A 144,179-nucleotide genomic window follows, 5' to 3' on the forward strand; every position below is an offset into this window, starting at 1 on the left:
TTCAATGACTATTTCTAGTTGGAAAAAGATAAAAACATAAAGTCTTTTTTATCTTATGAAATACTAAGTTATTTTATTAATATTAGTAATTGACCGTACTCACAAGTAATTTTAAGCTCTACATTTTTAAAAGTCTGTAAGTAGCTACTTCATTACTTCTTAATTCTTCTTAATTATTTTAAATGTAAAGATATTAAGAGTCATATCAAAAAAAAAAATAACGCGATGCATTTACTTTTTTTTGCAATGACGATGATTTTAATAAGTTTTAACTTTACGTGACGTTAAATCTAACCGATTAGTTGGTCCATCTACAATGGTTTATACCTATGCAAGCTATGGATGCATCGTTCACAAAGAGAGTTCAACGTAGAAAAATAATTATTATAATATAATAACGTTTACCATATTCTAGAAGGCTATTTCCAAAAGACGGTAATGACCTTGCTACACTTACGATACGTACGCAGGCTACATACAGCTTATATACTTTTTTTACGCTTATCAAGTTCCGCTCCGATAATATAAACCACCAACAAAATATTTTCAACTTTGTATTTGATAATACAGACCCGAGCCCCTCAAATGTTGAAATATGTTATTTGTCTGATAACAACAACATCAGAATGGAGGCAATATCGCACGCAGACATTAATTTTTCTGTACATTTTGAACATTTTAAATCGTATGTTGTGCTAAAAATGTTGAATTTAAACATAATGTGTACTAATGAAATAATAAACTATTGCGAATATGAGGTAATAACTTACATAACATCTAGATATTGTTTACTTGAACATTATACGTCCATAAATCCCCAAAAGTTAACATATATTTGCAATTTGTTTAATTCATTTAGTGAGGCAATGATAAATTAAACAAAGTTATATAAAAGTGATTATTGTATGTTTTGTATACATAACCTATAACCGCGACACCTCTGTAAACAATGCTCCACGCTGAAATTCTGTACATTTTTTTTCGGACGAAGCCGAGTAACAGCGGTGTGCTTTAAACATGGCCGGCGGCCGGCGCCGCGGCTCAGTGTACTCGCAACCGGTGACGGGGGCACGCGTCAACACGTTCGATAATAAATTGCAGACATCAATAAATAAAACAGAAAAAACAATAAATGTGCGAAACAAATACCATCCCAGTTTCAATACCTTGACGTGTTTTTCAAAAGTTAACTTAAAGCGCGGGAGTGAGTGCTTGGACGCGTTCGTGTGGATGTTAATTAGCCGGCGTTACGGAGCATTCCAAATTAATTCGAATTGGTCAAGGTCCGCAGAAGAGATTGACGTATTATTGGTGTGAAATTGTGCGCTTTCGTCTCCACAACTGATTCACGTGCTCCCTGGGTGAGTGACATCTCGTAAAGCTAGTCTAGTCACAGCTTTATTTTTACACTCGACGAGAAACGCTAGGATGCGCGGCCGCAACTATTTTTGGTTCACGAACCGTTCACACCTATATTCTAAACTGCATTCTCATGTTACAAAATTAGAAAGTCATAATCATTTTACACATACAATATCGCTTTTCTTTCATAATAAATTTTATTTGCATTTAAGCAAGAGGTTAAGACGAGTTCACACTGTCTAGTGAGCGAATAAATAAATAGGATCTTTGCCAAATAATCCAAAAAACCAAACATATCTACATACTCTGTGACTGATCCTAAAATACAATAAGGATAATTTACGCGGTACGAAACGCTCTCCCGCAGTACCCACAATGTGGTTAATTTGATACATAAATACATACTTAGGTAGATAAATTAATTTTCTTAATTATTAATGTATTATTTCTACAAACAAACATGTGATAACGGCCAAAATGTTAATATTTTATTTATTTTACAGATACGTATATTCGTATCGTCATTCTGTAAAAAATATTTTATAAAAGACGACGAGACCGTAATAAAAGTATTTACAATGTCATATCTTAATGTACCGTGTATCGACAAACGATTGTTTTGTACATAAAGTTAGTGTAATGGTTAAAGAGTTCATTCACTTCATAGAAGTCACGATTAACATGAACATCATGTTATCGCACAAGACAACTGCATAATAGTACTATGGCACATTATAATAATTATGGTTTTCTCTCAAAATTATTTAATAAAATATGTAAACTCCCATTTTCACACATAACAAGTTCGGTACTAAGTTGATAACAAGCCTGCTTATATGCTTATTCGAACAACGTTTAATGAATGCAAAATAAAAGATACGATTTTCCATTCGCACACGACTTCGAATTTAAACAAGATGCTTTTATAATTTAAATTATGTTCAGACGCAAGTACGTCGCACATAAATATCGTTGAATTTAACGTACTGAATATTTGGTTCACTAATTGATAATCTTTAATTCAGTATCAAGTTTGCTTGTGCAAACTTGGAGCGGGGACTGCACAATGCAATGTAGCTTGAAACTATCCCTACACGAGTTGAAAGATTAAAATAGATTTAAAACAAATGCTAGTCGACTAGTCCACACTCCACGAGTTGTTTTATCTTAATTTCTACAGTTAACTGTCGAACATCGCACGGAATCGTTAAAGATATATGAATATATATTTCAAGTTCAAACTCAAGTTAAAACAATTGTTTTATTAATTAGCTATTCGATATTCATTTTCAATTACATGCTGCGTTATAAAACAAGTCAATGAACTTTGGAAATTAAATACTTTGATATCAGTAAAAGTAAAACTCCATTGTTGATTTTACGAAACCAATTTAATTATTATTTTATATTTAACTTTATTAAAGGCATAAATATTGTAAGATATAGCGTAACGGCGAACCGAAACTTTGAGATCGCTTGTTTAAGATATGAAGCAAAAAAATATATAGAAACTAATATCCAAATAATACAAATTGTCACTGAAATTATTGTGAACATTTCATATTCTAATTCGCGATGGAATAGAATTGGCGAATCGCTAGAACATTAGCATGTGGGTGCTACAGATAAATAAAAAAATTGGAAGCTCGTTCGAGACCTTGAGTTAAAAAAAATAAACTAGTTTTTAGTGAATGTACTAAACGTGTGGTTTTAAGCTTGTGGGCGCGACCTGTCGCGACCTTTAGTAACGTCACATGTATTATCAATAGTATGTATATTGTTTAATAAAATGAGCACATGGCTTCAAATGTGAGTCACACGCAAGTTGCGGGTCACCGAAATCATTTCGTGATTTTGATCAACCTCTTTAAGTAACGTGTTCATGAAAATGAAATAATTATATGTAGAACATACTTTAATATAATGCTGAAGAAAATACTTATCAGCTGCAGACAGTTCACTAAATAATGAGTGTGTGAAGTCTGACAACTAGTACTAGGCCAGTAGGGTAGACAAAAATCTCCACTATTCTCAAATCCTTTCACTCTCAGAAGATCAGTTCCCAGCAATAAAACCACTAAAACAATCACATTCGACTCTACCACAGACTTCATTAAGTTTAATAAGAAATTATGAAGATATTATTATGAAAATTCAATGGACAATAGTGTAAGGTTTTTGAGATAAAATCTTGCAACTTATCATTTGTATATGATGCGCTTATATCTAACATTATTTTCGGCGCGGCACTTCATAATTTCTTGTAAACAGTTTTGATAATAACTGGCCTACTAAGATAAGGTGAATTTAAAACCTATGAGTGTTTATTTTAACTACTTTCTTTAATTCCTTGAATAATGACTATAAATAATATGATGACAATGTACATTGACATAATATTATTTGAACCGTGTTATATCGTGATCCTCATGGGCTGGGTAACTCAGATTGATGGATTTTTGTGAAGAGCGTTTTTTTTGCGAGGGGTATATTATGTAGATAGGTTTGCTGCCTAAAATTGACGCGCACATATTTTAGCTAACTACAGCCTAATCTATTAATAAGTATGCATACAATGTCTACTGTCTTTAACCTAATGCCTTATCTTAAACTTATAATTCTTGACCACACTGCGTGTATTTACATTGAGTTTAATGAATCATGGTGTTGGCGAAATGTTCGCCCGTAATCAACAAAGTATATGTGCCTAAACACATATATGTATACGCACATTTACGCACTTAATTTGAAATATAGAATAAGATAAATTTAACCCATTAATGTCCCACTGCTGGGCACGGGTCTCCTCCCGTAATGAGGGAGAGGTTAGGCCTTGAGTCCATATTAAGATAAGAATATGAATTTACTAATTAACTTTAAATAAAACAAAAAATGTGCGTTTAATCGCAACGGTAACTCAGTACACCAAATACTAAGTTTGGCATATCCCAATCAAAACAAAGCCGACTAGAACAATAATTATTATTAAATTAGCGTGTCTATTACTAGAATGCGATGAAGGCTGAACACTTAGTGCACCGACTATTGTAGATCCATTGTAGTGATTCTACTTACTCTCTTCAAGCATATTTTTTGTGTAATCGCTTCTCGGGAAAAGGTTTACTTTCGTGGCTTGTGGCATGCACACTTATTAAATAATGCAAATTAACTTTCATTTCTCATAAATGCGCATCTTTGATTTATCGTCACTGACATTGAAACAGAATAATTGACGAGATGTACGAATAAATGCGACGCGACGCGACGTCAAGCTTCAAATGTAATGATTAGATTTTAACAACCAGTTTGATGTGCGTATAATTTATAAATTGCAACGTGATTTGATGATTTTATGGCGATGAGCTATTAGAAAAAACGTCAATTTGTTAAAATAAGAAATACCCGACGGAAAAGCAATTTAAAACTAATGATCTTTTTTTCTAATAACTCGTGAAATTGATGGTTTCTAAGTACGTAATGTAACTACAAATACTATATACTGTCATAAGGTTAATAAATTGCATCAGTTTTACAAGGAAAAATTCTATCAGTGTTATCAGTAAAGTACTTCTGTGTGTACTATGCGATTAAAACCCGATATTCATGAGTTTGGCATAAATACTCATCGTTCAAAAATTTCCCACTCAAATTCCTACACTGAATAATATTATGAGTATTTCTTTATTATAAATATTTTGTTTGTAAACAAATACACGCAAGCAATACGAATAGAGCATTATATAATGTAATATGACAATAAACAAACATCAATTGTTTTCATTGAAACATCTAGAACAAGAGGTAATTTCTCCTAAAATACAGTCTGTATTATGCCACAGTATAAAATCACTTACAATCTCATTCGCCAATTGATTAAAATGTATGATAACTTTGACCGTGACATTAGCAATGTCTCGTCTCAGACCAATATAAACTTATTTACCGACAGTGTTGATCCAACGTTTATACAATTTTATAGCTCCTGCATTACGAAATAAAAGAACTATTTATTTTACGCTCGGCATCCGGGTGCCAAATTGTATACTTTCCTGACATTTATCACGGAAACATTCGGGAAATAAATTTCACAAACGAAAATAGATTTTATTTGAATCGAAAAAAGCTCGGTGCTGTGTCGTGAAGCGTGCCTCTACTAACAAAATAAATAAAGGCGCCGCCGACTCATTCATAACACAAGATAATAATGGTGAAAAAAACATCACCCCGATATGTATGGCGCTAGTTCTGGGAAGTGCCGACCCTAGCGTGGGACACTAGAAAAAAATAGAACCTTTAAGAAAACAATGTTTGGCGCCAAATTCTAAGGGGTGTAAAAGGCCCATTCATTATAAATTAGAGACCGCCAATGGTTGGGAAACAACAAAGTTATGAATTCACTGCAGTTACTTAAAGCGATTCATGGAATTCTTTAACGAGATAGATGGTTGCAAACATCTTAGTATTTTTTGTGAATATTTATAGCGTATATTGTACACGTGTTCTCTTGTACATTTAAAAACACGTGATGAATAATGTGTGAAAACCTCACATTAATCATAACCAACAATAATGATGATCAATTTGTGGTTCCAGTGTAATCATATTATCACTTTTATGCTTAAACAAATACTAAAAGATATACACGGATCTGTGAACTATTCGCAAGAGACACACACATAATATCGGACGTTAACTAATAAAACAAATAGTTAAAAGGCGAGAGATTGTCATAAATATGATTTATTAAGACGATAGTTAATACATATATAGTACCTACTTCATGTGTGTTTCATAAAAGTGTCTACGTAATCTTTTTTATTTCCTGCATCAGATAAATACTTCCGTAGTTTTGGCCTTAGGTTTATCAACGTAATAAAATGGATATGTTGCATTTATCTTCACATATACGATATTGCGCATAATTACATATTTATGAGCATAGAGAACTTAAACCTTTCGTATAACAAACTATAAGCAATACAAGTTTCGTCCGTCTTTTAAGGTATAAACTCCAGACAATCAGAACGATTTGCAACATACATATACGATCTTAATAGTTATGATAATTGATTTCCTCATACAAAGGGGATTATCCGCTAATCTGTAACTTGCGCAGCGTTTGGTTCAAAGATAAGAAAATAAGTATTTTCTTTATTCCCAACAAAGAATAAAGGCGCCTAAGAATAACATTATTTTATTAAATCACCGTTTATCTCTCAAAGAATATACATTGATAGTGCCAGGGTTATGATCCCATAACAAAGATAGCTTAAGAAATACGTAGAATACTTGTGATAAAACAATCTTTAACATAAACTGACATTGTATTAAAATAAATTAAAACAAATATTTATGAACGTTTAAAATAATTAAATCAAAATTTATAAATTTGTTTAAATTTATACCAGAGTAAAAGATTAAAAAAATAAAAGGTATCTATTTTTCTGTTTATTATACTTTTGTTAACATCGAGGTTTTCGTTTATTTTCATTGTTTCTGTGCACCAACTGACGTTCACATAATGGACTTAAATATATGTATGAGAACAAAAGGAGTAATGGAAAATACCCACAATATAGAACCAGACAGCATTTCACAATTGTTCAAATATTGTGTTTTCAGTGGCAGCGGTCGGGGACGTAATTGTTGGCTGTTAATTTTTATGATAGAGGTGTATAAAATATTCTTTATACAACTGACATACTTTTGGAATGCATTGTCTCTTTTTATCTTAAAGCAAACGAGGAGGACAACGTGATGTCAAGAATCCAGCATGTTAAATAAAATATGATAAGCCGAGATATCGTGGTGGAGCTTGTGGCGCTCCGCTCATGGAAAGTCGCTTCGACCACATTCCTCGCAAAACGATTTGATTTATTTTTAAATACATTACCGCTGTGTATTTTTCTAAACGTTTTGTGAGTGATAGTAAAAAGAAAATTAATTGTATCGATTTAATAAACTGCTCAGTATTCAGCGAAGTACTAGAAAAGTATTCACTATACAAAATATTAGACCATAGTGAACAGGAATTGTCTAAATATAAAAATATTGTCATAATGAAATCTGATAATTTAGAAAGAAAAAGATGAAAGCATATAATTATGCCTTGTGTATTTCAATATACCATTATTCCAGATTAAACCTCAATTCTAGAATAGCATTCAAACCAAGCTTCTATCGAATCATAAATTCTGATTCATCCAATTTAAGTTGATAGGATTCATAAAACAGGATTATTAAGTTTAAATGACTAAATTATTGAACATTGAAATCTCCTTCATAAGGATTAATAAATAAGAATTAAATGGACGTCCCTTGTCATCATAACACGTATTAAGTAAAGTCAAAATATCGGAGTCAATCTTCGAAAAAGATGTTATCGTTTTCGGTTTTTAAACTTATTTTTGATTGTTTCTATCTACGTCAAATGCAAAGCATTTGTAGAATATGCACGTACTCAACAAAACTTAGTACAATTGATTCCTTTTATATCGGCCTCTGTTCATACAAGATCACGACAAATATGGTCTAACCGTTTCCACGTCACTGTCGGCACCAATAACACTAATAATGTCTATTATCACTCTTTTGTTAGGATGCCATACTAACATAATTGATGGCTATTAACTAAATCAACGTAATTGAATGACAATTGAGTATTTAGGCATACGAGAGCATTTGTCTTGTTGGATGTGCGTCAAATTTGGAGAAACCGAGTCTATTGACTCTATTGAAATATGTCTGCACGCTTCCGTAAAAAATGGCCTGGTAATTAGTACGTTGCTTTAGATCAGACATGCTCAAAGTTTTTTTACTATTTAAATCATATATTTTTGTTACAAATAAAAACATCAAAGTACAGAACTTAGTTACTAGTCAGTACATTTGTATGCAACAAACTGCAGCATGGTATAGAATAAAATTATGTGACGAAAAGATGTATTTGTCAAGGTGTAATTTTCACTTCTAGTAGAATTCTTTTGCTATCGTTAATACGATGCAATCCCACAGTATGATAGATTTACACAGCAGTTACAAAAGCTTGGCATTCGCTCAGGTTTAGTATCGCTGTTCTAGGCGGAGGTCATGTGCGACAATGTGCGTGCGTACATGACCTCAGTCTAGAACAGCCATAAATAGTCTGTACACCAGACATAAATAGACTGCGACATTATTTTTTGAGTGACTAATGAACTCACGTTACTTATTTTTCATTTATAGTTTTATTTCACGGAAGTCTTGGGCGTGGCAATCAGTTTGACTAAAAAGTTAAGTCTTAGTTTTTTAAAGTATTTTAGTGTCTACCTCTATACGAAATAATTATATAGGTATTAGTCGATCACTATGTGGCTAATAACTGTACCTTTAATATCTTGCTGATAGTAAAAAAAGATAAACAAATTTTGTAAAAACAAACCAGTAATATCATTTAATTTATTCATAATGCAATTTAATAATAAAAACTTCTTGAATTTTCTGTTAAACTGATAATAATAGCATTACTGGGGCATAACAATAAACATTAACGACTACAGACAATGCTAATGTGGGGCATTATCAGGGCTTTTCAATTCATAAACCAGTCTACGTAATGTCCACAAGGATTCTTTACTTTACCATAGAAGGCTCTACGCAGTTTATAGAGGCGATGTGAAACCACGTCGTAATATTTATAGCCGACTCGCGATGATTTATGCTGTACCGGTCTCATTACTGGTTCGATACCATCTACACACACTCTTAGGACTAAAATAGACGCAGGAACGGATGAAGAAGGATGTCTTTTATGTACAAAGAATTTGAACTGGCAGATTTTCCATAGAGCTCAATTTTATAAAAAAAATATGCTCAATCTAGTCTAAACCAATCTAACGTTTCCCGGATTCAAAATTATAGCTCGATTCATCAACGAATACACTGTATTTTATAACTATCTTTATAAGTCTCCTTAACAAAGTCTCTGCATAATAATTATACATGTATGTATGATACGTAAAAGTAATACGTTTTCAGCACTTCATGAACCTTGAGCAACAGGTTTTCATCGAAGATCGTGAATGATCGTATATAAATGCGATAGAGGTGTGGCAGCCAAATTAAATAACAAACAAGTGTCTGTATTCACTATCAAGTTTTTCGTACGGCAAGTTTTTCGTCACTGCCGCGAAACGCCTCCCGCCTCGACGCCACGCCAGCCAGCTATATTATACTTTATAAAAAATATAAACTTGTTATTATATCCTCGATCACGTGGCAAATAATAACGTGTATTGTATAGTATTAATTTAATTTAGTATTGTAAGTTACCACAACATAGAGCACATTGTATTAAGAAAATAATAATAATCGTGGAAAATAGTTTAAAATTTCGTAACAAGCGCGTTTCGATAAATTGGCTAACGATCGCAATTAAACGCTGCAGCTAAGTGTATATCCGGATTATTTATAAGTGAATTATGAAATACTTACAACAAAATGTTCACAACATTGTAACAGTAATGGAAACTTATTTTATAGTCAAATCGTATTATGTGTCTTAAAACCAGTCTTTGTTAATGATCGAAGGTTCTACATATTTATTATTAACTATGTCATACTAGATCAAGAGCTAGTGAAAACACAATAATTTAAACGCGATTTATGATAAAAGTAAGTATTTTTATCCATCTTAATACTGTGATTTTTTGCCCTAATATAAAATAGTCCCTTTATAATGCTCAATTCTTATTGAATTTTTAATATGTTGGGTTCTTGAATAGACCAGTAGCGTGATTCTCTACAGTCGGTACTGTTGAGTATCGAAAGTTTGACATTTATAATTTACTGCTAAAATAGTTCCTCCGGCGCCTGTTAGTGGCGCTGATCAGATTTTCATACAAAATTTCTTGATAGCTCGCCGGTTGTTGCTGGTCGAAAGTGGTAGAGAATCGAGATACAGAGCAAATTGTTTTTATAAACTAAGTCAGTAATAGTATTTTACTAAGCCCCTAAATAATTGTATTAATTAAAAAGCAGACGTCGCGCGCATGTATTAATTCACTAATTACAAACATTTAAAAGTCTAATTCCAATTTTATCCTTCGTTCATTGCCAATGTCAACACATTGTAAGAATTAAAATTCAGTATAAATTTATGGATGTAGATATACAGACAGCAAATGCCCTGAGTCCAGAAAAACTTTCTGAAATATTATAGGACTTATTTTGGAAGATGCAACGAGATTCGAGAAACTTTTATCAAATATAGTTGAATTAGGAAATAATTCCTGAATAAAAAAAATAAAATCTGAAAAACTATTTCAGTAGATTCCTGATCTATAAACTTGTTTTGGTGTTGTAACGTATGTTACGAATGACGTAAAACTTGAAAATTTACATAGTAGGTATTATAAGACACAAGATATAAACATTATCTTCACTTACTTGTTCAACACAGTTACGTACTAACTTCCATACAAATAACAACTTGGAATATTGCGTGATCAATCTCCTTATCAAATAGCGAAAAAACTATATTCGCCCGTGTTCTCTTTTCGGGAACTTTATTTACATAAAGATTACATATTTATGAGTGTCTTCTCATAGTCCAAGTTCAAGTTCGTCGAGTGGGTATGTACCTAAATAACTATATACTGACCGGTTCTGTGAAAACAGTGTTCTTCAAATTAAATATTAATATTGAATTAGGCGATTGTTTGACCGACCGATGACGTAAGTATCATTAGGTATTCGCACTTGAATCTCGATTAGTGTTATTTGATTTTGTTTGGGTCAATATTTCATGAGCTAATATTTCACTTTTTTCGGTATAAGGGCTAAGTGATATTAAGTCATCGTAATGATTAGGTATACTGTAGCATTTATTATAACTTTGTTCAAGTTTCAAAGATTTTAATATTATCTCAATTAAAACGCGTGTCTATATTTATAACAGACATTTTTCTATTCTTAAATCTGCGTCAGAATTTTATAATTAATTAAAAATAATAACTATACCTAATTACTTACAATTTAAAAGCGTCAAATAAAAAAAGTCATTCATATTCTAGCAATTTATTGTCTAAATTACTCATAAGATATATCTTTTAGTAAATTTTCCACTATGACATTAAATATTCAACTTGAACAATAAATTATTGTTAAATGAGTATTAATCTTAATTTATGGACAGTTAAAGATACGTACGTCTTATTAAAAACTTATGCAACCAAATTACTAGTAGTAACTTTAGACTAAGATGTTATAATTAGCTTTATCTTAATTCAATTTTGCACACGGCAAGTCACGTGTAAGCTTACTGGCAAATATACATAGCAAGACATACATATATGACATTTTATCTATACATACATGTCATTTGAGTTAAACAAATATGCATACGATAAAAGCTTATACATATCTGAGGATATTACACAGTATTGTACGGATTTAAATAGGCTTCGTACAATTAATTTTCCATTCGTTATCAGTTCATTGACCGCTAACGGCAATGAAAAGGGCCCCACGCGAATATAAACAATAATTGTTTAACATTTCGTTACGTTTACAATAACATCGTAAAATTAAGTTGGCAACTGATATCTACAGAATATAACACTGGTTCGGTCGACTTAATGTCAAAACAGTAGAGGTCAAACTAAGTAGGTAATATAGGTAACATTCGCATAAGTGATTTCAATCGAGATTCGAGTGGCAGATCCAAACACCTAATTTCACAAATTATGAACTTAGTTATTTTATTACACAAATGTAGAATTGTAATTATTTATTCACATGAAGCTGTAATGTCTGGAACAGCGTTTGTATAACTCTTTTTCCTTTTGTATACACGCATCTGTGTTCACCTACATATGTATATTTTTATCTAAATAAGTACAGCGTATATAACATGAGAATCTCATTAAGTGTATTCGCTGCGTGAGAGTGATTACACCTGGCACATAACACTATCTGATAGCCACTTAATAGAAACATCAGCATAGCCTTCCTTCCAACTATGTTGGAGTCGGCGTAGGTACAGCCTCACCAGATGCAGCTGAATACCAGAATTTTGCATAGAGCAACTGCCTATCGGACCTCCATAACCCGGTTACTTGGGTTAATACCCTTTGGTACTGGAGGTCAGTCCTTCAAGCTTCTGACTGCTAGTACCGACTGGCCAAGATCTTAGAAACAAAAAACTAAAATATTCAGCCATTTTGTATCAAAAGCTTCAATCGTTTCAGACGGAAACAATAACCGTACATTGGTGAAACATTGTGTCTATTGCAATAGACATAATACACCGTTATGTCATTTTGTACATAGCCGGCTAGTTCTAGACAATGCTGATATTCACGTAGTCGTATCAACATCAACACTATTGTTAGTCTACAACGAAACGATGCAGTTGCATAACAAACATTACATTACGACAACAGATTTATTTAACTAGACTGTACCTAGACAAATTCCCTTTTACTACAATTCCAAACATATAGCTAACCATTAGTAATCTTTCGTAATTAAAAACGGGTAAATTGATACAAGATAGATAATTTGTACAAATATTATAATAGATTATATCGTATGACTTTGGTTGTATGCATATAGCAGTATAAAGTTTTCTTACTTAGTATATTATCCCCAAATCTTTATAAACTTATTTAATTATTTTACCTTCGCGCTATCACAGTATTTTTAATTTAACAAATTGATAAAACTCGTTATACCCGCGCAACGCTGTTCAGTATTGAATTCATACTAGCAATATTAGTCAAATTTCAAACTGCGTATATTAGTTTTCATATGTTAATATTACATATTGTACTCGAAGTTCATCGCGTGGGCGTGTACACTATAATACGACGTTATCAATACACTTTTATCTCTTTATCAATTTTTGCAAAGGTGAAAGCTTCATATAAACCATACGCAGCCAAATAATCAGTTTCAACCAGTTCATTTCGTGCGAATTTAAGTAATTAAGACAGTATTTTTTGTGCCTAAGCTCCGTCTCGTTAATTCGTAGAACTCTAATACAAAGTCAACAACACAAATAGCGCTTATAAATATTCCTAATTCCCATTTAGAGTCGAGTTAATATAACCAACTATTCTAATTAATGTCCAGACGTGGTCACTCGCTATAAAAGATTCATAAGTATTTGGAATAAGAGAAATACGTCCTTCGCAAAATTTTACTACTATCGGAATTTCAAATTCATCGAACCGACATTACAAGGAGCGTTGGTGTAGCAGAACGAGTTGCATTACAATATTAATTAAGTGCCTACATTCAAGCGTACTTAATCGTAGCTATAATTTATTAGAAAATTTAACGACTCATAAATAATATTCAGGTTCATAAATCATATTTCAATTTTTAAAAACACTATTTTAACATTCCAGTGTATTATTCGGTAGGCTCGTTTCCTCGATTCATCAATTTATTATTGAGTTATTATGATACAAAATATGCTACTATACAGCTAAACAATTGCTTCGGCTTAATAAATCATAAGGAGGTCTACTTTGAAGTAAACAAGTAACGTCAACAGTGAGGTCGCTACGTGCGGTATTATCAGTCGCTTATCAGTGGCCAGTGGTCGTGATTTACACTCTAGGAACGTTATGTCACCCGGGTCACACGGTCGACGCACCACGTATTGAACCATCCCACTGGGCTAATCAATTATTAAATAAAGTATATCTACTCACGTGTAATATTCCGTGTTTAATGACCCAATGATCAGGGCGTGTTGTTTCGATAACTCACGTATATCCACAAATTTTTCCCCTTAGACTTTAGAGTTAACGCGGACCAAAGTTTACATTTGATATTGTATTATGTAAATTTAATATTAGCGAACATTATTTATGTAAATCGAATTAAAAACCTATAGAGCGGTTAGAAGGTTTTTGCAGCAAATATTTTTTGTAAAAAGCTGTAGCAAAGTTGAAGGATATACTGGAAAAACGTGGATAGACTGTGATTTAGAGAATCCCTATTGATACAGTCATTAATAGTCTGAACACTTCTACAATAGTGGCGCCTCAGACAATGTCTCGGACCTTATTACATGCCGCGCGTGCGACCACCAACACGCGATGACTCGCAAGCAATCAGACATCAATTGACGTGGGAGCTTTCTGTGCGGTGAAATTTCATTCATTGATAAATAAGAATAGTCTGCAGCGGGTATATTTCTTTTATGTGCGGTCTCTGTGACTCGACGAACTGTAGGTGTAGGTCATTTTAAACATAAAACTTTTTTCATTTTGTACCAGTATTATCCAAAATTCTATAAGTTCTAAGATTAGCTCTACGAGATCAGGAATTATATAACTATCGTCATTGTTTTGACCAGGTTGTACTGATCGTGGTCTTAAGCTGATTGCAGGGCAGCATTAAATGAATCACTATGCAATCTCATAGTATATTCTAATAAGCCGTGATGAAGTACCTAATTATGAAGATTAATTAGATTTCCATCTTCTTATAATAAAATCCGCGTAATCTTTACTCACAAGAAGTTTATGATTCACATCCCAAATTGTGTATTGTTCGTCCACCACAACTAATGCCTTTAAAACTGTAATACTAATGAGCGTCCATTTATATTTTTATGCGTTAGGCGTATGTAGGTTCAAAGAACACATTTATAAAGCTTGATAATAGCTTAACAGAGTATGTATTCCGCCTGAATAATAAACTAGTTTTTGCTGTCAACAAGGTAAAGCAGGTGTTTTTCAGCTGCGTATGCTTACAAAGTTATTCAAATAATCGCTTCCACATGTCGTGTGCGGTTCTAAAATAGCAGAACTTTTCCTCAAGTGACTCTACATACAGCTTAAGTGTGTAAACACTCAGTGCACGTTCAGCGTTGTTACTTTGTTATTTTTAAGTACCCCTATTTTAAAATAGAGTAACTTTGTTACCATTGGCTTTTGGTACATTCACATGCTAAGTTTTATGATTGAGTAGCGATGTTAGTAAAACTCTTTTTTGTGACGTGATCATCGAATCGAGCGAATAATTAAGTGAATAATACCTTGAAATACGTTTTTGCTGTTGAACTAATGACAAACCAGTTTAATTGTCTTAACTTTGAAGATTTTACAAAAAAGGGGTACTAATTAACTATTGTTTAACAGAATCAGCTTCAGCTTAAAACTGGTTTTGTCTGGTTTTTCATTGAAATAATTCGATATCAGCTGCTCGCCGAGTACCTACCAAATGCTATTTCATTTTGTTAACGATGTTATTGTGAACTTGAACCATTGTTTGTACAACTGAATCTGAAAATAAAATGCACGTGTTTATTGAGAATTGCGATTAAACTAAACCAGTCTAAATACGAATTCTAAATTCTTCAAGGAAATAGAGCCACACCCATATTTCTCGAATAAACGAGTTTCAAATTTGTATAATCCTATAAGGCATTGATTAGACTGAGAGCACATTTAATTATATTAATATCACTATGATGGTATTACACTGTGTACCACGCATTCATCTAAGCGTTACATACAATTCCAATTTAAAAGATTCGGCGATATTCATACAAAAATTTAGCAATAGAAAAAAATAGCGAGCACGTGTTTTAGTGCGCAGACATAGCTTGGTCATGGCCATGATATAAGTGTTCGTTCAACGCGTAGACGGATCGAATACCGCGCAGTTTGTTCTGCTTCGTCACACATTGTTTTTGTAATCAGTCCCGAATTTAAATACCCGTAGAACCACTTTACTAACTGCCTCTACGTAAATAACTACGCAATCGCATACATTTCAAATGTTTGTTTGTGTTTACCATTAATGAATGCAGAAATACGCAGATATGAGTAATAAATGCAATTCTTGTATTTGCAACATGAATTCTTGAATAACAGATATAAATACTGCAAGAGTATTATTGACACCAGATAAAACGATATTTATCTTTGGATAAAATACTGTTTCTCAATTAAAGAGAGATTCAAATAAATAGCCTCTACGACATGCACTTTAACTTTTAATAGCAGCCACAAAGTTTACGTAGCTTTGACCGCGAAAAAAGATGTCATTGTTTTTCTAATCCGTTGACAAACATAAGCCTTTCTTTCGTCATAACCTCGTATAGACGAGTAGGAAACTAAGTACTTGTGAATGACGTAGAATCGGGGTCAGTAGAGACCATCGATTCCTGCAGGTACCAGTTTGCACTTGAACCGCGAGGTAAAATAATTTAATTAGATTATCTAATGCAATAACGCAAGCATACCCTTACTGGAAGTTAAGTCGGTCTCGACAGAAACTCACACAGTCGATTGTAAACAAACGGAGGTGCGTGTTTACAGTCAAAATGTATTAGTTTGAAGAAATAATTACCTGTACTTTTAAGATACGTACGAAACAGATTATCAGAGTCAGAGAGACTCTCGTACCTATGTTATGTCATCAACATTCTTCAAATTTCTAATAGATCTACAATGATATTTTGCTTTGCTAGTTGTATTGTTTACCTTATATTCATTGTTTTATTGTTACAGACATTGAATCACAATGGTGGTGAGGGTAGCGACAGATGAGCGTCCTTTCGAGACGCCGTCTTCGGACGAGAGCGGGCTCGGCAGGAGCGACTCCCCCAGTGAGGACACCGAACCAGAAGCCGCTTTAGTAAGTTTCTCTCTCTCAACTCAGTTACCACTACTTGTATATGGCACCGCAGCTACGCCTCAATACGACGGCAAATAAAATACTCATAGGGTGCATCAAAGTTATATGGAAAATTAATGCATCTACATATAATATGTGCCAATTTGAAATAACTAAACGTATCAACAAACCTCAAACTAAGGCAAATTCGTATAAATAAAGGAAAATTAAATGTCAAATAGTCAAATAGTGTGACATTTTTTTATCATGGCCTACAGATTTTGTTAGATTAGAAAGAAAACCGGAACAAATAGGACGACGCGAAATGTTCCCGAACTGCTCATCCGCTGGCTATGTCCCACGTAACTTACTTTAATGTAATCATAGCTTTCATTGTAGGCATACATATTTGCACCGTCCTATTTGGCTTCGAGTCGGTTCCGACTCCAAAACGGCCCCGTATATCTTCCAGTAATCAGACGAAGCGTCCCGACAGCATACAAACAATAAGAGAATGCGCGAGCACCTGCACTGGTAATGATGATTGCAAATAATTACTAAAAAGCAGAAAAAATAATGACATAAAACACGAAACAAAAATATAAACTTCGGCTCGGAATGTCGATATATTAAACCAAAATTTATAATGACTGCATTTGAAAAGAAACTACGGAGAAGGAGAATTTTTCGGAAGATCGCTGAACGAGTAATACAAGCGTGCGTTTTCGCCACCGTCTCATTAGCCTTTGTTGAAATTAGTGTGACGATACTTCTTATCCTCTTGTGAAATTATAACAACGAGATATTACCACAATGGCTTTTACTAGAGCTTGGCGGAGTAGGAAGCAGATTGCAGAGAGGGCCGTTGAAATAATACTAGACGCCTTAGCCTGGACGACGCTTATACTGGGAACTTACATACTTATATCACTTTAAACATTTTCAATGTGCCGAAGAAAAATAATTAAGGAAAATTACACAAGTGTTACATAATTTGCAATTACGTGTTAATATTTTGTAATGTTAAAAATTGTAACAAAGAAACATGTCTGCTGAAACTTAACATATTATGTCACTTACAGAAACTAAATGAACATTTCCTATATGTTAGAAAATAAATGCCTTTAAAAGAACATTGTGGTTCCCCTTTTCTAGAAATTTCTCTGATAGCTAATAAATTGCAATCAATTAGCTACATTAACGTGATTTAATAGATAACAGTCGTGTTATGAGTTCATCGTTCAAGTATAACTTCATATTATGTCGTGTATATCGAGGACGTGTCGTCACTTGCGAGGTCAAGGGAAGCTTCCAGTTATTGGGAATTACCTTAAAAAGAGTTTAATTATGGAAATTGGTAATAATGATATAATCATAACCCGATACTTTGGTACCTCCGTAATTGTAAGTTTATTGTAATAAGCTAACTGCTTGATGGAGTCCCTAACTAGTTTTATGATACGTCGAAGTTCACAAAGTCAAATTAGAAAAAAGTATAATATTACGATTTTGGCTTTATTTTAGTTGTAATTTTTTTTATTGAGACCTTAAATAAATTGATATGGATTCCTATCATTCTATTACCATTACGTATCTGCCGTAACGTTATAGGGTTTGGAAGCCTACCATAGAGGTTGTATCCGAAGACTATAAACTTAGAAGAAATAAACAATCGATCTCCATAGACGTTCCCCTCCTTCTTCCTCCTATGAAGTTAGCCGCCTGCCAAATTAATGTCAGGAAGTTTTTACAAAGTGTCGTAGGTAAAATACGTCGGCAATGAATAATAACTATGAAAATTTAATAAATTAATAAAGAAGATTGTAATATAATGTCGGACTTCATAATAGTAGCTGCTGAAAGTACCACGTGTAGTACAGGAGACGTTGAAACGAAGAAGTTAGAAGAAGACTGCGTGAAGTATCATTTCGTGCTCTTATGTAAACATTATTTGAATACGTTTGATGCAAGGTATTGCAATCAAGTTAACAGTTTCCAACTACTCAGCAGAGTGGAGCTTGAGAAGTGTAAAATACCTGACTTCGTAAATAGTGAACAATTTTCGTGATGCAGGACAAAACTGCTTTTAAATAGCAACTGCAGCACTGATTCCGTATATAAGTTTCCGTTGAAGAATGGCGAAAAATGAAACCCTAATAAAATCGTCACGTCTGTTTGTCTGATTCTCCGTCTGTGTGACACATCCACTTTTTTATCTTTACTTTTAATTTGCAGTACAACTTTCCAAACGTATCCTTAACAGAAGTGTATGTAACGTTACATAACAACAATGTTTGATTACAGGTGGTTCCTCCGGATGGCGGCTGGGGTTGGATGGTGGTTTTTGCTTCATTTATGTGCAACTTCATGGTTGATGGTATCATCATGACCTCTGGTGGACAACTTTTGACTCTCATCAAGGACGATTTCCAAGTAAGACAATTTATTTATTTCATATAGATATGGTCAATATCTCAGGAACTGGAAAATAAATTTACTATGTAGTGCGCACTCAAATCTATTTCCTAAACACGATATTACGTAACTTGATCATTATGCGGATAGCTTATACATTACGCAAATGTCATAAGCAAAAACAATTTTATAGACGCGAATCAGCTAATTTAGACGAACGTCTCGCGCGGTTCTATTTTCAGCATCAACCACACCCTCACATCAACATCACATAAGTTTGCGTCACTGCCGTGCCTCCGTCTTCTAAGTATGCGACCAGAATATAAAGATCCTTCACGTTTCTAAGTTTTAATACAACTTTGTACTCACCGCGGGGACCTTTTAATATGGTCACCGGTATTAACAGAAGTAGCGAAACAGATGTCTTGTATTCGATTCTGATCGTTATGTTCCGATCGTCATATCCTGTTTAATCTCCCACGCATTGTTGTTGCTGGATTGTTGCTTACTCTTGCATTCACTTATAACTAAATCGTATAAGAAAATTGTGTAAACCATGAAACACGGTCTACAGCTGTCGTACGGTGTGAAATTCTTTCTCTTTAAAAAATCTACACCACCTCTTATCATCTACTGCTTTATAAAATGCGATAAATCTTGCAAAATAATTATACTTACGCCTGTATAAAAAGTTTCATTTGTCGTGACAATTGTATGATCCAGACTGCGTAAAAATGTATCGATGAATGACAAAAAGTGACGTGCTCGCTGATCGTCAAGGTTGTCGTAAGTTGAAGTGGGTCGCCAAGAGAACGAATACTGATTAACGTGTGAGTGTTAAACGGAATAACATTTTGGCTATTGCACGCCGATGCGTGATGGGTCATCGTGCTACATTTAATTGTACCTATTTATACTTACGAAGTTAAACTAACGGTTCATTCATATTTGTAAGTATTTCGTGTAGTATCACGTGAACTCTTGGAGTATTTTATCACGTGACATATCCTGGCAATGATTTAAACCGACAGGAAACACGAATACAGTCATGATAAAATTGCATCGACCCAACGCGACAAGCAATTTGACTAGAGTTCAAGATTGTAGGTCAACATAAAATAAGTACATTGATGCTCTTATTTAACAAGAAACTATTGAATAAAATACATTAATGTTCCAATATAATTAAACGACATCAGGATATTTAAAACCAGAAGAATTTGGCAGTGGCGCCGCGTTGACGCGTTTAATAAGCGACAACTCGTGCAGAGGTGCCTATACATTTATTATTATCCTGCATTAAATAAGTCAATCTACTTTACACATCCTTAACTTCTTTTGGTTCAATAACACGTAAATGTGACTATCGTTTTTGGGTAATTACTTCTTATTGCCTAAAACTGGTTTTAACGGTAGCCAAATGGTATACTTATTTGGACACTAGATCTCTTCCATTTGCAATTTAGCCTTACATAGTATTCCGATGACTCAAATTTGATGCAGGAAACCAACGTTTCCTAGATAGTATGTCTTAGAAGTTCTTGTGTCTCGGTTATCTTTATCTAAGCTATGAGTAAGCAACTCACAGTACTAAAAATACATTGTCTTACTTATACGACATGTGTAGTTACTACATTTTCATGAATGCTATAACACTTATTTAAAAGCAATTAAAGGTTAGTTTCATAGCAATCGTAGACACACCATTTCAATGTTGTTTCAACAATAAAATTATCATAATGTTAAGGCCAAGGTTTCAATCACGGCGTTTACAAATCGTTCCATTCATTCGGTAGGTCAGTCATTCAATCATCATTGTACAAAGTTAACTGAGTGTATCTGAGTACTTGAGCGGTGCACGAGATAAATTTACTACGAGGATGTAATAAAGTCTATTCGTATTACAATTTTAACGATCGGTCTATTTTATAGGTCAACAAAGTTACATCAATTAAATCACTTTAACACAATTGACATCACAGAAGCCAGTCGCTCGATGTGGCGGCAATTAATTACACAATTTACACCACATCGATATCAAATCGATGCCAGTTAATGGAATTTGCCGGACAATTCCTGGGTAGGGTTACCCCTTGAAATGTCGAAGGATTTCTGCAACTGTTTATGTACCGGATTTCCGCATTTAGAGGAAGTGTCATATATTATTACTGTCGTGTTTAAAATGGTATATGACACTTGACAATTTACAATCCATACATTTTCTAAAATGTAACCTGGTAGCAGCTCAGTTCCAGATAAGAAATCAGAAGTAATTTGTAAAAATGTTGGAATTGCCTGTGCGTAAAAGCGACTGATTTACGGTAAAGCTTGATGAATATGAAGCACTGCGATCAAGTCGGCTAGGACAGCTTTATTAAAACTTTTCCACTACAGCAAGTGCAGTAACCCTTGCAACGCTGAAGTACATAAAGTTCCCACATAACAGTGCGGGGGCAACGAACGATCTCGGCCTCGAGACGCCATTTAAGCCGAACAGGTTACATTTTTAATGTATTTTGTTTTGAATCCAATCGACTGCATTGATTAGCGAATATTAGCTTGAACATTTTGTGTTGTTAAACTTTGTCAATTGTGATACAGATATCAACAGTTGTGTTTTCATCGTACTTTGTATATAAATAACTCTTCTCAAAAAAATATAAAATGGGACGCATTCTAGAACAATTTTATGTTTTTGTAATATATCGCATCAGACGTAAGATAACGTAACATCTATGAAAATAAATAGATGTGTCTACGGCAACACGCAATACTTGGTCTTCTGCCAATTTTTTTAACAAAACAAAACAGTTTTTAGCTGTATTTTGTAATCGTTGTATTTCACAATTTTACGTTTTCGTTTAACGTAACTTATTATTGTAAAGAAACCCTCTAAATTGTATAGAAATAAATATAGGAACAGAATTTTGAAAAAAATCAATCTGATATAAATTTCAATTACGCACTATCCGAGGAAGCGAATAATAAAAAACATTATGTTTTAAACATTGAGCTTTAAGCTCCGTTAATGCAATTGAATAATCATTTTATAATAATTTGCATCACTAACAGTGGGGTCAAGAATGCAAACTGGACAACGTCAACCGACTTACAGTTACAACAACAAAAACATTTGCGACTGTCAACAAATCGTTGTATCTTTTATCTCTATGAAGATAGAGTTCAAATTGTTAAATGATTTTATATTGCGTTGTACTATTATGTAAAGAATGTAAAACAGGAGTGCGTTCGCGCCACTTATTATAACAACATATTCAGTGCGTTAAGGACACTTGAACGCGTTCTCGCTTCAGCGCTGCCTACTTTTATATTATACATTCCCGATGATCTTTAATACTATCTGAATCGAGAAGATGTAAAGTTGGTTTACCTGTTTATCCCTGCGCAATTTTTCAGGAGACTTCTTGTGCCTCCTACTTTAGTAGAATTTCTCTATATAGATTGATTAGATAGATTCATATTCGTAGAAAGCATTATTATTGTTATTTTAAGCCTTAATAGTCTCACTGTTGGGCAAAGACCTCCCTCATAAAACCCAAAAACATTATTAACTAAACATTTTACTTTTTACATTATTTAGTACATAAAAGGTTAATGTTTGCCATAGCTAGGTGTAGCTACGTTTAAAATAGTTTAAATAGAACAAGTCTACAACACGCATTAAAGTTAAATACTCAAAGCTAGTTTCACGCGCATTTAAAGAAAATTGCAAGAGACACTTAACATTACGACTTTAGAACTAAGTTGCATCTAAAAGGAAAAGGAGAAATTAAAATGCTATGAGATCTACATAGCATTTTAATTTCTCCTTGTCAATGTAATTTAATGGTAGTAATAGGTAGAAACGTTATATTTTTACGGTGTCCTTTGGCGCTTCTTTCAGGGATATTACTTATAAGTAAAACATATAAAAATACCCAATTTTATTATATTGCCTTTCGGGCCTCTTCCCCTATGGGGGAGGAGATTAAGTCCACCAAGGAAGTCAAGCGGGGGTTGGTAATGCTTACAAAAAGAATTCTAAAGAAGAAAAGAATCAAAAATAAAAATATTCACGCTTATTTGAAATTTTAATAACTCACTTTCAAACTTATCGTGTTCTTTAATAAATATAAAAGTAATCCTTAAACGGGGCAGCCCTGAACTCGGCCAATTGTACAAGTAATAGAGTAACCCTGACAGTATCCGATGTTAGGCCATAAAAGTAGTCATCCGCCGCAACTAGTAGCAATTAAATTTTCCACCGTTATGTATATACTTAACTGAAATCGTGTGCATAATAATATCATTTTATTTAAAATATTTTAATATAGGTACTCTATCACTTGCTAACCCTTCCTTTCTCTCCTATTGTTATTTGCATAATTGTTATTCCTATTGTAATTTTAGGGCCTGACATACATAGCATATACTTACCTACTTTAACCATCTGAAGTATTTTTTTTTATAATTAGTATCTAATCATTGCTGTAGCACTCTTTTATGTTCTTTTGGATTAATCTTTATTTAGTGGAAATTTCGCAAGTACCAATTTCAAATATTTTTAATCAGTGTTTAGATTCATCATTTAGATCATTCTCCTTATAATTTGCACGAAGCACCGAAGCCGCTTGGTCATGATATCGTCCGTCCATCCTTATTTCGTTCAATTATGTAGCCACGTAACCTTGCAGATCGCTTTTCTATTAGCTACTGGTATTGAACGCGTCTACTCTCAATTTGATTCTATAATATTTATGAAAACAACATGTTTAGTCAAGTGAAAGATTTAATATATCCTAGATCGCAGAAGAGTGTGCCATCATGCAGAAAATCTAGGATTCTTGTACCTACATTCACGTACGAGCAATGCCCTGTGTGTTAAGGGCCTCATTTAAATTCAATACCTATTACATAAGTTGGCTAGTGCCGTTATGCTAACATGCAGCAGTGCACGCCTGAGAACACCGCCATGCATCATGCTTAAGTAAATAGGACCACACATAGACTCCAGGTACTAACAGAACGTGTCGAGACGCTGCAACTCGATTACGGTACTTATATGTCAGGCCAATGTGACGACTTACTAACTAGTTCTCTATTAGCTTACACACAGTTACGGTATATAAATAGTGCCATCTTCTGGCTCTTGTATCTCGCCATATAGGATGTTTTTTGTCAATTTTAATTATGATGTACTAAACATTTTATGAATAACTGATCAGACATAGTTTTGGGACAAGATCAACGTCCAGAAACATCATAGATTGTTTTAAATATGCTAGAGTAAATAGAACTAAAACCTACTTTTTATAGAAGTAGACTATAGTCATATTAGCTAACTAACTTGCATGGGTTTTTTTCCAAAAGTATCAGAATGTTATACGTCCGGAATTTGAATGCCTGCATAAAAGCTGCTTCGCGGTTTTTCCAATGCCAACGTCTCGAAACAGGTTTCCAATATGTGAAATGTACTTTTACTATTTTACGGTGGCATTTCTAACTCGTCAATTTAGCGACGACTAGGTGACGTCCGCTCTCTGAAGGCCCTACGTCATGTTGTAGGAGTAGGTAACTTTCCATTTAATGTCAATTTAATTAAAATTAAAAGTGCATTGAGCGTACGACGTCTGCCACTTATCTGTCACTGCGTACAACAAGGCCACTAGGCCATTCGACGAGAGCATCGACAACGGACACTTAATTTGGCTGAAGGAAGTCACCGATTTACTTCCACATTGCACTTGTATCTCAAGTTTGTTACGACCCGATACCAGTTCTAGTTTCACATTGTGAGTTACACGAATTCACATTGGACGTATGCCGATCGAATACCAAACCCGTAATATTTGTTTAGAATTAAGTAGTTTATAGAGAGTAGAGGCTAATTCCCCTAGTATTTAGCTCTAATTGTGATAATTAAACGAAATGAGATCAATGAGCGCGCAACATTTTCATTAAATTTTCTATGATTTAATCGAAACTGGACCGTATTGGGGATTGTTTTGAACTGCTTATTTAATTGCTACAACTAAACTTCGGTTATTAAACTTTGACATTGATAAGTCGATGTTTATACAAGACGGTTATTTCTCCTCTCCTTAAGCTATATCCGGGGAAAATCAATTGTTACGAGCCGGATCGTGAATCATTCTCCTGCATCAAATATCAAATGCATCTTCTAATTATAGTATTTCTTATACTTTTAACCACTAAGTTTTCCATCGTGCAAACTTTTTCTGTTGCTGTGTCAAGGACAGAATTCATTGTGAAATAAGATTTATTCTTTTCTCCTGGGAATATTTTTTACGTAGTGCCTTTGTTCACAGATCTCTGAAAGTCAAGTAACGCTGGTGAACTCACTGCTGGCAGGCTTCTACCTTTTGGCTGGTCCCTTCGTATCCGCTTTGGCTAATAAGTAAGATTTACATGAAAATATCTTAACATTTTTAAACGCGTTTTCCGGAAAATTTTTCTTCACAATGTAAAAAGACTTGCAAAAATGTTAATCTTTAATCAGCTGATTTTCTGATTTTTCCACTTCGAATGTCTATCCTTCAATTAAGTCGAATGTGTTAAAGAAATATTTATTGCTTCCAGGTACGGATTCCGAGTCGTGACCATCATCGGTAGCTTGATATCCAGTTCAGCATTCGCACTCTCTTATTTGGCTACTAGCGTCGAATACCTATACATGGTATATGGCGTTATAGGAGGTTAGTTAAACCTCTATCATTGCTAGTTTTATTTAGAAAATTGTGATATTTTCATATAAAAAAAAAATATTTTTTTGAAATATTTTGAATAGCAATAAAATCATAATATTAAATGTTTACAGGTATTGGTCTATGCATGATATACATGCCAGCTGTGTTGACTGTCGGTTTCTACTTTGAGAAATGGAGAGCTCTGGCCACAGGCCTGGCGTTGTGTGGATCTGGTGTGGGCATCTTCGCTATGGCTCCTATTACCAGCAAACTTATCCACGACTATCAATGGAGAATGACAATGCTTATCCAAGCAGGTATGTTAATAAACAGTTTTTCCTTTTTTACATTGACCGTACTAGGTAAAACAGTAAATGATTGATGACCACCAATAAAACAAAACTACACCTAAGTTTTTCTCTGTTTTAGGCATGTTGCTGACTTGCATAGTATTTGGGGCTATGTTCCGACCCATTAAACCTGTTAGAGTCACTTTAGCTGATCAACCAGAAGAAGAAGATACAGCGCGCCGTCATGAAGAAGCAGTTGAAAAATTAAATTCAATGCTTAAACTGCACAGCAAACTTGACTCTGGCATCTCCATGCCACCCGAATTAAGATTTACCAATAAAGTGAGCCCGCACACCTGGATGGGTGTCGCAAATAACACCCGCTATCCGACAGCCGAAGAAGTTTTTAGAGGAAGTAATTCTCACATCTCTAACTCTCACATTCGGCGTTCGTCTGCTAATGCAGGAGCAATCAAGAACACTCTCGGAAATAAACCAATGTTCATCGACGTCCCAGTCGCGGAAAAGGATGAACAGGAAGATTCCAACAGCAATATTGACAACACCGAGCCCTTAATTGGATCAGCGGTTAAGGTTCATATACCTTCTAAGACGCACCAGCATCATCATAACCAACGCCGCTCACACGCCGACCTTGTCGCCAGGCCCTTATATCGTGACGATATCTTCTTCGGAGCCAGCTTGACTAGACTACCACAATATACTTCACGAACATCTCTTGGCTATCACTTGGCAGTTACCCACGTCCCAACTAAAGAAGATGCCCAAGAAGAGACTTCTGGAAAGTGTCGTTTCTGCCCTGAAGCTGTGCGAAGGGCTTTGGCTACTATGTTAGATGTTAGCCTATTCAAATCTCCAACATTCGTAGTATTAGCTGTCAGTGGATTTTTCACGATGTTGGGATTCTTCGTCCCTTACATGTACGTCGCAAAACGAGCATCAGCGAATAATATGCCTGACAGCGCGACAGAATGGTTGGTGTCTACAATCGGTATTGCTAACATCGTCGGCCGTATCTTATGCGGTCTTGTATCATCGGTGCCGAAGGTGTCACCATTATGGCTGAACAATATTGCTCTAACGGCCGGTGGCATAGCATGCATGGTGAGCGGACTCTGCTTTTACAGCAGTTATCAATATGGGTTCTGCACGGTCTTCGGACTTGCTGTAGGTAAGTGTATCACATCATCACAACGAAGAAAAATTTTATTTTATCACTTTCCTTGTTAAATTGCAATAACACGTTCTATTTATTTCAGCTTGTTTCGCATCTCTCCGGTCTATCCTGGTGGTAGAGTATCTCGGTCTAGAGCAGCTTACCAACTGTTTCGGACTGTTCCTCCTCTTCCAAGGTCTCGGCGCTCTGCTGGGCGCGCCCATAGCTGGTGAGTTTAAACAAATAGACATTTTATTTGTAATTCTTCTATGATTTATAAAATAATTCGCCACATTTTAAAAGGGCAGTATAGGGCTATGCTATCTATACAAAAGTGGAGTGACTGACGAAATACGGGTTTAAAACAACGTCAATCGAGTGGGAGTTATTTATTAGACTCTAATGTATCGTAATTACTGCATTGTGTTGCATAATGCTTGGCGCCCGGCTATTTCTGTCCTTTGTGTCTAGCATAGAGGCGCAGTGCCAAATTCCTACCTTCATACGTGCCCGCATGGCAGTTGAACGGCGACCTAGGCTAATACTGTTTACCTAGAGATACAAATACTTTATCTTTAGGTAATAAACTTTTTACAGCAATTTTTCTGCTAAGTGTATGTGTTAGACTAATGGGTGGCAAGTGGGTCAATGTTATATTAAATGGATTTTTTTTTGTTTCATATGAGAGTTATATTTTTCTCAAGAACCTACCTCAGTTCAAAGAGAAATGAAAATAAGTACTATGTTCAAGGTGGCTTGCTGAACTTTACATTTAATTTGTTATCCGCTTTTTTTTCGGGGAAGTAAAGTTACTTTGTTAGATCTCCTCAAAAACATAAATATTGTGTATTGATGTTTTTGAGGAGATCTAACAATAATAACGTCGTTGTATTTTCTATCCCATTCTCATTTAAAAATGTTTGTTTCGCAGGTATGATATATGATAGCACGAAAAGCTACGACATTGCGTTCCAAGTGTCTGGTGTATTCCTGCTATTCTCGGCTCTAATGTGTTACCCGGTGGACAGGATCAGCAGGTGGGAGAAGTCTCGCAGCAAAATGAACACATCACCAAAAGTTTAACCGCTTCACTGAAATCTTAAGGACTTATTGTTGGAGGCAAGACGCTTGTGCCAAAAGAATTCTATTGAAAAAATAGTTTCTGCAGTTTTTAACTGCCGGATGAGTGCGTGAAACAAAACGTAGCCGGCATTCAAATGTTCCGTCTGCCGAAGGATGAGTGTGCTCTAACGCGTGTGATGAATCACTAATTGTATGCCTCCGCATAGTTTAAATACCAACCTTATTCCCGCATTCATGAATGACCCTACGCTAGTGCTTGCACTTATTGCTTCGTAAAGATTTCAACTTTACCTTAGCATATTTGTTCATGAATACGGTAATTATTTTTGTAAGACTTGCAATTTTTAGTATATACATTTATTTACAAAATGTACCTAGTGTTGTAATTTAGTTATGTAGATTTACTGTTTTGGAGAGATCAAGTTACATGTAATTTAATTTAATATTAAAATATATTTACAGTCCTTAACATGTACCTCGAATACGAAATTATAAATTAGAAACATTCCCAACAGTGTATCTTTGACAAAACTGCAAGGAATGTTGCTTTTGCAATTATTCGGTTAAGTCAGATAAATGCATTTAAAGTAGGTTTAGAGGATTTTAAAGTACAAAGACTCGAAATATAAAGATTAGTTTCGCAGTTTTGTCGAAGTAAGGACCCCATATGATGGAGATCTGAAGCCAAAATGTACTTTAATATAGTCTGTTAGAAATTGTGTGTGCCTAGTTTATACTTAAAGCGGTGCATAATATAAGACTACACTAGGGGTAATTTTACAAGATACTGCATATCAGTGTATGACATGAGTGATATAAAGTTAAACGAACAGTTTGAATTTAGTAATTGTGCCTTATTGTGTTTAATGATTCGTTGTGGGTATTGTGAAGATAAATGAATATTTTGTTAGACATGATTGTTAATTAATATTGCAGGTTTATGCAAAAGGGATTCGTTTTAACAAACAACCTTTAACACTTAATACGTAACGCGGATAGTAACTGAATTTATGTATTGTGTAAAAAATAATAACATATTAAGCTTATTTAATAAGAACTACAACTGTGGCTGTGGTCTTCTAGCGTGTCTACTATAAAATTTGTAAAATATAAGAAGTCATAGTCATATTTTATTGATGAATTATATAAATCCCTGGGTCCTTTAGATATATTACAAAGATTTGAATGTAAGTATTTCTATATCAACTTATATACCTTGTTAAGAATTACTGACCTATCCGATGCAACTCTTATCATAGCAAATTATTTTAAAAACTATGTTATCGATACATTACACCTTCATTTATTTAAACTAATAGTTATTTCGACCTCCTCAGTTGGATTGTTTAATACTGATGATATTTTCGGATCTTTGTTTGTATATCTATGAATTTAAATATTATTGGTAAATGCGTTGATATAGAATTATTAAGTTGCGCAATTTTGTATCGATTATACTAAGCATTTTATAAGTTTTTAAAATTGTTAGAATCTATACAATAAGTACAATATATGCTATATTGTTGCGTAAACGTGTTTTTCAGACATTTGGATTGTGGAAATAGATTTAATGGTGACTATGATTTTTTGTGTCGTTATATGTTTATTGATGCCACAGTGCCATATTGTGTAAAAATCAGACCACAAGCATCTGATAGTCTTGCCGTTTATCATGACAACGTACAAACTGCCGAGTGAAACGAGTCTAACAATCATATTTGTGAAATTGTGTATTTTATGTAACTAGTGTCTCTTGGTCTGAGCATACAGTTATGAGAACACAATATTTGCCGGGTAGTTGATGCTGACGATAAGGTTTCATATAGCCGATATATACCTACTTTTATTAAGTTATTTAGGAGTTATTTGTTAGTAATTTAGAGTGGCGGCGTTATTATAAGTAGCTGATATACGTAACAATCACATTATGTACTTAGACCATTGATACCGTCTCATTCACCTACTTGGTAACTAGTGTGTAGGTATGCAAGGTCTTGATGGTAATCCTCATGTAATATTCCTTATAGCAGCAATTGGAATTTAATAAACGTACTTTGTTGATAATTTTGGTTTTTTATTTATTATTTGAAAGGCAATCCACCTCGGTATTACCCTCGCGTCGGTGGGACTCTGCAATCAACCACGTACACAAAATCCAATCACACCATGAAGTAAGTAACAACTTAATATTATGGTGTATCGATGAAATACTTATTTGTTCCGTGTGTAAATCAAACCCAAAACCTCCTGACGCAGTGAAAGACGCGTGGCGACTTTCCAGACACAATATACCTACTAGTCTTTTGTACCGACTACTAAACTAGCACATCGGAGAACGTCAAATTATAGAGGTCGCTTGATTTAATATTAAAAATCCTGTCAAGAGTGTTAGGTTAGGTTAGGTCTCTCCACCTTGCTGTGGTGGGGGGGCTTAGTAGCCGCGAGCCTTGAGGTGATGGCGCACTTCGGCCGCGGTGAAGCGAAGAGAGACCCATTGGAGAGGCCGCTTCCCTGTCTGGGCGGTACCGCACTAACCCGGGGTACCAAAGCGGCCGGCCGGCTGGGCCGAGGCGACGTAGGTCCGGCCGGTTTTGGAGGGGCTAGTCGCGGAGGAAGAGGTGTTCTAGTGTGTCGTTGCTGGGCACCCTGTCCTCCGCGACTAGGCGGGGCCGCACCGCGTGATGCGGCAATGGTGGGGCTGCCGTGGGGAGTCGGGGGTCGGGCGGTCGGACCCGGGTCTTAACCCATGGCGGCTGGTGGTGGGACCGCAGGGCCTGGGAGTGGGCAGACTACCACTCTCGGGCTCGTTGGTCGGTGAGGAGGTGGCGGCGGCCTACACACCTTTCCGCCGCCGGCGGCCGGGACATGCTGCGCATCTGCGCGTGGCCTGTCCCGGCTTCCGAAGGCCCCCTGGCTGGCGAACTCGGGGGAGTTTTCCGGCCATTGCACGAGGGGGCACGTGGGGGGACGGCACTCGTGTGTTGGGGTGTCGTCCCACACTGTGGACGGGTCCACATTGTGGACGGCCGCGTCGGGGCCGCGGATGTGTGCCCAAAGGCGTTCCCGTGGCCTCGGCACTAAGCGGTGAGGAGGCAACACCTTGGTGGTTTAGTGGGTAGGCCTTGCTCTTCTGGTTCGGAGAGCCCCACATACCCCAGCGCTCCTCCGGGCGTTGGGGATGCAATTTCATGCATTAACCGAGTAAAAAAAAAAAAAAAAAAAAAAGGTACTCCTGGCTAAAGGCAACCGCATTAAGTTTTAACTAAGTGAAATCTCTCAGAACTTTTTAAGAAATTATATACATAGAAATAGTTTTTTGCCTCCCACAATCATTTAACACACTACACTGGTAGATGTCAGTTCCTCTATTCGCCGCTAGATGGATCTGTTTAAATTATTGGGCCCGACAGCAGCAAAATATTCTAACAATTTGTCTTACAAAATATTATCTTTATTATAAAAAATTATACGTTCCCATACGGTGTCCATAGACATCATATATTATAGAATCTTCGGTGTTTTAACCAAGAAGTAAGGGATGTATGGTATAGTCATTACAGCACTTACTGCTAGATACACAATCTCAATTCATTAATTGAGATTGTGTATCTGAATACTTATAGACAAATGATAAAGGATATTCTTATCTTTAATTGAATTAAGAATGGGTAAACTTTGTTTGTACAATAAACTAGTCTCACGTAGGTACATACCTAAGTCCCACGAGATCGTGTGCCTATCGCTGCTGTACTACAGTCAATTGACAACATTTCATTTTTTTAAGTAACATATTTTATCATTTTATTCTAAACTAGATGTGAAATAAAGGGACCCATATTTTGTATTTTTGTGATATTTAGTTATTTTCATTCATGATTTTCACTTTGAAAATTGTTTAATTCTAAACAGACGTAAGTGCCAAATGACGTCACATATACGGCGGAATGTCATTATGCCTTTGCCTCACAAGCAGGGTTGGATTTTGTACTATAATTATAGTATTTATACTATAATTTCGCCCTTTGTACTATATACTATCCACATCTAAGGATAGTACGGTAAAATACTATAATTTTAAATTAGTGAATTTTCCCGAATTTTAGTTTTATTTGATATAAATATTTCGATCGTGAGTGTATCCGACCGAATTCTGATCACAATTAGGTATAAAATTAAAGTAAAACAACATAATTAGACTAATATTCTTATAAAATAACCAATAATCATTGCGATAGCATTTACCGTTCATAAAAAAATTGCAACACTACTCATTCTCACAGTGAAATTAGTTTGTTTTACACATTTTTTGTATCGGATTTTAAAAAGGCTTGCTTTTGTGTTTAATGCTGAAACACAATTGTTGCTTTTAATGACTACATAATAAGGTAAATTCAAAATAATGAAAGTGTACTATAATTTTTTTGGAAATACTATCCTTTTCATTTTTCTGTACTATCTTTTTCAACGTACCTAAATCCAACCCTGCTCACAAGTCACATCATTTTGAAAACAAAAATTATAAATGTCAGTGTTTTGTCAACCTGGCGCGTCTATCGTATTATTGTTTGCTTACAAATACATTAATTGTTTTATAAGTTATTATTTTCCGTTCTTCGTTATTTATAAGTCATGAAGGTATCTGAAGGATTCCAAGTTGCTGATAGCGGGAACTTGCGCATAGTAAATAACTTAATGCTTTTGGAATATATGCACGAAAACATACTTACTTATGCATTACTTTGTACATATTTTCTGAAGAATGTGAGAAGCGTAAAAGAGACTCAGGACTAATCCTGAATTATTGTGGTAAACATCAGCCTACTTTAAATGACTACAGCATATTTAATTTAATGCTCCAGTATATACACCAGCAGCAAGACCATAGCTATAGGGATTTTAATCAGTTCTGTCAAGATGCTCACAGTGAAAAGGTGATTGACAGTGTGGCTGAAGCAACAAAAGATCAAGCAGATTCAAAGTTGTGGCATTCCATGTGTAAGGGAAGAGTTACTGTTCTAGGATCTATGAAGCAGTACATTGTCAAACAGAAAATGGTGTTTTGGTGCAAAGTATCTTAGGTGGCTATAAGGTGCCTGAATTTAAAGCCATAAGACGAAGTAAAACATTATAAAAACAATTAATTAAAACATTAGAAAATGATTTTGGAGTTATTCTAAGTTCAGGCCTAATTCTAATTTCCCCTGTTATTGGTGTTCCACCAGATGGGATTTCTGCGAAATTTGTTCTGGAGATAAAATGCCCAATAAGTGGAAAAACAATCAAGAATTATGTTATGTAATAATGGCAAACTCCAAGGATAATGTAAGGCCCAAATAATGGTTCAGATGCATGCTGAAAGATCTGTTTTGTATTGCTGATCCAACTTTTGAACAGACAAAATTAATACACAAATTGAGTATGATGCAAATTACACTACAAAGATTTTAGAAGACGCTGAACCATTCTGGAAGCAGTTTATTGTTAAGACTATTTTAGAAAGTGTTAAATAAAACAAATTGAAATTAGTTTACGTCTTTTTATTCATGTTTTATTATAGGACTATGGAGATTTATTGACCCACATGCTACTGTGACTTTTTCATCTGAATGTTGAATTAGTTTATCCTCTCAAGCGCCCGGCCACCGTGTCACGGTTGAATGTTCTACCCCCGTCAAGCGCCCCGCCACCGTGTCACGGCAAAACGATCTTGCATTTAAAAAACGTAAAAAAGAAATGCTAAAACTATGTTTATCCCTTTCAAACATATTTGACATTGAAGCTGATGAAACGAGACGACGATCTAATGCACACACTTGAATAAGTGGTTGATATAGGCCAGAGAGCACCTTCAACAACATCTGACCCAACGACATGTTCCTTTATCACCAATATTGTAAATCCTTTTTTTAACTAATTTTAAAGATTTGAGTATATTTTAAAGTTGGATTTTAATGTCATTATTCATTAACTACACGATAAGACCTTTCGTCATATTATTTTTTTTGCCTAAAAATATTTTTTAGACTTTCTTCAAACACATGCCTAAAGCACAAAATATTTAGATTAAACCGACTATTGTACTACCACTATCAAATATTATTTGTGGTTTATTTTTTTAATCTATAGCAAATTTAATGTAGATTTCAATTAAATAAGGTATGACTAGGGTGTTAGTATTAAAATATGACGGAATCGGCGCTTAAACGCCAACCGCCAATTCAATTTCGCGCGCCATTTTTGGCCCGGACGCTTAACGGTATATTTGAATTTTGACGTTGGGGCGCTCGAGAGGTTAATATATATAACAGTGTGGCTTGAGTATCTTAAACACGGACACACAACACCCACAGCATTACACTATTCTTGCTTGTTTGAGTTAGGCGTAGCAAATAATTGTTTTCGATCGTCTCCAGAACTGTTTTCGTAAGATGGCACAAAACAATATTTGAGATCCTTCATAACCCTATATTGTTAACTAGGACTCATTTCGAGAAATCTATAATGTTTAAAGTTCATAAATGATGCTAAATACTTCAGTAACCCATTTATTGTGGTATTTTCGTGTTTGTTTACTTTAAAACATTATTGACATTTCAAATGTCAATCTACATAATTTTTATTCAAATTGCAAAGGCAAAGGTAAGACGTTATTCTTCCGTATATGTGACGTCACAGCGTATTTTTTGGTTTTTATTTTATTGCTCCCGAAATATTGAGCCAAAAAATATAAAAAAATATGTTTTGTATTCAGGATGAGAAAATAAAGAAATGGTATTTTTATTTTGGGTACTTTAAAATTTTGAAATGTTGTCAATTTCACAAAGTAAAGGCCAAATGTCTTGATAACGACGACGTCGAAGAATGCAACGACGATTCGACGTTGCGTCCTCGTTTTACCCAAATACGGATTTAACTGGTAGATTCACTACAAATCACTACCCATATCCGTGATTCTAGCAAGGTAGTAGTTCTAGGTCTAAATATTGTAAAATATGGGCAATTAATGATGCAAATAGGTGATGTTACGTACAACTTGATGTTAACCATAAAACTGACACTTTTTTCTTCTATAATGTTACAACCAAAGTGCTCACTTGCTGCCCACATTCTTATTATCACATGCTAGTAGGTGCTCCCAACATACTGTATGATCAGAGACTAATAAATTAATAACCTAGCTATATTCATTTTCCTTAATAATTGACGTTTAGTCTATATCGCTGATTGTTGGCAGCTCCTCGCATGATCAATTATTGTATCAACCACATTGTAAAACTTTTAGCGATTGAAAAGAGTGGCCGTGAGTTTCTCGCTAGCTCTTCTCATAAGGCTCTACCCCCTTTCCGAGCTAGTGGTAGATTCGGTAATTGTAACGACTCTCATAAGTGTCAATATTTGACCTATATGAATAAATGATTTGATTTTGAAGTATAGTAGCTGATGATGCTTTTGTCTTTCCAACATTATTACTACGTAGAGCCCGTCTACTAGACGCGAGAATCTTAAAGTCAACAGGTATTGCATATAAGGAATTGATTGGGGAGCCAGGCACCAGCAAAACTCGTCATGTACTTGTTAGCGTACCTACAACTCGAGGTGCTCATAGCCAGCTGCGCTCACCGGTCGGTAAACGATCTGTGATTAAAGCAAACGTTGGCGCGGTCATTTCATAGATGGGTGACCGCATAGTGGTATTGGGGCTGGACTCTCACTAGATGCAGCTGAATACCTGTGTTTTACATGGAGCGACTGCTTATCTAACCTCCACAACACTGTTACCTGGGTTATAACACGATACCCTTCGGTAAGACAGGTTGTCAGACTTTTAAGCTTCCGACTGTTAACGACCGTCAAAGATCTTCGAAATTGACAGGCAAGACCCACAATTTAACGTGCCTTCAGAAACACGGAGGATCTCGATATGACGTATAGATAGTCACTCATCCACAGATCAACCTCGGCAAGCGTGATTTTACCTCGGAGAACGATCGGCTGTTGTTAGCTAAGCCACGAGCTCCTAGAATTAGTTAGCTAACTATCTAATACTAGCTTTTACCCGCGACTTCATCCGCCACCTGAATGAATTCCCCATGTCAATGCGTTCCAGGGGTAAAAATTCAAATTAAAAGCCTATGTCCATTCTCAGGTATCAAAATACCTATCTCCATACCAAATTACATGCAAATTGGTTCTGTGGTTGAGGCGTGATTGAGTAACAGACAGACATAGTTACTTTCGCATTTATAATATTAGTATGGATAATAAATACACTTCCAGAGCCATGTGTCGTAAGTCAGTGTGAAATAAAATACGAGTTTTCGCAAATCAGATGTTATATTTGCATTTTATTTACAAAACATAAACCTAAGAGTTGGAGTTGGGTCCACGTCTGCGGCCGAAGGTCTGGACAACGTTGACGAAACTGAAACGAAAACGAATATTTAGTAAATTTTTATGTAATTACAAATTTAAAACTGTTATAATATTAGGAAAAGTCTATGCAATGACTATTCACAATGTAGATAATACAAAATAGTAATGGTCAAAAATTATAGCGTCATAAGTATTGCAATTATTGAAATAGATTTGAAATTAATTACCGTCTGTTGTACTGGATCCTACGCTTGGCACGGCCAGTCTTCTTCTTCTTCTTTTGCTGTTTCTCTACTTTAGGGGTCTGGCCTTTGACCTTACCTGAAAAATTTATAATTCTTATGTTATGTACAAGCACTAGTGTATTAATTATATGATCAAGATTCAATATTATATGAATAGAATAATTTATTAATGTTAATTATCTCTAGTAGTCTAGTAGTCTCTAGTGTCACTCTTTAGGGTAACCTATTCATACACAATACACACATGTCTAATTTTACAACACAAATCAAGTGTTTCTGTAAAGTGGTTAGTAGTGTATCCAACTGCAAATGATAAGGTGTTTAATTAAATTCCCAGGTCAGACAATGTCAGACAGTCCTTTCCAATTAATATTAAAATAGTTATCAATAGCGGCCTGGAGTTTGATAAAGTGCTCAGTGTATAGTAAAAAGTATGTATTGAAAATACATTTGAAATATAGTATAGCACACTTCAATTTAAATTTTATTTAGCTGCTGGTTCACTGTGTGTTCAGGATACTGTATTTTAACCTATATCTTAAACTACTCCTTTATGCACACTAAAAGGATATTGTAAAACAAAATGACGTAAATAAGTCATTATGTCTAACTATCAACAATATATAAGCAACAATGTGCACTAATAAGACATCTGACTGTGGAATAATAACAACTGTGGTAGAATGAAAAAAACACAAACAATTTAGCCATGTACTTACCGGCACGAGCCAAGGAACCGTGCACTTTACCACCGAGCAGTGGCACTGTGAGGTCGAGCTCATTGGATGAGAGCTCAGACACCAGGGAGGCGTCTTCCAAGGGAGCACCGCATACTGAGAGGGTCAACTCTTCAGCTCCGACCTCGGCAAGGGCGCGGACGCGCTCCTGGAAGGTCACAAAATAAATTAACTGCGAAGTCCTGAATCGTCAAATTACTCAGAGATCATAACCTAACCTAAACATATTTGATCTTATGATAAACTTTCATGACCGCACATTGAGGGGTAGAAATATAGACTTGCTGCTCGTGATTAGTATAAAACACTTTTTATGATTAACACATCTGCAATAGTTTCATTTATAAATGATAATCTTAGAATCAATCAATATGTATAATGAGAACTTGTTGAAATTATGAAGCTTACCTTGATTTGACCGATGGTCTCCTGTCCATCTACGTCTAAGACGTGCGTCGATAATCCTCTGATGTGCAGCTGCATTTTGAGGCCTCTGAAATTGAAAACGCAATATTCAACGGCGTGGTTAGGCAGCACGATAACAACGTATGCGTGTTTTTTTCACAAGTACCACTTATATGACACGAATTTTAACTTTTCTGCGTATAATTAGATTTACTAGAACTTTGACGATGTAATTACCCGTAAAACCACTCCAAACTTAAATAAAATTATAAAATCGTGCGAAATACTAACCTTATCAGCCAAGTCTGACAAGCGAAAGAAACAAAAATGGTGGACGGAAAAGGAAACGAATTTACAATCGACTAAGTACCCGATACGTTTAGTAAGATAAAATGTATTACTGAGACAACACTAGCAAGTATTACCAAAGTCAAAATATTTTTATGAGCATCGCTTTTCGCTTTTTCACTAAATCGCTACCCATAAAAAGACCGATCTAAGCTGCATATAAAAATCTAAAATAATAATGAAAAGTTTGGTAAGAAAAATTTTATGACATTCATGTTTATTGTACAAAATTTCATCGGTGCTGGTACTGAAATATCACAATGGTCGTCACCATCACCATCACCATTACCCACTGTAACCAAGATAGGTATCTACGTCTTCCGTATACGTATATTTTTTGGCATTACCAATGTAGGTACGACATCTTAGGTACCAACTATATTTTATTAAATAGTAGGTAATAAAAATAATATGTGAATATTATTCTATTTGCACTTTAGTAACATTTCGCAACGCACAAATTAACGTGTCGATTTACATGAATAGTATATTGTTATACACATTATATTGGTATATTAAGTAAATAAAATATAAATACGCATGAATAACGCGTACCTACATGGTGATCTAAACTAAGCAGAGATAATAGGTAGGTACTATGGTAACCAGGTAACTAAAAATCACAAATTTCTTTGAGTTAAAAAATCATCATGTATTAAATCATGTACATATTGAAATCTTATGATTAAATTAAACGAATGCCTAGCTACATGTTTACTTAAATATGTATTAAATACGGATTTACATGACCATTTGTCTGCCGAAAAGTGAAAAGTTAAATCAACCTTGTTGTGGTGTTGCCAATGTTAATTAAGTTTAGTAGGGTGGGAAACCAAATAAAATGATTCAAAGATTCGTTTCTAAACGTTGGTAAGCAGTCTGTCCACCCAGAAGCTCGTGATTGGTTGACAGAAAAAAGCGGCTGACTGTGCCGTGTGATCTGTCTAATTTCGATGAGATTTCTTTTGCGGAAAAATGGTTAAATAAAATAGATAGTTACTACTTAGTTTTGACTCAGTATTGTTATCTCTTTACCATGCTTTCACAATTGCTACGTCAAGCTCTGTTTACATTAGTTCATTTGGTTGTTAGTATACTTGTTGCTGTTCGAAATGTTTATCACCGAATTTGTTACAAGAAGTGCATATTACCGGAGAATGAGGTGACAAAAAGTGATATTAAACTTATATTAGAACATGTGCCAAGAGTTACCAAGAAATTAAAACATTTGGTGGTCGTAACAGATACCAAACATCATACGTTTAGTGATTTGGCTCGCTTGGTTATATGGAGCCTTATATCCGGAATATCATACGTGAGCTTTTATGATATAACAGGTAATAAGTTGCACCAGCACGTCCAATATAAATCCTATCATAAAACTTGTTTTTTTTATGGATAATATGCAATACCCAATATTATTATGGTATTTCATTTACGTGCTTTAATTTGTAATATCCTAGACTCATTAAAGCAATTTAAGAGCAGAATTATGTTTATAATTAAGCTGTTGAGAATATATCATAATAATATGTCATCATTTACTTTGTATGGGTATGATAAAACACATTGAATTCTGGTGCAACATGACTCAAGTACCATACACAGTTTTACTGATAATAAATGTATGTGTTGAAATCAGATTATTGTTTCAGTTCTAAGCTAACATTTTATTGTTGGAATATTTTATTGTTATTGGTTTTTCACTCCTACAGCTCTGGACTGTTATTGAATTTTACTGAGATACATTATTTTGATAAAATGTACCTGTAACCTAAAACATTATTGTCCATTAATGTAATATCTATGTTCTAATACTTTTTTGTCTAATTATTTATAATTTTGCAGGAGACCTGAAGTATCATGAAGAACAGCTCTTTCATGAAGTTGAAAAAAAGAAAAGAGGAGTTCCTGGGTGTATAAAGTGGTTTAAGAAACCAGATTTGAATGGCTATACAAATGGTTTGCAGGCTCATACAATAGTCATTAATATATTTACACGGAAAGATGGTCACCAAACTATAGCACAATGTATACGCCAGATAGCAGAAGACAAAGTTATATGTAATAGAAAATCTATTGAATTTACAGCACAAGAGTTAGACAATACTCTTAAGCTGATGTATCCTTCCATTCCTGATCCAGACTTAGTATTGTATACTGGTCCAGTGTGCTGCACTCATGGTTTATTGCCATGGCAAATAAGACTTACTGAGTTCATACAAATGTCATTAGATCATAGTGTAAATGTTGATAACTTTGTAGGAGCTTTATATAAATACAATAAATGTGATCAAAGGTTTGGTAAGTGATATAGGAACTTGCCAAGAGGTAGGCCTAAGTGTAGGTATTTTGAATTAATTATTTGACACTAGTTCTGTTAGACATCAGGAGTATGTGTAAATAGGTGCTTTAATTTAAAAATATCCAAGTAAGTAAATAATTTAATATGTTAACACAATAGACACATTCAAAGTATCATTTTGTAGAAGGCCTATGGTGTAATTTATGTGAAAGTATATTTTGCCATTATTACTTACAAAAGTGAGGTTCAAAGTAAAATGTTATCTCGAAATATTTTATTTTTATTTGTACCTAGTTGTATCTCCATCACAATGAGCAATAATAGAAATCTGTGAATATATATTTATCTACCATTTTTATTTGACTTTTATTACTTTACAACTCACCAGTTTCATTAACATTTAACTGCTTATAGGCACACCAGTAGTGGATGCGACTAATGTGCAAGTTTTAGGGTTCAAATCCAGAATCAGGCCTTTTTCCCCAAGGTCTTCTTTTGTCAAGACATTCTATGTAATTGTCCAAAGGCACGAAATTGAGTTTGCAAACCTTTGTGTCTCTGAGAGCATGTTAAGTCGTCGATCATGCACCTGACCTAACATATGTATCATCATCATCATCATCATCTCAGCCGGGAATCGTCCACTGCTGGACAAAGGCAATAACAAATAACATATGTATATTATAATATAATTCAGGAATTTCTATGTAAGCAAGTTGCAGACTATTATTTAATTTAATAAAAATAGCTTTACAGCTATTAAGTGTGAAAATAATGTGTTTCCTGATGCATACACAATGATACAGGCTTGCCCTCTAAAGTTGTTAAAGATTATGATAATATATTATAATCATTATTTAGTTTGATGAACTTATTGATAGCTATCATTTCATCAGTACTTAATATAAATTATGTAACTAAACATTATTTAATTAATTTAGAACCAAGCATTCAAGCTCATAGTTATAAATACAATAGGCATTGAAAATTTCATCAACTTCTTGTCACCAAATATATATTAGAAAGTTTATAATTTTACTCAGGGTTTGGCTACCGTTTCATGAGTTTCTTTATTAGTGACCTTAGAACATACTTAACAGGTGCAACAATTACAGAAGTAATAGGTCGAGAATATTAAAAATACTCATATTCTTTGGGTTTTGGAAAACACAATAAGAAAAGCCATTTTTCAAGATAGGTGTTTATTAAAATACCGCGAATAGTAAGTGCACACTAAAATACTATACACAAATACTAATATTTACATCTGTTGCACGACGATTGACTGCTTCCATCTGCAAGAGAGAAAATAAAATAATAAATCACAGCCTTAAATTTTTCTTGATGTCAGAAACATTCACGTTATTGTTATTATTGTTAGTATTTTACTTTACTATTTAATAAAATACATCCTGTTCAAAAACATTCATGTTATCAAGTTGCATAATCTACTTATGAACACGTTTATCTATGACGCGGACGGAGTGATGAGTTATCTGTGACATGATGCTCATATGAGACTTGGAAGAAGTGACGAAACTGTAGTTAATTAGAAAAGAATGATAATGAAAAATCACACTATTAAGGGTAAATAAACCATCAATGACAATATGATGACTATTTCCATTCTTATATTACTTATTATTATGCTGGACTAACTTAAACAACATGGAATAATATATGTAATTAATTTAATGTTGTTGATGTTCTGATTATATTATAAATAATTGAACCTTTTTGAACAGAAATAGAATTGAAGGTAAAAGCGTATTATTATAACATTTCTGACACCATGAACTGTAATAAATATAGTGTTAGGAATATATATTACGGTTTTAGATAAAATTTTATTAATTTATAAAACGTACATAATATTATAATTATAGTATGTAACATATTTATTATTATTATATTAATTAAGTAAATTATATTGAAGTCATCAGAAGGATCACATCGTCAATAACATGGTTGCAGGGTAGGACACAAGTGACACAATGTTAGTGGGATACTTTGATAATGCAGAGCACACAATAATGCATATAAATAAAAGTACAACCTGTCGGAGCGATAACCTGATGTTCACCGTCGGTGCCGGGAGTGGCTGCCGCTGCGCGAGCGACGGCGGTCGTAGTCCCTAGAGCGCTCATACCTATCGTGTTTGTCGTACTTGTCGTGTTTGTCGTACTTGTCGTGCTTGTCGTACTTGTCGTGGCGCTCGTACTTGTCGTAGTCGCGCGGCGCGTCGCGGCGCTCCCGCTCGTCGCGGCGACGCCCGGAGCGCGACTCGTAGCTCAGCGAGCGGGAGCGCTTCGAGCGCTTCCTGGGACGTTCCTCCTCGGATTCGTCCCTGTATTTATCTCTGTGTCGGTCGTAGTCCCTACTCTTGGACGATTTATGCTTATCGTAGTAATCCTCTTTCCTTTTGGACCTAGATTTTTCGGATCTCTCGTAGTCGTCGTAGTATTTCGACTTGGAGTAGTTTTTATCGTCCGATTTGTGCGACTTATCCTTTTTGTGTTTCGCTTTTTTCGCCTTTTTGCGAGAATCGGTCGAGCTAGAATTTCTACGTTTTCGCTTTTTTGTTTTGTGTTCCGATTTGAGTTCCGGCTCGGTCTCCGTCGACCGCTCGCTAGAACTCGAGGAGGAATCGTCCTCGGAGTCCGTCGAAGACGACGAGCTTCCCTTATTGTTAACTTTAGTCGACTTCGAATGAGGACTCGGGGTACGATTCCTTTTGCTCGATTTCCTATTTTTTTCTTCCGGAATGGACTCTAGTTTTCTGACTCCGTCTATTTTATCGACCGATTTATAACTACTTCTTCTATCTTTGGAGATACGACGTTCCGGTATCTTAGACGGGGTTTCACTATCTACTGGTGGTGGGGTCGTCGAAGATCCTGTAATAAAATAAAATGTAGCTATAAAAATAGACGCAAGAAGCACGCAACCCTTTTTTAACGTGAAATTTATAGGTAATGATACTGACGCGAGTGTCGCGGTCTATCAGGTGTAGCGTGTGTGGGCGTAGCTGATTGTTCGTCGATCGCCTCCCGCGCTTCGGCGCGCCGCACTTCCGCCTCGATCTCCCGCGATGTGCGCTCGAAGTCCTGCCGCTTCCGCTTTATAATCTCCTGTTAATGTTATTATAATTAAGTTAACGTTTACATTCTTTATGTTAAAAAAAAATTGAGAGATTTCCGAAAACCAAGGCGCTGCATTACGTAACAGCAGTCGGAATTACTTAGTATTAAAATTCGAAAATACTCGTGATACGGTCGAGTGAAGGGTACCTTTATAAAAGACAAGGGTAATTAAGTCACCTCGTGACTGTTTTTGCTACAATTTAATTGTTTACATCCACTCAGTACAGCCAGACAAAAACGGTAGCTAATGAGTATTTTTTGATATTGTATTTAATGACTGTTGGAGACAGGAAGACAGAAAAAGGCGTATATTTCTACAGCATTTCTAAGTTTATCGTTTCTGTTAGCATGTGTCACCACACTTCTGGGTCAAGGCTATGACGTTTTTGCCTGAGTAGTGCTATTGCGATCGAATCGCTCCTAGCCCTATCAACAGTAATCCGCCATCGACGTCTACTGCAGTGCAATACGTAAGTTTTCAAAACAAATAAATGGACTAAGTTACTGCAACGGTGTGTGTTATGTACAAACCTGTAGCTGGTGATCAGACAGTTCATTTTGTTCGTCTTCATCGGCGCTATCGTCGCTGCTGCTCTCGTACGCCCCGAGTCCTGCACACACATCATGTTCACAATAATAACTCGGCCCAACAACAGAACACCTCTAATGACGTCATTTTAACACATTCGACCTACAAAACGCACCTCCCATTTAAAATAAAAAAGTAAAGTGCATTATGTTTTAAATACAAATGTGATTTTGTCTTAGTTTAATTTGTTTTCTGTGGGTCTATAATAATTTGTTACTATTATGTTTTGAAGTAGGTATGTTTGAGTATTTTATTGTCTGAATTAGTATTTATAATATGCATTCTCTTCCCGTCTCATATCAGTTCATGCCTACATCAATAAATTACATGTATATCATATAAGAACTAATCACCATAATGACCTTTATACCATTCGCACACACTTACACAGTTACTTAAAAACAAACTGTTTACAAATATAATAACATCTATAATAAATTCTGTACATTTCTTACCAATTATTCCACTAAACACAGTGTATTTAAGCACTGCTGATATTATTTGTATTGCCAATTAGGTCAATACTAAAATACTAATTATGATGCTGGGCTGCTGAAATGAGAAATGTGTATAACATACATGGCGGTTTAATACATTGTTTTTACCTCTGTGACAGTTTTTCTATTATATATCGAGAAAAACCACCATTTATGTTTTATTCGCAAATATCTGGCAGACTGTTGTCTCAGCTGATACAATAACACTTAATGTTAAATGACGTTTCTGCTCGAAACATATCGAAGCATGGACGCGGTAAGGGCAATTACTGTTAGAACAAACAGCGAACAGAAGGACCGAGCAGCGGGCCTGCAGCGAGTGTGCGAGATACTTGTGCGAGCGGAGCATTAGGAACGCAACTCACCGAGCCCACTGGCGATAGCGGCGAGTGCCTTCGACTTGCTCGCCTTCATAGCGTTGAGGCGCGACGCTTTTACCATATAAATAAAACCAATATTAATCACAACACCACATGTATTCAATTGTCAACAGGCAACATCTGAAATAAGACTTAATTAGCGATAAAATAATACACAGTTTGGCACATCACAGTTCTTCGAGTCCACATGAGGTGTCTCATTGCGAGACGGTTATCACAGTGCATACATATCACAGTTACAGTCAATACGCGACAGTTTCTCGAGGTACAAAGTTATGTCTTGACAGAGACCGATCCTTTTTGGTTAAGCTTAGATGAGTGGAAATACCTTGTAGCGCGGTATAACGTGCCAATTCTTCCTGGCTCACCGTATGAATCTCCTGGTCGGTCACCTCGAGAAGTATTTCTGTCAGTGATCGTCGAACTGCAAGCATCTGTTGACATCATATCACGTTAGGGTTGACTCTATTTGTAGTTTGCTCCATAACAGAAAAAATATAGTAGTACTTGATACACCAAAACACTCTCCTAGGCTAACTAGGTCGAAGTAAGATAGAAATAATTATAAAATAATGATAAAAACCTAATATTCAATTTACAGTTTTCGTACAAATATTTGTTGTGTTTTAGTTAATGTTAATCATTCGGCATTAATTACGCCGGTAAGTTTTATTAAGAAGTATTTATGGTTCTCAGGTAACATAATCACTAAGACCTAACCCAGAAATAATAAAAACTAAAAATCTACAAATTCCGGATCCGTTGATAATACTGACTACTTCTTGCATGATCTCCTCTTTACTCCTCTTGATGAGTTGTGTGAGGTCTGGCTTCTCCTCCTTCACATGCACGGGTTCCACGTCAGGCTCCTTCTTCACTGGACTCGACGACGGCGCATCTTCTTTCTCCTCTTCGTTCTGCTCGCCCTCCGAATCTGATTCCTGTAGCCCATACAAAATTATATTACCTTAGAATTCACATGTATGTTTGATTATAGTTCAACAACTCAGTAAAGAGCCGTGTACCTTGTAAAGTTTCGCAACTGACGGGAGTTAAAATATTCAGAATTTAGACCATCTGTGATTCACTGGCGTGTGTAGCTGACGGTAGCCAGTTTAATACAGCTATTATATTTTGGAAATACAAAAAATTATGAATTTTAATCTAAATAAACCATGTATGCTAAGGTTCTTTTTTAGGTTGTTCAGCTATGAGTTATATTGGCAAGTCTGTATCACTCAGTCGCATATCTAGGATGGTATCTATGTATGTAACATATTAATACTTGTAGTATGCATGCATGTTTTACATAAAACCTTAATATTTTTAATTTTTCGAACTCGATGAGGTAGTCACCAAAATCTTGCGATGAAATATCATTCTCTTGCTTCACATAAGTGGTGTAAATAATAGGTACTAACAAATTTGCTCTTAGGTGGAAGCACGGGTTGTCCGCCGGCTTCGGCCTTTATCCTCTCCAATTCTTCTTCTTCTAATCGCTTCTTTTCCTTCTCTGCTTCTTCTCGCGCCTTCTTCTCTTGTTCCCGTTCAATCGCTCTCTGCTTTTCACGCTCCATTTTCTCTAATCCTGAATGCAGAATATACTAATGTCAGTAAATGAATAATAAAAACAGTTCCGAAATTGTTAATTATGACTTTCAATAGTAAATAGTAAGAATGTATAGTTGGGCGACCCTTTTTCTCTATGGGTATAGGTTTAAATTAACAATTTCTGGGTCTGCAAGGTTTTTGCAGACCCAAATTTGAGAATTTCTCCAAGCAGTAGGTTAGGTTAGTACTTAAAATTATCAATAGTGGTCTATATAATTTCTTCATCTTTAAAGCGGATTCATGCTTTCGTATTTAAATCAAACAAAAGGCAGTAGTTGTACGAATTTGTATCCTTCATGTTTTAAAGTCATAAAAAGTGGTCGTAAAAAATAATCAGCAAGCTTTCGTGACGATGTATAATTTACTTCATAGTATGACAACTGGTTATATCAATAAAATATATAATGATGCTCATCATTATCTCTAAAGCCCTAACGAAAGTGAATCTGGGAGCATTATTATGTTACTTTACCCTCTCTAATCCAAGCCGGAAGCTGTCTTCTCTTAGCTGCATCAATGGTGGCACTGGGCATTGTGGACGGCATCACTATGGGCTCAATCACCGGAGGTATCACTGGGGCTTTTTCTCTGAAACATTTTGTAATAGGGACATATTAATAAATTTTGACTCTTCATTTACTGTTATTGCTTAAAAAGAACGTAAATCTTATATGCTGCTAACATTTTCACCTGAAGAGTTTTAATAAATTGCTAGCTTATCAGGTCTGGACTTCAATTCCTAAGATAATGAATTTATATGATAATTGCCAGGTTATGAGGTGACATTTCATGCTGAAGCATAACCGGATTTCTTTCATCTAAAATATTTGTGGTACAAAAGACAACCATAAATATTTAAATCATCATCATTGCACCATATTTTCACATCACTGCAGGTCATTTAAATTTTTATTAAACAGGAATCCAAAGGTTAATTTACCTTTGTCCTCTGGAACTCCTGGGAGGTTTGTGTTCTCTGTTTTTGCTCTTAGACCGGCGATCGCGGCTGGTACTGCTGCCACGGCTGTTGCTCTGCTCTGCTTGCGGCGCCGTCCAGTAGCCATGCTGGAATGTCGGCGCTGGAGCACCCGTGGTGTAGCTACCAAGGAAATAAAAGATAATACAGGCACAGAACGAAAGCATCAATGTCCAGATTTTAACTGGTTTCCATCTATACATATATTCTTTTCAACAATCACTTTTCATAATTATGAATGGTATCAATTCATAAATAAGCAGTATACAGCATTAATAAGTGCATATTGCATAAGGGAGTATAATAAATCAGTTGCCATCCTCAAACACTTTTCACAATCTTCATCTTTTATTATTGTCTTTATGAAAGTATGATAGTCTAGTGTAGTGCACAGGTATTCATAACATTTTCTGACCATCAAGAAATAACAAAAGAAACCTATCAGTTATAATGCTTCATTTATTGTGTGTATGTTTAGTCTACTAGTTCCTTTGTTTCTCTTTACCTTGAACTGACATAAATAAACAGGTGTACTTCAGAATGCAGATGTAGTGTGTGAAACAGTTTTAAAATGATTATGAAATTATATTTTTAGTTCAGATCATTATAAGTTATTCAATCTCAAAAATATTTACTAACCTTGACATTATAAAATTGCCTAGACACATACTGAATAGAACAAATAAACAGTAACTGAAATAACTATTATCTGATTTTTGTCATAAAACATCAGTCTCATTTAATTTTCATTTAGCATTTGGATCTCTAAAGAAAATTATAAACAGAGATTGAAAAGTATCAGGACAAAATAAATATAAAAAGTATGTAACTCAGTAACAAATAAAACCAACAGATTTTGCCTAATATGCAAAGCTGGGTACTAAAATTGATAACAAATTTAAAGTTATGGCTTAAAATAGCTTTAATTTTTTTAGAAATGAAAGTCAATTACGATGTGGATGAAGTTTATCAAATGTAATGGAGAATGCCATTTACATAAACAGAATGCTTTCTAAATTCCATTACCTTAATTAGAAAAAGAATTATTATTATATTTTGCTAAATACCTGATCAAATACTAATGAATTTACAGCAATCTGATTTTTCAATTTCATTGTACTGTATGTAAAGAGTCCATTGTTGTAGACTTATTAGGAGTGGTTCCAAATGCCTTTGTTATGACCGTGCTTTTAAAATAGGAGTGATTTTTCAAGGTTGTTAACTGTGAATATGTACATTTTCACCATTTCTGGACAAATATCAAGATACCTAAGTGATCAGATGGAATTTGACATCTTGTTCCATTCATCTGAATGATGATATGATGATTAAAATAATGATTCCATGAATATCAAAGGTATTTGTTTATGACCTATTCCAATTTTATTCTGACTTGGAGTAGGCAGAATTGGACACATGCCTTATATTCTTGTACTATAGTTCAACCAATCATTCATAATAGATAGAATTAAAAAAAAGAAACAAACAAAATTTCATTGATGACACTCATTCAAGAACTGACTGCCTCCGTGGCGCAGTGGTTTAGGTCGCCACGCCGATACCACTGCAACGGGAGGTCGTGGGTTCGATTCCCACACGGAGCAATTATTTGTGCGATCCACAAATAATTGCTTCGGGTCTGGTTGTGCTTTGTGTCCGTTGTTTGTATGTTTGTAAAAGTCCCCGCGACACAAGAGCAATTCTTAGTGCGGGAGTTGTCTTTTAAAAAAAAAAAAAAAAAAAAAAAAAAAAAAAAAAAAAAAAAATTTGTTATACTGGCCTTTAGTATATTTTCAGTATTTCTGAATAAACCTTTAAAAATGATTATATCTTACCCTGGCATGGGAGAAGCAGAATCAGGAGGTACGTAGCCATCCAGCATGGGAGACAGGCCCATGGCAGGGTCTGGTGCCATCTTGGGGTCGACAGGCCCTGAGCCCGACCATCCCCAACCTTGGAGAATTGAGTCTTTTAGTACCATAGCTTAGATTTAAATGACTAAGAGTAGTGTCTGTCATCTGTATGTTGTGGGATGAACTACTATAGCACTACCAGGAACATAATAATATGAAATAAACCGTAACTACTAGAATAGATTATCAGCTACTCCAGTTACTCAATATTGAGATATTTTTCAATGATCATGTTTTTTTATTATTTAGATAATAGCTCACACTTCTGGATTTAAGTACTTGATGCATTTATAATGAACATTTTAACAAATGTTTTCATGACTTACTAATTCTAAAATCATAACCAACATTAGAAGAAAAGTAGTAGGTAATACACATTGCCAAGTTCTGTAGACAGTGTAATAGCGACTTTTACTTATAATTAATTCTTTGTAAAAGAACTGTTTATTTTAAGTACTTTTAACTCGTATTCGGTAAAATAAACCACTTATCATTGGAGCCAGATGGTTCTTTTCATATTATCAACATACCCCATTGGTTATTCCACCCACCCCACGAATTTGTGGATGCGTTCCATTCAGCACCCGGAGGTATCGGTCCATCTGAGTTAGCATCTGGATTCTCAACTTCCATCGGTGCTTCGCCTTCTTCTTCGGGCTTGGCAGGTGGCCCGGGCGGCGCGGCCACGATGGCCGCAGCCTCCTTCATTGCGATCCATTGTTGGGCTAAAGCTGCCCAGTCTACTTGACTAGAATCAACGTTCTGATAAGCGGTGGGATTCAATGCCCACTGCGTGGGATACGCAGTATTTGCGGCATCCTTACCGGAGTACATGACGGTAAAATTTAATTACACAAAATTTACTAAGACCACTATACTTTTATAACACGTATGTAAAAACATCATACACAGTATTGTTATAATTGTTCATTATAGTATTTTTGCTAAATTCATCGGTAAAATTCATTTCACATTCATCGGTTTTCAGCACACTTAACCATAGACTAAAACTTTTTCTGAAATCCAAACTGTTGTCATAATAATTATAGCTTATGGTATTTATTCTACTGGCAATAAATTATACTGAAATCATTTATTAAAAAGAGCATGCCGTCCCATAATAAATTGATTGGCCATTAATCATAATAAATAATAGCAGTAAACTTTAAATTGAAAATATAAAACCTATTAATGGTGATATATCTTTAGTATTGACATCTAGTGTTGAATAGAAACACTACTACATTTATATAAACGACTAGATGGCGCTAAACGATAGTAGTTAATCTACTCTATACTAGAGGGCGCTAGCTTCTGAAAACTGAAATTGAGTATCTATCTGTCTTGGTAGGTATTTGAGACATGAATTCTTCTCATACGAGCGTGATAGTAAACTATAACTGGTGGGACCTAATCATTTATTTTCGTTTATTTCAGCTTACCGTGAAAAGAGACCTTTTAAAATAATTTTCTTTAATATTGTCTCTGTTAGGCAGTGTGGTTGAGTCAGTTGCGCCTCCCATGCAAGTGGTCGAGGGTTTGTACTCGAGGCATCATACCACTTGTTTCGACGGTAAAGGAAAACATCGAGATGCAGCCTTGCATGCCTGAGAGTTCTTTGAACAGTTCTTGATGGTAAGCTAAGTCCACGCACTAGCGTGGTGGACTCAAGACCTAACTGCTTCCCATTTCGGAAGGAGACTCTTGCCCAGCAGTGGGTCATTAATGAGTTAAATTTGTTTACTTATTTTTTCTCTTTGTTACTTAGGTACTTGAATTTCAATGTACCTACTTAATTTCACACAATTCGATGTAGGTATGTCTTATGGCTTGAAGATATGACAAAATTTCTTTTTAAGTCTTATTATTATAAGTTATGAACTTATGACGATTTTATGAGCGTTTACTTTTGAATTTTGATACAAGTAAAACCTATAGGATATTAATTTATGCAAAGTAAGTAATTTACGAGAAGTCATTTCAAATAGGTAAACTTCAAATGAATTAATATTATTAAATAGTAATTATTTTAAGTACAAACTGAAGTCACGTATAGAACGTATAACAAAATTGAGATCACTTTTGTAACTACAATTTAATTATTTGTGTGCAAGCAATATTTAATATTCAACATTCAGCGAGGGGTTCGTGGGGACTGTAAAGGTAATGAAATAAATATTTAGATGTAGGTATTTAATATTTAATTTAATCATCATTAATATTATACAATAACGAACATCCATCCATTCATCAAGTCACATGTGCACCTCTCGAACCACTTACACAATTTGTCCACAAACTTATCTACATAAAATTAAATTTAGACAACGAACTCCTGCCGGCACTGTCCGTGTGTGGCGTCACGTGTCACGTGTCACGGTGTCACACAACAGCTACTACTGGTTAACTCAATCACTTACATAACGCAAGTCTTTGTATTTCCACTAAATTTAACTTAACGCTAGTAGAGGTTCTTCAGGGTCATGTTTCGGGCTCACGAATTTTGAGTTGGTCTTCTTCCACTGTTCCTTTTTGTTTAACATTTTCTCTTTTGTGGCTTCCAGCTTGGCTTTGACCTTAGACAATTTGGGTGATCTTGTCGTCGTCGTTTTGTCGATACTCTCTAACGTCTCAATAATATTCTTAGGCTTTGATAACACCCTTCTTGATTCTTCGCTAATTTCGTCCATCGTCGAATTCTTGTTCGCGTACACTACGACGTAATGGGAATAGGCAGAGTTGGAAGGAGTGTTAATGTCAGCGAAATCTCTAAAGTTCGCGAACTGATCTTGGTTATAGTTCGGTCTTGGATTCGCTATGTAGCCAAGCTCGTAGGAGGGTCTGCCGTGGCCGTTGTTGTAGTAGGAGTTGAATCCGCCACCAAACTCATCCTCATCATCCTGTGCGAGGAACGTGCCGCCTCTGATGATTCCGAAGTTTCCTGAGCCGAGTAGACCCGGGCTCGCCTCCACGAGTGGTGCTGCAGTTGGCGTACTCTGTTTCGCGAAATTGTCCAAATTTCTGTAGCCTCCGAAGAGGGGATAGTTTAGTAGAGATCTATAAGAGTTTGGTCTTTGGCTGTAAGCTCCCTCTTGATTGTTAAAGCCAAGTCTGAAATTGTTTTGCTGCCGTGGCTCGAAGAGGTTTGCAAATGTGGGGAAGAACGTTTGTGATCCACCAACGAGTTCTATTGAGTGGTCAGTGTGGTCGTCCGTGGCGGCCGCGACCGGCTCCTGGTACTTCTGTGTGATACCAGGCGGCGGCGCCACCGCTTCTGATATGATTTCTGAAGATTCAGCTGTTAGATCCCTCATGTCATCTGAAACAAAGAAAAAAAAACCTTAATTGACTGATGGATACTTTGTTAACTTAAAGTTTTTGCGTTACATGTTACTTTTTTAAATTGTTTAGTTGTTTTCTTACATTCAATAATGTAAATCAAAAGTAGGTGTTGAAAGAATGTAATTGTGACGACCTACGGTTATGTATTCATAACAATAATATTTTGTAAGCGTTAAAAGTAAATTAGCATGTGACGTTTTAAAGTCTCTACCTGTCAATCACTAATATGTTTCCTGCTCGAATAAATTACGTTTAGAGGTATCATAAAAAAAAATTAAATACAAACTCAAGCCACTTTTTAGTTTTCATAGGTTTAAAAGACTATCGAAGACATTTCCGAGTACTAAGAAAATAATAGAATAAGCAATGTAGAAGGTGCTAGATCACGTTGAAGATCCTGAATGCGAAAGACTGATCAAGTAAAGAGGCTAGCAGACCGTGGACACATTCACGAGTGCACCAGAATTATTACAAGCAGGGGGAAATTTCGGGGTGTCGAACGGCGAGCTACACTAACTCCCAAAAATAAAGGATATGTTGACCACGACCACTCTGCCACGAGTGATACGAATAAGAAGAAGAAAATGTAACCCATTGCTATTTCAAATGCTATGTAGACAAAAGGGTTATAAATGCTGACAATGCCAACTGCATTAACTGTCATTGACTATGTATAAGAGAAATTGGCGGTTGCAACAACTGACACAATACAGTATGCAAGTAAAAGTGTTTATTGTTGCAACACATGCTTATAGTCATAGTATTGCATTAGTTTGACTATAAACTGCGACATAACAAAGTTATGTGCATTATGGTAATAGTAGTAATACTGATTTGGTGAAATAGGAAGAGAGTTCCAACTCCCTTTGTTCCTACAAAGGAGTCATACAGTAACGTGGCTAATATGGATTGAATGAGTATTGTCTTTTGAGCGAACTGCTTGCCAAGCGTAGAGCAATAAAGGAAGCTTTTAAGCTCTATGGTAGTGTATAGGACATTGTAAATATATTGTCTAAATTTGGCTAATACCTTGACTGGGGATACATAAATAATAATAAAATGTTCTGAGATTCAATACCGTGAATTATTTGTCAAACTGCCAATAGAATTATAAGCAGACGTGACCTAAGTGCCTACAAGTAAAGCTCGTTGTGATTTACTCTTTGTCGTGATGCAAATCCTGTCGATAATATAATGTGGACATTTTATAGATTATCTTGATAATATGCTAAATACTACTTAGTAGTAGTGATATATTTAACTTAAGCTTCTTGATATAATCTAATCTTGTTTGCGTGTGTGTTAGGCTTACTATACACATATTCGGTTCGGCATTATTCGGCCTAGCCAGGCGGTAAAACCGAATGTATGTAGATGAACCCAATCGGCACAAGCCGGGCAAGTGAGTCGAGTCGGGTTTGATGTTTGATAAATATTGCCGAATGCCAAACCGAATATGTGTGTACCGAGCCTTACGTCAACATGTTATGGATTTTTTTATCTGCTTTTGACTTCCCTTATGGTTTTTTCTGGCCATGCTAGTTTAAACTGATTAACTAGTTATTTAAGTTCCTTATAGTGTTCCTAATTGGGTTCGGTGGACTCATTTTGCATTGAGCTGTTCCGTGATGTTACGTGAAGACGCTTGATTAGCTTCTGATGTGATACTTTATCACCTAAAGAGCTATGCAGGAGTTTACTAAAATATGTTTACTAGTAAGTAAACCGCAGATATAAGAGAAATAAAGATAGAGTCAAAAAGATGGAGCACGAGAGACTTGCGTCCAGGACGACAAATATTGTCGTGCCTAAATTCAGCGACTGTGACTAAATATTTAGTCTTCTTGTAAAATACTCTAATTGTATAGTGTCCTGAATTAATCACCCTATTCAATTTTTACAAATAAGCCCAGCAATAGAGTTACGAGTAAAAAAAGCGAAGAATATTGGATATACAGTGACGGTACATAAAATATACGTATCATAAAGATTATAGTTAGATGCCGTGTAGAACAATATTACGTGTTAGATAATGTGAGACTTTTACTGCAATATTATGCATTTTCAGCGAAGAAAGTATTATGTCTTTATCTGATGTAAAGTGTTCATAATAATAAAGATCGCTTGCAGACATGACAGTGTACGAGACTTGAATGATGGCTTGATTATATACTGATATGCGGATATTAGCACAAATTGGTATGTGCTACACAAAGGTAATTTTTTTTTGCAATTATTCGGTCGGGGAAAGTCTTTTCGCATTATAGTATGTATAATCTTGTAATAAAATCTCTTTGGCTTCAAGAATCACAAATGAGTACACGGTTCATTAGGTTTCTTTCAGTGAGGTTGTGAGGTATCCAAATATCAAGCTTTTTTGTGTAGAGAAAAGATTTTATTACAAGTTCATACATACTATAATGCGAAAAGACTTTTCCCCGACCTAATATAACAAATTGTGAGATGTATTTTTGTTATATCGTTACACTAATATACTCTTGAAATGGTAGAAACTCCAACCTATTAGATTGGCCACATTCTGAGAGATGTGGACAAATGGAAACCATATTTTTTATGTCATGTGTCGCTCAGGAATAGGACTAACGCGACAAGAAGTCTATTGGAATAATGAAAATTATAATATAATTTTGTATTTCAATTAGTATTAGTAAAATCTTTATCTACTTTCTATGTACCATCTGTGTACCATCTGTGTACTGATTAGTAACGCAATGTGTATCGCAATAATCTTCCATTAGTATTCAGTTACGAGTGATTACGTGAATGCACTTGCAGTCTCGTTGATAATGTTGATACAGTGGCTCTCACAGATCAACCACATTAGCTCATACACTGAAGAGAGTGCAGTGTAAGATTTGAGGAAGATGTTGTTTCGAAATGTTAGTAAATATATATAATCCTTGCCTTTATAGAGTCGGATATTAACTATAGTAAACTATCCAGTCCGGCCTTTAGATATTGTACGAGTATTTGTATGTCTCTTGATATATTTTCATTTTAGAAGTAGTAGTAGTAGCTAGTCATTGCAGCTATTTTTCTAAACTAATCTGATATTAATCATAAGATAAGATAAGATAAGATAATATTTTATTTTGCAAATATGGGTACAGAATATGTTACAGGTGTTAGGTACTTAAATATTTAACATTGGTCAGCCATATTTAACCTAGAGGTATGCAAAAATTATACAAACATAAAACATTTACAGAAATCATGATACTGATATGTATTTGATTGTGTAACGATAAAAGAATAGTATTTATTTCACCGATTTACGAAGCACTAGTACTATAGTACTTATTATTCTGTGGCACTAGTTACAAATAATTATAAATTGCAATATGTTTTACATATTCGTTCCTGAACGTAAAAAAAACATTGCTCATAAATTACACGATGTTACAAATACATCATCTACGACGTGTTAATACTACCATTTTCAAAGATATCAGGTAAAGTATAACATATTATCTAATATGTTCAAATATATGGTTTTATTAACCTGCGGCGGTGCCGGTGTGGTCGATACTGAGTGAAAACGTTGCTCTTATGTCACATGCAAGTACTGGCTATGACCGTTTGTGGTTTGCGGTGTTCGCCTCATGTTTCCTACTAAAAAACTATTCCGACTTCAAATCAGAATATTAGAACGTATTGGTTACATTTAACAGTTGGATTACCTACTGTTTATACAAGTCTTCACGCGTTACACCTATTACTAGATTTTATAATGTAGTCGATTTACAGGTACATTAACATTTCGAATTGTTATGTTTTCTCGTCGCATTTTCGATGACGCTATCTTTCTTCACCAACATTTATTTAATATTGGTAGGTATATTAAGGTAACATATTGTCAAATTAAAAATTACTAATGTTAAAGTTTAAATAAACTTACTTTTACTTTGAGACACGAGATATACTTAAACAATTTTATTCCTCTTAATCTTTCATGGCATGTTTGAGTATGGGTAAGTATCTGCTAACAATATCTATTAACTGTTTCAATCATAAAAACAACGATTATTGTCGCAACGGAACTCAAAGTATGTACAAACAAGATATTCGTAAGCTATGTACTCAATTAATCGTTCAGCACAATTATTTTCTTAACTAAAAATCAATTTTCGTCATGGTTGCAGCATAAAATTTTACATATTACGTATTAACAATAATCAAGACGTATGCTAGTGACCCCTAACCTCCGGCCCACTAACATAGAGACGTTCCGAAAATATTGTTTTTTGAGGGAACATTGCTACAAAGATATTTTGTAATCGTGTCAAACGGTTCACGTCATAGAGGAGAAAGTTAGGGTTCAGAGATAAATCACGGGGGTGTTAGCAATACTTTAATAGGGATATGTAAATAATGGATAGTTGTTAAGAAATGTAGTTTTAATTGCCAACGATGTATTGTAAGAGAGATTATGTTGGACTCCGGTTTGCGTATTTTTTTTGTAATTGTCGTTGTTACTTGTAAGTTAATGTTGGAATATGTATAGAATTAATACCTCATGGTGTAACATTGTTAATTGATTGTCATTGAGTCATTACTACATGCGAGTTTTTCAATAAAAATATATTAATTGAAGTATTTTGCTATTATACTAAACTTACTTAACTTGAGTGTCAAATCGAGCTTTTGACACCAAGTGATAAATAAATAAATATCATTGGACAACTCACACACGGTCATATGATTCCAAACAAAGCAGAACTTGTACTATACTTGATACTAAGCGAATATCAATCATCAATCGTTCGTTCTATCAAAAACATCGAATCAACAAAATTTTAAAACTAGCTCGTTTCCTAGACCAGAACTATTATAAGAGAGAGTGGAAACTTGACCAAAAACAATGATTTTGACCGCATTACACAGTAACCTACGCGTGTAATAAGGATCTTGTTATCGTCATCTTTATTGCCGTATGACATAACTGGGTGGTTTTGGACTTGAAATAATATGTTTGTATGATGGACAGTGGATACGTAAGCAGTTCCGAAATGGTGATTATCTACATAATTAATAGTGTCTTATACGCATAAGTTTATTGGATGTATTGTGAAATGGAATTTGTTGACAATAAAATTTATTTAACCAAATTATTTATTGAATTATAATTGGTGTGTTTATATAGACATTATACTATTCTTTAAAGTACCTAAATTGTATTGGAAATTTCATATTTATGTTTCATTTGATACATTGAAGGAATGTTATCAAACGCATGCGTCAATTTAGGTCCGTTCAATTGATGACTACTGATCCTGAAACCCAGGGGCGTAGCTACCGCCGTATCTGCCGTATCAATTATACGGGGCCCCCGGGCCACTGGGGCCCCCAATAGTGTGTAAGGAAAAAGAAATAATAATAATTATTATATTTTTTATTATTATTTAATATAATTTTCTTTTGTGAAAAATCTTTACCCCCAAACAATATAAGGGCCCCCAAACATTTTTTTATACGGGGTCCCGTCAATGCACGCTACGCCACTGCTGAAACCCCTCCTTAAAAATACCCAATGGCCGTGCCGATTGATAGTACTTACTATTCCAATAATAATAAATAATATTAACCTTCGCATTCCATTTTAAACAATTGGACTGTCAATAAAATTGAGAGTGTAGATTTACAATAACAATTAACGTCATTGCAATAATAAATTAAAGTATTAGTTTAATTTAGATTGATAGCCTTTATTGAGCAATCGCTACTGTTATAACGACTTGTGTATTGTGCAAGTTATTTGAATATACATATTTAATTATGCGTAGCTACTCTCTACTAATGATCTTGTGTGCAGAATTATTTACACATAATATATTATAGGAGCAATCCTTGTCTTGTTCCTTTATTGCATTTGTAATTGTTTTTTTTTATTTGTTGCTCATGTATGGATATTAATACATGCATTCATTAAACCACGCCTATTTCCCATAGACGTATGCAGAAGTAAAACAGAGATCAAATATTGCTAAGATCCTATTCCAAATTACAGCTTTCTCAATGCAAATATGACTAATTCTAAGTTTTTCATTCCCAGTTTTCCATGCGAAGATGGTTTCAAAAACGTACTATTTGCTATTCGTATTCTACTAGAAGATTAATATTCATATATTCATGAATCGATGTAATCAAACATTGGGTACAGTGAACTATGGCCTGGTCAGTCGATAGCGGGTCATTCGGCTCATAACTTGACCTTACATGTCCAAATACTGACCGTGGATTAAGCAAATATACTATCTCGCACATCTTCATTAGCTAGTGATAACGGTGATTTTGTTTAAGAACTGTTGAAGAAGACTGGAGGTCATTCATCGCTAAAATAAATGAAGATCGAGATGCCCGACTTAGATTCGACAAACACATTGTTAAGATTAGTTTTACAGCTATTTTTTAATTATAGGTACTAAGACAGCTTTAATTTATGTGATTACTGTTACATTAAAACAGTTATCTGCTACGAAGTTAATTTATAGTGCTAATTTACTAGGTGGCGGCCGTGTTGTGGAATTGGCAAGTAAAAAGGAAAATTTTGTGAAGTTGATGATTCACTTTACCTGAAATCTTTGATCAATTTACTTACGTTTTCACTATTTTTGCTGACAGAATAACCTTAAAATTCACTAATAACAATCAGTACTGAGTTACTAATTGTGTAGTACAATATTCCGATTTGTGTATAACAAGAAATATAGAGTTGAAACGAAATGACTGTTTGCATTCCGAGTATCCGTCTTCATTTTATTTCAAATCAAAAAAGGATACAGGCGACTAGCGTAGCGAATTTAATCAACAACCCAAATTACCTTTGAGTGGTTTTGAGCAATATTTGAATCAAACGTACCATAAATCTGGGCACTATGGAGCAAACATATTTATTCAGGGCAAAATGATTAAATTGCTAACGTTTCGTGGTTTATGGATAAAAGAAGTGCGTAACAACACATTGCTTGCAACATTGCAGTTCTATAAACGCACATTGCCATAGAAGTACCTAATGTATTGGGAAACCGTGGTAATTAACAACATTTGCAATATTTTGCCGTTCTATCCGCATGTGTGTCTAGAAAAATGTAGGATATTAAGATAATTTTAGTAGATTCAGTTTGCGATTTTTATAATAATTAAGTAATAGATGCTATGACTTATACGGAGGATTAAAATTCAAGTTTCTGCTGGACATATTTCAGAAGATTAGAAGATACAATGTTGATAACACCCGTCATTATTACCTAAGTTGAAGCGAACATCGCGTCGTTCATTTCATTAAGCACTTACAGGAATGTATCATACGGGCGTACAAAATTATAGATAAGTAAATTAAGCGAAAGCGTTAAACATTATCGAGCAATAACCAAATGAATTACTGTAATTAGTACTAATTTCCATAACGTGCATTAGAAAACGAAAAGCAGATGGCCGTTGCATTATCGCGGTTTGATTAATCTAGTCAGCAAGTGTACGACCGCATGTAATACGATGAATTCGCAAGATAATAAGTAAAGGAATGAACGGTAATAAGGTAGTTTCATTAATCTGAAACTCCTCATCTTCACCATTATGCAAGAATCTGCGGCATGCAAATAACTATACTAGGTTTGTAATGTAACGAGAATGTCCTTACATTAATATATTTTTACATTTCCGCATTAGTGATTAACATAGCATTACAATAAATTGTATAATATGATCAGCGCATTCCCGTAATGTCGTCGTATTTCTGTAATTCTTGTAACGACTTCCCTTTGCAAATTAAATTACAATATCATATTTTCCTGACAGTGTCTGGTAAACAAATTACTCGTGCGTTGAAATTTCCGTCACCTCTAATGACTGACGGTGATGGATATGCAGTCGTTAACAATTAATCCAGTGATTTTATTCGATACATTTTAGAGCTGTAGCACGATTCTTTACCACTTGCGACAACCGGCTAGTTATCGAGAAAATTTCTAAGAAAATCGAATCAGCGCCTTTAGCGGGCGTCGTAGGAACTATTTTTGCCGAACATTCTAAATGTCAGACTCTAGGTTCTTGATAGTGCCGACTGTTGATAATCGTGCTACTGTGATAGAAAGATTATCCAGTAATTAAAAAACTTTCAGTCAAATCTATGACTGTCGAAGTTTTTGAATTATCTAAACTTGTCTAAACATACGAATAGACAGATGTTCCAAGCATCCACAGTCGGTTGCTACAAGTCACAGCTAAATTAAAATCACGGAAATGCAACTATACTGCCTCAATCAACCTATACAGCCTAATAAACTTTCCCTCGTTACGATCAGTTCCTTACAATTTTCCTAACAATTAACTGCTATGCAGTAAAGATTTACTTAAGTCGATATAATAAGGAGTTGACATGATAACAACTGTGTAAATGTCAATTAAAGAGCGCGAGGTAATCAGCCGTGTTTTGGTGAATGTTGACATTTAGAGCATGATTCACACATTGAGTTGCCAGGACGAAAGTTTTCTTCAGAGTATACACGTGTCTAAAGTTCTTGTGTAAGTCGCCTTGCTCAATACAAACTCATCTGTATCGGGTTTGCAGCAAACAAATGGAGCATGACATCGATCTCGTGTGCGCGTGCGCTTGTTATGTGACAAATAAGTATGTGTCTGTTAATGCGTGAAGTGCGTGTTTACGTAAACCGTGCATGATTGGGATCAAAATCAAGGTTTAAACGAACTTAAAATAAGAGTGTAAACATTTTTTTAAGATCTCATTATACATTTAACTTACTTGTCTCAGTATCTACTAACTTATATAATGATTTATGACTAAGGCTTGCTACACACATATTCGGTTGGGCATTAATCGGACTAGCCGGGCGGTATATGAGTAAATAAACCCGATCGGCATAAACCGAAAAAGTCCAGTCATTATTTAGAGTCCGTTTTGTTGTTCGTTTAATATTGCCGAACCGAACGTGCCAAACCGAATATGTGTGTAGCAAGTCTAAGTGTTCAAATAAGATGACTTGCTTAGTTACTTTGTTCGAATACATCTATTACTTAACAAATTTATTTAAGAAATATGTAGTGTAAAATCGATTTAGAGCGCGGACGTCTAAACAAATTTTCTACCTTACTAGGTGTCAACACGATTTATTCTGTTCCATAGAGGCTCGGAACATAATGACTTTATTTACGTAAACCGTAACTGAAGTGTTGAAATACTGCACTTTGTGGAGGCGTGAGATTTGGACGTGTTGTTACTTGTTCTGTCATGAACACGTGTGCTTTACGAGTTTAGTGTTAGTTTTGACAGATTTCAGAAGGTGTCAGGATCTCGGACTCGTTTTAAATGGGGTTGTGAGTAACTTGTCTTATGTAAGGACTTAAGAAGTTAACGAGTGAAGAAACATGTTGGCTGGTACACAGCATGTTTTGTTAAAAGCAAAAGGTGAAACTGAAGTGCTACCCTGCCCTCCTCGCACTCCTCCCAGGGCGCAGGTGTTTGTCTAATGCATAAGTCACGTAAATAAAATGGCTTGTAACTTCACTTGTGTAAACCTAAGTTACGTGCTATCAATGTTGGACGATAGGGAACAGTGGCTTAGCTGAACATTAGTAGAATTTGACCCTTAACGTAATATTATGAACTCTGAATTGCCTTTAATTTGAGGAGTACTCGATTGTCTAATAGGAAGGTTTTAGGGGTCAGCATTAACACGTTATCCTTCACGCATCTTTCTCACTAAGTTCCTTGCTATTCATATTTAAGTTCAAGTCTTCCTGACAGCTCTTTTGTGATTCACTACAACAAATACAAGTCATTCAGTGTGGGCTCAAAATCATCACGACAGTTCAATGTCGTATTGAAACATAAAGCAACGCGGAACATATATTTATGTACATACGCTGCAAGTTCATGACGCACTGTCTAACGTAACATGAAATAAAAAGCATATATGGAGCATTAATCATAGAACATTTTCCTGCTTTTAATTGTATGGTTTAATTTTGTCATATTATGACGTATTCGGCTTTAAGCTTGTAATAAGCGGGTACAGTCAAGGTAAAAATTGGTACTCGGAAGACAAAGTTGCGAGCATTAATTATGTTCTGTCAAAATGTGGTTCATAAAGTACTCTTTAGTCGGTGTAGCCCGTACAAGGAATGTTTAAAATGGGGAGCTTTGTTGGGTGTTATACGTTATGTTATGAAGATTTTGCTGATATATTAAAGAGGGAAAGCGAGCTGATTATAATGCTATACATGGATAAATAAATCATAAGTGTAATGACCTACCACAATCCGCCTGTTTATAAAACATTCCAGTTACGATAACATCACAACCGTGAAGGTCATACTTCCAAAACTAATTTCACAATTTATAAAGGCCGGTCCTTATCATATACACGATGCGACGGGATACATTCACAAATCAATAATTTTGCGAGATGTTATTCGAATGAAAATTTTAATGGAATGCTCGGTCCGTGTTCTTTTTATCGATTGGTTAAAAGAGAATTCATTTTATTGATGTATTATGTTTTACGACTTCGAGATTTGAGACTCGATAGACCTTTAGAATTGAATATTGTGCTGGATATTTGTACGATATTTATCGATTTTAATTAATTCTATATTTTTTAATTTAGATTTTGTATATATTAGGCAACATTATTTTGTTTAAATATAATTATTTTTAACTTGTAAATATTCTACAGTTAACATGATTAATTAGATCGATATCGCATCTTGAAATAGACAAGTTGTTTAATAAGTTTCGTCTATAAAATCAAATATATCTAAAGCTTTCTTTGACCAAATCTGCTTCCGTTTCTAGGTCATTTTATTTTGCGTTGATGAGTCAGTCATTCGGAGATGATTTGCCGCGTACAAATACAAAGTAAATTACATAACACGGTAACGTAAGCGTAACGTTCACGAGACTACTGTGTCATTACGTGAACTATCTCGAGAGCGTTTTGTGCGCGATTAGGGACGCGTACTCTTGCGTGTGCTAGCGGATATTATTGTTTAACGCATTTTTGAATATTATTATTCTATTTTTAGTCTGTTTTCGTAAACATCTGTTACACAAATAAATCTAAATATATATAACTCAAAGATGGCTGACTGACAGACACAGTGATCTATCAACGCACAGCAATTTCAGCTCATTGTGTCTAGTGTTTTTTTTTAAAGGATTTGATCAATCCTACCGCCAAGGGGATAGAATAGGGGTTGAAATTTGGTGTGAAAATTCTTTCCTAAGTCACAAACTACGCGGACAAAGTTGCAGGCAAAAGCTCGTATAACATAAGATTAATATTGTAACATCTCACAAAAGGTTTAACAAATACTGAGGAAATTATTATTTATTGGTCGGTATTCCAATAACTATTACATAAGTTGTTAAGTTTACAACAACATTATATTTCGTGGTATAACGATTACTTAACCGTGTGATAACTACTAAAGTCAAATATTTAAATTTTTGACAAGCGTATAATCGACTAATCATATCAGTATTCGATGCTCTCGATTTTAATTAATAGAGCTGTCACCGCGCCGTTTAACCTAGTTACATAACTCCTAACAACAAAGCTGAATAACAACGCAAAACCAACATCTTTATTATAATCTGTATCTTCAAAATTACATACAATTACTGTTTATGCATCAACCCACAGACAGAACGGTATACTATCTTAATAATTCGTGAACAGATTTCAAAGCATTTGAAATATAGGCTTTAATATAACAAGTCTAAGTCGGTGCTGATTTATCTGAGTGCAACAACAATGCGGCTAACGATGGTTAATATTGACGGCTGCTGTGTATATTATCCCATCAGTGGTATTAGAGAGGTTCACGCTCAAGGATGCGTGCTACAACTAAATTTATTGTGTCGCACCATTGAACGTGACTGTACCCACCTATTATGTATACGTCGGCACGTTTTATACGACTTCAACAGAAGTGTGAACAAATGGCTTTAATGGTGCTAAGAAAATGTGAATTTTCTTCTTTTGTATTTATTTTATTACCATAACTTAACGTTGTGTTTATTTGTTTGATAATTTAGGATGAGATAAAAAGCAGTTAATGTGGACCTTTGACCAGGACTGAAACATTTACGAGTCAAATGTAATGGAATTAAATTAATTGTGGTAATTAAGGCTGTTAATGGTTTTGCGACATCCTGCGGCTTACGACACCACAGGTCATGGGTATAATTGTCCTCTTTGGACTGAAGGCAACAAGTTCGATTCAGAATTACACTTTTCAATTATCTAAAACTTTTAATAAATTCATTTGCTTATCGCTTCAAACTTTTGAATTGGCGTGATAGTTCCGGTTGTCTATCGAAAATTGTTAAGAGTTTTAAATCTCTTTTGAATTTATTAAAAATAAATACTTATTGTTTAGAATCTTCTATTGAGATAGGAAGCTGAAAGTAGACCAGTCGCAATACCAAAAAGACAGAACAAAATCATCACAAGCGTTGCAATCACGACTCCTTTCGTTTCGTAAGCTTATGAAGATGATACAATGTCCCACTTAAGTACACAAAGCCTCTTCAAGGTAGAAAGTACTGTAAGCTTACTTCCCTATGATGTAATTACGAGTGTACGGGTATAAGTAATTGATCTCATTTGTCAAATCATTAAGTCGTGCGTTTCTAAACGTCGACTAATGAATTTTTGTGCAAGCGCATACGGCATGTGTGAAGACTATCATTGTACTGTTACGTTGATGTAAGACTTAGTAAGACCGATATGAAATGCCTGTTTGTCACTTGTTTGTTGAGAAAGAGTAAAAGAATTGGAACAAGTGCAGTGTCACAACTTTACATCTAGAATTACACTATCACAAACAACTAGCTTTGTTTCGGTATTAAATCGTTATATTTGATGGTATGTAGAAAACTAATGCACAATTTTGATCTGTTTAATGAATAATACCGTGGACATCTATCCAAATAGCAGCGTTCGGATTTATATTTATTGACTTTTGAATTTAATCTTTTCAAAAACTGAATCTACTTAGCATAGATTTACTTTTATATTTCCTGTGACTTTTTAAATTTTGCAATAGACGTCAGAATAAGTGCAATAACCTATCATGATTTAGTAACTTCCGATAAGCTCAGAGATTAATCTGATTTCTACGTTATAACTCGGTTTAGTTTTAAAAAAATACAGTCTCGAACTATTTATTTTTTAAAAAACAATTCTATAAATGCATTAAATCGATGAAGTTTTATGTTATTATACACTTAACTTTGCAGTTTATGTGTAATAAATACACGTATTTAATTTGCACAGAACTAATTATAAAATTACCTTTAGTTCCGTTTTTATATGAAATCCGGTTGCATGCATTATCTAGGTGATTATTTCTAGCCAACAGGTATTGTAAATGTTATAGTTGGTATTTAAATGTCAGTAGAAAGTTAGACCTGCTTTATCTGAGGCGTAAAATGTGTTTACTTTAAGCGTACATACACGGTTAAAAATCAGGGTGTTAGAGTAGATACGTTTTTGGTATTAATTCAAAGTATTTAAATGTCAATATTGATTTTATCAAATGTACAAGTCGAAGTGCCTAATACTACCAATAATATTTGATTTGCACCCCTTTCTCTAGTCCTACATCTACGGGAAAGCTATTTTAGAAGTCTCTTGTTATCATAAGTAAGTCATATAAAGAAGGAGGCACGAAAAAGTTCTCTTCGTATTTTCATTTAGCTTTAACGTCTTTCTACTTTTACGGAATTATTTACATAAGGTTTAATGTAAGTTACGATGCCTTTAAGGCAATCAACTTTGCCCCCTTGATAATAGTATGAGTTTCACACAGAGAACAATATTTATAAGGTAGGCGTGTCATAACAAAATGGATGTTTAATTGTTTTCTTACATAAACAATATATTGAGGATTCGATGTTTTTGTGTTGCAATATGCCGAGAAGTATGCGGATATTTGTGTATTAGAATATGTTATGTATTTGTTACAAAACTAAGCTGTCTACTCAATATTTTGGAGTACTTCAAGCATTTTATTTTTAATAATCGTGAAGAGTCATATTTGTTCTTTATATTTACATAATTTAGAACCAGTTGTAGCGTGTGAAAAATGCATAAAATTAATCTCAATGAGTAAATTTTATGCATATTAATGATGATACACTAATAAAGATCATTATCGTTAATGTGTGGACCTGTATTAATTAGCTGTCTAAATCAATGAATACAGATGTTCAGATTCTTTAAGCAGTAGCCGCGAGTACATTTTAATTCTATGTTATGTTTACGTACTAATTTATCTAATCCAAATATTTTCATTTTTCTATGACGATTGGTTCAGCTAATCCAATTAGCATTTAGGAGTTTTAAATTATTAGAATTTCATGAAGCATAATTCTAACATACATATGTATGCATGCGCGTTATTTCTAAGTAGCCTAAAACTTTATTAAATTGAATTTAAGACGACTTTAGATACCATAACAAACTTGATATGCGGAAATCTGACTCACTTAACGTATTTTTAACCGCGATTTATGCCAACGTTCAATATCATACCTAGGTCCTGTTCGTTACGAAAGTGAGGTCAGAATAAAAAATAGGACAGATCTTGACGTAATTAGAACAATATATCTGTTATGACAAGTGTCAATTTACAAGTCGTGATCAATAAAATGAAAGCGATATGTAATGACGTTTGTTAAGACAAAGACATATCTCTTATTTAGTCATTGTCATAATTAGATCAGTGTGTAATATGCATAATTTATTCTACGAGTTGTCGTAAATTAGATCACGTTTATGTCTAGTAAATGTTTTAGCAAATGCCTTTGTCTTTGTTTAGAAAAAGTTTCTAAAGATTTAATAATATTTTTTTAGGGTTCCCGTACTCAAATCGTAAAACAAAACCCTTTTACTAAGACTTCGTTGTCTGGCTGTTTGTTTGGCACCAGGCTAAAATGAACTGTAAACTTCACAGATGATATATTCCTGTACATCTAAATGTATGTACGGTACGTTATAGACGAATCAGTAGGCAGGCCATTGTATGTTGCGTAATTCAAACAATGTAAAGTCTATGTTCAATTTCAGATCAATACATTTCACAACACACATTGAACGTTTTAGTTCACTTGATTCGCAGCCAACTATTTTACCGCATTACATCCATACAATAGCAATCTGTTAGGTCATAAAGTCTTGGTAGTAAACAACGTCTACGTATAAACCGTAAGAAGCTTAGTACACAGACGCGTCAGTAATACGTAAATTTACGTAACAAGTACAAGTCTCGCTTGTCCTAGTGACGTGCCACATCGATTATGACATCGGTTTGGTGAGTTGATTGATCGATAACTTGAGGCCGGATGTCTAGTGTCACTACACAACTTAACTCAAGGCTTTTACTGTTTGTAAACATTCGAGTATTCGAGTTACAGTGAGTGTGAGTCGCGAAACGTCCGCGTGAAAAATGACATCATGACATCACTTGTTTCGCAAGCGTTGACCGCGATTTAGAAAGAGGATTTATTTTATTGGATTTAGCTAGACACTTTTAGAATAAGAAGTTCTAAGGTTGCCCACTATAAGTAAGATACATATAACTGCATGTGTTGCATAATTTCTAGGGTACCAAATGCAGCAACAGTCAAACAATATTAAAAAACATTTTATTTTTATCATGAACATGAAATCATGTTTCAGATTACTAGTTATGCAGTTTGAAACACATATAAATTTAATAGCCAAGTTTGAAATATATTAAGTTTAATTGCAATTATGTATGTAAAGCGTTATAATAAGCATGCAATGCGTGATAAGGTGCCAGTGTTCATGTTTAAGTAATTGCGTTTATTATGTTTAAATGAATTATTTCGTTAGAAATTAGCATTCGACCTTAGTGTCGAGTAATAAAGAACAGCCTTCGTTGATATAATCAAGTAATGAACATTTCTAAGTTGTTGTTGCTAAATAACTTTAAAAATAATACAAGGTACAGTTAGAAAACAAGTTAATTGTGCTTTGTCTAAAAAAGAGAAGCACATTTTTTTGAGAGATTTTTGTTTTTGTTGTGGCGACGAAAATATATGTATGTTGTTCAAAATATATTACAACTAACTAGCCCGGCGAACTTACCGCCTAATGATTGATTCCTTAGTGTAACAACTTTTTATGCATTTTTTTAAAATTATTCTCTCCATAAGAACCTTCCTTGTACTTGAGGAATATTATAAAAAAAGAGTTAATGAAATCAGTTCAACCGTTCTTGAGTTTAGCGCTTAGCAACATATTTGGGGTTTATTTTTATATATAAGAAGATGGGTCAGGTTATTTATGAAAGGGTTATTAAGTGACCTCTTGTGTTTCAATATACTTTACACAGATACAGTGCTCGTTGTGCAACAAAACTAATTTGCATAGATGTGCCTTTGTTGAGCTTTATTAAAGTTTAAGTCATATTCTGTTTAATATTAATTACGAATAATAATGGACATTTTAAAGGCTGTGTTTAGACATAACGTCGTGCTTCGTCTACCGCATAGACCACACAGAATGTTGGCTGAACATTGAACAAGGCATTATAAACTGCATTAATATCTTAGGTATTTCTGTGAGACGCGGCGCTTAGGCCAATACTCTGGATCTTCGTAATAACTGAAACTGAAAAATCATGCTACAATGATGTATAAGAAATAATAAAATCGTTGAATTTCCACGAGACATAATAAGCAATGTTCACTGTACACATTCTTGTGTTTTGCTTCAAATAAGTTCAGATATGCTCGAAAGGCCAAAACATTTGCTCCACAATCAGATGAAAATACACAAGTACATTAAGCTTGCATCTGTTTATTTACTATGTCGGCCATTAATTATATAACTCAGAATATCGGAATGTGCGTAATTGACAGTTGGGTCGAAGTTTCAACGACTTATAAGTTGTCATAATATTATGCTGTAATGACAGACGTATAGGTCTACCTTTCTATTAATACGATGAGGAACTTCGAATCACGGAAACATACAGGAAGTGAATACATCCCACGTTTTTCTATACATCAACGCTAGATACAATTGTATTGTGTGGGATTAGTTCATGATGTGTTGTTTTTGATACGGTTCGCAATGCTTGATAGCGCTAATCATGTAGGAAAGCGAAAGCATGCTCGTAATGCTTGAGGTCGTGTTACATGAGAAAGATTCAGTGATTAAGTCTAGGAAGTGGGCAACGTGTTAAACCTACATATTACCTACTTACTTCGAAGCGCCCATACCCAGCTGCGCTTACCATTCGTTAAATGACCCGTGTGTTAAACAACTCCTTGCGCGGTCATTCTATAGATAGGTGACCATATAGTCGTATGTAAGCCCGGCGTCTCCATGCTTCGGAGGATACGTAAAATGTCGGTCCCGTTTGGAGTCTACTAAGATAACAGTCGTTAACGCGTGCCAAAGGCCTTTCTGGCGGCTTGTACAACTTTGACACTAGGTTGACCACTAACCATGCGACAATATAAAAAAAATATGAAAATGATTAGCTTCAATGAAAACCAATATTCAATCCTAAGACAGAAATAGTCACAGAATGTATTCAAATAAATACTTTTCATAATGACAATCATTTAGGTAATTCACCTTAAACAAGAGATTTTGAAACATATTTGTTGCTGAAACATAGTTTAATTAGAACTGACGGGCATTAAATATTCCGATATACATAGATAGGTGTAACTAATAGCATAGTTACAGGCAATTTGCTGTATTAAAGACACGGCACGTTATGTCAAAGGTATTATAAAATTGTTAAGCAAAAACATACCACCAACAACGTTGTAATATTTGACGTCGTAAGGGCCATATTAAATACAAGAGGTCACAGACTATAAATATCGCATTATGTTCAAGTCGTGTTTGTGGGCGGTAGTGGGACAGTTAGTGAAATATTACAGGCTTGGTAGGCAATAGTTCAAAAATAGACCACATTCCTTTTCATAGGGTAAGGAATTTGTTAGTCATGAACTGATTCGATAACAAATCAAAATATAGTTCAATCGGTCGGTTTTACTGCCTAAATACCTTACGCAAATAAGCACGGAATTCTTCAAACATTTTTTAAACGGACAATTCTGAAGAAAGCTATTTTCTGAAATGATTGAAATGTTAAATAAAAAAAATTTGAAATGTATTGTATTCATATCTTTTAATTTTGGTATTACATCATTGTTTTTTAACGCCAAGTTCATTGCTCTATCCCTTTTAAAGCTTGTAAAAGCGTCAGTATGGCTGTAATTCTTATATTATAACAAATAGCCTCAACCAAATTATTTTTGAAGCAATAAAATGTTGTATCCGGTCACGTAATAGTGAATTTCGTGAAATTTCACAGTCTGGATATGAATCATAGCGAGAAACTTACACGGATTTGCTTTTATGAACGCTTTAAGTTTTAATATAATTTCAAATATTTTTTTGGATTTACCGCAACATGCACTTTCTAAATCTGATAACTGTGAGTTGAAAGAACAGTTTATGAAAATTCTGAACCGTATTTTATTGAGATATTCTTATAATAAAATTATAAGTAACTGTCATAGTATACCTACATTACTGAAATTCATAAACATCAATAGCTCAATTCTCTATTAGTATCGACTACCGACAACCGACCTGTCATCGACAAATTTTGTATGTAATTCTGATCAGCGTTTCTAAAGGGCGTCGTGAAACTTTTTAGGCAGTACATTCTAAATGTCAAAATGTCGATAGCTGGCCGGTTGTACGGACAACCGGCCAGCTATCAAGGGACCTCAATTCTTTACCACTATCGACTACCGAGTCGATAGTGGTAAAGAATTGAGGTGCAAATGTCAGTACCTGTATTCAACTCTAAACAGCCATTTTAGTCAATATACATTATACAGGCATTACGTTAGAATCTTTACGCCTTCTTAGAACTAAGTATATTACATTGTAGACTCTCTAAAGTATTGCGTGACTGGATTGTGCCCGTGGCATCGTAATTCTCTTAACATATACGCCACTGTAATAGTAATTGTGTGCTTAGAATAAATACATAAGTGAATTTGTACCTGTATAATGTAATACATCGAAAGTAAAACTATATTATTCAATAAAACATCGGTTGATTTTATATGCGTTTGAAAACGTCTATTGGCTAAGTACTTGTACGTATAATATCCAATAAATTAGATTAATGACTGCGTACACCGTTTCCGGCACGTAATAACTAGAAAATATCACGTCAAGTTTCTAAAATTAAGTACCTACTTATATAAATTACTCTAAATAGTAATATTAATAGGAATATTAGAAGTCTTGATGTACCTAAGGATTATTAGATCACTTCAGATACTAAAGTTTTATATATTATTTGCAAACAATTTCAAGAAGATTTAACCATAAACAAGATTCGGAAAGCTCGTAAACTAAAGAAGTTTACTGGATCAGTGGGTGAGAGAGCAGCGTCCGTTGACATTACGAAATATGGAAATTGATTCGATGATATAACAAACAATATATTGCTATGTAGGCCAATGAGGCGTTTGACTCCACTCGTAACCTCATGACCGTCATCTGCGTGAGGTCCAAAGAATTTTGTATTGGTTAATGTTGTGTGACGATCGCATTAATTACAATAAACTTTACGACTGATTGTTAATGAACCATTGAATAACTACTCAAAATAAACAAGTGTCCGTGTTATAAGATTTCTTTTTAATTAGCTGTATTCATTCTGTTACAGTTAATTAAGAAAAAAGAGGATTTTAGTATGAGTGTTACGTGTCGATGACAGATTTAAACGTCATTTAAAGGTCGCGTCTGTCAACTAAATATTAATGATTATTTCGTCCTCAGTTTATTAATTAAATATTTGATTCCGGAACTTAATATAAAAGAAAAGTTTAATGAAGAATATTATGGTTGAGATCATAAAACAGTTGATAAACATCAGCCAGTGCTTTCTGGTGTATTGTCATCGAATTCAACTCATAATGTAGATGAAACAATGCGATTACTTCAAAGTTATGGGGAATAAAGTTCATATAAAATGCAAGAATATGCTGTAGTTCCGGCGGTAAATATGTGCCGAGTACTTGAGTGTAATATAAAATTAATGTAGAAATGCAAGACAGAATTATGAGTCTTTTCACATTTCGTGACATAGAATCGAATTGTACTTCCTAATATTTTATGTTTTAATTCAGTAGAAACGAACTTTACTTATTTTGTTTTATTACTTTTAATTGAACTTTATTGTTTTGATCGGTATACGGCAATAGACTGCTCTATTACGTGAAAGAATCGGATTGTTCTTCCTAATATTTTAAGCTTAAATCTGGTAGAGACTAATTTTATTATTGATTTTTATTTTTCATATTGTACGTTTTATGTCTTTAATCGTTATAAGGTAGTAGACTGCCCTCAACTACGTGAATCAACGATTTTAATTCCGAATCAAGGGTCTGTTGCATTTACTGTTTGGTATAACTGGCATAATGTTATAATTATCTTTACGATTCTTGATGAAACTTATCGACGTTTGTGGTCGCAATATTTAGTCGATATGTCCTTTAAAGCGATACTCAATTACATTGCAATGTCCGTCGTTGGTACATTGTGTTGAATACATTATTCAGGACTGGATTATATCACTTGTTATACAATAAGGAGCTTTCTCCGTTGCATCTCCTTGTGTTATTGTACAAGTAACATCTGCTTATTGTGCTTGTTTACGTAGCCTGTTTGCTTTGTTGGTTATTATGTGTGGTAATTAGCTATTCGGTCTGCGGAACTCACAAAGTATAAACAAAAGGTTATTACACAATGAGATAAATAAAGGGACAAATAGAAATGAAAGTAAATAGGTATGACTGTTGTATTTTATGCAAGAAAGTTTCAAACTAGTTGGAGGAATATAATATACCTAATACGCACTTAGCCGGCTTGTTTAACCTCTATCTCGTCCCGTGAGAAGAATAGTAGATACCGAAGACCGTAATTCGTTGAACTAAACTTTACAAACTGTCTATGCATTAGATTAATAAATGTATGAGCAATATGAACGTTGTTCAGTAAAATACGGTATAGTTCCAGAACGGCGTACAAACAAAAAACTGAACTATCGCAAGAAAAACCCAAGCATAACGAAAGCTAAACACAATACCGTAAGTTCCGCAACATTATACAGCTACAATACGCATAAAAAGTTATAAATACGAACCATAATGCCTATATAACAGTAATAAACTTTTTATTAACCCTCTCTCAATAGCGCACTAATGAATAGGCCCGATGGTCAAATGTCAGGAGTTCACAACCTAAGGGCGTAAGGTCATCGCAATCGTTCAGCCAATGATCAGTTACTTCCGGTCAGAGGTCGTCAATTTAATGGCAAAGGCTTTCTATTGATGATCAGTGCTTAATGTGCCTACTCACGTTTATGCCATTGTAAAAATTGCCGTTTAATGCAAGCTTGGGTCGAACGATTTAACTTTTATGAATTAGATAATAATTGTTAGGTAAGATTCTGAAGCGTGTATGTTCTTCTTATTTGAAATGAAAATAATGCGAAATTTTAAGTGAAAATCGTTAAATATTTCGCAGTTTCATAAGTTAAATTGTAAGGACTGATTCCGTCTTGATGATGAAACGGTATACATAATGCTTGGTTTATATTTTAAAACCACAGTAGCTTTTATCTACCTCTCTATCTAACTATATAGTCCACTTCCATCCACTTTAGAGCAAATACCTTCTACTAGACATAAGGCTACGAAAGCACTTCCTACAGCCTTTACAATAGTCATATTCAACTAAATTTAGGTAAACTATTTACAAATTCCTATTTCATTATTCTTACTATACCTCTGTTATCCTTTGTATTTCAGCGCGATACGTACCTGAAAAATAAAAAAAAAGTTTTATTAATACTATGTCAACAAAAGTAAAAAAAACATGAAAATTCTTGACGTAAATGACAGCTCATGTCTCTATAATATTGAGTGAGTCATCTTCTTTGCTAGGATTTTATTGCATTATTAGTAACTGCTTATTAAAAGCTATATTTATTCCATATTTCTCACAAACAAAATACATAAATTAAATAATTTGCATAAATTATAATTAACTTCTGGTCATGTTATTACAGTGCATAATTAATAAATATAATTTATTTATTGTCATTGTAAGCAGCTTCTTTATGTGTCTTTTATTTATTTACTGTGGTTAAATATTTCCTGTATTGCTAGAAAATTATATGTACGGTTAAAATACTTAATTTAATAATAGCATATACTTAACTAAATAATATCTTAATAGCATAGCAAAACCTTTTTGTATTTAATAATACTGTCCACAATTCCTTAGAAAAAACATAGCATCAGCCTTTAAATAAAATAAAATAAATAATTTATTTTTAAGATACTTATATGGCATCTTATTATTTTTTATGACAAATCGGCCATTATCTGTCCTTATTAGCAACAATTGAGTAATTAAACTTTTTGCTCAATTCCTCATTGTTTGCTATTATTTATTTTGATCTGTGGCCTTAAAAAAATATTTTTAACGAACATTAGACATTTGCATAGATATTTTTATTATTAAGTTAATTTAATTTAATTGACTATTATACAGGGTGTCCCAAAACTCAATGATAATCCGAGACAGGATGAAAGGCCAAGTCATACCGGTTCTGGGAAAAATAAAAAAAAAATTCCATGTCACTTAGTTCAGCAACAAGAGACATTTTTCAAAAAAGTTAAAATTCCACACCCTTGCTCGCATTTTCAAGTCCTGTGATCACCAATGTCACAATTTCGCTGTGTTTTTTTGAATTTCGTGATCTTTATTAAATATGCTATTAATCGTAAAACAAATTTATGCACAAAACATTGTTAATTTCATAAAAACAGTTAAGTTTTAGTGAGTCATGATTCACAAAAATATCGTTAGTTGACTTTGACGCTTCATATTGAAAAAAAAATGTACTACACTACCCTTGGCAAGTTATTTCAAAAGTTGGCGCATTTAATCAAGATTTCAAAATGGTGCAACACTTGCCACTTTTCTTTCCATTAAAAATGTTATTTTTATTTGAACGAAGAGTATCCTCGCAAATGGATCGGACGCAGTGATTCAATTTTATGACCTCCTCGTTCCCCCGATCAAAATCCAGTAGATATTTTTGACTGGGAATGCATAAAAGAAAAAGTCTATTTGAAATCAATACAAAATCTATCAGAACTTCGCCAGAAAATTGACACAGCGTCAGAGGAAATAAATGCAAGGAATTTTGCTTGACTGGTGCAAAGGTCTTTTGTAAGGCGTTGTAGAGCCTGTATTCGTGCCAGAGGAAAACAATGCGGATTATTTTAGCTTAAGGAGAATAATTAAATAAGAATGATGGTTCGTTCATTGTTTTTTTTAAATTATTTTTACCTATTATGTTTTTTACGTTAAATATTGGTTATGGAATGACTCAATTACCTCTTTACTAAAAATAATTGCTTTCCTCTGTCACGAATACAGGCTCTGCAACGCCTTACAAAAGACCTTTGCACCAGTCAAGCAAAATTCCTTGCATTTATTTCCTCTGACGCTGTGTCAATTTTCTGGCGAAGTTCTGATAGATTTTGTAGTGATTTCGAATAGACTTTTTCTTTTATGCATTCCCAGTCAAAAATATCTACTGGATTTTGATCGGGGGAACGAGGAGGTCATAAAATTGAATCACTGCGTCCGATCCATTTGCGAGGATACTCTTCTTTCAAATAAAAATAACATTTTTAATGGAAAGAAAAGTGGCAAGTGTTGCACCATTTTGAAATCTTGATTAAATGCGCCAACTTTTGAAATAACTTGCCAAGGGTAGTGTAGTACATTTTTTTTTCAATATGAAGCGTCAAAGTCAACTAACGATATTTTTGTGAATCATGACTCACTAAAACTTAACTTTTTTTATGAAATTAACAATGTTTTGTGCATAAATTTGTTTTACGATTAATAGCATATTTAATAAAGATCACGAAATTCAAAAAAACACAGCGAAATTGTGGCATTGGTGATCACAGGACTTGAAAATGCGAGCAAGGGTGTGGAATATTAATTTTTTTGAAAAATGTCTATTGTTGCTGAACTAAGTGACATGGATTTTTTTTTTTATTTTTCCCAGAACCGGTATGACTTGGCCTTTCATCCTGTCTCGGATTATCGTTGAGTTTTGGGACACCCTGTATACATTCAAAATAAATCAAAGTTTACCTCTGAACTACTTTAAGATTATCACTAGGATATGACAACAAACTAGCCACGTTATTTCTGCACGCATAATTAAATATAATAAGTCGTCGTATTGCGATGATTGCACGTAATAAGTATAATTGCACCGTTTAGTCACAGATTGCTTCAAGCGTTGTCATACTGACTTGTTACAGCTCCTTAACGTGATATATCACCGTGGAGAATATCGTGAAATACTGTTTACGGCCATTTAAACGGTTGAAATCGTACATTATATAAACTTCAACAGAATTCGTAGGAGGTGGTCATTTATCAAAGTTCTGCAATTAATCATTATAAATTCCAAACGTGTGCTTGATTGTTCTGTATTCTAGTATCTTTGTAATTATTATTATGAAGGTCGATGTCGTGCTGATGTTTCGAAGTCAATTACTCTATTTATTATCAAAGAAAAGGGTTATTGCTCACGCTGTATAATCGGAACAGGAGGAGTCCAGCTATCTGGAATTCTAATTGATATCAGACGGGTACGAAATAGTAATATGGAGAGAAGTTAATCTACTCAATTTCAAAAACGTTTTTACTGTAGGATATTTTTGCTAATAAAGTTGCAATGCTTCTAACTCGTTCGCTGGGAGTCCGACCGGCGAGGATTCGGTGCGTAAAGCTTTTTACCGAGGACGAAACAAAGGATATTTAAGCTTAAAACATTTCACATGGTAACAAATATAATTGTTTAAATGGATTTGAGAATTTCTCAACTTCTTACTATTAACACTTGCTTACGAACCAGACATGCTTCTGACACGCATTGTTACCTTCAGACATAGCACATAAATCAATAGAAATTACGACGCAGTGTTTACCGCAACGCAACGAAGTCTAGAGGGCGTGTCCTCCGTTCTGTTCACAGTACAAGTAATAATTATCTCTTCTGTAATGTAAACCACTGTTCATACCTTCACATGTAATTACAACTTGTCGTACTCTTCACCTACCGATATTTTACATATCGTCGGCATAATGGGAGAACTAGATAACTCAATATTTGAAGTTTCAAGAAATTGGCGATTTCGGTACTGTTTTTACAATTTTATATTCTTTAGACATCAATTCTCTTCTTTAGACTCAATTTATGATGGATCAATCTAATTTCCTTAATGAACCAAAAAAATAATAAAAAGCAAACATCAAGTCATCCATTTTTTACAAAAATGGCCATATTTTTAGATTGGGTTAAGATATATGAATATTATTAGACCAAAAGATGCGGCATATGAATCGGTCAATTTGGCCAAAATCAAAGATCTCCCATTATACCGACGATATACTTGTTATGTAACGTACTCGCGAACTTGACTAAAGAACTAGGCCTATGAGGCTATGACATCTTAGGAAAACGAGGGCCATACCATTCATACTTACGATGTTATCTCAAATAAAAATACTAGACTACTACATTGTAAGGAATCTCGGTCTTTAGCGTGAATACTTAATTTAAAGCGTAGCAATTACACGCGTGTCGAAGTTTTTGTACGACATTTTATTCATGTTTGGTCAAAATTTTAGATACACAAAAAATACAATAGATTATTACTATCGGCCTTGGCTAATTAAGAGGAGATAAAAGATCTTAATTAGTGGTTGATAGAGTGACCGAGCAGGAACCGAGGTGTCAATTAATTATGATAATTTGAGTACATGTAAATAAGTGTGGAGAAACGCCCTGGTTTTTCCACACCCACGAACTGTAAGCTGTGAGAAATCAGATCTTTTACAGTTGAAGATAAATCCATGATTTTATTGACTGTACTTTGTTCCTGCTGGTCAAGTGATCGCGAGAGTGCCCTGTTTTTTCTTAGCTTTTAGTACATGCATTAGATTAGTACTAGTTTCTGAAACTATTTATTTATCTCTTTGCAATATAATATTACGACGAAATCAATTGTCGTATTTACAATTAAAAAGAACAATTCGTAAGTTTCTTGCCGTTTTTTCTCACGAGCAAAAACTTTTCCGAAACATGATAAAGGTCTCCTCCCAAACGAGGGATGGGTTAGGTTTTGAGTCTATCACGCTGGCCAAGTGCGGGTTGGGGACTTTGCATGCCTTCAATAATTGTATGAAACCAATTTTAGGCATGCAAGGTTTCCGCACGATGTTTTCCTTCACCGTTCATCTATTTGTCCTACTCTGTCAAAAAACTATGAAGGCTTTTAAACAGTTAGCTTATTCCAAGATGTACACAATGCGCGTAACAAGCTCCCTGACCTGACCTCATGCGAAATAGTTCGCTGCGCTTTATTCGAGGGTGCCGACGAGAAGCGAATCAGTTAACCCATCGACCTCAGCCGTCGGTATCGTCGAGTCAAGGAGACCACGCCTCACTTGAACTAATTCTTAAGAAACTCTACACACAGAGAAGAAGATTGTACAGCAGTTTATAAAAAAAGTTTTTTTAATGTTTCTATAATTATTGACCTGTTTGTTTGCCGATGTAGAAAGGGTTTTCTTATCATACCAATTCAATCCATTGCTAATAAAGTTTGTTTCGTTGTTTTTGAACACCTTCAAAAAAAAGTAGGTTCACAATCGTCAAATTTCTTACAATTTTATAGAAGCTACTGTTTTGCCTCTGTATAGTGTTATGAACATTGTTTAGTTTTACCTTTGACAAAGAAACTTGTAGAGTAAAATTCAAAGTCATTTATGTATTACTCACATGCTTACTTATGACCAAAGTACAGTCCGCATTATGTCTATTAAATTAAAAGTAGACTAGCCGAGAATCTTCTCGATTTGTATAAAAAAAACATGTTTTTAGTTTTTCGGCTTGTATCTATTTTATCTGGAAACTTCAGAAAGCTATTCTTAAATTTAATTGCAAAACAGATTATTACATAACTTATTTTTGTATCGTGAGTATATTTTTATAATAGGCTGGTGTAGGTATAGTGGCAAGGATTCGTTTCCTCCCACAACGGTTTACCTACGTAAAATTGTTATCTCACGACGTCATCTTCATTGTATGGGAATGTCAATTAGGCTAGGAACAATGAGAGATCATAATGAAGAATAAACTCATATGCATAACACATAATTACATATTTATAAACTTGAGTTTTTAATCATGAGATTTAATTCAGATTCTTGCTACGTTTAAATAGTTAACATTAATAATTATTTTTATATTTATTTTGTATTTTCGAGTCCCTGAACTTAGAGCGACGTAGACTGCATTTAGCTAACAATTACATTATTATACTTTGAAGAACGGACAGTTTCTTAACAAGGTAAAGTTATTGTAATGCCAAGCCAACTCAAATTAATTTTCTACACAAAATACAGAAACACAAATAGTATAATTCTGTTTCAATTCAAAGCACACCGATTTGTAGGATATAATTGAAAAAAATAAATTAAAACAGATAATTGATTTAGCGTTTCGGTTTTTGCTGGAGGCTCCACCTAAAGTAAGACGAACGGTGTGACCGTGTTTACTATTTACTTTGTTCACAGCATTTAAGTACTATTGTTAACTTCGTGATGCTTTGAGAAATCACCAAGGCTGTTGCTTAGCAACCGTTGCCTTTTTTTTTCGAAAGAGTAGGTCACAGTTTACAACACGTCACGGTTTGATGGATTGACACGCCAACGATGTTTGTTCTGATAAGTTCGATGTTCAATTTAGATATAGAGCACCTTGTTAAGAATTTTTGTGGTTTGCGTAAAACGTACTGTGGTATTCAGCACTGTTTTTTATCTCGCGTAATAGCGTCGTTTACGCTGTCCATTTGAGCATACTATGTAATCAAAGTGTTACAGTAATATTTGTTACTGTAATTTTAATGAAGCGCTTAATACAACAACAATAAAAATAATTGTCTTATTTAACCGGAAGACAATGTGCATTGTTGTGTATATCTCACACGTAATCAAACTAAACTGATTGAGATCCGTTATATTCTGGTGAAGCTTAGATAAACATAACGGAAGATGCCGTCAAAATAATCTTTGTTTTAGATGTTACCTAGTTTTTGAGCAAACAATTTTATTGTATTTATTTAATAACATGACTTTGACACCGATGACAACATTGCTGCTGGTTTTATTTAACACCATTTCCTGTTTTCTGTGACTACCGAGTATAAGGCATAAGAAGTCTAAAGTAGGTCTAAATACGTCTAACCTTTTAGATGTCTCTCAGACAGAACGGGGTTGTTTCCTCAGACCATGTGAATAGTTATTTACGTTCTTGCAATAATTCTATTATTACCTTGTGAACGATTGTTAAAGACTAAATTAAATTTTGATTATAAAACAATAACAATGGGCTAAGTTCAGGTAAAGTTCACATCTCTCAAGGTCCGTAGTTTGAAACGCTGAACATTTGAGATATAGGTGCGTCAAGACGTTGATATGAATCAAAATATTAAGCAATAACTTTATTACTGAGGGGTAATAACATAGAATTCGTTTTTAGAACAATGCGTGCGGTTTGATAGCCGTGATAGGTCGGAATGTCGAATAATTTCGGTTCGATTTTAATTGTAAATTAGTATACAATTGAATCGTTGCTGAAAGTAACTCAGCATTTCGCCACTTTTCATCTTGTTTTTAATCGATCTTAGCCGGGATTTCGGTAAGAAGATGGATTAACAAAAGATTAACCGTTATTTCATTATGCTTGCCACCAAAATTTGAAACAGTTTTGAAGTCTGATTGGAATTAGTTGTTTATATTCCTAACAACGAACACTACAAAGCATTCTAAAAGGCGAGGTATTTTTATTAATTTATTACATATTAAAATATATACAGTAACATGCATGGTGTATCTATTATAATTTAAGTTGAAGATTATAATGCATGCAAGACACAAAATAAATAATTTGCACATAAATACTAAATTGGTAATGGTCGTAGATGATTAAAGTAATAATTTGAACAATCACCATAACTCATGGGAATGTAGCGAACAAATTGATTGAACAAAGCTTCGTGGTGTAGTCGCGAACGTTTACGATAGGTCGTGCGATGACGTGCACGCTTGAATGTCGCGGGAAGCACGCGCGATTCTGTCCATGGAAAACATATAGGTACTGCTGTGGGTTATTATTCTTCAAACTTCCATTCATATTTTACAAAACTTAATTCTTTTTTATGCAATTTTTAAGAAAGATCACTTTATGAAACCTTGTTTGCCTTTTTTAACTCGTTCTTCAGGTCCCCAACTTGCACTTGAATTTCGTTGTGGACTCAAAGCCTAACCCCTCCCTCCTTCTTGAAGGTGACCCCTGTTCAGCAGTGGGGAATTATTGGTTATCAGCACGCTAATGTAATCAGTGTTCAAGAACACTAAAATAGAAGCGTAACTGATATACGTTGTTATATTGTGTCTAAAAGACTGCTTTTGTGACTGGTTCAGATAATTTTGATTAAATTTATATATATTTTAGACACATTTAAGACTTTTCAGAGAGCAAAGGTAAATATTTGGTAAACACAAATACATTGACAATTGCCTTATAGATAGTTATTACTTTTATCAGTATATAATATATGTAGGTTCTCTACGCGTTATTTGTTTACTATAGTCAAGCATGTATAAATTTAAAAACTGAATTTACGTATTATGTCATTTATCATCATGATGAATAGAAATTATTAAATAAGACGGCTACCTGTTACCTAAAAAACTACAACAGTTGCATAGAGTCTAATGGTTATTCTGTTCTTGACAAATGTTTGTTAATGTTTAAATAGTGACAGGTTGCAAAAGAGACATTGCAAGCTGTTTCGTTATTAGAAATGGCAGTGAATAGTCTTTGTAAGACTACAGAAGCCAACGAGTAATTAATTTACTTAGAAGGACACAAATAATTGCGTTTTAGTTTCATGTTTGTCTTGATTTATTATTTACTAGCTATTGACTCGTGACTCTGTCCGCGTGAAGTATAGTTATATGGCGTTTTTTACGTATAGATCATGTTTTCGAGGGATTTCCGGGAAACAAATTAAGCTTTGTCCTTTCGCAGGTGTCAAATTATCTTTGTAAAAAACTTCATCCAAATCAGTTAAGCAGTTTAAGCGACAAAGCGTTAAAGTCCGACAGACAGAGTTACACTATCATATTAGGTACGGATTAGGCAGTAAAACAATAAAATAAAATTAATTTTTAACTTAAGCATTGTAATACATCTGAAATAGTTTTACGTAACTGAAACGGGTGGTCTGTGTGACCTTGCGAATTAATAACTGTTAACGAGATTTTATTCATTACATTCATTTACATGTAATTATCTTTTATAAAGAAATATATTTTATGAAAATGGTGGGAAAATATTTTAATTATGTTTTTATTTTAATTTAAAATTACCAAAATAGATTGTTACATTGGACATTGTTTAAAGAATTTGCCACGAGAATAGTAAACATTTATTATTTGATCAATATAAAACGAATATTTATTATTCAAGCAAGGCTTTTGTGATATTTTCTGTAATTTACTAACTATTTTAAACAAACGAATGTATAATTTCGAGTTTGACGGAGTCATGGGAAATCAAATTACGTCAAATAGATTTATTTGGCTTTACGAAAACTAATCAAAGTATTCTTTGGATAGAGATTGCCAACAGGTATAACATTTCTCTTATTTATGTAACTGCATCATGAGATAGTTTAGCGACCCTAAATGAATAACGGCACTTCCATCATAATTGGTGTTAATCGAGTGAACGTGATAGTATGATGATGCGTGAATGTAGGGGTACAATAGAGATTATTTATCTCTTCATTACAGTAACAACAGTGGTTGAACACGAAAACGAGGTCCTTGAACTATCGGACAAAATGTCTACAAGCCACTGAATGTCAAGCAGTTGCCACTTTGGAACCTACGTTTGTTTAAGTTAACATATTCAAAGGGAACTCAACAATGTATATAGTATGTACCAGCTATGTACAGAGGATGTAATTTAGTGTCCTCCAATATACGCTATTTGAATATCATTATTCAAACGACCTAGATTTGCTTTGAACACAGCTCAACAATAGCGGCACACTATTAAACCCAAATGTGATTACAAAAATTTGTCCAAAATGCGTTGTTTCGTGACTAAAGCTTAATGTCATATGGTTCCGGTATTTTTTCTGTTATTATCAACTGTGCGTTGCGGAATGACTCGTGCACAAAATTGGACACGCAATTTTTTTTTCCACAGCTTTTTACGCTATCAATCAACCTTGGACTAATTGCTTGATGGCTTTCTAAATTGTAGGTAATATTTTTATCAATGCCGGAACGCATACAGATTTTCTATGTAGTGTTGTGCGTAGGCAGTCTTCCGTTTAGAGATCGATGTTAAGTTTGCGCTAAAAGTTAAAAAACATAGCAAAGAAAACACTAGCTCCGGCTGGCCACTTACTATTGTTTTCCTTATTTTTTATCGATAAAAATGAATGAATCCATTCAAAACTAGACAGCAAAAATTCCAACAATAATCGAAACAAAACCAACTATGATTTTTTTCTCAGTCGTTTTTACTATTGCTATAACTTGCAATTCATAACTTATTTTCCGCCTTTCTATAGTTTTGAATGAACTGCGAGTATATTTTTTCTACATTTTATGCGTATTTCACGGCCGTCTGTCGCGGTTTAAGTATAAATGAATAAAGTCTAGGTTGCATGTCTGCGCGAAATGCAAGTGAGTCAGACAAATGAAGAAAGCAACTGGTTAGATGGCTGCAAGCGATGGGTGAACTGGTTGCCATTTGTGTAATATTGCACTTTTAATAATCTTATTGGTACATCAAAGTGGTGCGTGCAACATGGCCTTAAAGCAATTATTTTTTAATGGTAAATTGGCATCAATTAGGGGCATGCCCTAAAGTACTTAAACATATTTGTATTTTCAGTGGATATCATGCATTTAATTTTTTTCTAATCTTTTGTAGGGTAAATAGTCATCTAGAAAGAAAGAAAGTTGTTTATTATCACACAAAAATCAAAACTTACTCTTTCTTTTTCGAGTTGCAGTAATTGAATGTCGTGACTAGTGAATGCAATTCCGATCTCGCGGGATCCCGATCTCGCGAGAACCCGTGTATTTTTTCGGGATCAATCCCGAAGCATAATATGACGAGATCCCGTTCGGGATTGTCGGAGAGGGCATTTTCAGCAGCTGGGTACATTGCAATAGACTTAAGATGTCGATTAGAAGATCATACTATTGACACACTTTGTTTATTAAGAGGCTACTTTCAAAATGCCATGTGATTACTTTTTATTTTGATCTCCTGGAGCTACACCACCTTTTTTGATTATGTTCATGTTATTACACTGTTAATTATGTTACGTTGTTAGTAATATTCAAAAATAAAGGCTTTTATTTTCTTTCAAATAAGTAATAATTTATTGCATTCACCACACTATCACACACATATTACATTAAACAAGCCGTATTAATCGTATTATTTTTACTAACTAGACGGGATCCCGAAAATCTCGGGATCCCGCGGGATTGATATTTCTGATCGCGAGGGATCTCGAGTTGACGATCTCGAGTCGGGATTGCATTCCCTAGTCGTGACGTAGAAACAAAAATGATTTTCCTAAAAATGTTGTCATATCAATTTAATCCATTATTGCTAACAATAACATTGCATGAGATGTAGGTACAAGACCAATAGTAATTTGACGACAGTAAAAAACAAACAAGTAACAGAATCAATAATTGATTGTGTTACTGCGAACGAGTAATGTCCAAGGTTTACTTGCTAGACAATGGTTTTATTAAACCTAATTTCTGTGTAAAAACCGAACCACCTTGACTACAGAATTTCATAAAACAAAGAGAAACTCAATGACGGAGAGGAATATTAACCCGTAAACTTTATAAGAGTAATAAATATTATACTGTTTTTCGTGTGACATAGGGAAAGAGTGTACGAATTTCAATAACCAATTTTTTGATTTCCTCTGAAAAGCTTATTACTTTAATACACATAATTAACCACTTTCTAGGATTTCAATGAATACTAATATTCACGCTACCAAACGTAAATTATTTAAAAAGACAAATTGTTGTTGTTGGTATTGCAAAATCTACTAGAGTTTACAAAAATTCTAGTGAAACGTTCACATTTTATACAGTCACTGGCTTCATACATTATAAAGACGGTGTAATAACAATTAGAAAGCGAATTAACGTTCATCGTAGTGTGATACAGTAGTAAGAGTGAGTGCTTGCGCCCTTGACCGCAGTGAACAATAGCGACGTGATAGTGATGCCGTCTCATACTGCGCTGTGGGAACTTGGTCTTGCTGTGTGACTATTTAGGACAAACAGCAATGTACGCACAACTATTTGTAAGCGTCAATTGATCCGCCCACCTAGGATATGATGGATGGATGTGTCATTAGTTATCTTAAGCTTTTTTTGCTAGTTCTTACGTTCTCGCGTTATGAGCATAAATCACTTATGTTCTTAATGGAACTCTCCATCTTCGTAGCTTAGAGAAATGATACTGGAGTTATAAAGAGACTGCGAAATTTCACTGACTTTTTAGTGTTTGATTAGCCGCTTTAATAACTAGATACGTCATAATTTTACCGATACATTATACGATAATTCGTACAATTGTACAGCTATTGATATGTTTTGGTTCATACTTGGACGTCAGCAGTTAACGGTATGAGGATGATGCTACAAAATGAGTTGCCCCGTTGTTGTTTCTAAAATAAGAAGATAAAACTCAAAGAAAAAATAATGACAGTTTTTGCCAATGTGATGTGCAACCGAAGATAACTATGAGAGGTTTTTAAATTTTAAAGATAACTCTTTATAGGCAAAAATATTTAAGTATATAAATATTTAACCTGTAGATAGAGGCAAAAATGACAGTGATCAAGTTGAAGGGTTGTTCGTTAATTTATAATTATTTTGTCTACATGCATACTGGCCACTTTTCCTTTAAGCACAATAACAGAACATCTACAATTCTACATCTACGAGTGTAGTTTCAACTAGTTACGACACTCCAGAGAGGAACAAACCTTCCCGCACTACTTGATATACTGCAATATTGAAAGCAACAGTAACGTATTAGGTTCAGAGATCACAGTACTGCATTATTATTGACAGTTTCCTGGTGAATTGCACACGAACGCGGCTGTAAAGCCTTCGGATGACTCTTGACTCTCTTCCCTGAGAATAATGAAGTACACGGCTTGTGTTACGTCTAAGTACGTGCTCACTTCCACACTCATTATAAACGATCAGTGGCGTACTTAGTTTAAGTATTGTAGACATTGATGATAATACTTTCAGATTACAACCGCCTATAACGGGTTTCACATTTTTTGTATTGACACATTTGGTAACAGTGTAAAAGAATTTAATTGCACTTTGGTAATTTGATGAGCCAACATCTTTACCAATACGATTCCCAACAAAAATTGCAGTAGGTATACTTTTGTTTGCTAACCGCAAATAAGGTAGGTATTTATTAATAGTTTCGACTGAAATCTCATTAATTTAGATAAATTAGCAGGTATATAACAAAATATTACTAACAATGTAAATGGAGGCCGTTATAAATCTAATTATGACACGCTTTTGATAGTTAGGTAATTATCCTGCCTGGTAGTTGATATTTCCGGAACGGAAAATGTCGGCATTTACGCTTTCTTCTGTGTTGAAAAACAGTTGTTATTAAACCAAATATGTGTCTTGTTATGTACGTGGATTATTAATGAAGAATGGTTGTTGTTATTAGTCGATTAATACAACTGTAAGCTTAATAAATCATTCGAAGAAAAACATTGCATTGACTTCTGCTCCATATAATGGACGATAAGCAATAAATTACAACTTGATTGAATTAAATCTCCGTTACATTATAATAATGTATGAAGCGAATGGAAATGTACCACCTGATGTTGTTGTCTTTGTAAGTGTGTCAGATAGAAGTACTAGATGTCATGTTAGTTCAATTTGGTACATAGCAGATATAATGAGGTACCCTCATCATTCAAGCACGATATTCCATAACAGTATTCCGACGATTGTTTGTTTAATCTCATAGTATATTTTAACTTTGTGTACCGCTAGGTTGTGTTTTACTACGCATACTTAATGGATAGGCTGTGGTAATACCCCTGTATAATGTGGTTAAATTGAACATCGATTTTATTCTCGATATCTGTGGTTGTTTTAAAACGTTAGATAAGTGTATGGAACGAATTCTTTTAATAAAACAACTTAAGACTTTTTTATCATCTTAGATAGAGACAGATAGCGCTATATTAAAGGAAAGTTAACTTACTGAAAGAAAAAGAAAGATACTCCAAGCTATTTCGGATATTGTGGTTCGTTTCTGAAACCACATTCATTTAATTTACTAGTTAATTATTTATTTTAAGTTTTCCTTTTTCCTTATTAACTTTCAAACGAATACATTATCCTCATGACCTTTTCAATTAGGACCTGAGTCACAAAACTGGGTAAGTAATGAATGAAGAAAATGATTAATGATGTACCGAAAATGTATTATAATTTATACTTTAAATCGTTCGGAAATAGAGCCTAATAACATTCACTTAAATTTAAAGATACGTCACTTTAGTTTTGAATGATTGTTGAACAACATAGTGGTATACTAGACCGCAGTGACCGATATTCTAAGGTTTAGCGATTTTGAACAGTTACCTATTGAATATTATATTTATGCAATATTTCTTAGTCAAGCAATGAGTCAGTTTGTTTGAGTCCGCGATCGTTGACATTGTGAAGTTTATTGCACCTCGTAGTTAGGTATTATATGTTTTTTACAATTTGATTAATGTGATGATTCTCGCACGTTTTATTGAATATCTTCACTGTAGTATGTAAAATATGTGGAATATTTTATTTATGTTATGTACCTCACGTGTGAGATTAATTCCGTATGTAAATCTATGTTTACATTCTGTCTAACGGTTATTCTTTAACACAATTCGTTATAAATAAACAATTATTTTTAATATGAAATTACGTAACGAAAATCAAACAGCCATCAATGTTAAAAGTAGCTTTAAGTTACAAAGAGGATTTCGCAGACTAATTCTCAAACGACACTTATAAGTACAGGAAATCCGATCATAAATGTTTAACATGCATACGTAACGTTTTGACAGTAATCCATTAACAGTTTACTAGTTCGGTAGCTATTACCGTTTAGGATTACGTGAGCCATCAATCACTAGTGACTTTGAAGAAAAACTTGTACTAAGTGCGGGAACAAGTTCTAATATCTAATAGATACGTGTACTACCTATATGAGCAAGTAGTATTAATTCCGCTTCCTCATAAAAGCTGTTTGAGACTCGTTAGTTGTTACCTGTTCTTCGCTTTTCTTGCCTAGGTTGGGCTCGCAGTCGTAAGTTCTAAGCAAACTAACGCGTTACATTCGAAATCGTAAACGTAGAAGTAGCTTCCGTCTTTAGAGAGATTAGATCTCAGGTAAGACCGACGATAAGACAAAGAATTGGCGTCTTATTTTATTTTGTGTAATGATACTAAATTGTCTATCGGCCTGTAATATTAGGTTTATATTTAGAGCTTTGTCTTTCCAACACATAAAACACATTTGGTCACGATAAAGTACTTATAAGACTTACACCTAATGTCGAAATGGTGCAACATATTATTAGGTTTGCGCAAAGACATCACGCAGTTCGATTTAGAAAGATTGTCGCACGTATCACTTTGTGAAATGTCTTTGCGTTTATTGCTGAAGAAATCATTTCGTTATACGGTAGATTAGAGTACATGTGTGTTAATATTTTTGCACTGATGTGTAATCATTGTTCTTAAACAAGTGTTGAATATTGCAAAACTATATTCGTATCCTATAAGTCGGATACGTATAGGCTTTGTTGACTGACTAGAATAGAAAATAAGGTCAAAATCATGCGCTAAATTCGGGTCAAAGTTGAACAAAAACAGTTTGTTTACTAAAACTCGTGACAATGCAGACCCCCTGCAGTTTTCACCGAATAGGTCAGTGACAGTTAGACTCCTAATAAGATATTTCTCAATCGATAATTCAGTACAAAGTTGGTAATCTCTGTAATGCAATTACAATAATCTTATTAAATCTATTTATGAGTTGCTGCGGAAGTAATGGACGTACTATTGTATTGTGATTTAGAGAAATCGTTAAGTCGATGAGTGAATTGCTGATACGTTATTTCTCACGACTGTTAGATAACAGTTACTGTCGAATGTCACTTACACACTTTCGCTCATAGCCAAGGGTCACACAACACCAGTAAGTAATTTTAATTATTTGAGTTGAAATAAACAAATTTAATTAGTTACGATTTATATTTTAGACTATGAATTTTCTGCAATATTATGTGTAATATTATTTTACAAAACATTTAAACAATAGATTTCTGAAGTAACTTAATAAAAGCTTGTTAACTTGCAATGTAATAACGCCAGCTTAATACTGTTATCTCTGGTTAAGTCTAATAATCTGTTTTACACCGGTCATTTTCTAAATCGACGCAGCTCAGCGAATTTATGTAACAAGATCAAAAAGATAAAATCATAATTTTGCATGTAGACCTCGATTTTTAAGACCAAACTAAATATTAATACGGCTGATATAATTATCAAATTATATTGCGATCAGATTAGAATGAAGTCATTGCAATACGTAGTTATATTATCCGATCGGCAAATGAATACATATTTCATAGTAATTTAATGCAGCTAGCAAATTGGTCTAATCATATCAACCTATTTATATTGAAACAGATAGTTATAATAGCAACAAAGTTAAAGGTAAACTAGTGAATGCAAGCAATTTTATGTACAAGGAGTAACTTGAAATGTTTACAAGAGAATATGAACAACAGAGCTTATGGATGGACGTGTATTACTTTAGTTGATTAGTGACATCTTGATTGCGTTGCTAGATGTGTAGTAATAGCTTAGTTACATATGGATAATACATTTACAACTAGCTACTGCCCGCGAATTCGTCTGCGTGAAAAGATTTCCTAGGGTAAATAGTATACGACGTGGTAATTCAGGTTATAATCTATCTGTGCACAAAATTTCATAAACAGCTGTTCAGTAGATTTTTCGTGAAAGAGTAACAAACATGCATACATTTATCCTCATAAACTTTCGCATTTATAATATTAGTAGGGTATCATTAGGGTGACAGTCTTATGATGTCCAAGCAAATGGTATGCGACGAGGGCTTTTATTGAATGAGCAAATCTACATTAACATAGAACCCCTACTGAGAGAAGAACGTTCTTCCTCGAGTTTATGTCGTGTGCCAATCTTAATCGCATTTATTTTTGATGTAAGCTTTGTACACTCGGATCTCGACCGTACACGTGCCGTATCCCGGCTACGACGCCCGAGTACGGTTTGATAAAGTGAAGCCTCTATAGTATTGAGCTACGTATCCCTCAGCCCTAACATTCATACAAATACCAATCAATTCTCTCAATGAATACAACGACGCAATGTCTTTCAGCACTCATATAATGAATGGAACTGAGTTTCACTTTCATTCATAAATTAATACACGAACATGTAGCAAGATCTGTACTGCGAAATATTGCAGAAAGAACGATTATGAGCCGTATCGCCATTATTACCATGTTTACTTGATATGCATGCATGTATGCAAGTTAATACGGTAAAGGATGTGATATAATTCTCCATTATCTAACCTACTTTGAATGCAAATCTGCGCCATGAATGGTCCTGAAAAATGGCATAATAACGGCAACTTATGACTTCCGTTTTATTCAATGTTGGTTAAATTATGGCCTGGATTTGTAATATAAGGAGTTTTATCTTGTAAGATAACCAAAATTTAACTAACTAAGCAAACTAAATCTGAAGCTACATGGTTTGTGCAAGTAACGTTAGTGACGAACAAACATATAAAATTTTACAACATTGGCTACATCATAAGATTTTTCTAATATTGGCTGTTTGTCACTAGGTACTAGGCTTAAGAGATCCTCTACCACTCAGAAATAAAGTCATGTAAAAGAATACTGGTGTATAACACAAGTAAATAGCGCTCAAAAGAAAAAGATTATTTTTAGCTTTAACGGTATCTATCGGTTATAGCGGTTAACTTCAATTAATTTATAAGTAAGTACATATTTCAAAGGCATCGTTGAAATATACATTTATAACTAGCGAGTGTCCGTTTACTTTCAATCATGTTACTTAATTGTTCAATTAGAGCATTCTCCCATTTCGTGGCAATATGGTTACATCAAAATGATCTTCTTGATTTTTAATATCGCTTCCATTTACATTGATCTATTGAGGTAGATTGCTAGTTACGATAAGGTACTAATACTGTTAAATTTTATTCGATGTTGAAAGGTGTTTACCAACCTTTTTCGGTTTATCTTTACGAGATGCAAAGGGCTTCATCGTGTTATTACATTTATGGAAATGCTATTTCATACTTTATGTAAAGCTTCATAATTAGACGTAGTGGCAAAATGCAAATAGGTCAATTATTTCCACTTATGACATAAGCCAATCAATGTTACACAAAAACTAGATTAGCGAGTGAGTAATTAAAATTGAATCAGCTCATATATTATTATTTTACGAGTGATATGTTAAGACGTAATAGAAACATAATGAGCATTTCCTTGGAGTAGCTTTTTATCGCAATTGCAGAAGTATTAGAAATTACATAGTGATAAAACATTTTGCTTTGAGTTGCGACAGTAATTTTAATTAGACGGGGTTGTTTCGTAACGACTTTGTCACGATGCGCCGACCGCTTAACCGCACTGTGGTACAAACTCCTGCGCAGTCATATTTAACACTCAGGTAACATACCGGTTGTATTAAATATTAATATAAAGCTTATTATCACACTTAAAGTTTATTTATGCTAAAAGCGTGATTGTATTATCTTGTAAATAAGTTTTTTTAACTATTATTGGAATTGTTGATAAATATGATATCAGTCGTGACTCGTGACATACTTGGAATAACAGGCGGAAATACCTTTGAGATATTATTCGCACATAAAGATGTGAGAAATCAAGTCTCAAGCAATAGGACTAACCTGTCTCATGAATGAATTAATAATATATATTCTTTGTTTCACACGATTGCAATAAAATACGTTAGGAAAATATTACTTTATATTTATTTATTATGTTATTTATTTTCTTTGTTTATACATAATATCGTCGTTAATCGCACCTACTTCTGCATCGAGGTTTTATTGTCTGTACAAGTTAATACTTTGGTACAGCAAAATATCTTTAGATTAGCATAGTAAATCCACCGCGAAGTGTTTATTTATAATGTCGAAACCTTATTGTAATGTTTTGTTTTTATACAAAATTGAATTCTATTTGCAGGGAATATAGGTTAAAATGTTTTTTGTAAGGTATTATTCCGTAATATTGCAACTGGGTGCCATTTTTTCGCTCATAATGTCCAAATTTTATGCTAATGTTCCAATTACGATCGATTAAATTCGGAGGACCGATAAAGTAATTTAATATTTTTTGGGTGTCCACCGCAAGATTATTTTGTGGTGCTTATGTAAGGAAAGTCACAAGAGAGGCTAGGTTACGGAGAGGAGACCCAGCTCTGCAGAGTTGTCAAATAAATTGCACTTTCAAGTTGAGTAAATATTGCGGCGACTAGGTAGTAGGTATAACTTTCCTTTCCAGCACTTATTTAGATACTTGTATGTATTTTAGGTACTTGTACAATACAGTTGTTGTTTTTGTTAAACAATTCATCAGAGCTATGACCTCATAATAAAGTTTTGAGAAAATGAATAAGCTTGTTTCTCGGTAAAAATAAAAACTTTTTAGGCAGGTTTTGTCTTTAGAGTGACAATGTTAAAGCTATAAAAAAGCATAATTTTCATTGTCAACTTATTCGTCATACTCATAATCTTGTAGGTGACATGTGTTTGTGTTTAAGTTAAAACAACAATGTGTATGATTTCAAAATGTTAACGGAAGGCAAGAGTCGTCGCTCATATCACCTTGTCATCAAAACACTGCCTTGAACGCTTCGGTGCACCGTCAAGGTGTGGCCAGTTTATTTTTAATCAAACTTAATTTTGCACTCTATTTAAAATACCATTTGAAATCGCTATAAATTGGACACACAGGTAGGGGGTCTGGCGCCTCCGTTTCACATTTAATTTCTTTTTTTATGTAGATAAATTATTTGTTTTTATTCACAATACAATGATGTTTCGGATTTATTCTGACCTCCGTATTATTGAAGATGTGATGTTGATTTCCATAAAACATCCCAACTAGCACACAAGCTGCTTATACAGTCGTTATACAGCCTGATAGTTGCATAAGAGTCGTTCAAATGCTGTACAATTCTCTATAAGTTGTATACTAGCTATTTAAAAAACCCTTTAACAGCTAGGCGGGACAGTAGCCGTTTAGTAGGAAACTAATGACTTATAGTGATATATGAGCATGTCATTGCATCGCTAGACAGCCTAGGGAAGTATAACTGAGTTAATGGAATCTTCTATAACACCGTTAACTGTATAAGGGGACTTTAGGAGATAAAGGAGTTTAAACGGAGTTATGCGTTGCGCTTATAGCGCTCAAGAGCGTAAATAAGCTTTTTGTAATGCCTTAGGTTCTATAACAGATTTTTTTAGGGCTAGTGTATTACTCATCTATAAAAGAGTTGCGTAGGTCTTTAATAGCGCCTTGAGCGTTATATCAGATATTTATATGGCTTCTGTACGGCAAATAGATGTATAAGGTATCATTCGAAACATTTTTACAGCCATGGGGATTACAGAATTATGTTAAGCACCTAAAGCGCTATAACCGAGTAATATACCTTTATACTAAAGCTTAAAATTATTATCATAATATATTTACATAGGTGCAGTGGTGGTTCAGTCTGTCAACTGTTTTTAAAGAAAAAATAAAATAAAATAAAATAAAATAAAATAAAATAAAATAAAATAAAATAAAATAAAATAAAATAAAATAAAATAAAATAAAATAAAATAAAATAAAATAAAATAAAATAAAATAAAATAAAATAAAATAAAATAAAATAAAATAAAATAAAATAAAATAAAATAAAATAAAATAAAATAAAATAAAATAAAATAAAATAAAATAAAATAAAATAAAATAAAATAAAATAAAATAAAATAAAATAAAATAAAATAAAATAAAATAAAATAAAATAAAATAAAATAAAATAAAATAAAATAAAATAAAATAAAATAAAATAAAATAAAATAAAATAAAATAAAATAAAATAAAATAAAATAAAATAAAATAAAATAAAATAAAATAAAATAAAATAAAATAAAATAAAATAAAATAAAATAAAATAAAATAAAATAAAATAAAAAAGATTTTCAAACTATTTTAATATTCACCCCACGACTGACCCCTAAAAGTACGAGTAAAATGCTGGTGTGCGACCAAAACAGTTATATTGAAGCACTCCTATGCCACAACTGCAAAACCTTGAGGTCTACAACAGCAAACACTAGAGCCTTTGTACAGCTTAAGGCGCTAGAGCAGATGTAACCAACTCTGAGAGCTGCTTGATCGAGACGCCATTACAGCATTTGGTAAACATATTTTTTGAGGTTATTACGATCTTTTGAAGATCATAAAAATCTATAGCCTGGTAACGTTAACATAATTAAAATCATTTTTTATTACCTATAACCCTAATTAAATTATCTGTAACCCTCAAAGTCTTATTTATGTTCAAAATACAATTTCCAAATCCACATATCTATATAATTTTTGCACTTAAAACTGAATATTTTGAGGGCGCATGAAAATATTGACGATAATATACATATATATTGACAGCAAACTTGAACTCGCACTTTCATATCACGTACACAAAGAAATAAAAGCGATAGACTACTTGTTATTTTAATAATCCAATCCGTAAAAATAAAATGTCTCCTCATTTGTCACTGATGATTCATTTTAAAAAAATATATTTAGTTTACACCATAATAAACCGACTATATTACTAATTTAGAGCGTTAGCATTTATAACCGTTACACAGTAGCGCTAAAATAAGGTAAAGGTGGTATAATCGCGCTGCAAGAGCTTTTTCGAACGCTCGTGGCGCTAACCACCTCTGTACAAGAGCTGGTAAGCGCCACGAAGCTGCGAAAAAGCTGTTGTAGCGCGATTATACCACCTTCATCTTATTTTAGCGCTCCTGTATTACTACTATACTACGTACTATTATAATTACTATTTACGACCACTGTAGATCCAATGTCGAGCTATAAGCTGGACAGTATGGGCCTATTTGACGCTACAAGAGATCTGTAGCCGCTTATAGAACCACTATACTTCTTACTAAGGAGCCTAAGGCGTTATAAAAATCCTTTAACCGGCCATTGTACAGCTTGTTATAGCGCTTGTGTGCTAGTTGGGATGTTCAAATTGATAAAGTGTGATATTTTTGTTTGGGTTTATCCTATGGCTGCAATATCAGTCATCTAAATTATAATATTGCAGAATTACGTTGAAAAACTGAAATAGCATTATATTTGCCTTCTTAGTCCAAAAATGTTAAGCCTAGCTTTAAGTTTTGTATCGTAGTAATCATATGATTTATTTTAGAAGCATAATGTAACCTTTAGTCAAATGAAATCATTTTCGTAATACTGATACCGCCTCCGCACTCATCGCAATGCTACATTTACCATGTCCAATCTTTGTAGGCAATCTTATTAATTACTCCTATCCTCATGTTGCAGTAATGTTCAAAGTAAAGTTCTTAAAAAGGCCTGTAATTTATTCCTTAACTGATGATGATTAGTGATCGATACTCCATATGTGAATGCAACTTTATGTGTTGCGCGGTATTTTGCCATACATAATTACGTTAACGGTATTATTATACCCTTTTAGAATCTAGAGTAGGTTTGGTACCATTTTGTACAAATATTCAATATTGACTAATCTAATTACTGCGTAATACTAGAATTTAAGTATAAATTTGAGCGTGAGATATATATTTTGTAATTAATGTAAGTGATAATTGTTATCAGCAGACACGGTTCTGCTCGCTCGCAATTCAGAAACAAGGCATATTTTTCTGATTCTACTATTTGTTATACAACACTATTGGTTTTGCTCCCTTGTCTAGCAGTGAAATCTAATCCTTAACAATAATTTTGAGACTATAGACCATCTATAATTGATATAAAAATAAGTACTTAATAAATGCTGCAAATTCAGTCAAATGCATTCTCTTTCATAAAGTACAAATTGCACACTGCAGTCAGGAAATGCAATTCACATAATAACGTAGTAAACTAGAACGAAGTGACTTGTAATCTGTGACCTAGACTTCTATTAGATCTCTATAAACTTGATGACATTTTACATCAGATCCGGTTCAATAAAGTGGTGCAATTGCAATTTGTATCCTATATTATAATGTGATTAGAATAGTGGGCAAGCATTTTAATTTCACGTGTCAATGTAATTTTAACCTTTTTCAATACAAATCTGTAGAATATATTCCTTTTGGACGTCACTTAGAAAACGACATGAAGGTATTCCTGTAAGACTTCCTTGTTTACTCTAGAAATGTATAAAAGTATTTAAAATATGTTTTTCAGATTCCTATCATATTATTTAGATTCATATGACCTATTATAATAATATCTACATAACATAACGTAAACAAGCATTGTGCTTCAGGCCCTACTAAATTGAGATGACTTCCGCAAACTTCATATTGATGAACTTTTATGGCAAGTCGTTATAACATAATACATCCGCTATTTAAGATTCTCTACGCCCATAACTGCACTAATTAAGACAAAAATATTTTCTCAATACGACCGACATGTTAATAAAAGGGCATGAAGCAATTACAATAAATATAAATAAACGAGTCGTGATGCGGGAGCAATGATAACTTCACATATAACAAATATTATGCCGTACTTGCATCTAACAACTGTTTTAATTGGCGCGCGGGCAATTAACGAAATAACAAAATAATTAAATTATGCTATAACTCCCTACAAGGACATAACTGAATGCCAGCGAACGTGCAGGGATGCCCGTCGTGATACAACTAATTGTTTTATAAGAGCAATCGGTTTAATCTATTCATTATATTTACTCAACGGTTTTTAAAGGTGTTTTTTTTGTTCTATTTTGTTGTAGGTACTAGTAGAGTGATCTAATTAAGGTCGTAACTAATGTGGTATATATTTACAGTATGATACAAAAAACCAGTAGTCACGAACACATTTTAATAAATTCATAACATTAATATTTGATAAAGCATTCATTACGAGGAATTTAATCTTGATTGATTGTGATTAATGTAGAGCGCGTAATCATATAATTATTACGTTCTGTATTGAATGTCAGTAGGCCTGTACTGTCTATTCTGCATTTGAAAAGAGTTACAGCGTTTACTCGGAAGTGAACAAACAAAAGCGGAATGAAGTCGCAGCATGCGAGAAGTAGGAAGAATAAAGTTACGAGATTGTGTGAAAAAGCAATTACAAAAATTATGTAAGTCAATGAAGGAGATAGTTGCACGCCTTGAGCTGAGATACGATCGAACGATTTACACTTAGACAACAGCCTGTCGCTGCATACAAAAGCTCGAACAACATAAAAATACTTACTTTAGGTATTCGTCCACAATAACACTATGTCTTAGTCATCTATTGTATTTAATTCTATTTTACTATAGAACGGCCTTAGTTACGCTCTAATTTTATCTAAACCACTTCCTGGATCTTTTTTTCTAATATTTGTTAAATCACTTGTTCATGTGATATTGATTTTGTATTAGATAACAAATAATGAAGTCGAAATATTCACACATTGACAGCTTAAACGAAGCGAGAGTGATTTATGAGGTTCACAGACCAAAGAATAAGGTCAATGCCAGTTTTTATTTATTTTACTGAAACAATTTTTAGAAGTCTCATTTGAAAAACGCTTTATGCAATACTTTGTGCAGAATGTAGAAAGATTTCTTCATATAAACGTTAGTATTCAGTCGGTATATCTGCAATGATGTGTAAACTCACTAAGTAGCGACGTTTTGATTCCATGCTCGATTTCCCGGAATGGTGTTTTTAATCGAGCCATGTATCTCAGTTCAACCGATGTGCGATTACGTAATGAGGTATCGCGACCAACACGCGGCATGCGGCATGCGGCATGCTCCAAGTTTCACTTTCGCGTGAGTTACAGTTTCGCGGCATGTCGTCTGTACACGCTCCGAATCCCGCGATCGTCCGTATTGATTCGCTTTTGGAACCGGTAGTTGATTGCAACGTTTTCGCATATACCGACGATGACCGAAGGCCGGAATTTTTTCCGACCAATTCATAAGCGAAATGCAATAGTTTACGAAACATTCGTGATTATAAATTATGCTAATCAATGTGTGAAGCCTGTAATTCGCAATATTAAAGAACAACGACCGCTTAACAAACGCAGTCTCATTAAGTGTACGCGTTATGCGATTTTATGAAAATACTTGGAATAACATAAACATACTTTATCATTTATCAAAGTGCTGGTAGTCTGAGGATAATAATTCTAAGAATCCGAAATATGTTTATGTACAACATGTGTATCCTAATTCGCCGGATGTGTTAATAAAGATTCGTATTGGAATTCGCTTGAAATTAAAACTACATTTTGTCACTCCTTTCGTTTTGTTTTGTTCTTGACCTACATCAATCATCTCAAATGTCAAATGTTTGATCCATTATTCGGGCCAGTTAAAGAATCGGTGAAAGCATTTATCACATTAGCGGGTGATTGACACGAGTCAGTTAAATGGCATTTGTCCAAGGTTGGCGCCCATTGTGTGCGTGTTTGTGGCGCCCGCCTCGGTGCGCCCGCGCCGCCCCTAAGCCCCCCTTAAGCCCTCTCAGTCCTACTTGCACAGTGTAAAACTTACCGTGCTTACAATAATTATGCATTGACACGCGCTATTAAGAGTTACTATAAATATAAATGGGCTATTACTTTGATAGTTATGTATAAATATTGACTAACATTCCTAGATACATATTATAGTATGGTTTAGTTTATGACAATCGAAACGTAATGCTGATTTTTGGCATTATTACGTTCAGCTATTTCGATTGTCCGTTTATTATAGCTTCGTACATTATATTGCAAAACTATAACCGTGATTGTATTGTTATGTTATAGTTACATTTTGGCTTATATACCTTCTCTCTAATTTATAGTTTAAGCATTCGATTTATACCGCAAAAAGAGCTTGTTTTTGATTCTGCAAAAAGAATGCTTTACGTATTGTACGAATACGTAAATAGTGACAGATATGCTCGTCACATAAAAGGAGAATTTGTCTGTTATACGTGGGCCACTACTTATATTTTGAGCCTAACTATGAAAAACGATAAATATGTGAGTGAAAATTACTTTATCGTGTTCTCGAGTATTCTTATGCATGATCTAGACAGATTTTTATCTGATCAAAATATTTTTTAAATATTTTGTTTTCTTTCTCGAAGACCCCTCAAAAACAGGGTGTTTAAAAGCATAACCTGTTTCTTGTGCCGATGAAAAATCAAGGTTAATGCTATTTATTCTTGACGTTATGGAACTAAATAAAGTCATTTGATGTCAAACTATAATGTATGGCGAGAAACTAATTTATTCGATTATTTTCGTGCACATAACAGCCGGTTGTTTAACAAGATGCGTTGGGGCGGGCATTGTCATTATGGCACTCGACCTGTAGGATGTTGTGGCTTTTCCATAGTTTAAACCAGTCTTTCGGTAAACTTTTGCCTGTAAATCGATAAGAATTAACCATTCTACATTTTTCTAAAGACACTTTGGGCCGTGACATAGTTTTTATAAAAAATCAAGGGACTATTTGTTTCGAAGTGCTTCGAGCGCGAAAAACTTTTTCTGGATTTGGTTCATCTTAAGGCATCATCCATAAAGTCGACTGACATGACGTTTACTTTTCGGCTCATGCGCATAGATCCTAGATCTGTGGTCTATCACAATTTGATACATGTATTTTATAGCAAAACGATAGAATTTTCAAGCATTTGTTCGCACTAATCGGCGCGAGTACCTTTGCGAATTCTTGTAGAAAAAAATTGGCTCGTTTAGAAAAAAACTTCTAAACGGAAATGTTCTCTCCAAATATTTTATATCTTAGAGTGGAAATAATGTATAGAATTGTGTCAATCTATTGATGTGTCAGGAAACGAAAATGCATAATTAATTTTCGCACAGCATAAATTTTTCCGAACACAACTGGTGACCTTAGACGACGTTCAGGAATTTCATTGGTGAGGGAAAAATAATCACGATAGAACTCTACATATTAGCGTTTTAAATTTTCAAAAGATCGGACTTTATCACCAAAATAATAAGTAAGTCGATATAGACACGACTGTTTCTAAAAGTCACGTCGAAAGTCGTAAAAAATATTTGCACGAAAATGTTAACATCCTTATACCATTTTCCCGCACACTTAGAATTTTCGATCGACGATATTGAAAATATTTTCAGCGCAGATTTCAAAACTTTCTTAGGAATGTAGTAGTCAAAAAGGTCAAACTTTACGATGAAAACACCAAATGGGGTCTAAAACAATCAGATTCGTCAAGGCTCAAAATATAAGTAGTGACCTAAGTATGACAAGACTTTTACCTACTTTTATGGACATTTAAATTCGAATTTGTTATTTATGTATGCAATTACACCTTAACCGCATTCGGAATAGGATGCATAATTGCATATGCAACTCATGATTTATCACGCCCAAAATTGATTAAGTCATGAATAATTTTTTAACTTTCGTCTGATTAAATGATGCTATTTGAAGTGATGATTTGAGGTAATAGAAGCAATTTATTTTTATACTAGCTGACCCGCGCAACTTCGCTTGCGTCACATAAGAGAGAATGGGTCAAAATTTCCCCCGATTTTGTAACATTTTTTACTGGTACTCTGCTCCTATTAGTGGTAGCCTAAAGCCTTCCTCGATAAATGGTCTATCTAATACTGAAAGAATTTTTCAAATCGGACCAGTAGATCCTGAGATTAGCGCGTTCAAACAAACAAACAAACAAACAAACTCTTCAGCTTTATAATATTAGTATAGATAGGTATAAGTGATATGTTACCAATTTGTAGGTAATCACATAAATCTGTATGGGGTCTTGTTTCAAATAAATATTTATGTTCAGATAACTTCCAATTTAGTTAAATGCCAGAGAAAAATTGGGTTAGTAAGAGTGAATGAGTTAGTCATAGATAGGTAAACGAATTAGTTACTATATACATACATATTTTAAATTAAACATTTCTGATGTTTCCCGTTAAAATGGACGTGGACGAGGCCCAACTAGTGAATGTATCTGAACTTTTTAGTGAAAGCTAACTAAATAGAACTGAACAAATGAATATTAAATATTGTTAATAAAATACTTAATTCTTGTTCTTAATACTTTTAACAATCAGCAGGAAAATACAAAGAATTTACATCCCAAAAAATGTTTTGCTAAAATTGCATTCTCAGAAGTAATCAAAAGGCGCCACGAAGGTGTTAGCATCGTAGGTACTGAGCCAATGAATAATACAATTTAGAAGAACAAGTATCATATATTATTGAATACCAAACAAGAAGAAGAAAATAACGCAGCATATAACGGGGGATTGCGCTCTTCGAATGGAAAAATATCTTTATACTTTAGGACTTTGGATTATATTATTTAAAAATATAAATTACACTTGAAGAGATTTTATTTCTAAAGTGATTGTTTATTCAATAATGGCCTTGGAGATTTCATTACCGTATCACACTTGAATCTAATACTGCCTTCGTTTTTTTGCGACTCCGCGTTTTTAATTTAAACTGTGAATAGATCAATTTATGGATAATTCTATGAAACATTAGTGTTTGTATATAGTATAAAAAGATTGTATAAAAACACTACATATTTGTAAAACTTTTCGTAAATTAAAGTTCATAATAATGTTCACTTCTACGAAGTGCGTTGATGTCTTTTGGTCGGACGAAACTTACAATTCAAAGCTAGCAAGTCGAATTACAAAAAATAATGGTTATAACTATTAGATGCAGTGGTTGACATTTGAAAAAATATTTTTAACTGCTGATCTATTACGAAATCGTAAATTTATCATACATTTCAGTTTTAAGCCGAGGCGACACATTTACACAGATATCGTAAAGATTTTACAGACGTAAGAATTGTGACTTGTAAAGACATGATAGGTTATTTATAACATCACGCTGGTTACCCAAAAGTGTAAGGCAGAGGTATGATTTGTTCCCACTTTGCACCATTTCCAACGTTAGTTCCATGTGGTAAGCGGGAATTCCAAGTTACTATTGAGAATAATGTGCATTATAAAAGACCTTTACCCGATCCAATAACCAAAACACCTCCTATCGCCCAAACCAGAGGGCAGTCTATTTTGTAAGTCCATCCATTAAAATAATTTGTTAAAAGAAATCTTTAAAAAACCTTATATACAAACTATCACCATCGTTAGTATACCCATTACATGAAGGTTACTTTAAAGCAAGCAAGTGCAACTATTAGACTACAACACAACAGAACCGTTTGACATTTCTATAACGACAGGTAAAACATGTAAGTGTTTCAGGTTATTACGTGTTAACTTGCAGTTTTGTAAACCGCATGAAAAAATCAGGGGCATTCGTCTTGTTACATTCAAGGTGAAGCCATTGTCTATACGTCTGAAAATCTTAGACCGAGACCTAGTCATTTTACGATAAATTAATTTGTTGCCATGTTGCTCTGAATTGACGGCAAAAACTTGTTAGTTGATATCTTGCTACATGTATTGAATTATAAACTCTGATCACTGCTAGAAACTATGTGTGTTGTATGCTTTTTCTTATGCTTTCATTAACTTAAAAGTCCTATTGCTTCGCTACCAATTTTTTATTAATCCTTGATGATACCTTAAGAATCTGCAGTAACTGAACACAAGGCTTTTATGACAAAAGTTGAGACGACTCATGGCAGAAATGATAAATGTATTTTAAGGTCAGTTTTTAAGTAAGTACTAGATTGAAAAAATATCCATCAATCAAAGATTAACTCTTTGAGTACAAAAGCGTATAATTCTCACGATTTTGTGATCAAATCATCAATAGATAAATAAAAAATAGTATTTATAGACAAGCTCGCGTGCTACAACCGGTTTATTCAAAACAGAGGATGTAGGTCAAGCTAAATTCGTACACGAATTAATAAAATCTTCTACGAAATTACTCGTTATGGGTCAACGATCGACGTCGTAATATTAACTCGATTATACCATAAACAACTTTTTATGTTCTCTCTATATTGACTCATATACACTATTTATTTATTTTGATTGATTATCTTCATAACAAAGGTTTTATTCTGGTCGTAAAATAAAAACGATGTAATTTAGATTTTATGGATTTTTGATCGCGTTTAAAACCTAATTAGGGTTATCCGATATATTTATGTAAAAATATAACACAGTAAAGGCAGGTCAATGTCATATCGTTTGAACTAAGTTTTGACTAAACGTGTAACTTTGACTGCGCGACCTCAAAGTTGACCTCTATGTTTTGGAGATAATTGCTCAAATCTTTTTGAATGCAATTTAATTAATAGCTTTGAGTGACTAGAATTATTTTTGTCAAAACATGAACATGATATCTAAAGATCAGGTAAATAAAACTAACTTAAGTTCTGTATCTATAAATTAAATCTACGACCTTAGAACTTGGAACTCGGACCGCTAAGATATCAATTGTAAATCAAAGTCTGGTTGTAATTGAACTGACGTGAGTCTTTCTTTTATATTCAAAGCTTACTGACTCATAATTGAAGTATTTTCTCAATAAATAACAATTCACCACGCATTGTGAGCCCATCAAACCAAATATACGATCATCTCTCATATGTCACTTCGAGTAGGGTACATGACCTCTGCGGTTTTGCGTTTATTTGCATTCTTCAGAAGGGTTCGAAAAATCTACGTGACTTTGTAAGAGGTTATTGCTACCTGAACCCTTACCCTTGGGCTTTCCATAGACAGTTTATTCAAAAGAAAAAAAACACAATAAGTGGCATGTTTTCTTTAATATTCCTTACAGCAAGAGTTTAAAAATATCAGCGTCCAAAAATAATATAATTGCAAAATAACTGACTGTTAAAATAAGAATATAAACATAATAAATACAGAGGAAGCTTTTGTCGTTTAAGCCTCGCATATGATTTATGAGCCGAGTTTTATCTACACTTTGATGAATGGTCATAATGATATATCGGCTTAAAAAAATAACTACTGTCCTACTGCTGGGCAAGGATCTCCTCCTGTAATGAGGGAAAGTTTGAGTCCACCAAGTGCGGGTTGCTTACTTATAAACATTCATATTTCTATAAGTTTCGAAACGAAAAATATTCGACATATGCCTATCTATATATTAAGAAAATTCTCAAGTGGTAAATAAATTAAATCAATGGTATAAATCTATGTACAGGAATACATGCAATGTTACGTCTTCAACTGTCAAGATGAGCTGATGGCGTTCGTTCAAAACACATTCATCAAAGTAGGAATGTTGCGTTAATTGATTGATCGATCTTCGTCGCGCTATCGACGGCTACTGTGCATCTATTAGTCAAGCGAGATCATGTAATAATGTCTTTATTCTTCGTAGTTAAGTGACTGGAAAACTGATGACAGCAGAACAGAGAACAGAATCTATAAAGATGTAAAAGAAACGTCAAATCTTCAACGTGTGCCGATGAAATCAAATTCAAACTTATGTCGTTTAAAACTTGTTATAATTAAATGTCTTTTGAAAGCTCTCATCGGCTTCTTTTAAACAAACAAATTAAAGCTTTTCAGATTACATTTTTAATATAATTACTATTAATATACACTTCCTGAAAACAAACTCGTTTACAAAATTATACCGCGTAGCATATCTTTAATTAATTAATAATAAAATTTTCATGCAAAAAATATGGTAATAGTGTAAGTTCGGTCGCATTAAACATATGCATATACAATTATACACACACATTATTTGTAATTACGTGTTGTCTTATATGAATCTTTGGTATAATGACCAAACCATTTTCGAATCTTACACTTTCTCTGCGTCAAAATTAAGCAATGTAAGATTAAAAAGGAACTGTCATCCATAAGGGGAAGGAATTCATTCTTTATATGTGGTAATTTGATGGAGCCTTTTGATATTATCAAGATTAATTGAATATGTAAATTATTTAAACGGGACAGTCTTCCACAATTACGGGAATATCATCGCAATCTTCATGTTTACTAGGATTTATAATACACACGTGTTGGATGTCGGTCTTTAAAACTTCACACCACAGGTCTGTTCTGTTACTTGATTAAATACTGAAATATGAATTATTAAACAGGAACTTCACAAGTGATTAGATACGAGAGTTCCGAGCGCAGCAATTCTTTCCTAGCCTTAACAATTAAGTACTCCGGTAAAGTCTTGGCAAGTACGGGTTTTTTGTAAATGAAGCAGAATTTTATTTCATTGATTATTTGCAAGAAAATAGTGCAGTGAAAGCAAACACATGCTATTGTTTGTTGTTAAACATTGCCCAACATCCGTGACTAACTAATCTAACTTTGACAATCACGAACAGCTGACAATAATTACTGTGGGCGCGTTCGAGTTCATATTCATACCTACACGTATATTTGCAATAACTGAATAACGATATTGTAATAAATAACGAATTGCAATAGACACGTTGCGCTAACTGTTGCATAGTTTCCAGCTGTTTCATTGACGAATTCCTATTATTGTTTTTCAATTTGAATATGAGTAATAAAACATGAATGAGTCAGACGGCTGAGGAAATATCAATCAAGTGTGTACATTCAATATAAATTAAATCAATTTGTAGGTAACTAATGTTTAAGCTCATCTTCTGCTGTCAAAATGTTATGAATACAGTGTCAGCAGCTAGAATGTTGCACTTTATTATGTTTGTACTTTAACAAGCTAAACAGACACGTTTCGAAATGACCAGTTCTAAACTAGTTCAGTTCGGGTGTATTGCTAATTTGCCTGCACAAGTAACAAAGAAGTGCTTTGCAACCGGGCGAAACGCAATCAAGGTCTTTGTAGCGAATGCGGTGCCGATAACAAGCCTTTTTACAAATACTTGCGGTTAATATAAAATACACATACCAATATACTGTTACAGCACTTTTTAAACGACATTCTTAGTGCACCTTGACTTTTGTAACTTATGTAAGCGAAATATGAGTTTAGTGCTCGTAATTTCAACACTGAATTCAAACTGGATTTTAGACAGGTATAGAACTAGATGTTTACGTGCGCCCTTAGGCGTTGAGCTTTGTAGTTTCTATGCCAATAACGCTTATAATCAAACAGTAAAGGGTATTGAACACGCCTATAAATAACAAGTAAAACATGTAAGAGACTGTCAAGAACATATGCTAATCTTTGACGGCATTGGTTCGCCATAAATAGTTAGAAAACATCAACGCCTTTTACATATCGCAGAAGAATGCTTCGTGTAAACTTATAGTCCTCACTCCTCGTAGGTACTACAGAACGAATTGCTAATGTCATACAATTGTAGTCACAAGTACGGTCACTTGCAAAACTAATGAATATGTGCATTTCAAACTCAGATCTCGTCAAATATAAATTATAACTACTCGTGTTTATTTACTATTTGTTTGCATATGACTAATGATAAAGTGTTACCGTTGAAATAATTTCGTTTCGACGACAATACATTTCATTATTTTTGTCTGCCACTGACTTTACTCGTAATAATATAAATTGTTATTACCGAAGGCCAGGAATTGTTCTTGCCAATGACGATTTAGGACAATTGAATGGCGACGACATAATTGCCCATTTTCGATTACGTTTCAAGCATCGGAATAATGAGGATTTGGTAAATCATAGTGATTGTTAGTCGATGGTGTTGTGTTCTGTCCCTACGGTCACGATTTTTAGTCGCGCCGCGGCAAGATTGTCGGCACTGTTCCAAGCTGTGTTGAAATAAAGTGCCATTATAATACAATGATGGTTTATAAAATTACTTTATGGGGTTTCAAAGGAGCAAGGTGTTAGTAAATTTTAACCACAATAGATATTGACTAATGTTACCGTTACGGAAAAACTGCGTATGCTGTAATTGCAAATAGTAAGCTGGCCTCTGTAAAATAGATATTTCTATTCTCTTCGTTGTTACAAGCAGTAGTAATTAATTTGCAATTAGTAGTAAATTGAGAGTATCACAAAACAGTTTTCAGAAAACTACCAAAAATCTGCGTTATCTTTATTCAATAAACTTTAAATGTAACACAAATGAATATCCCAAGCATTGTATGAATTAGGTTTTCTTTCACAATCGCATCCTCCATTAATGGGCATTAGTACGGTCAATTAAAACTTCCGATCATACTTATACACAAGGCTATTTTCTATCTGAAACGGCACATTGTTCAGTATTTAGTGTTAGATGCGATGTTGCAATGTGTTGCTAAAGCGATCTATCATAATCGTGTATATGCATTTATCGGATGCATCTCATCTATTGTACGGTAACTCGTAACTACAGCACCGAGTGTCAGTTACTGTGTGAGAGAATAATGGGTTCTGCAACACACCCAGTGTCGTGATATAGACCCATAATTATTTAACTACAAGAATTTACAGAAACATCGTTACTATATTATTCATAAGTGTATGTGAAAATGTGTTCGTTTGTCCTCTTTTTCCAAGGTTGGCTGAAATGATTTTCGGAAGGGTAAAAGATTATATCGTGAAAAAGGATATGATGATGACGTTTTCAACGACAATGAAGTCAGTACTAGTACGGATGGAGCGATGGATACGTAGCCGTAAGATAGTTCAACAAAAAAATGTTCACAAAACACCAGTTCTTTGTCGTTTGTATTTTAATACTTTTTCCATTTGTTATTTAATGCGTTTTAATTTTTCAGATTAATTTGTTCCGCTACCTGACTTTCAAATGCGGTGATTGACTGGCTATAATCCAATAGAATTTTTGTTTTTCTACGTGATCTATGTTCTTGTATAACCGAATCTTGTTTATAAAAGTAACTCAAAAAGTTAATAGATAAATTACTGGGATACGTAACTTGTTAAATCAAAATTGAACTTACGGATGTATGTGGCAGGTGTTATGTAGCAGGCTGTGAAAATACACAATTTTGTGTGTATATAATTAAAATACTTTTTGTACGTCATTGTATATTTATAATACTGTTTAAGCGTTGCAAATCAAATTCAAGGAGTTCTACTTTTTACAACTACGATAATGATTGATTTTCGTTAGATATTTCAGTGGCAGGTCTAGATCTTGTCTGCGTTGGCGTCGTTGGCGACAACCAGTTGCATCGCAATCGTGTTGCAACTATTGCATTGAACCCCTGTTTATTTTGACATGGTTCCACCTCGAACTCTCTGACCTTTGATGCGTCTAATTTAGATGAAAACTTGTGGTTTGGTTTTAATTAGTAAATATTCTAATGACGCCGCATGTTAGTTAATTAGCGTTGTTTTATTATTTTAGCTTTTATTACAGTCTGTCGTTTTTAAATTCTTATTACCGAACAACAAAATTTGTCAATTATTTTATTACAACTAGCTTTAAGTTAAAGTCGAAACGTGTATCTACGTGACTACTTTCTTTATTGTATTGCTCTTGAGGTACTTCATAAATAAAAAAGGAAGCTAAATCCAAGAATTTAATTAAAATGTTACTATAGAGGAAGAGAAGTACATAAATTTTATTCAATAGTATACATCACATATATTAGCAGGAATATAGCCCCTGTTAATACAATGTAAGAGTATGTTTAATTCATAATATTATGTTTACTAATAGAAAACTTTGTAAAATTGCAAATATTATAGAGCAACGTAATTATTGTCACATTATAATTACGTAATATGTATCTAACTATAACTACACGTGGTCTTACGTGATATGAATCATGTAATATGTGTGTACTTACATATCTTGTTTACGTACGAATAATTAAACATTCTGTTTACGTTTTTTAACACACAGGAACTCAGCACTCGAAATAGTATTTGCTAAAAAGTTTAATCTTTGCCGACTCATAAATATGAATGAGACATTGGAGTATATATCTATGTCTATTACAAAATGCAAGTCGCAGATTAGGAAGACGACATCTGTTACATTCTCGGAGCAAATTAACATGATGTTGATGAGGAAATCTCGGAAAACGGAATGTAAGTGCGAATTGACCAATCGCTCCACTTCCAGATGGATACGCACGAAGATTGATGGTTTGCTCATCTGTAGTTTGCAGTTACGTCAAGTCGCGTAAGCAACGAACATTACACCGCAATGGTTCACATCAACGTCGTCATTGAACGCAATCATAATTGTTGTTATGAGATACGAATTTCTCCCCGGACCCATTTAACCACAGTTTGCAATAAACTGCAGTTATGTAAACAATTAAAGAAAGTAAAGATTGAAAGATTTCAAATTCGTCACGGATTCCATTTTCAACCTACATTTGTTTTCCCACCGGCCAGAGGTATTTGTAAATAGCTCTTTTTTATGTAACCTCTTTATTCAAATGTGTTGTTAATCTTTTTAATCTACACTCTATTTATATTTGTTTGAAATAAAGCGGTTTTTAATTTTTTGTATAAAATGTCAACTTTTCCTTGAAAAACAGACAATGGTCAATAAAACTATTTGAAGTATAGTGGCACTTTCGATTTCACTTTCACTTTACCTTGGGCCGTGTTGTGTGGAACATTGACCCGTGCCGGTAGAAATGACTGATTGCTGCGGGTCCCTATAAATAGTACACAGCGTGATTGCAGTCAAGTGAATTAACTATATTTAGAAATGTAATATTTTTTACCAACTTCATTGTCGATCTATTGCACCGTAGTACGTAAGACTTATACGTAACTAAAATATAATAGAGAAATTTGATTTGTTTTTCTAACTGGCTATCTCACGTTCTAATAAACCAAACAAATAGACTTGTAAAAATAAATTAGGCAGTCAAATAACCTACCTTATTATTAAATCACTAAATAATAATATACTTTTGTAACTAATTTATTACGTTATTCTCCTTATAAGTAACGGTTTTGTTTTTTATTTTATCAGACTTATGGAGAAATATGATTTACGACTTGTGAACCACATTATTCAATTTAACACCGTTAAGATTCATTAGTTGTCGATATTAATTATCACGGTGCTTTGCTATGAAAAATTATAATCTGTAAAATATGAATGACCTTGCAGCTTAAGTCTTAGGCAAATAAATCAAAGTAAATTTGTGATCTTTCTTTTTCAATAAATTCATATTTTTTAAGAGTCTAAGTATGTTGTAGTATATTGCTGAAACTGTTTTAAAATTGTGAAAATCAACGAAAAATATTATTATCTTTTTGTAACCGTTGCGAGATGAAGCAGCAACGCCTAATTAAATTAATGCTAGGTTTGCTAACTTTAAGAACTGGTTAAATTAAAGAGTGGAGAGGACGAGTATAAAAGATTAACCAACTAATTAAGCAACAGTGCGTCAAATCTTTAAAACGATATGGTTTCTCCTTTAGCTAGACAACGTTTTTCTTTAATGGAGTGTCTCGAGAGCGTGAAAGCGAGAGTTCAGACCTATAGAGCTAAATGTCTGTTACATACACAGCTAAATACATAGAACTGATGCTATACTGAACTATAGTGATAAAATGGATAGTTGAAGTTGTAGTAAGTTAAGATTATATCAGTACACTTAACTTAAAAACTTCTTCTTCGACTCGGATAAGTTTAACCGAATTTAAATAAGCTAAGTAGATAAAAAATATGAGAGTTTTGCTTTCCTAATAGTAGTACCTAAATTCATTTGTACCTATTTGCAACCGTGATAATCATAAGTCAGATTGCATATAAGTGAATAATTTAGTTTATATAAAACAAAACATTCTTAACCGCAGTCACATTTTCTGTTTCTTGCTCTAGAAATAAATGCTGTTACTGTCAAAATTGCTAGTCATGTTGTGAATTACAATGTACTAATCCCTGTTTCTAAATAAAAGCAATTTCATGTATTTCACTAGATTAAAGTATTGCGCCCAACTTATTACACCACTTGCCAAGACGTGTTTTGTATTCTCCTTAGGAAATGTGACAACGTGAAATTAATTTAATCCCGCAAAGTTTTGCATGATTTAGTAAAAAAATAATTTATTGGTAAAAGCTATAATCTCTTTATACACAACCCTAGTTAAAGATCAGACACTGCTGATATTTCCGAATCGAGGCCAGAAGATTATAATTTATACTCAATAAAAATAGTAGCAAATTTTTATTTATATCATCGAAACTGTTAACACCTTTTGTGTCTGTAATTATTCTTCGACGTTTGCGCAAACTACACTGTCAATATGAGACGTAATAATCGTTTTATCGCCGAACAACCGATTAGTTTTATTTTGAAAGTATCGGCTAAAACAATTGCACAATAATTATAACATTAGTAAGTGATATAATACTAATGCAACGTATGAAAACTGTTTCGACCTATCGAAATGTGAGTCATATCAATGATAACATTGTTTCAAAGATAATAAGAATTTACAACAAATACAATTATTAGAAATAAATATTGCACATCGACGTTGCGTTAAATTAAATATGAGACATGATTTTGAGTCGATAAAGCATGGTTCGTGGCAAACGTGCTCTATCGGCACACTGCTTATCGGTTTTTCATTCCATCACAACAAAGCACCTGTCAGTGTGGGAACTCAACGAATAAAACGATCGAGTTAGTTCTGGATGTATCGAAAGACTTAACATCGACTTAATGTCAATAAAATTGAAAGTAATCTTAAAATATAAATAATATCCCCGAATTTTATGATAATAATTTGGGGGCAGGGCAATACCGGACAAAGGCCCTTTACAGCGTTTTACCTGTCCTAATGAAGATGAGAGGCATGAAAGGATACCTTCGATTAAATTTTCCTCGTCTGGAATTCAAAAAAGTTTCGCTACCACTAAAAACTGGTTATCTTTACCCTAAAATAAAACAATGTAAGTGTATCCAAAATTCAGTTCAAATGCGAAATTTGGAATTTCTGAGGGTCATCCAATAAATACGCATAAAATTGTGGCGCCGCACCGGCGACCACATTTTTCCTTCGGACGTAGTATATACTCAAACGAATGCTCTTTAAGTTAGCATAAAGCTGTAAATGTCGGGTCGCATTGTCAATATTGGAGTGTCAGGCCCCGACGAGCTGAGGGTATTGAACTGAAAGAGGATGTACACCAACGCTCAGGTAAGGGCTATCTTCGGAATCTCAAGTACCAATTAATGGTTAAAGTAACACTTTGCAACAGATACTCGTTGATCTGACCGGTGAAATCAAATACTAATAAAACGGCTGTCAAACCGACCGTCTAATGATTTGAACAAGAACATTAATTTGCCGACAGTTTCTGTTCAAGTTTGTACAAAACAAAAAGAACTGAGCGTGGACAATGTAAGTCATGCGAACGTTCGTAGCCTAGTTACGGCCGTTACGACACTATAGAAATGGTAATGAGTGAAGACATTAGCTAAACTAACAAAAACAAGTAAAGCTGACCCGTGAAGTATCTCACGTGGGTTGCACAAGAAAGCAATGTTCCTCGGAAGTGAACGGTTCCGAGCGTCGCGTCGCCGCGTCGTTGTCGCATCGCTCACGAGCGACGCAACTCAATACAACAATGGTGTTGAAAAGTTCATCCAGCTTTAAGCATTAAGTGTTGAAGAGCCTTGCCGAGTTTCTATTGTTGCTCGTCCTACGCTGGAGGTTGAAGCAATTAAGCAATATTAGGAATGAAGAAGGGAAACCTTGGTAGATATTCATCCAAACAATTTACCGAGCGTTTGTGTTTGTTGTGCGATGTTGATTTTAGACAAGTTAGACAATTATGCGCTGGCATCTACTGCGGAAGAATAATGGGATGCGGTTGTTTTGGGTTAGGTATTTAGTGAGTTGATTCCGTGAGAAGGTTATTTCTTATAAAAGTCGAGTATTCAACAATATAGTAGAAACAAAAGGTTTGCAAAAATGCCGTTATTATGTCTAATGCAATCTGAACCATTATTTCCGGAGAATTGGGACATAGTTCGCCGGAACGAGAAAACTGATATTGACGTTTTAAACTCTGGCGGTTTGGTTGATTTTATTGCAATATTTGCGGACATTTTTTACGGTGTTATCAAATATTAAATTATACGCCGTTGATATCTAGGTCAAGTCAATAATGCTATTATTTGCATTTTGTAGTAGTTTGAAATTAATTTCTTATAACTTTTTAATGATAATGCTAAATACTTCTTTAAAATTCCATACTTATATATGTATTTTTTTTTATATTTGTTTTACAATTGATTCAGGTATGTAGTTCGTTTTAATTAAGAATTAATACATACCTTTACGAAAATTACAACAAGTAGTTAACTAACAACATCAAAAAGTAATACCAATTTTATTGAAATTATACCAACCTAATTTAATTTTATTAATTAAACCAACGATCCTCGAGGAAAAGTAAATCAATGATTATAATTTAGGTGCGAAATAATTACTTGATTTGTTATGTTATTGCCAAATGTATATCCTCAAAAATTATAACCTCCGTTTTGTACACGTAGCATTCAAACATTTTGTAAGTATTTATTATTTTACTTTCTGAATAGTTATTAGTTATAAAAATCATCTAATCAGTTGTAAGTGAGTTTGTCTCAAACTCTCGATTAAACCCGCCTAGCATCGTCACTAGGTCATTGTCACTTTAAGCGTGCAGACAATTTTATTTGCTGTGAAATTACCCGTAAAAGTTCTTTATTATCTGTTTTGTAACTAGTTTTCGACAAGATCCCTTGCGTAATTATATTTAATTTGCAACGAAACTGTTTGCACAGCTTCCTCTGTTGTTATATTTTCTCTCTGGAATTTAAATCTGTGCACGATTTTCGGTATTGTTAGACCAAATTATAAAAAGCAATTTGTTTAAACAATTAGTTGTTTGTTTTATTGCGCTAAAGTGTGGATGAAATTCAACCGGTCGAATTATTTGGCTCTAGATATTTTCTTATGTACTCGGTACAATATTAAACAACTTTTAAAGTTTAGCCGCAGCTTCACAACAATTTTTGTATATATTTTTTTAATATTTCACAGGTTCATACATTCTTCTGAAAAATAAAAGAAAGACTCACCGATATGTATCTCAGATTTTCTCTTATCTCCCGTAGGACCAGCTGTTGCGGCAGAAATGATAAGAAACGTGATGCAAATCCACGCACTGACACCCATTTTTAAGTTCCGCACGATATGTTTTTCGGTTAAAGAGTTTGATAATTTGTGTTATATTTTTCACGAAACAGACGCAACTATTTCCCGCGTGTGTTCGGTAACATTTGCGTCGGACCACGTGCTTCCCTCTCCGAGTACAGTCAGCGACTAAAGCCCGAAGTACTTTCTATCTGCTATAAGCGCGGGCGCAATGCCTGCTGCACCCGCATCGCACCGCGAGCGACGTCGACGCACGCACGGACCTCGGACATTGTCATTCATTATCGGATTGCGCTTTTCTATTGCTAATACGACACTTTTGTTAACGTAATACGTGTAGTAATTATAGATGCTAGATATACATAATTATTGCATATCAATGGTTTCCTATTCCTTGTACTGCTTGCATGAATACGACGAAGATATAAGGAAATATTATAAACTAACGTAATATAAAAGGAAAATATGAAAGATACTTTAACAACTGTGGTAATGGAATGAAGAAGTGAATCACGATGCTAAATAACAGAAGACACTAAATAAAAATAGTAAAATCTCCGTCGCAAGTTCTTTGTAACTCTGAGAATACCATTAGATTTTTTTATTAATGTATTTTTGTATGTTGCCCGTTTCCCGATTTTTTCTAGAATTTTCTGTAAAGGTTAAGGCAGTGACAATAATATAGGGTACCTACATAGATTATTGGTTAGTACGAATGTTTAACTTACAAACGTCGTTAACTGAATGTTTAATCGCAGTGAAAGTTAAGTTTTGTACATGACAATATTTCCAGCTGTAAATATAATATTTATTTTTACTGGCACCTTTCATTTTGCTCTCGATAGACGGATTCTATGCGGAATCTCTATTAAACTGTAACGGTAATAAATAAAATGACTACGAGTATACTGTACTCCATATATAGCGACGAGCTATTCTTAATTATTATACTTCTTTTAAGTGTTTGACAATTAGGTACAGCTTGTGGTAGACAATTGGGTACTTGACGATAGTCAAAGCTCTCTTTATGAAATGTCAAAAATACATTTTAGTATAAAAATATAGCATAGTGAGTAATAGTGACGTCACGATACCGTTTTTTCGGTGGAATGAAATCAGTGTCTTATAAAATGTTTCAGTCTGTAATAATAACAATTTAAACATTATTTACGAAAAGCTAACGTAGCTTGAGCATTTTAGATAAACCTTTTACGAGTACAAGTTTAATAAGTTTTCGTTAACCCAGTCAAGTACCCAATTGCAAACGGAAGGCTAGAATATTTGAATAGTCACCTCACTCACTACCCCTTATGGTTGCTTTATTATAAAACTATTATCAAGTTTGTTTATTTCCCACACTACGCTTAGGAATTATTTAATTAATGATTATCGTGTTTCACAGGCAGCAATGAGCAATGTACGGTATTATAAAAATGTTTTAAATATGCACATAATTTTACATCTACAATCTACGTCACATAGGTGCACAACACTTCCTTTTCATTGTAGAGTTGCTAACAATTTAGTAGGTAGGAGAGCTTTAATTTAATGTAGGACTATTCATTGTACTTTTTATGCGAATATAAAACCTTTCGAAGGAATTTTAACTATCTATATTGATTACTAGCTGACCCGCGCAACTTCGCTTGCGTCACATATGAGAGAATGGGTGACATTTTTTACCGTTTTTGTAATATTTTTACTGGTAGATACTCTGCTCCTATTGGTCGTAGCGTGATGACATATAGTCTATAACCTTCCTCGATAAATAAATGGATAAATGGGCTATCTAATACTGAAATAATTTTTCAAGTCGGACCAGAAGTTCCTGAGATTAGCGCGTTCAAACAAACAAACAAACTATAAAGTTCAAGATGTATGTAAGTGATTATTGGTTTAAACTGCAGCCGAATAATCGGGTCGTGTCGCGGGTGGAAACTAGTGTTATTCTTGACGTAGGTTTACAAATTGTCACATAAAAGTATATCCTTTTAAAATTTACGACGGCAATATTTAGTTAAGCCAAAATTCGGGGGATCGTAAAGATAATCACGGGCGCGCCATTTTATGACCTGTTAGTTCCGAGGTTTATTTTTATTTGTCAAGGTCATGACCGGTCAAGGTTGAAAAGCTGAAGGAACAGTGACTGCATTTTATTGGGCATGGTTGGACTCCATTGTGGGGAGTAACATTAGGTATCCAGTCGCGCCTCTTATATCTTGGACGTAATTCAAAAGTCTTCTTTTTATATTATTGTAAGATTTTCAACTTGCAGTAGCCATTTTTTGGTTGCATAGGCATGTTATATTAATTACGCTATAACAATATATATAGCCCTGTAAATTACTGTGATTGCCGTAATAAACCTATATAGACTAAAATTACAGAAATCTACTCAGTAATTAAAACAGTCTTATCAAACTTCTGATGCCCAATAAATCATATCTGCAACCTTGTTTAACATAACAGCTAATAATAAACAAATGTCGTAGGCATTTACTCGACAAACAGAGCGTTACAAGAATTTTAGAAAAAAGTATATTACCATTAACCTGCTTTTCATGGATAAGTGGTCGATGAATAATAATTTTGTTATTAAGAAATATACAGTACGTTGCAGCTGTTGCAGTACCTTTAGACATTAATTGCTACGTGTCGAAAACGTTCGCTAACATTTCACTATTTAATTGTTAAGTATGACCTAAAGCGATCTTCAGTAGCGCGATTCTCTACAGTCGGTACAGTTGAAAGTTTGACATTTAAAATGTACTGCTGAAATAGTTCCTAAAACGCCCGTCAGAGGCGCTTATCAGATTTTCATACAAAATTTCTCGATAGCTAGCCGGTTGTCTATAGTCTAAAGTGGTACAGAATGGAGTCACTGATACGATCTTCTAGTCAATACTTCGATTCGATAGGCCGTTCTTTATTAGTCTTTTATTAAGCAATGATAGATTTAGTGCCTTCAGTGTTACTAAATCGGCATTGTTATAGAAGTGATGGTAATTCTAAAACCTATAGTTTCGCACAGTTAGGCGATTGCGACAGGTGTGGAGCTCTGAATTAAACACGGCTCGTTAGATTTTATGGAATAACGTTTTGAAATCAACATTGAAAATCTATTGTCGATTTTTTAATACCCATTTTAATGTATAATAGAATACGGGAGGCAGACTTGCCTGGGACCACGGCGAGTGCAACCTGCGCCGAAACGTTAGGCATTTTAAGGTAAAATGCGTGTTCGCGTTAATTCCCGTATTCTATTATACATTAAACATGCAACGCAAGAGTTTAAAAGTTATGACCCATTTTAATCTTTTAAAATAGGCAAAAGCATTCAGAATGGGATGATAAATAAGGTTTTTTTTTTTAACCATGGCTGTCTATGTGATGGACAAGGTAGTAGTAAATTTACTTTATTTTTTTCACCAATACTTTACTCTCATTACTTTAATGAGTTTAACTTAATTCCAAAGATAAATGGAGTGAACCCCTAAGTCAAACGGGAGTTCATAAAACATGAATGTTCGAAAGGGTCTACATTTTAAGCTCATTGATTCTACAATATATTGTATATTGGCATTATTTACGACGAAATAAAACTAATAAGGTTCTGAACAATTATACCGTACCCAACTTGGATTACAGCCAGTGAGATTTAAAATTTTAGTACTTATGAGACCTTAATTTAAGGATTAACCGGAGGATGATCCCCAAACAAGATCGACAGTAAATACTGGCACATTCTTGTATACGTAGAACACTAAAAATATGATCGGTCAACCTCAAAATTTACCTAAATCGGAAGTCGGAATAGTTTTTCAGCGGCACACTTATTTAGCAAAATGCGTACGTATGTATGTTAGGTATTTATTTATTGAATACAAAAAGATCTTATTACGACTGGATGTTTGTCGAACATTTAGACAACGACAGTCCAAACTGGCAGTTGGTGACTAAAATGTCTGTTAGTAAGATAACTGAATAGCAACTCTTTATATGTGAATTCGGCTTTATTCGAATCCAAAATAAGCACATTTATAAAATCGATTGGATTATGATGTTTCACGTTGTAAATAATAAATAATATTAAATAAAGGAAATGACTAGCCAGCAGCGTTAGTTTGCAACATTTCGGAAGCTGACCGACGAACCGCATCGATGTGTGGACCACGAAGGTCGCTTGTATGATTGTTTGACTGTTATAAAAATACAGCATTCTCGTAAACGAATTGGACTGAATTTTAGTCTCTGTTAAGTTGGTATCTGAGAATCCGCAATCGGTGTAAGAATTGATAAACTTATTTAATGAACTCGCACGTTTTTATACCGATTTATTTGAATTGAATCTATTAAATTCAATGTAGCCCCTACGATTGACACAAATGGTCATACTAACAAAAAGTAAATTAAAATTATCCTTAGCAAGAAACTAAATAAATACAGCAGATTTTTTTTTAAATTATTATAGTAAAATTAAGGACTTTTGGCCATATATTAAAACTGCTAAAACTAAACAAAAATGTTTACAATATATAAATAAAAAAAAATACTAATGAAATAAAAAACACAAAATGAGGATATATTGTAGTGACATCTAGTGTTATTTGTAAAAATCACTTACATTTGCTTACTTTCTACTAGTACCTATAATGTTTGATAGATGGCGTTAAAGCGTTAGCGCTGCTATCTGTTGTCGAATAGTTATCCCTACTCTAATAATTGATAGTAAAACGATTGCTGCGATTTTTGCTGTTTTTCGTTTTAGAGTATAAGACAACTTTTAATCAGAAATATATTATGATAATTTTAGTATAGTGCCATCTAGTGTTTTCTTGCAAAACTATTAAATTTTACAATATGCTGTCTAGTACATAAATTAAAACAGAGATGGCGCTATTCGCTAATATATCACGGACATCTATTGGGGAGTAGCAGAACTATAGCTATTTAAAAAACTCAACAGATAGTGTTGTCATATCGTGATCTAAACTTTTCATAGGACATTTTCACCAAGATTAAATTTTCATTTTTAATATAGTGTAATTATTGTAGTGCTGTAATATAAAATGCGGTCATTATTAATCTGAATATTCTTTAACGCCATGGCTCAGTAGCAAGAGAATATTTTGCATCGCTATTGACTGTTCTGGTGGATAACCAATTAAATATTCTCCCTAAGATTTTTTTTCATCCCTTGGGGTTGTCTCAGTTGTGAGTCAAATTTGTTTAATTGAGCTGATAATATATTTTTTTAATTATTTTAAAACACGAAAAATATATATGTATGCTCAAGAAAGCTTAGTTGACTATCATAGATTTTTAGACAAAAACTTAACCTAAAAGAAAATCGTCCATTAGACGATTTTCAAATGGAAAACAGGTGTTTGAATTTCGTCAAATTATAAAATAACTCGCGCTCATTCAATACATACTACGATGTTTATTGAAACTTCAATTAAATTAGAGCTTTTCAAAGTTCAACTAAATATTTTTGCTCCAAAATGTATGGTGATATTCCCATTTCTCTTTCAGCTTACGTAGATTTAAAGTCATTCTATAGTCTGACTACTTCGTAGAGAGCCTTGTAAGCAAGGTTGCGGCCTAGCAGAAGTAGGTATACAAAGTTTAGAATTTGAGATTTCGGTGACCCGCAGGCTTATACAGCAGACACTGGTCTATTTGACATATATAGTGAAATATGGACATACACAACTTTAATATTTATTATCTAAATAAATGCTGCTTACCAATCTTTCTACTATGTTGCCAAACTATAAAACCCAATATTTTCAATCACAATTATATTTTTTTATACGTACCTACATTGTTTCCATGAATTAAATCCCTTACTGTATAAACTATAAAGTAAGTACATACTACTTAATTGATAACATTGCAAATAGATCCTACGTGCGTAGACTGCTCTAATTTAAATCATTAAAAGATTAAGGGCGTGCGTCATTCAATCACATTATATAATTTGAGAACTTTACCCCTATTAAGTTTTATTTATTACTCCCACATTATCTGACATAATTATACGAGAGACAAATCCAAAGATCATTTATTAAATCTCTGTCTACAACAGTGTGAGTGTACTTTATAAGGGCATTCGATACGCGTGTAGGTATTTATCCACACTAATATTATAAATGCGAAAGTAACTCTGTCTGTCTGTCTGCTACTCAATCACGCCTAAACTACTGAACCAATTCGCATGAAATTTGGTATGGATATATTTTGATACCCGAGAAAGGACATAGGCTATATATCATCACGGTACGACCAAAAGGAGCAGAGTACCAGTAATTAATGTTACAAAAACGAGGAAAAATTTCACCCATTCTCTTTTATTGGACGCAAGCGAAGTCGCGCGGGTCAGCTAGTTGTAAATATTTAGGTAAAGCCGTGTGATTAGACACAAATTATTAGCTCTTGAACATTATTTACGTGAATACACCGCAGTATGACTACGTAAAGGTTAACTCTAAAATATTATCTTGAAACGTTTAAAATAAATGTTAACCTTCTGATTTTACGACTTATTTCCTTTAAGGCTTAGATGTAACTTCCTTTGAGTGTACTCGAGTTACTTTTGTTAAGCTTTTATTATCTTATTGGTAGTGTTTACTTTGTAAACTAACTATTAGTGCCATAAGTATCGTATGTAGTACAAAGTAAAAATAGTTTCCCTACTGTTAAATATATTTTTTCATAATTTTCCGGCTTTTATATCAGTTGGCGAGCGTCAGCCGTCAGATCGTATATGAATACTCATGAATACTTTATGTATTTACATGAGTAAGACTTGAAAGCCGTTGCAATTTATTATTTTTATGCAACGCACAGTGTGTTATAAACCCTATTTTTGTTTCGTCGTCTTTTTATTGAATTAATCGATAGAGTATAACATTCTGAGGATTAGAGTAAAACTCCGGGCACGCTAAGACTTGTACTTTTTTCGTTATTCAGTGTCAAAGTTCCGGAATATCCGACTATTGAAAAACGAAAAAAAAATAATTACAATTTAACGGAAGTACTTATTCCAGAATTTATTTATTCTATCGAAAGAAGATATAATAGCCGACCATTCCACCAATTCCTGAAGCTTTAGCATGAATAGGTCAAGAGATATGAATTTTTTTCTCATTTTTCGTTTTTATTTTTTTATTCATCTAAACCGCCGTAGTAGGTGGTCATTCCTACATCAAAAAATTGCTAACACTTTCTTTTATTTGCAGTATTAGTTCTAAAACCTAACTCGTTGGTTTCCAGGAGATATTTGAAATTTTAAATTTTACTTAGGGTTGTCACTTTCGAGTATCCGAAAATTATATAAGATTATAAACCTTTATTTGAAAAAAAAGTTAAGGCAAGCCCCCGGCCGTAGTTCTGCACGACGTACCTCAGTCACGGTTACGGTATTAAGGTTGACTGGCGCTCAGTCCCCTAAAATTGTTCCAACTCCAGATGGAACAACCATTGATTTTGATTTTACATAATAATATGTGTATAAATTATAATAAAGAAATTGTTGACGAAAATAATTTTATCGTATTTTTTAAATTAAAAATCGACACAATTGATGTACATACATGATAAAATTTGATTTAAAATTATAGACAGGTATATAATTCATGTAGATATATAAAATACATTAAAAATTATTCTTAAAATTGTTATACCACAAAAATTACAATAAAATTGATTAAAAAAAAATGGTTGTAAATAATTATAAAAATATTTTGAAAAAAAAAACAAAATGTTGTAATAGTACTTATGTTGAATGTTGATTTATAGGTATACTTATGAGATATCTGAAAGGATTTTCTTTCATTTACTATAAGTTGAGTCTTTTGAGTTAGAATTTATAGACAGATTCCAAATAAATGTATCAATCAACATCATACCAATTTCTTAATTTGTTTTGTAATTTCCTTTATAAAATTACTCAATCTTTGCCATTTTAAGCCACAAAATTATGATATCTTGTTATGGTCGTGATATAAAAGCTAAAACTTTATAAAAATAAATTTATTAAATTTTGATTGAAGTGGCAGCCCTATATGCAGATATTTCGGATATTACTAAACTTTCAAATATCTCCTGGAAACCAGCGAGTTAGGTTTTAGAACTAATACTGCAAATAAAAGAAAGTGTTAGCAATTTTTTGATGTAGGAATGACCACCTACTACGGCGGTTTAGATGAATAAAAAAATAAAAACGAAAAATGAGAAAAAAATTCATATCTCTCGACCTATTCATGCTAAAGCTTCAGGAATTGGTGGAATGGTCGGCTATAATATCTTCTTTCGATAGAATAAATAAATTCTGGAATAAGTTCTTCCGTTAAATTGTAATTAATTTTTTTTCGTTTTTCAATAGTCGGATATTCCGAAACTTTGACACTGAATAACGAAAAAAGGACAAGTCTTAGCGAGCCCGGAGTTTTACTCTAATCCTCAGAATGTTATACTCTATCGATTAATTCAATAAAAAGACGACGAAACAAAAATGGGGTTTATAACACACTGTGCAACGTTGGTGTTTATGTGTGAGGTATACAGCTGCATGTGTGCGAGTTCTATTCATCGCGTCTGCTAAAAGCCCAGGTGCGTCAAGGTGAAAGTTCAACAAGTAAACACATCGTTACGTGATTGTATCAATTTATTTCATTTTATTATTTAAATCATGTACTTATATTTCACATGTAGTAACAAATTTGCATTGGAAAATGATGCAACTCGTATATAAAACATAGGTAATATTAACATGGTATCAGTTCATTAATTCACTAACATCTAACGGCACGTTTCTATACAAACTTATGTATAATTTACTTATTACATAAATAAGCAACTTACTATAAGGCTAAAAGTCTTTCTTGGCTAAAACGGCATGTTTTGCCTTCTAATAATACTCGAGATACATCAGTAAGAGAGACATTAAGTAACGATTGTTAATGCACTGCATAGAATTCAGATTCAATTGAATAGTTATAGATAAAAGAGATTAGTATAATTTATAAATACTCATCATAATAAATACAATAAATTAAAATAGAATTATAAAAGCGTCGAAGTAACGAGAAATTGAAATAACATAACAGTTAAGTACAAAGGAACTGAACAGAAAGGCTTAAACACTAAAACTTTCAATAAATTAATGATTAATATCTACAGAATACTAAATATCACAGAGAAAGTACCCAATACTTAATCAACAAAACATTGTTTCGTCAAGCACTTCGAATACACCGAACATCTGACGCGTAGAGAGCGCTCGCTAGTCGCTGCACTAGCACTCGTACACTACCAATAAATAAGTACAACAGGGACTATACCGATTGTAAATTGAATAAATAATTAGTCGAAGCGAAGATTAAGTTACGTCACAATACTGAACATCAACTATTCTATCTTTCCGTGTTCTTATTTCTTCTATCCTTCTTCTCTTTTAGTTTGGCCTCGAACTCTGCGCAGCGGGACTTGGTGGTGATGACCTTCTTGCCTCGAGGACACCGGAACTCTGAGTACCAGTTGTTGAGTAAGTTCCCGTACGCTCTGAACGCGATGTAATCGTTCTTGAGACACTGTGGCGCGTCCACCTTGCGCTTTGACTCCAGCACCTGCAGGTTACGGCTCCGAGGGACCGGCGGTATCGTTACGTTGACCGCTACCATGTTGTCTTTCACTTCAGTGATGGTGCTGTGTAATCTCTGAAGAGATTTCCCTATTAACTCGTGACGCGTCCTGTTGTAGGCGCGGAACGGATCGTCGGCAAACTCCACCTCCACGTTGAAGAGTATTGTGAACAGATCCTGGTACTCGACGAGGGACTTGTACAGCTTGGGCATCAGATACGCAAACTGCAACAAAAGAAAACGGATATGAAAACAATGTTTTAAGAAATGTATAATGTGTCTGTTAATGGCCTAGCTAATTGGAATTTACAAATTGTTTGGAATAATGAAAACCCCGATTACGGTCGTTGATAACCCCGTCGATTGTCTGTTTTTTCGTAGCGCGACGTAATCGTGCTTACGTCAGACAATGGAAAGACGTAATGACTAATGAAGGTGGAATCGTTTTCATTGAATTGCTATTGTTTACTAATTATAGCGTTCTAAAACACGCGTTTATTGCCTTACTTCTATTGTTTGCGTTAATTTCTATGTACTTTGTCAGAAAATTGCATAAATCACAAAAGGTTATAAATACGAAAACTTGATATGATTATTTTGTGTTATTTATGATATCGGACAACTGATAGGTCTGATAGTGTACAAATCTAGTCATGTAGTGAGGTCCGCGGTCGTGAAGAAGCTTGTGTGAATGAAGAGCGTCATATCGAGGATAGTTTACGTCGCGGCATATTTGTGTCGAGGTTGCCTTGCCGTGGGCATTTGTGATCGGTATGACTATTCAAATGACGCCATTAACAATCACACTCAACATTTATTTATATACTTGCTTGAAACAAAATTTTAGTTAACAATCCACTTTAATGGCACTTTCTAGTCGATTATAATACACGGCACGACTGTGCCCCTGCGTTCTGTGTTTATATCTTAGGTCTAACACTGAATACGCATCGTTGTTTTGTTTATGGAGAGACAATACAAGCCCGTAAAACGATCGACCGTTAAGTGATTTGAAATTCAAATATACGATGTAATATTTTGAAGATTATATTCAATTAATGAGCGTGAGTACTGTGAAAACGTTGCAGTCGCGATGCTTGGATTAGTGTAAAAAATGGTGTAAACACAATTTGGGAATGATTTTATTTGTTTAATCCTAAGTTTGATGGCGGTCACATCCGATTCGGGTCATGTTTAAAGTTTATCGTCTGTATTCTTATATGATTCGACGCCTCCTCATTACAACGTTGTGGTTTTAAACAATGCGTTAGCTAAACATTGCATCGAACGTTTATTTTCAGATGTAATAAATCACTGTAATTGCATATTGCTTTAAATAATTACGTATAGATTTGTAATAAACTTCATAGATATAGTTGAATGACATAATCGAGTGCTGGCTTTACTATTTATTGGTATGCGTTGGAATTTGAGATTACGTTAATATACAAATACCTTTGAGTATCTTAGGTTGCGATGAAGAGCTATTTGGGACAAAGCTACTAAAATATGGTTTTAAATTTAATTTGAAGCAAACTTGTTAATTACTGTCAAAGCACGTAAACAAATAGTAACGTAAAATAATGACTACGACGGTTGTTAATTACATAAAATGATTTCGACAAAGCGTGCCTATAGTTATTTGCATTTTTTACTTTGTCGTGACTCTTAAATACTCATAATAGAGATAAAATGCGGTAGGAGTATTTTCCCTAAACCACATAAAAATAGCGCGACACAATGAATAGTTAGAAGGTAAACAATGATGCGTGTATGTGCCAGTGTACTATTGTACATAGTTCTCGGTACAGACTACGTAGTACCTGTCTAGCTGGTTCACCTCGATACTTGTAATGGATCGTTTATAATCGTCCTTTAAAAATTACACATATTTCTCTATTCACGCTCTCTGTTACGTAAAGTATATAAATTTAAATCAGCTTCTTTGTAACCTAATAATGGATTTTAACTTAATTAATGTCGTTAATATTATACAAATCGTTTAGTAACATTAAATACAATATTGAAATTGCCGGTTGTAACATTTTATGTATGTATAAACAATAATAATTGTTACGCAAATATTTATTGCTACTATTGATCTATGTACTCGTGACGTCATTTTCAGCGAACGTTTCAATGAAGAATTCCCGGAAATTTCCTCTAGTCGTAGTCATTCCGCGCGCGCGACATTCGTCACTAATTAAGAAATAAAAACATTAACATTATTTACGAATTATGAAAATATAGTGAGTAACAATTCACCGCATACTTCCGTCAGTTCATTAAAACGTTTAATGAATGAACTCATCTGGACAGTCATTGTTCCCGGAACACAACCTGAGACGTTCGGGCATTTTGTTTGTGTCGAGTGTCACTCCGACTTCCTCTAGCGTATGAATGACTGATTCATACGGCCATACTTCAGCTGCCTAAGTGCCTATGCTCTCGCTACTTTATATTTTAACCAAATAAATCGTACATTTTTTTGTTTTTAATTCGGTCTAATAAGTATGTCAGTTATAAGCAAACTAAAGGAGCAGTGTAATACATGAATCCGGCAGACGGCCACAGAGCGTAGGCGTTCTAAACAGTGAAACGTCCAGTTAACACTTCTTACAATATGTGTGGCGTCTGAGATTTCAGCTGACATTATTTCAGTAAGTAATCAGTCTTTGTTCCACAAAGATAAGTCTTTTTAAATTTGCGAAATTAAAATTGTAAAGGACTTGTAGGCTTTATTTAATTCCTCAATTATTTAGAAGGCAATAAACGATCGATTCTAAAATTAATCGTTAATATTTTACGGTTCATAAAAGCATTGAGTACATGCCGTTGCGTTTTCCAACTATTGTGAACGCGCGACGCCGAAGAAATTGTCGGAGCGAACGATAATAAAAGCGTCGGACTGTGTGAGCAAATATGGTCGTGTATTAAAAGTCTGAAAACCCGACAATAAGCCGTACATTTGCCTTAAAGAGGCGAGCTTAACCTGCGAGACGTGTCGCAGACAAACGCGCCACTCCGGAATCGTAAGTTCACATTCGTCTCACTTGGACAAATAATGTGTTTTTAACATTTCGTGTTGTTTTGTTAAATCGTAAATACTGTACAAACACTAGCGCACTGCGACCGCTAAGGCCCCGGCCCCTTGTCACTGTGAAAGCGCACCGTGTTCCAACTTGTGGAATTTCTGCCCTTTATTCAAACACTGAAAATACCGGCCGCACTTGTGCGCCACACAACGCACTCTCAAGCGCAAATGTGTGACAAATCACTGCCAATTACCATAATCCCTACACATTTTGTTGACGCTGCTTTTTATTACGTTTTGCTAAAGCTCACCTTCCGATGTATCAAATCAATAGAATCGATTGCCAGTCCACATTATTCTTTCTTCGAGCCCTCGAGTTTAACGTCTCATTTGAGTAGTATTTAATTTTTAAAATTGTTCGTATGTCAACTAAGCCGGAGCGAAGCAAAGATCACTTGAATTCTAACGCTTTCCTTTGCCCAATGTCAAATATTTAAATTTGTTAAGTGGCCGTACATTGTCGGACTGGCGAGACATACGTAAGAAATATTCAATATTCATCGGTAGATGCGCGACGTGAGGAAATAATTTGGTGGATGAGGCGCTGGCGGCGGCGGACCGCGCTGGACCGCGCCGCTCGTCGAGTGTGTAAGGACATGCGACGCTCCGAATGCACACACACTTATTGTCTCGCGTCGCATTAACTTTTGTGTACTAATTAGTGGGTGACCAATATGAATACATAACAGAAAGTCTCGAACTCCAGATGTGTGTTCGGTAAATAATAAAGAGAGGCTTATAGAAGGCTCGTTAAATATCGCTTGTGTGTTTTATATTTTTACGAACCGAAACCGGTACGGGCAAGTGACGAACTGAATACATTTTTATCATAATTATAAGGTGTGCTGAGATACCTACGTGTAGGATGCGTGTTAAGGCATGGGTTTAGGATCGCGTGTGCGCTGCGAAATCATGCGGTGTCAATCTATGCAAATTTCCTTGAAACATTTAACTGGCTCCTTAGTTTGCTCTGCTCCCACAAACGCTAACCATAAGCCTCTGATTTATATATCGCCAGTTTTAGTAGGACCCTGAGGTTTGGGATGAGCTATTTCTTAACAATGCGAGTGAGCTGATGATTGGGGCTCAACTTCCAGTGGTCATCGAATGTGGGCGGCGTCATTGTTTTTTGAACACATCATCTAGATTAGAGGGTGATAGTTGTGTTCGGTGCCGGCCGCGCCATGTTTTTATTTACAGCTAAATTAAACTCATTAAAATCCTTTGAGTTGCAACAAGTATAAACCGTGTGTAGATATTTAATAATCAATTTATTTCCAGTAAAGGAGTGGATTGAGCGATTTCGCGATTAAATACCGCAGTAATAAGGTTCTATAAAACACTTAAAAGTGAACCGATTTTCCAACGAGAGCGGCTTTCGAAATTAAGGGCTTCCACTTCTAGTTATTGCCCTTAAGTACAATGTGAAGTAAATAAACGCGGTACAAAGGCCGGGCACATGTAATTTGGCTCGTCGGAACCTCATTTAAGTTGCAACGGTGGAGCCTCGAGCACGGCTAATGTACTCGGGGATCCTTTGTCTCAAATAAAACAAAAATAAATTAAAAATAACGTAAAAACATTGAACGGGCAAAAAGAGTGATGGGACGGAGCACCACACCCTCGACGCGAGTGATCGACCGCAGTAATTACACTGTCAGTTGCACTAAAATTACTTCAAATATTACAATATTGCGATTATAAGCGTAACATGTTGCGTCACTATTATATCGATATGATTAAACGTCTAACAATTTGGGGCGCACGACACCGAACCTGCACCGACTTGTCGATACCTAATGAGGTCACGGTGTGTTAAATGGCAACGGAAGTATCATTCGCTGCTATCAGCTGCTGGAGGCACTCGAGGCCTTTACATCACAGCAGACATCATAAATATTTTAGCATGATGTATTTAGGATACCTGACTATTAATATAATGATACGCTTCTTCAAAGTCTAGTGTCAGCAAAAAATGAGTCTATGTATTTAATGTTTGTAAAAGATACTCACTTTTCGTTCTGAGATGGTAATGTTTCTTGTACGCCTTTTGTAGTTGTAGAAGTGTATATCAACAAAGTTGATGCTGGGCAGCCAGACGGGCATGCCCTCCCTGTAATCCCGCGTGTCGTTGAGCACCTGCTTTTCCTCGTTGAAGAAACGTCTCGTGTTCTTCAGTTTTTTGATAATTTTCCGCGTCGCATTCTTAAAGCGGTCCGCGATAGTATTTTTCTGCAATGACATCATTCCAGGCGAATCTTTGGTTGTTGGTGTCATAACAAACGATGGCTTCCTGTGCGGACGCCGCCTGTGCTCCACCGGGCGCGCGTCCGACGCCCTCATCCTCGAGTCTTTGGTTATGTCTACCGCGTCGTGCTGCCGCCTCTCATGCCTAATCTTGTGCTCGAGCGTCCTCGCCTCCGATGGCATCACAACCATTGCTATTAACACTAGTACTGAAGTAGCTACCAAAAGCTTTTTGGGCAAACCTGAAACAAACAACATTCACCGTTAGAAGGCATTATTAAATAACTGACTGTTTATGAAAATACCTTAATAATGTTATATTATGTATATCTCGTTTTTATCTACAAGATAATATTAATATCTGCTTTTCTAGTGATTAATAAGAATTGATAAAGGGAAGTCAAAATCTTTTTAAATCATGCGTATTGTGTGTAACTTGCTCACGTTTCGATAGTCCGTTCGGTTAGAAATATTTCTTGAAGGTGTTGTGTAATGTATAAAGAAGTGTAATAACATGCGTACATGCATTTGTAATACGGAGCAATGCGTACGATGCGTTTCCGTGGACACATAAAAAATAATAAGCTTCGTGATTATCGTGTGTTGGTAGCACACACGTATGTTAGTTGCTGTACGATCTTCATCTCCGGACTCCGGGCCACTTTCTCGACGACGCCTGGGGTGGGACCAGTGCGACGCACGTGACTTTTGACATTCAGTTTTGGAGTACACGACAACAGTTTGTTTTTAAACATTGAATTAACTATGCCTGTGTAATGTCATTTTTACACATTTTCCTCGACGGAAGCGGTGCAAAAGGAAAATGTATGAGAAGAAATGGCTTTTCACCATCAATAGTACATTATGTAAGTAACATGAGCGAAAATCGTCACGCCCATTGTTAATGTTATTGCGCAAATATTCATATGTGTCGCGTTCTTCGATTTAACGTTTGACAGTTATTGAAGGTTTTGATGTTTCGCGCCGACGCCATAAAACATATTTTATGTCCCAAGCAATTCTGTGGAGACGATGTTTTCAAACTTTTAAAAGGGAAGGAGCACCACTGGCTTTCAAGACGAGCTTTGTTCGAACGAGTGCTAAAACATAGAAAGTACTTGTTGCACTTTTTATTAGTTGTCTATGTTGTCTGAAGAAAAATGTTGGAGACAAATAGACGCTGTGTCTTTACGTTCTGTTTAATTATACAAGAAGCACATAAGTGTTAATAACTAAAACTATTTTATAGTTCAGTTTAGTACCGATGATTAGCCCGTAATAGTGAACCGCACGTGTTAACTAATATAAACATTAGACACTAGACGAAGTTATGATGAGTATCGATGCAGTCATCGATAATGCACAATTATTTATATTGTGCGGTTTTCAGAACAGCAAATCAAATATGTAACAAGTATTATCACATCGGCTGAACATTACAGTGAGTTCACACTCTTGTATTACGTCACACGAGGATAAACCGAGGTTTATGGTCAGTGAATCATTAGGTCAATTCGTGTCGTTGACAATTTAATGTATGTTAAGTCAATACGGCGTAACGCGGCCATAGAAAATAAGAGTCAGTGCAAAAAATTGATACACTGTATTGTTGTAGGACTTTGAGTTCGAACTATTTTATTCTGTGGCCATTGTTAATAGTGTAGTATTCGTCGAACGCATAGTCGAGATCAAACAATGCTAACGTGTATAATTGTTACCGCGAAAAACCGGGTACATATTGTGAGTTTTCTACGTGGGGTTTCCCCAACTGTTTACGATCTTGACAGTCGTTTGTTTTGTCATTATTATCTGTAACATGTTGCAATTGTATTAATATTAACACATTCACCATCATAACTTAATTTACAAATTACCATTTAAATATATAATTCGGAACTACATTTTGAAGTCTATTTATACTCATATTGTATATTTTTAGAGCTATTAATGTTAATGTGGCTTGCTGGTTGCAGCGTGATTTTCTTTACAATGTTATGTATGCGAGTACGTTTTATTCAAAATCACGAGTTTCAAATTAGGGTCCTCATAACAATAATTGTTTAACTTAAAATTGCATGATTGCCGAGCTAACCCCTGGTGCGGCGTGATGGACGAAATTAAACAATCATGGTTGTCAAAAACAAAGCAAACTAAGCTATCAAATGTTGGGAATACAGAAAGCGAAGCTCGTCTGTATCGGATGACATCGCGAGCGTATTTCAGCGAAAAATCCTTTTGATCGGGCGCCGACGGCCGAATGTTGAACATTCTCACACGAATCATGCACCGCACTCGTTTCTCAATACATTGTCCACTTCCAAAAATGATCAGTGTACCGCTTACTAATCGATTTTGTTCTACAATTAGTCATTGTGTCATTTCACCTTTCATGGGCTAGCTTTTATGAAGCTTTTCGCTGTTTCTTTCCTTATTAGTAAATTTGACGCAAGTTATAAATGTTTGTGGCTTATGTAATTTAGGAACATATTTTTAATTTAAAATGTGAATGGAAAAAATATATTTTATATGTTTTAATTCATTTGATAGAAATAAAATAAATTAATCATTAAAGTTTACTTACGATATTTATTATTTTAATGTTATTACATTTTAACAACGACATAACCGTGGCTTATGTACGAGTACATGTATGTAATTTCAAGCAATAAATGATTTCTATTTGACAATGTTAGTTAAATACTCAGCGTAATTAAAAGTCATTAAAAACGTTAATCAAATAAATCTGTGTTGATTGTAACGCGATAGCTTTACGAGTGTTTGCGTTTATTCAGGCTTACCCACAAAATAAATGTCAATTGTTTACATTCGACTTGCGAATGAACGGCACACTTGAAGTTGTCAAACAAATAATTACGACGGCGTCGAAGCTTTAAATTAAAATTATAAAATAAACACACACCAGTTAAAAAGACATCCATGAACAACGCATTGATGTAGCTCCTTTAGGCAAGTCCATGTTCATGCGAACAATATTATCCCGATAAACGAAATGTTGGAAAATGACATAAGGACTTTCCAACTGAACTAATTCTATCACTGGCTGAAAACACTCACGAGTCAACACTTAAAAGTCGAAGCACTATTTATATTAAAATATCGTATCCACTGGTGTTAATTTGCACTGGAATTATAAAATGTTCGTGTGGTGATTTGTGGAACGTGTGTCACCGGTGTGGTGTGAGGAGCGAGTGTGCGGGACCGGCGCGCGAGCAGCCTCCGCTCGTTGAATGGCCACCGAAATGCGGCACCGTACGTGAAATAGCCGGTCAAACACTATGCGAAATCCCTTACCCGCCTGCCGGAAAGTGAACTTCGACCTTCGCGGAGACTTCCTTTACCCTATTTATTTTTACGTTAAGTAAAATTTATATCATAAATGTTATTATAATCGTCACATTAATAATTATATAGTAATGAATTTAATTGTTACTTATCAATGTGAAATACATTGCGTCATCCTTAGCTACAATATTATTAATCAAGTTCAAGTACCTTTCGTATCAGACAGTAAATCTCGAGTACATTTTCCGGATTGGTGGCACTTAATACCCTTTTAGAAATTCTTTGCATTATTATTAGGTGACTTGTTATACTCATTACTGTTTTAATTTAAGTATTAGTAGATTTTTTTCTCTCAACAATAGCAATTTGTATTACGAGTATATTAGTTTACCGAAAAAAAAAGGTAATTGAGACTAAAGCATTACCCTTTTTTGACACGATGGGTATGTAAAATGACAAGGGAATAATGCATAAATTAAATTGTGTAACAAAAAAGTAAATTAAATATTCGTCTCCACGGTCGGCTGTTTCCACATCTTGTGCAAGTGAACATTTATTCGGTTAGACCTCGTTGGTGATTCATCGATGAGTCTATCCTAAAGTAATAAGTTTTTATCGGGCGTTAGTCGCGCTCGCACCGGCGCGCGCACGCTCGCCAGCCCCGTCTCACCACGTGTGTACAACACAATCCTTGCCAATTTCAATAATCAGATAAATCAAATAAAAAACATGGATAAATTATCAGTAGACACATAAATCATTTCTCATGTGGGCGGTCCTAAACAACATGTATCGCAAAAATTATGTCTCATTACTTAGTACTTTCCTGACAATCGATAATGAAATATTGAACGATAAGACTATTAAATAGATAGGTACGATACGTTAACTAGTTTATGTAAATAGGCACCTACATATAGAGGTAGAGGTTGTTTAATTTATAAACAACTTTCGTTTTCTTTTTTCACTTGTCAATGACTGGTCATCATCCTACAAACATGAGACGAAAGAGTCCAAGGACTAAATAAGAAAGTAAACTGAGCGTAAAAAGTGTACCGAGTCTGGGAAACACACGGCTGACACAGATAGAAAGGTTTACGGCGACGACGCGGCTCAAATACATCCTTCGTATGCTAAATCACAGCTGAAAATATCTGCCTACGATTTCTTTACCCACTGGTTGTTTAGTGTTTGTCCTGTGAGCGAGTTCACAGCATGTGGTGTGTAGTTTCGAGTTATGAACGCACATCTCAACGTATTTACATTGACACGTTTTTTGTTCCGTGGTTAACAAGGCGATGCCATTGTACTCCGCTTAGTGATAGTGTAAATATAAGATTATTGTGGCGGTGATTTATTTATCCCACATTATTTTCATCGTGGGTAGGATCAGTGCTACATTTTTGTTATTTTGTTATAAACAATAAAATTCCAAGGATAGTCACATTTATGTAACACGGGGATTTTGGAATTGCGAACTAGTAGTAATACTATTAATAGCATGTAAAAACATAACTTTGACGTAAATATATTTTACAAAATTTTATGTTGATGAATAATTACAACATTAGTGATTTACTGTTTCAATAAACCCAATTCAATTATAAATACAATGGTAAGGAAAACAATATAGGTATGTATCTTACTCATTGCATAACAACGTTCCAAATTCAAGGACGGGTTGATGTGGAAATGAACCATGCACAAAACACGCAGGCACTCACATGTAGAGCTAGTGACCTAGAGCGCAACTAACATTTTTTCTTCGGACGATACAAAGGAGATTCCCATCACGATCGTACTTAACTAGTGACATAATGACACGCCTTTCATCTACTAGCTTGCTTTTTTATACGAAAATGAGTTAGCGATTGTAATTAGATGAGGCTTTTCCGGCGGTTGTCTCATCGGTGAGTCACGGATTTTCCGAATTTTTCGCCACGCTTCGTAAACTACTCCTGAAAGCCCACAAAAGCAGTCCCGTGAACTCGGTATTACTCACGCGTAGAAAGTCTACGCGTTAGATCCGTGTAACACTAAACGATTCGTCATGTCTCAAATATTGAATTTTAAGTGCTACGAAATCATATGTGTATAAATAAAAATGTTTGTGGTTTCGTAATTCATTCTAGATTTAAACGGATTCCGATGTATACGGGTTACCTGCCCATTAAACAATTAATATAAAATATAACGTTCAGTCGTTGGTCTGTTTGTCGCGGGGAAGTCTCTAAACCCTAAAGCAGTCATTGATGAAACACATTCAAGCTACGACTGTTATTTATACAACAATGACGTTTTGTTTCAGTTCTGAAATATAGTTAGATATGGTGCGTTGCGTTATTTGTGTGTGTCAGTTTCCGCGAGCAAAGTTAAGAGTGTTCGCTAGAGTGAATATTGAAACATCCATATTACCACGTTGATGTGTTGCACATTGTTCTCACAAAATATAAACCATCTATCCGTCAACCTCGAAATCCATAACGTCTCTATGATGATTTGTTTCGTTTTAAAAATGTAACACTAAAATTATCGATAAAAGGTTTGCTACTTGCTTTTGTTTTGTAAATAGTTTTTGTTGGAAACTAAAGTGGTGAGCTATAACACTGACACTAATAGAGGCGGATACAGATAATATTGTAATGGTTCGTCAAGATCAAGTTTAGAGCAGATGATGTTAGGATTAAAATTATTTATTGCCTTGCTTTTGATAATGTCGTCGGCGGTGTTACGTAATACGTACAGTATTTTCTCATGAGTTTGTGGGAGATAATCTACCGTAAAATTCCTTTACCAACATAGTTTCAGCTAATTTAAGTTTACCGTAATCTTAAAGACTGGCTTCCGCGACAGAGTCCGCTGCGGCCGCCTAGGCATTGCCAATACATGAAATGGCATTGTTTGCGAGCCACAATATAAATCACGCGCTGTGCGTACAATTCAAAAGCTTTTACTCATTGTGCACGTACCCTTAACCCCTTTCAAGGCACATGCTGAAGTAAACATTAGCTACGGTACTGAGAAACGCTCAGTATGTCACTTATACGAGAGGAAATGTTTTACACTGTGCCCTCGAAACTGAATAAGGCAATTTGGTGTGTGAGAAAAGTGTATGGTTTATTATAATGTATGCGGTCCTTGTCGGGGTTAAGTCTGTGTATAATTCATATCTAACGCTATTGACTATTGTGGCACCGAGTTAACAGAAGATGTAGTATCTATAAATATTTTCGCTTTATCCGCCGTTATTTACATAATTGAATGGCAGCCAGGTGTCAGTTTTAGTTTATCGAGGTGTGTGAGTGAAACTTTTCACAAAAGCTTTTACTGGCCTTGAACTAAATATCTACTTTACGAATAACATAGTAGTGCGCTAAAGTTTAGTTATCGATGACCGGATATCAGTAATTAATTACTAATATTGTATCAATTTACATTATCACTTTAATTGGTTTACTTGATTCGTGATCAATGAAGGTATAGATACTGTATAATAGGTACTCATAATAAAATATTAGTTGTAATTCAGTCACTACTATGATGGTTCGAGCCGTGGTTCAGTCAAGTACCTAGTACTAATGTCAATGAACATGAGTTTACTTATCCATGCAACGTACTAGAGATGCGATCACGTATTATACAATACTAGTGACTAATCACTCGAGTACTCGGCTCGCGTAATTTCCTTGTATTATCATCACATATCGGTACCAATATTTCATAGAATAGAAAGTTTTATAGCTACTATTGCTTATTTTTACTAAGAATGGATAAGTAACCGAATTAGGTCATTAGTTTTCTTAAACAATGTATTATTAAGTTGTAGGTGATGTCAATATTTTGTCATCAGTGATAACTCACCGATAAGATCATATATTTTAATTTATTGTTTTGAAGTTACGTGTCCGATGTTAGTGTAAGAGTCAATAAGTTGGTACCCGCATGCATGACTCGAGTTGATGAATTAAGTCATGATGAAACTATACCTATATTCTATATAACTAATATTTTTAATGGATACATATTACTGAATAAATAAATAAAGGTTGACTTACTATATCTAATAGTATATCCTTGCTTTCTTGAAGAACATCCGTTGCAGCAACAAGTGCACATATCGATCATTTTTATTTTATCTATTTATCACAGATCACAAATTAAAATAAGTCTTTGGTATCAACTGTCACACTCGAAACCAGTCACAGATTAAAAAAAAGTTGTATCACTGGCACTTCACAATTTTCAAATTCAGAACAGGTGAACGCACGTGCGTATTCTGTTTATTGAATTGAAATGATTAACGGGCGTCGCGGTCGAGTCGCGTTCAGGACACGATCTCAGCGGGCGGATACGTTCAGTTCGCCGCGTTACGTGTAATGTGTGTCCTGAACGGATTTCCACGGCTTTTATGTGGCCGGCCGGCGCTCCCGTGATAAAGGGTGCAAAAAACTGATTGTTTAATTTAGAGGGCCCGCCGTGCGCCATTACGTCACGGATACGACGTCGCTAGCGATTAGGACGTAAGCGCACACATGCTCTTACGCAATAGCTTGTTCAAACAAATACATGTGGTTCAGAACCGGATCCTGGAGGTATGTGAAAATGCGTTCCTGGACGTGTGTAAACATTTTTTAGGGATTAAGTATTGTGGCAGGTTTGGTCTGGACTTATTTTTAGATAATGCAAAGTCATCGCGGTCTTATTGTTAAAATATTATTAATGATTTATTTTTATTAAATTTTTAATTATATGTTTATTCCTTGCAAGTAGTTATACCTTTCATTAATAATTTCGTGAAGGAAGAATATAAGACATGACACAATAATTTTTTAGTTGTGATGAATATAATTTTTAATGAATTATTGTCCTTCAATATAGCAAAATATGTTGTAAAAATATTCATAATATAATATTATGATGGTCATAAAATAAACAGTAGTTACTTAACTGGACGCTCCTCCTGATTAAACTTTTTTAGACCATTCCTTTGTATATTTTCCGAACTTAGTTTTATTTTTAACTTACGTTTCGGCCATGTTAGAAATCCGTTTAAATTTCAGCGGGGGTGTTGCTCCATCCCGCCTCCGAAAGAGTCCGCCTCTCGGCCTCATTCCCGAAATAGTCCCGTTCGATTGGTCGCTCGGAATAATCTCTTCGCCTATTACATTCAACAACTCGCTTTAAACTTTACTACACACGATAATGTTACTTACATACAGTGGCCCCACCACTTCTGGTAGCTCTGCTTATTGTTTCAGAATAATACCGCAATTAAACTTTTTAAACTTATTGGCGCGCACTCAATAACGCTACTGTTTATAAACATGTAGTAGTAATATTGATAACAGTGCGTACGAGTGTTGATAGTAAAACGTTTTAGAAAGATGTGAACAAAACCCAAACGCGGAAGCGACGTTACTTATAAATACAGATACCAGCTGAAAAATTTATTTGATAGACGAAACAAAGATTATTTATGTTTATAGACGAAAACCAGTTGAAAAATTCAAAAGAATCTTGGCGCAAAAATATCTGAGATGCTTATTTCATAGAAATGTTATTGTAGGTAAATATACTGGGAATTTATGATCTTTGATTCCTCAAGTCATTGACTGTTTAAGTGCGATGATGTAAAAGGAAACTGCGACTGAAAATGTCCCTACTACCGGACAGCTAAAGGATATGCAATGTTAGTTTCCTATCAAAACAACTCATAATATTCCTATGAAAAATAGACTTTGTCCGACGATGTTTTAGGAAAGGAAGATTTCCGTTTTATATGTGCGGAAATTTCTGTATATTGTTTAGCTCCATATGATCAGATCGGATACCTTTGTCACTTTAATGTTCGTTTTGTACCTTACTATTTTACTTACCTTACATTTGACATTGACCTACATAAGGTACCCTGTCAAGCTAGTACAGGAAGAAAATTCTTGACATAAAATGGTTAGACTTACTTATTTCATTGACTTTAATATACTGAAAGACTGATAACGTAAACAATAGTTGACAACATCTTAAGACGCGCTAAAACAAAATTAGTTCAATTTCATAAATGAAATCATGCCTGAAAGTAAACTTAATTCAAACATGAATATATTTGATCGCTTTGTTAATTGTCTAAGTTGTGTTCGTGTCGAGTTGTTTTAATAATACTTATTCCATATAGAGGAAACAAACGTACGACTTATTTAAAAGTGTAAGTTTATTTCCTTGTAAGGGGAAATGCTTTAAAAAAAGTTAAGTAAGGAAAAGAAAGTTAATACAATTATATGACGTCAATGTTATCAATAACCTTTGAACCATGATTCTAATAGTTTCATTCATATTCGACTATTATGGTACCCTTTCCTTATAGAACTGATTTACGATAGATACATTAGTAGTGTGTGGTATTGTTGTACGTGCTGCCAATCGTGTGTACATTATGTTTTATTGATAAGTATGTTTGTGTAAGGAGTTTCCTATGTGGTTTCATTCATAATACATTAATAAAGTGACTAAACTTTTTTTGTACAGTCCTTTCCTTATGACATAAAACCAAGGTTAGTAACTGTATTTTGCTTATTGTAACAATTAATAAAATAATACATAAGAATTACACCCATATACTTAGTTTAATACAAAGTTTTTGTAAAATATAATCACAGGACAGTGTTTAAAAAACGATTTAACAGCTAATTTATAATAATATATATAGCAAAACTAAAGGAAGAAGTGTGGAAAATAAAAAGGTGTGTAATCATTTCATTTGGGTCATATACATACGTACTATTTGAAACATAATGAAAAAGGCGTAATATTGTGTGTTTATTGATAAAGAAAAAAAATAATCTTATTCCCGTTCGAAATCCTTATTTTATTTAAAAAAACACTCTGCCTTGTAAATTACCAGGAAATGCCATTAGAAGAAAAGAAAACGAGTTTGACGTAATATTTCGTCAATTTAATACGAAAGTTGGTATCCCTTAAACGTTTCATAGCAACTTAAAGTCGGTATATCCACGCATCGACGTATCTCGTGAGAGGACACATTGTTTCTAACGCAGTAATTGGCAGATCGTTACATTACGAACAAAAGATACGTCATTACGCATTGGAGTAACTATCACACCGCAATTACAATTTTTTATACGTTTCGTTTAGAATGGGAAATGATGAGCACGATTCTCTACGACGATAGTACTAGAATCGATAGACTACCGACAATCGGCCAGCTATCGAGAAATTTTATATGAAAATCTGATCACCGCCTTTAGTCGGCACCGTAGGTATTATATTTGCCGTATATTGTAAATGTCTAACTCTTGATATTCGGTATTGCCGACTGAAAATAATAGCGCTATAGTTCTGTTGTAAAGTAAAAATAACAGCAGTAGAATATGTTTTACTTATATAGGTCCTCCCTTGTCCGAGAGGAGACCCTTGCCCTGCAGTGGGACAATATGGGTTAAAAAAATTGTAAGTTTTATTTTTTAAAGTAAGTATGTAAGTATACACATTCGCCAATTTTGTATGTGCATAATCTGTTTACAGGTTAAGCTATTCAAGGAGCTCTACTCGGGCTAGTTTATGTAACCGCGCTTACAGGTTACGAATTGTTAAATTAAACTGAAGCAGACAAAACAAACAGGTAAGTAGAATTAATACACAATTATCCTACTTAATATACAGCGCTAGTGGTTTTTGAAAACAAGGGAAAGCCTAATGTAGTAATTACTAAACGAGGTGCCAGACGTCAGTAACTTTTCACCGTATTTGGTACCAATTGACAAGTAAGTCAAGGATGCAAAACAATATTGTAGATATACGTATGAAGTTTGATACCTTTCTTTACATTGTAAAAAACTACGAACATTTCTACTACACAAGTGAAAATAAATTAAAATATTGTTCGTTACGGTGTAAGTGACGGCCTATGGGAAGTTACGCATAATAACTGTACCTTTCTCAGGGAATCCTGAATTACCGTTTGTAAATAAATAATTTATTCAAAACGCGGGGGTAATTTTGAACATCCTGATACATACGATTACCGAGAAAATGTTATTACCTTTGGTTACAGAAAACCCCATGTGATGTTACTCATTGTCTATGCAAATCCGCCATTATATAGTGTGTACTGTGAAGTCATATCTGATAGTCACGGGCCAGTTACTTAAATGTCAAAAAACCTTATTGAAACGAAATCATATATCAATGAATAGGTAGCCGATACGATGATGAATATAATATAGAACAATTTAATTTTAGGTGTGTAATTAATTTTATAGCCAAATCACGGTGTCTGAAAAATTTGCATTAGTAGGCTCTTTTGACAATGATATCGACTGAAAATATATTTACGTCATAAATGCAATTCAAATTACGCTGAAGGCACGTTTATAATTATGTATATTCTATGAAAGTACTAACAAAATAACTTCAACGATATCACAGCGAAACTTAAACTTACGATCTTCTAATAAGTTCTACACCAAACTTTAAAAACTGATTTTCTACTCCATATAACTGTATTATAATAAAAAATCGGAAGTACGAAATGACGCGTTATCAAAAATATGTTTCGTCTACGTCAGCATCCTGTAACATTTCATGCGTGTTCTACGTGCCGATCAAATTTAGATATGCTTATAATTATTATTTGATGACTAACTGTCTGATGTTAGAAGGCTTGTTCCCCGAAAAGGCCTAACAGGTACCCCGCCGAAAGGAAATGCCACAGTATTGCACACGCAACCAAATATTAGGAGGTCAATGAGAGGTGCTCTGAGAATTTTTATGTCTGTAATTGTGTGACGTCATTGTTTGAACATGAGCCTCTAACTAATTTTTTCCTGCTTCTCATAGAATATTGAGTATATATTCTAGTAGACTAAGAATAGTTGGATTTTTTTCTACACATACTAGCGAAAAAAGTAAGTCGACGTAGGGCCTAATGCATTTCTTTTTATACTTCGTTAGATATCTGAAAATCTCTAACTCTATCTTGTAAGTTGAGTTTAGTAATATTTGATCTTACTAAAGCAATTTCTTAAAATTGCTGTTGCTCTAAGTCGATTTCTTGCTCACTTATTTGAAGTATTACTTAAAACTTAGTTCGCGTAGAATCCGTGTTATTTGTTTGTTTAACAATTATCAACTCATACGAAATTTCTGTAACAAACCTCACATGTGAAAAACATTAAGGCAGATTATTTGTCTATTAATAAGAAATTGAGATGATAATTGCCTGCATAATTTTGTCGGTATAAGTAGTAATAGAACCACGTAGTAGAGTCACGCAACGGAATATCCAGTAAGTTTTTGCAAATGAACCATTTCTGTGTATCGGTAGGTGGGTAGCTCGTGTACAAGACCTTTTTGCGGTATAATTAACCGTCAGTATCGATTATGTAAAGATAAAGGACGTTGTCACACAAAGGCTACGAACATATGACGAGATGACGGTAAAAAACCTCGTGGGATGTACAAATATCAATGAACTTTAAGTTTTAGTTTGATTCCAATTGCTAATATAAAGAGCCTTAATTTTTATGAAAAAAGGTGTTCTTCACGAATTGCAAAGTAATTTTTAATTGTTGTATG

At 34.3% G+C, this 144,179-nt stretch overlaps 6 protein-coding genes across 10 annotated transcripts; 2 read left to right on the forward strand and 4 right to left on the reverse strand.

Moving 5' to 3' along the window:
* The first annotated feature begins 1,032 nt into the window (after positions 1–1,032).
* LOC142975842 (monocarboxylate transporter 14) lies at positions 1,033–30,719 on the forward strand. Of its 2 annotated transcripts, none has more exons than XM_076118931.1 (9): positions 1,033–1,361; positions 16,878–17,004; positions 19,288–19,416; positions 25,728–25,816; positions 25,999–26,114; positions 26,237–26,422; positions 26,535–27,587; positions 27,676–27,801; positions 28,504–30,719. In XM_076118931.1, the coding sequence occupies exons 2-9, from the start codon at positions 16,891–16,893 to the stop codon at positions 28,653–28,655; spliced, it is 1,965 nt and encodes a 654-aa protein (XP_075975046.1). In that variant the 5' UTR covers positions 1,033–1,361; positions 16,878–16,890; the 3' UTR covers positions 28,656–30,719. The 2 variants fall into 2 exon arrangements, with proteins under 2 accessions (XP_075975046.1, XP_075975047.1); XM_076118932.1 differs by lacking the exon at positions 1,033–1,361 and adding an exon at positions 10,803–10,974.
* A 6,251-nt stretch (positions 30,720–36,970) lies between these two features.
* RpS30 (ribosomal protein S30) lies at positions 36,971–38,814 on the reverse strand. The gene is made up of 5 exons (XM_076119347.1): positions 38,707–38,814; positions 38,419–38,503; positions 37,993–38,158; positions 37,256–37,349; positions 36,971–37,077 (listed from the first exon to the last, which is right to left on the reverse strand). The coding sequence occupies exons 2-5, from the start codon at positions 38,491–38,493 to the stop codon at positions 37,020–37,022; spliced, it is 393 nt and encodes a 130-aa protein (XP_075975462.1). The 5' UTR covers positions 38,494–38,503; positions 38,707–38,814; the 3' UTR covers positions 36,971–37,019.
* Positions 38,815–39,637: 823 nt separating this feature from the next.
* Tango14 (transport and golgi organization 14) lies at positions 39,638–41,424 on the forward strand. Its single transcript, XM_076119444.1, has 2 exons — positions 39,638–40,100; positions 40,612–41,424. The coding sequence occupies exons 1-2, from the start codon at positions 39,800–39,802 to the stop codon at positions 41,073–41,075; spliced, it is 765 nt and encodes a 254-aa protein (XP_075975559.1). The 5' UTR covers positions 39,638–39,799; the 3' UTR covers positions 41,076–41,424.
* Positions 41,425–42,253: 829 nt separating this feature from the next.
* LOC142975867 (uncharacterized) lies at positions 42,254–51,189 on the reverse strand. Of its 2 annotated transcripts, none has more exons than XM_076118983.1 (12): positions 50,729–51,189; positions 50,100–50,217; positions 48,229–48,387; positions 47,761–47,876; positions 47,099–47,265; positions 46,454–46,618; positions 46,006–46,111; positions 45,663–45,728; positions 44,743–44,822; positions 44,055–44,199; positions 43,125–43,965; positions 42,254–42,363 (listed from the first exon to the last, which is right to left on the reverse strand). In XM_076118983.1, the coding sequence occupies exons 1-11, from the start codon at positions 51,009–51,011 to the stop codon at positions 43,148–43,150; spliced, it is 2,223 nt and encodes a 740-aa protein (XP_075975098.1). In that variant the 5' UTR covers positions 51,012–51,189; the 3' UTR covers positions 42,254–42,363; positions 43,125–43,147. The 2 variants fall into 2 exon arrangements, with proteins under 2 accessions (XP_075975098.1, XP_075975097.1); XM_076118982.1 differs by having other exon boundaries at positions 50,708–51,189.
* A 1,166-nt stretch (positions 51,190–52,355) lies between these two features.
* Positions 52,356–116,492, reverse strand: LOC142976064 (uncharacterized). Its single transcript, XM_076119272.1, has 2 exons — positions 116,222–116,492; positions 52,356–53,496 (listed from the first exon to the last, which is right to left on the reverse strand). Exons 1-2 carry the CDS (start codon positions 116,316–116,318, stop codon positions 52,628–52,630), a joined length of 966 nt encoding a protein of 321 aa, XP_075975387.1. The 5' UTR covers positions 116,319–116,492; the 3' UTR covers positions 52,356–52,627.
* An 8,442-nt stretch (positions 116,493–124,934) lies between these two features.
* LOC142976203 (uncharacterized) lies at positions 124,935–138,773 on the reverse strand. 3 transcript variants are annotated; one of them, XM_076119472.1, is made up of 3 exons: positions 138,644–138,773; positions 131,052–131,527; positions 124,935–126,169 (listed from the first exon to the last, which is right to left on the reverse strand). In XM_076119472.1, the coding sequence occupies exons 1-3, from the start codon at positions 138,711–138,713 to the stop codon at positions 125,717–125,719; spliced, it is 999 nt and encodes a 332-aa protein (XP_075975587.1). In that variant the 5' UTR covers positions 138,714–138,773; the 3' UTR covers positions 124,935–125,716. The 3 variants fall into 3 exon arrangements, with proteins under 3 accessions (XP_075975587.1, XP_075975588.1, XP_075975589.1); XM_076119473.1 differs by lacking the exon at positions 138,644–138,773 and adding an exon at positions 134,206–134,529 and having other exon boundaries at positions 124,936–126,169; XM_076119474.1 differs by lacking the exon at positions 138,644–138,773 and adding an exon at positions 133,867–134,030 and having other exon boundaries at positions 124,936–126,169.
* Positions 138,774–144,179: the final 5,406 nt, after the last annotated feature.

The sequence above is a fragment of the Anticarsia gemmatalis genome, chromosome 10, assembly GCF_050436995.1.
Source record: "Anticarsia gemmatalis isolate Benzon Research Colony breed Stoneville strain chromosome 10, ilAntGemm2 primary, whole genome shotgun sequence".
Classification (NCBI taxonomy): Eukaryota; Metazoa; Arthropoda; class Insecta; order Lepidoptera; family Erebidae; genus Anticarsia; species Anticarsia gemmatalis.

Coding starts and splice junctions, on each gene's coding strand:
- LOC142975842 (XM_076118931.1), top strand. CDS start 16,891: ATGGTGGTGAGGGTAGCGACAGATGAGCGTCCTTTCGAGACGCCGTCT. Junction 25,817..25,998: donor GTATCCGCTTTGGCTAATAA/GTAAGATTTACA, acceptor TATTGCTTCCAG/GTACGGATTCCGAGTCGTGA. Junction 27,802..28,503: donor GCTGGGCGCGCCCATAGCTG/GTGAGTTTAAAC, acceptor TTTGTTTCGCAG/GTATGATATATGATAGCACG.
- RpS30 (XM_076119347.1), bottom strand. CDS start 38,493: ATGCAGCTGCACATCAGAGGATTATCGACGCACGTCTTAGACGTAGAT. Junction 37,350..37,992: donor CGGTTCCTTGGCTCGTGCCG/GTAAGTACATGG, acceptor TAAATTTTTCAG/GTAAGGTCAAAGGCCAGACC. Junction 37,078..37,255: donor AGGATCCAGTACAACAGACG/GTAATTAATTTC, acceptor TTTTCGTTTCAG/TTTCGTCAACGTTGTCCAGA.
- Tango14 (XM_076119444.1), top strand. CDS start 39,800: ATGCTTTCACAATTGCTACGTCAAGCTCTGTTTACATTAGTTCATTTG. Junction 40,101..40,611: donor GAGCTTTTATGATATAACAG/GTAATAAGTTGC, acceptor ATAATTTTGCAG/GAGACCTGAAGTATCATGAA.
- LOC142975867 (XM_076118982.1), bottom strand. CDS start 51,011: ATGTACTCCGGTAAGGATGCCGCAAATACTGCGTATCCCACGCAGTGG. Junction 50,218..50,707: donor TGGGTGGAATAACCAATGGG/GTATGTTGATAA, acceptor CAATTCTCCAAG/GTTGGGGATGGTCGGGCTCA. Junction 46,619..47,098: donor TTCCACCTAAGAGCAAATTT/GTTAGTACCTAT, acceptor TATGGGCTACAG/GAATCAGATTCGGAGGGCGA.
- LOC142976064 (XM_076119272.1), bottom strand. CDS start 116,318: ATGGGTGTCAGTGCGTGGATTTGCATCACGTTTCTTATCATTTCTGCC. Junction 53,497..116,221: donor AAAATCTGAGATACATATCG/GTGAGTCTTTCT, acceptor TCTTTGTTTCAG/ATGACATGAGGGATCTAACA.
- LOC142976203 (XM_076119472.1), bottom strand. CDS start 138,713: ATGATCGATATGTGCACTTGTTGCTGCAACGGATGTTCTTCAAGAAAG. Junction 131,528..138,643: donor AGGATATACTATTAGATATA/GTAAGTCAACCT, acceptor TGTTTGTTTCAG/GTTTGCCCAAAAAGCTTTTG. Junction 126,170..131,051: donor TTACCATCTCAGAACGAAAA/GTGAGTATCTTT, acceptor CTTTTGTTGCAG/TTTGCGTATCTGATGCCCAA.